Source organism: Myotis daubentonii, chromosome 19 (genome assembly GCF_963259705.1).
Source record: "Myotis daubentonii chromosome 19, mMyoDau2.1, whole genome shotgun sequence".
Taxonomy (NCBI): Eukaryota; Metazoa; Chordata; class Mammalia; order Chiroptera; family Vespertilionidae; genus Myotis; species Myotis daubentonii.
Window position 1 is genome coordinate 26,234,405 of NC_081858.1, and position 126,678 is coordinate 26,361,082.

The 126,678-nt window shown below is 56.0% G+C and overlaps 6 protein-coding genes across 16 annotated transcripts; 4 read left to right on the forward strand and 2 right to left on the reverse strand.

Moving 5' to 3' along the window:
- Positions 1-457: 457 nt before the first annotated feature.
- On the reverse strand, positions 458-12,918 carry PES1 (pescadillo ribosomal biogenesis factor 1). Its single transcript, XM_059677033.1, has 15 exons — positions 12,768-12,918; positions 11,196-11,275; positions 10,314-10,467; positions 8,581-8,690; positions 7,293-7,464; positions 7,119-7,208; positions 5,894-6,010; positions 5,702-5,776; positions 4,142-4,228; positions 3,909-4,039; positions 3,425-3,550; positions 3,115-3,299; positions 2,513-2,673; positions 2,212-2,373; positions 458-1,319 (listed from the first exon to the last, which is right to left on the reverse strand). The coding sequence occupies exons 1-15, from the start codon at positions 12,789-12,791 to the stop codon at positions 1,236-1,238; spliced, it is 1,758 nt and encodes a 585-aa protein (XP_059533016.1). The 5' UTR covers positions 12,792-12,918; the 3' UTR covers positions 458-1,235.
- Positions 12,919-17,792: 4,874 nt separating this feature from the next.
- Positions 17,793-29,650, forward strand: TCN2 (transcobalamin 2). The gene is made up of 9 exons (XM_059677016.1): positions 17,793-18,030; positions 21,029-21,221; positions 22,423-22,592; positions 23,422-23,583; positions 23,786-23,958; positions 24,092-24,278; positions 25,412-25,583; positions 26,876-26,991; positions 29,075-29,650. The coding sequence occupies exons 1-9, from the start codon at positions 17,967-17,969 to the stop codon at positions 29,134-29,136; spliced, it is 1,299 nt and encodes a 432-aa protein (XP_059532999.1). The 5' UTR covers positions 17,793-17,966; the 3' UTR covers positions 29,137-29,650.
- Positions 29,651-32,201: 2,551 nt separating this feature from the next.
- SLC35E4 (solute carrier family 35 member E4) lies at positions 32,202-40,072 on the forward strand. Of its 2 annotated transcripts, XM_059676034.1 has the most exons (3): positions 32,202-33,472; positions 33,573-33,643; positions 39,096-39,236. In XM_059676034.1, exons 1-2 carry the CDS (start codon positions 32,854-32,856, stop codon positions 33,614-33,616), a joined length of 663 nt encoding a protein of 220 aa, XP_059532017.1. In that variant the 5' UTR covers positions 32,202-32,853; the 3' UTR covers positions 33,617-33,643; positions 39,096-39,236. The 2 variants fall into 2 exon arrangements, with proteins under 2 accessions (XP_059532017.1, XP_059532016.1); XM_059676033.1 differs by lacking the exon at positions 33,573-33,643 and having other exon boundaries at positions 32,207-33,472; positions 39,096-40,072.
- Positions 40,073-44,031: 3,959 nt separating this feature from the next.
- Positions 44,032-48,201, reverse strand: DUSP18 (dual specificity phosphatase 18). 4 transcript variants are annotated; one of them, XM_059676043.1, is made up of 2 exons: positions 48,068-48,201; positions 44,032-44,821 (listed from the first exon to the last, which is right to left on the reverse strand). In XM_059676043.1, exon 2 carries the CDS (start codon positions 44,749-44,751, stop codon positions 44,185-44,187), a length of 567 nt encoding a protein of 188 aa, XP_059532026.1. In that variant the 5' UTR covers positions 44,752-44,821; positions 48,068-48,201; the 3' UTR covers positions 44,032-44,184. The 4 variants fall into 4 exon arrangements, with proteins under 4 accessions (XP_059532026.1, XP_059532024.1, XP_059532027.1 ...); XM_059676041.1 differs by lacking the exon at positions 48,068-48,201 and adding an exon at positions 47,634-47,801; XM_059676044.1 differs by lacking the exon at positions 48,068-48,201 and adding an exon at positions 47,035-47,380.
- C19H5orf52 (chromosome 19 C5orf52 homolog) lies at positions 47,834-56,787 on the forward strand. Its single transcript, XM_059676040.1, has 4 exons — positions 47,834-48,186; positions 50,029-50,137; positions 51,693-53,640; positions 53,789-56,787. The coding sequence occupies exons 1-3, from the start codon at positions 47,927-47,929 to the stop codon at positions 51,912-51,914; spliced, it is 591 nt and encodes a 196-aa protein (XP_059532023.1). The 5' UTR covers positions 47,834-47,926; the 3' UTR covers positions 51,915-53,640; positions 53,789-56,787.
- OSBP2 (oxysterol binding protein 2) lies at positions 48,053-114,571 on the forward strand. 7 transcript variants are annotated; one of them, XM_059676019.1, is made up of 16 exons: positions 48,053-48,186; positions 58,024-58,146; positions 58,431-59,395; positions 66,850-67,058; positions 100,801-101,063; positions 107,810-108,005; positions 108,434-108,551; positions 109,004-109,055; positions 109,255-109,401; positions 110,322-110,567; positions 111,037-111,157; positions 111,352-111,455; positions 111,526-111,621; positions 111,700-111,884; positions 113,956-114,182; positions 114,319-114,571. In XM_059676019.1, exons 3-16 carry the CDS (start codon positions 58,713-58,715, stop codon positions 114,459-114,461), a joined length of 2,790 nt encoding a protein of 929 aa, XP_059532002.1. In that variant the 5' UTR covers positions 48,053-48,186; positions 58,024-58,146; positions 58,431-58,712; the 3' UTR covers positions 114,462-114,571. The 7 variants fall into 7 exon arrangements, with proteins under 7 accessions (XP_059532002.1, XP_059532000.1, XP_059532001.1 ...); XM_059676017.1 differs by lacking the exon at positions 48,053-48,186 and adding an exon at positions 50,033-50,137; XM_059676018.1 differs by lacking the exon at positions 48,053-48,186 and adding an exon at positions 57,448-57,671.
- The last annotated feature ends 12,107 nt before the right edge of the window (positions 114,572-126,678 follow it).

A 126,678-nucleotide genomic window follows, 5' to 3' on the forward strand; every position in this document is an offset into this window, starting at 1 on the left:
CCCAGAAAACTTCTAGAGTCTGAGCAGCGAGGGGCCAAGGGCCAAAGCTCTCCTTCAAGTGCCTCAATGTGGAGGTGACCAGGTCCCAACCCACACTTCTTTGTCCTGGCCCATGCTCCTGACAGCACGCAGCCCGCTGGGCCAGCCTGGGAGGGGGGTGCTACTCAGAAACTCCCTGCCCGAGCCAGGAGGGTCTGGGCCTAGTTTCTAGCCGATTCTTCCATGAGGCACTGGCAGTCCCAGGCAAGGGCTTGTCCCCCTGGGCCTCAGCAAGGGCATTGCCAAGGTCGGGTGGGAAGCTGTAGGGATGGCCCAGCGAGGGTAACAAGTTGGGCTGCTGTTACATCCACACGGGGTTACTCGGCCGTCCTGTCCAAGAGCCCAGACCCCACAGGTCCTCAGGCGTGGGCGCCTACCTGCTGGGCTGACTCCAGCAGGAAGTAAAGACCACCACAGCTGGTTTACTGAGCACTTTATTAGCCATCCAACACCACGGAGTCTGCCTGTCATGGAATCCTTCCGCATGTCCCTGGAAGCAGGCCCCAGAATTTCTACTCCTGATTTTACGTGCGGAAGCAGGGTCAGACTGAAAAGGGGCTGGACTGGGAACTGAGGGCAGACTGCCTTCAGAGTCCGAACCCAGAACCCACGCACCCACCTTCTGGCATCCTCGGACCCAAAGGGGCCCTTGGGATCCAGGGAGCTCGGAGCGACGGCCAGGCCCTTCTCTGTGAACATCCGGGTGTGCAGCCTAGAGCACAGGGCACTCACCAGGTGGCTCTTCTCCAACCTCAGGAAGGCTCATGAACACAGAGTTCAATTGGCTGCAAGACTCCAGCCATTTAATAACAAATGCTTCCCCACCCTCCATCACAGCACCTGGAGAATCAAGTGTGTGTGTGTGGGGGGGGGGGGGGGGCGGCGCGTGTGTGTGCAGGGGGGAGGGCTGCAGAAAGCCAGAGTGAATGGGAGCCGCTGGTGGGGCCCTGCTCCCCGTGTTGCTGATTCCTGGGAGATAGTGGGGCGCAGGCGCCTCTTCTCTGTCAGAATTCCATCCAATGGAGCCGGGGCTGCCCATGGCCCAGCCGGAAGCATGAGAGGCGGCCAGGCCGGCAGGGGGAGGAGGGGATGGGAACAGCAGAGACTCCGGGACTCTGCTCTGCCACCCGGCTGGGTCCTCGCCTGCCTGTGCAAGCCCAGCTGTCCCGCGCTGGCCTGGCCCAACGGGCCACCGCTCACACCGGCCTTGCCTTCTTGGCCTTCTTCTCAGCCCTCACGGCCTCGTCGTGGGCTTTCCGCTTCTCCGCCAGCTTGTTGGCCTGTGAGGACAAAGGGGGAGACCCAGCCGTGATGGGGGGAAGCGAGCAGAGGAGAGGCGGGGCCACCTGGGATGTCTTTACAGGACAGGCAGGCCTTCCAACCCGGCAATCATATTCCTCAGGTGACCCCTACAGAGACTTGGGAGGGGGGCAGGGACAGTCCAGGGTTTTCTAAGAATGTCCACAAACGGAAGAATCTAATCCCAGCAGCAGGGCACAGCTGGTGTCCTGTATGAAGTTCACGCTCTGGTTAAATGATCACTGCCAGCCAACGCACGCAGGGCATGGGCCAAAGGAGGCTACCGCAGTTTGTAGGGAAAACAGTACCACCACCACAAGAACGAACTCTGAGTTTCGTGTACTCCCAGCTATAAGCCTATTTTTGCCCCATGCTATACATAGCTCGATGCCTCCCAAGTAATGCCTGTGTTATTTCATGCACAAAGGACCCGGGGGCTGCTACTACAGGTCACCCGAGGGCAGGACGGCGAGCCACTCCCAAGCACAGAACTGTGATTTTTGTTTAAACGCCCCCCCCCCCCCCCCCCCGCAATGAACATATGTGGCTTTGTGATTAAGAGGAAACAAAATAGAAGCTTAGGCAAAACCTCCCGCTGCCCCCCTGGCTTCAGGCACTTCTGTTCAATGGTCCTTCATAAAAGCAGGCCGAGTCCCGAGACAGATCTGTCCCCAGACCCCAGCGGACTCCCCACAGCCAGGGGCAGGCGAGGCAGGCGGGAGGCTGAAGCCATGCCCACACAGGCTGGGAGAGGGCCTCAGAAGGTGGGCCGGGCCAGGCGGCAACCTCGCAGGAGAGGCCCACAGACTCCCAGCGAGCCGGCTGGCCTGAGTTCACCTGCGGGGCCACAGCCTGCAGGCGGCAGGGACTCACCTCCCGGATTTTGCGCCTCTTGCCAAACATGATCTTGTTGTAGAGGTACTTCTCCCGCTTCTTCATCATCATGATGGCCAGGCGCTTGGCCTCACTCTCCTCCTCCTGGGCCAGCCGCTGCTTGTCCTCCAGCTTCACGGTGCCCACCATCACCCTGGGCTTCTGAGAACACCGGTGGAAGCTAGTGGGTGCAGGTCCCCACCCACCCCCGCAGCCCCTGGCTCCTGCCCCACCCACCCCCGCAGCCCCTGGCTCCTGCCCTCTGGGCACAGCTGCCCCCCCCCCCCCCCCGCCCCAGTACCTTCCCCTCCATCCTCTGCTCCTCCAGAGCTGTCAGTTGGGCCTCTTCCTCCTTTTCTGAGCCAGCCTCCACATCTTCCTCCTCTTCCTCTTCATTCTCTCCTTCTTCATCACCATCACCATCCTCCTCCTCCTCCTCCTCTTCAGATTCATTCAAATTTCCTATAAACAGCCGATGGCTGCTGAACGCCCTGGGAGCCTGCTCTTCACCTGGCTGCACCAGCCCCCCACCCCCCCTTCAGCCCCGGGGACATTCCATGGCAGCGCAGGGCTGTCCCCGCCACGCCCCCTCTGGCACCTCTCCTCCCAGCCCAGCTGCCTTCAGAGGAAACCCCAGGCCCCCACCCGAGCTCTGCCGCCTCCTATGTGAACAGTGACAACTCCCAGACCCCATTCTGTGCCCAGTTACTCTGAACATCACCACCAGGCTGTAGAACACAGACGTCCCCGTCCCCTAAACCTCACTCCAAAGCGGGGTTTGTGCCCTGCTGCCCTGTCCTCTGGAGCTTGCCACCTTGTAGCCAAGAAGGGAAACACCCTGGGGCCCCGTCCCCAGACCAGCCCGGAGGGGCCCGCCCGCCCGGCCCAGCCCGGCCCCCTCACCTGGGTGCTCGCCCCGCTGCAGGGCCAGCAGCTTCCTCTTCTCAGGGGGCACGTAGTCTCCTTCCTTCTCGGACACGAAGGGGGAGAGGTGTGGGGGCAGCGGCACCCCGGGGAAGTAGTCGGCCACGGGGAGCAGGAGCCGGGCGTTCACAGAGTCAAACACCCACTGAGGCTGCACGTAGCACCTGGCCGCGGCAGCGGAGACGGGTCAGGGGCCACCGCGGCCCCACTCCACCCGCAGACGCCCGGAGACAGGCCTCTGCACTCAGAACCCCAAAAGGCGAGGGAGGCGAGGGCCCTGGGGGCCTACCTGCCGATGACAGGGGTCTGCTGCCCGGGCCGGTCGACAATCTGGTGGGTAATGCAGGAGTCTGTGACGTCATAGGTGGCCCCGATGCACAGAGACTTGTCCCAGGACACGTCCCCGCCAAAACTCCTACAGGCACAAGGGGCGCCCATGAAAGTACTCAGGCATGAGGTGCTGCCTGGGACCCGCCGGCCCCCAAGATCACCCTCCTAGGACACAGCTGTCCCCTCCCCACTCTCAGGACCCCCATGCTGGCCAGCGGAGACCTGCCCTCAGCTGGTGAGAACATGATGGCCGCTGCCCTCCCGTGGGCACTCCCTGTGCGGCTGGGGTACGCCGCGCACTCCCCAGCACCGTTTCTGTTGAATCCCGCACGGCCTTCAGTGGATCCTGACACCACCCCGAAGGTACTGGGGGCACCCAGGCTGCCCTGGGCGGGAGGACCCAGCCCGGAGAGCGGCCGGACCAGGGCTGCGGGCCGTCCCACCTGACGATGAAAGCCAGGGCCTCACGGGGCACCTCCCGGTTCAGGAAGAACCTGAGGCCCTCGAAGAGCTTCTTCTGCTGCTCCTGCGCCTGCAGCTCCTGCCTGCGCTCCTCCTCCTGCGCCGCCGTCTCCTGCGGAGCAAGGGCACCTCCACCGTCAGGCCTGCCCCGCCCCGTGCAGCCCCCTCTAGACCCCTCAGCCCCCGCTCCTCCTGGAGGCAGCACGGTCCTCACCCCGTCGGCAGGAAACTCGTCCAACTCAGCCTCCTCCTCTGCAGGCACCACCACCCGGGCCAGACTGGCGCTGAGGGCGGCCAGTTTCTACAGAAAAGAAGCAGGACTGCAGGGTGGCTGCTTGGGGAGGTTAGGGGGGGCTTATCTGAGGGTGTGGCCGGGGTGGGGAAGGGGAGGCAGTGATAGTTCCTGGACATCAGTGGGTTTGGCTCTGCAGGAAGTCCCGAGACCACACATGTAGCCACAACCACTCCCGGGCCAGGGCCCACCTCCCTGGGGGATGCAGGGCCCACCCCCCTGGGGATGCAGGGCCCACCCCCCTGGGGGATGCAGGGCCCACCCCCCTGGGGATGCAGGGCCCACCCCCCTGGGGGATGCAGGGCCCACCCCCCTGGGGGATGCAGGGCCCACCCCCCTGGGGGATGCAGGGCCCACCCCCCTGGGGATACAGGGCCCACCCTCCGGGGGATACAGGGCCCACCCCCCTGGGGGATGCAGGGCCCACCCCCCTGGGGGATGCAGGGCCCACCCCCCTGGGGGATGCAGGGCCCACCCCCCTGGGGATACAGGGCCCACCCCCCTGGGGATACAGGGCCCACCCTCCGGGGGATACAGGGCCCACCCCCCTGGGGGATGCAGGGCCCACCCCCCTGGGGGATGCAGGGCCCACCCCCCTGGGGGATGCAGGGCCCACCCCCCTGGGGGATGCAGGGCCCACCCCCCTGGGGGATGCAGGGCCCACCCCCCTGGGGATACAGGGCCCACCCTCCGGGGGATGCAGGGCCCACCCCCCTGGGGATGCAGGGCCCACCCCCCTGGGGGATGCAGGGCCCACCCCCCTGGGGGATGCAGGGCCCACCCCCCTGGGGATACAGGGCCCACCCTCCGGGGGATACAGGGCCCACCCCCCTGGGGGATGCAGGGCCCACCCCCCTGGGGGATGCAGGGCCCACCCCCCTGGGGGATGCAGGGCCCACCCCCCTGGGGGATGCAGGGCCCACCCCCCTGGGGATACAGGGCCCACCCTCCGGGGGATGCAGGGCCCACCCCCCTGGGGATGCAGGGCCCACCCCCCTGGGGGATGCAGGGCCCACCCCCCTGGGGGATGCAGGGCCCACCCCCCTGGGGGATGCAGGGCCCACCCCCCTGGGGATACAGGGCCCACCCTCCGGGGGATGCAGGGCCCACCCCCCTGGGGATGCAGGGCCCACCCCCCTGGGGGATGCAGGGCCCACCCCCCTGGGGGATGCAGGGCCCACCCCCTGGGGGATACAGGGCCCACCCTCCGGGGGATGCAGGGCCCACCCCCCTGGGGATGCAGGGCCCACCCCCCTGGGGGATGCAGGGCCCACCCTCCGGGGGATGCAGGGCCCACCCCCCTGGGGGATGCAGGGCCCACCCCCCTGGGGATGCAGGGCCCACCCTCCTGGGGGATGCAGGGCCCACCCCTCTGGGGATGCAGGGCCCACCCCCCTGGGGGATACAGGGCCCACCCCCCTGGGGATACAGGGCCCACCCTCCTGGGGGATCCAGGGCTCATGCTCCGGAAGCCGCTCTCACCTCCATGGAGCTCTCAGAGTCCAGTGCATAGCTGTCCTCGCGGGCCTTCACCTCTGCGTGGGCCTGACCCTCGAGCTGGGAGGCAGGGGAAGGTCAGGGGAAAGCCTGCCACGGCCCAGCCCTGCCTCCACGTGGGGACTGCCGGGCTGCAGCCCTGCGCAGTGAGGCGGGGGCTGGGCTGGCGGGCCCTACCTTGGGGGGGTAGTGCAGGTTGAGGGACTGGTAGAGGCGGAAGTTGACGAAGCCCAGCAGGGTGGTGTAGAACTCGGTGAAGGTGGCCATGACCCTGTAGTCCACGTCTGTCGGGTGCTGGGGGCACAGGAGGCACGTCAGCAAGATGGACGCAAAGATGACACTGACAACCCACTCGAGGTGAGGAACCCTCCAGGGCAGCCCTGCCGTGGAACTCGGCCTCCCAGAAAGAGACTGTGTGACGTGTCCCCACCCAGGGGCATTCTGGGAACCAGTGAGGCACTGGACAGGGGACGTGGGGGCCAGAGGTACCCCACCTGCACCCACACTCACATCCCCGTCCTTCCGAAAGCATCTGCAGGACCCCTGATGGGCCTGGCAAGCATCTGAGCACCAACCCCATTTCCTACAGCACAGTGTGCAGTGGGGTCCCCCCACCTGCCTGGGTCTACCTGGAGGACCCAGCACCGGTCGCTTAGAGGAAGGGGGCACATCAGGGCCTCACCTACAACCCAGTACCGTCCTCCATCCTCCTGCTGAGAGGAAGCAGCGGCAGTGGGCTGCCCGGAGAGGGAGGAGGGGCGGGGGAAGAGGGAGGAGGGGCGGGGGAAGAGGGAGGAGGGATGGGGAGGGAGGAGGGATGGGGCTGTTCCCTTCCCCCGGGCCAGCTGGGCGGAGGCTGCCTCCACAGGGCTCTATTCACCGCTGGGCGACGTACAAAGCCCAGTCTGAGCAGCACGGGGTGGGACATCAGAGAGGAGGAAGGAGCAGGGGCGCCAGAGAGGAAGGAGGGAAGGCAGAGTGGAGAAGGCAGGAAGGAAGGAGGAGGAGAGGAGGGGCAGAACAGGGGAGAGGAGAGACCCCGGGTTCAGACCCCAGCAGCCACTAGCTATTCATCCATCCCAAAGGGCACTTTGAAACACTCTTTTCTGAAACCTCACAACAATGCGTAGGAAGTGGAAGCACATCATCCGCTGAGCACAGAGCGCTGAAGGAGCGTGTTCAAGGCCAACCGGCTGGGCTGCTGCCGCCAGGCTGGCTGAGTTCTTATTACAACGCCGCGTGGCACCCTCCCTACCTGACCCCACACCCAGCCAACACCTAGGAACCCAGCACGTGCCGGACTCCGCAGGACAGCAAAAGCCCCCCTTTGCTCGTGCCCTCATCTGTCTGGGAGCCAGAGGGGGAACCGCCAGCACAAGCCCCGCCCCACGGGCACACTCACGTCGTGGGAGAAGGCATAGGGCGTGATCCACACGATGGGCTGCCCGAGCACCTCGGCCTGGTAGTAAATGCCTTTGATGGACAGGAAGACCTGGGAGAGAGGGGAGGCAGCTTGGTGAACTAAGGGGACGGCGAGGGAGAGCGGGGGGGGCCCGCCAGGTGGCCCTGTGCTCACCTTGCGCAGGGCCCGGGCGGCGATGACGTAATGCAGGAACTCCACCGTGAGCCTGCGGCACAGCTGGATGGTCTGCACGTGGCACTTGCCGGTCCGGGGGAAGGTGGAGAAGAGGAAGCACATGGAGAGGGCGTCGTCCAGGTCCCGAAGGGCGTCGATGAAGGTGGGGTACCTGCGTGGCCGGGGGGCAGACGCTCGGGCTTGGTTACGTGCCACCCTGGGGGCCCCACCCCCAAGCGAGGCCTTTCCACGAAGGGGCCTGGAAGCACCAGCCTCCCACGGCCTTGGGAGGAACCAGGGAACCAGAACTGCCCACTTAGCTCTGAGGATCCGAGAAATCCTGATGGGGTCCCCAAGAACCCACTGCAAAGCGAGGACCTGGACTTGGACCACTTTCATATGCTGTGGTCAAAGAGGGCAGGCCAAGCCAATGGCTCTCTTTCTCAAGGTGGAAACTTCGGGTCAAAGGAAATCTACCTAGAGGTCCGGGACAGGAAGCAGAAAAATGTGGCGCCGCCCGGGTGGGCCACGGTGGAGGGTGGGGGCCACGCAGCTTGTGGGTGGCGTGGCTGCGGCGAGAATACCAGCTGTTGCGCTCCCTGCACCAGCCCTTGGCTGGGCTGACTCGGGGAGGTAGTCCGTGGAGCCTGAGCTACTGTTCCCGGGCAACTAGCGCCCGAGAGAGGGTGGTCGTTCATTCAGCCCAAGGCTTCTGAATCTTCCCGCTATTAGCATCCGGGGCCAGGCTGATACGTGTCATGAGACTGCCCCGTGCACCGTGAGGTGTTTAGCAGCATCCCTGGCATCTACCCATTAAAAACCCGCAGACCCTCCCATCCAAGTCGTTCTTAAACCTGGTTAAGAACCACTGAGTTAGACAACGAGTGAGTGGGGCTAGTGAGGAGGCTGGAGAAGGGACGGTTAAGATCCAGCCATACCCTCCAGGTCTGACCATGCACACGATGTGCACTCCCCGGAACTCAGGCTCTCTTACCCCAGGGCCTTTGCACGTGCTGTTGCCTCTGCTTGGACTGAGCTTCCCCTGGCTGGCTTGAACTTCTCTCCTCAGAGATACCTCCTCTCATGAGCCTGCAGCTAACATGTGCCCCCCAGTGCCCTGCACACAGTGGGCATCCCTCCTGGCACGCATTATGACTTGCAATCATTACAGCCATTTGGCAGTTCGGTTTTTGGTCTGCTTCCTCCAATGGGATGCTCGCAGCTTGGGCAGGGTCTCGGGCTTGCTCCCCACTGTCCCCCCGGGGCGAAGACTGAGCCCCCAGCTCACCGCTCCTTGACAATGTGGTCAAGCTTGTAGTTGGGCTTGTTGTCCTTCAGACGCTCCACGGTGTTCCACTCACTCTTCCCATAGGCCTTCCGGAGCCTCCGGACGAACACCTAGAAGGGAGGAAGAGGCAGCTGAGGCTGGGCAGGGGCCCCTGGGGACCCCTCATCTGTGCAGGAGGGACGCGTGGGGCGGGAGGATTCTCAGAGCCCCTGAAGCTGTGTGGCTGTGCCACCTGCTCCCTCAGCCCAAGATTTGCAAAACGGCCAACTCTAAGGAACATCCAAACTGACTCCTGCTGACCAGAGCCCGAATAACGACATTCCAGTCAATGCAGAGCCCACATATGCAACAGCGATCCCATAAGATTATAACGGAGCGGAAAAATTCCTATCAGCTGGTTGACGTCATAGCCATCGTACCGTCGGAGCACAATGCATTACTCGTGTGTTTGTGGTGATGCTGGTGTAAACACATCTACTGCCCTGCTGGTGGTATGAAAGTACACGCCCTATGTACAGGACGTATGACTTGGTAATGGTAATAAAGGACTGTTACTGGTTTACGCATTTACTGTACTATACTTTTTATTGTGATTTTAAAGTGCACCGTTTCTACTCATAACAATAAAAAAAGTTTGCCGTAAAACCGCATGCTGTGTTACGCTGGCGGCGGCCTCATACCTCTCGCGTTCACTGCATCTCTTGAAGGCATCGTGCTCTCTGGGCTTGATTTAACCTCGGGTTGTCTTGTATCGGTGCTGTTACGGATCTGTAGCCACAGAGCAAGAGGCTATCCCAGAGAGCTTAGGTGTGGAGTAGGCTGTACCCTCTAGGTGTGTGTAAGTACACACTATGCTGAAATCACCTAACGATGGGGATACGTCTGAGAAATGCACCGTCAGGTGGTCATGACTGTAGTTTTAAAACCCAGCAGCAGCCCAGCTGGTGTGGCCCAGTGATTGAGCGTTGACCTATGAACCTGGAGGTCACGGTTCGATTCCCAGTCAGGGCACATACCCGGGTTGCAGGCTCAATCTCCAGTGTGGGGAGTGCAGGAGGCAGCCAACCAATGTTCTCATCACTGATGTTTCTATCTCTCTCTCCCTCTCCCTCCCTCTCCGAAATCAATTAAAAATATGTTAAACAACAACAACAACAAAACAGCAGCAAAACAGGGCCGGCCACCCACCTCGGTGGACTTGGCTGGACAGGTGGGCCAGCAGCTAGCTGTGGCCACCAGGTGGCGCCCCACCCCTCCCACGGAGGGCCTCAGCCTGGCCCTGCTTGCTTGGCAAAAGCTTCAGTTTCAGCAGTCTACTTTCGGTTATTTGCATTTGGCATAAACAGGTTTCTACTTTCCCTGCGGTATTTCAGCACTTAATGGTTTCTACTTGTGGAATGAAAAGCTTGGTCTCCTGGGAGCAATTCCAGAAAGAACTGAGTAACAGTGGTGTCTCTGGGCAGAAAACACACTGAGAGCCCCGGATAGCGCGATCCTTGCCTCAGAGGCAGTAAATTCACTCTTTTCCCAAAGAACCAAGGGAACAGTACAACAGGTACAGCATTCACCGCTTGCCAGGTTCTGTGCAAATGATTTCCACGCGAGATCTCAGTCAATCCTCGCACACTCCTCCCACGGGCTTACTCAGAGACCGACCAATCGGCCAAGGTGACAGCCGGCGGGTCCTAACCTGCGACGGACCCGCCCAGACGGACCCCCGAGCCCGGCTTCACCTTGTATTCCCGGAACTTGTTGACAATGGGCTCGTGGAGGAGGAACTTGATGTCCTTGATCAGGTAGAAAGTCCGGGCTGCCGTGGAGCCCTTGTTCACCTTCTTCTTGTGTTTGGGCTCGTGGGGATAGATGCCCTTCAGGATGCACAGCCGCCTGGAGACAAAGGCCATGCCTTCCGTCAGTGAACGTGCTGAGCACTGGCCACGCGGGGCCCGGGAAACAGCACCAGACGGGGAGCACGGGCCTGCCCTTGGAGAACGCCCATGCTAGGGAGGAGACGCAGTCACATGATGCAGACTGTCACAAGCCCCAGGGAGGAAACGATGAGGATGGTGAGAGGGGCCAGGCGGCAGGAGGAGTCAGGAAAGGCCTGGCTGAGAAGCCAACCTTGCAGCCATATACAAGGGGAAGAGCATCCTGAGAAGGACGAAGGCTGTGAGGGTGGGAAATGCTGGGCACACCTGAAGGACTAGAAGGCGGCCAGGTGGCAGGGCCTACAAGCTGTGCAGGAGTCTGGCATTGACTCCACAAGGAGCTGAGAACCCCTCGCTGTTGGGCCAGGGGTCTCTTCTGCCAGAAGGAAGGAGATGGGGGACAGACCCAGACAGAGAGCAGCGGTGTGTTCTACCAGTGGGCCCATCCTGATGACTCGGTGCAGCGTAACCCGGGTCTCCTCCGGCTTCCCCAACAGACCACACCTGGCAAAGCGTAGCTTACTAGAGCTAGGCCAGGTGAGAAAGAGGAGGGATATCAGAATTCCAGATGGTGTTTGTGGCAGCGCAGGGAAGACCGGGATGCAGCTGCGTTTTCCTTGTGTAACTCACTCCCCAAGACACCCCCCCCCCCCGCCCCCCTGGCATTCCTCGCCTTCCCAACCTCACCTGAAGTCGGGCAGGCTCAGCTGCAGCTTCTTCCGGGCTTTGTTTCGGGTGATGTAGTTGGTGGCAGAGCCTCGTTCATACTTGGGGAGGAAAAAAAAAATTTCCATGAGCAATGACTGAAGTGACTGACACCGATCTTGGGCAAGCCTGGTGCTGGAGGCAAGCATCTCTGAACAAGTGGCCCCTGGGATAGGAAAGGCTGTAGGGAGCGAGCCCGCCTGCCTGAACGAGCTGCCCTGCACCGTCCCTGCAGTGGTCAGCAGAAAGGACACACACCTCTGCACGGTGCTGGCGATCGCGAGGCTGCCACGGAACAGGCGCTGTGCCAAGCGCTTAGTAGTAGCTCCAAGGGCTGGCCATTATGATGAGCAACTTCCACACATTATCTCATTGAATCCCCACAACACTGGGAGGTGGGTGCCGTTAAACTCCCATTTCACGTGGGAGGGGGCGTCTGAGTGGAATAACCTGCCCAGCTCACAGAGCTTTTCAAGAGCTGGGGCTGGGGCGGGTCACACCTAGGTCTGAGTCCAGAACCTCAGTGCCTACTCCACGAAGCCAGTGTTCCCAACTTTTTCCTTTATAATCACCCACCCCCACCAGCAACAGCCTTTTTAGACCTTTCCCCCACTTAGTGACCCCTCTCACAGCCGCCCCATAAAAGGTTAATACCACAGATGTACTGTAGATCTGTTTGCCTCATGTGGCCCTTTAGGGGGCCAGCAACCATTGTAATATCTAAGGCACCCCCCCACCCCACCCCCACCCCGCATCCCACCAACCACTGTTTGTTCCCTTGGGGGTGATATCATCTGGTTGCGAATACAGGCTCTAAGCCACAAAGCCTCTCCCCTTCCCCACTCATTCATTCAACCGACAATAACAGGACCTCTACTACCTTCCAAGCATTAAGCTAGATGCCAGGAGGGCAATCAAAACCAAAGGCCTGGTCCAACCGAGCAACCATCTGGATGCCTACGGCGCCAAGATGCTGCCTGGCACTCAGATCTCTTGTCTCCCTGGTAAAGAGGTGCAGTGCACGGTACCGAGCTCCGCGCAAGGCTCGCCCAGCATGTCCTTCCTGAACACCATCTCTCCCGGGGGGCAGGGGCCTCCACGGCCAAGTGCAGCCCTAGAGGTAACCCTGCAGCCTCTTGGGGGGTATGGTTACGGATCGCCCACCGTCACCCAACACACACACCGCTCGTTTGCTCCCTTTTTCACAGCACATTTAACCATCCTGGATAGTTTTGGTTCCAGAAAAAAAAGGGGGGAACAAGTTTTTTTGAGATGATGAATTCGACGTAATGGAGAACTTTACTCAGTAAGCAGCTGTCTGTCGGCTAAACCTGCTTTTCGGGGGACGCTACGCTCGGTTATCGGCTCTTTTTACAATCCTCCTCCAGGGCTCTCCCCCGGATGTCACCGGACAAGTACGGCCTTCCTCGCCCATCCTCGGACCCCAGGAGGGACCAAGGCCGGGGCAGGGCGCGGTCCCCAGTCCCCGTCGCGCCCCGTTTCCCACCTCCCGAGGCCCCCTCGCCACCCCGCCCCGGGATCTCCCCCACGCACCTTCTTCTTCTCCAGGCCTCCCATGGCTCCACGCTGATGGGGCTTGGAGCGCCGCGCGGACTGACAGCGCCACTTCCTCCCGCACGTGCCCGGCCTCAAGCCCCGAGGCCCCCACGCAGCCGGTCTGCGCAGGCTGCCCAAGGAGGTGCCTGAGCGCGTCTAGGCAGTGACGGGGCTTCCCTCCTCAAGATTTAAGGAGGAAAAAAAATCTCTAAGACCGTTCTGTTGAACTTTTTCCACCTATGACTCTACTGCAGACCGTTGCAACGTTTAAACGAGGGACGATATTAAGGCATATCTATAACTATCCCGATGACGACCCCACGGAGTCTGAGCCCCGTTGCATGCTGGGATGGAGAGGGGCGGAAAGCTTGTAAACAGCGCAGTGCCTGCTGGGAAGCAGAGGGGAACAGCGTTTAGAGGGGAGCGAACGCATTCTGTTGTCGTGGTAACGGTTGCCATCGGCTTTTCCTTTAATTATGTACGTAAAATAAAGCTGTTATGTGGGTAAAATTAAGCTAAAGCAGACTTCTATCCTACAGGGGTAGGGAAACCAGAGAGGCCGCTTATATTTTCTGAGCCTTAGCGGTAGGTTGAAAAAATGATGAAAAATAAGACAAAAAATTTTTTTTTTAAAAAATCCTTAATTAAAAAAAAAAAGATGAAAGACCAGAGTTCTAGAGCTCGGGGTATATTTAAATGTACATTTAACACATCTGAGCTTTTACTGTGTACACGTGAATTTTGTATTGTGTTCCTCAAAGGATAATTACAAAATTTATTACAAATATTCACACCAAGGTGGTGTGGTTTGAAAAGTAGATAAGATTTTAAATTTCTTTAATGGGTTCTTCTTCAGGCCTCCAAACTCCATTTTTAACCGGTATGCGGATTTAGCTATTAAGCGGTTAAAAATGCGGATTTTTGTAATAAAAGAAAACATGATAATTTCAAGAGAAATATCAAAAGTGCTTTATTCAAAGTAATGTCCACCGCTAGCTACACACTTCCCCCATCTTTCAGGTGATTTGTGGAGACCGTCTCAATAGAACTTCTCTTGTTTTGAGGCAAACCATTCAGAGACCCAATTTTCCACTTCTGCGTACGTTTGGAAAACAAGTGGTCATCTGAAGGAGCAAGGTCTGGTTAATACGGCGGGTGGGTTAATACTTCCCAGGCAAGATCTTTTAATGTGTCTTTAACTGTTTTTGAAGTGTGTGGTGCTGCGTCATCATGAAGCAAAATGACTTTGCTGTGTCTTCTGGCCCATTGTGGTTGTTTTACGATCAAAGCGTAGTTCACATTGATTATTTGTTGTCGGTAACGATCAGTATTAACGGTTTCACCTGGTTTTAGAAGCTCATAATACACCACACCTTCCTGACCCCACCAAACGCAGAGCAGTGTCTTCTTTCCAAAGCGATTTGGTCTTGCAGTCGATGTTGATGGTTGACCTGGATCAACCCATGACTTTGTGCGTTTGGGATTCTCAAAATAAATCCACTTCTCATAGCCAGTCACAATTCGATGCAAAAAAAAAAGACCTTCTTTCATGCCGTTGAAGCATTTCACTGATGACTTTTCGGTTTTCCATTTGTCTTTCGTTCAGTTGATGTGGCACCCATTTTCCATCCTTTAAAATTTTTCCCATTGCTTGTAAACGATCGGAAATTGTTTGCTGAGCAACATTTAATCTTTCTGCGAGTTGTTTTTGAGTTTGACACGCGTCTTCACCCAATAATGCTTGTCATTGTTGGTCTTCAAACTTTTTTGGTTGACCTGGACATTCTTTGTCTTTCACATCGAAATCATCACTTTTAACACATTTAAACCAGCGTTCACAAGTATCTTGAGATAGAGTATGTTCACCATAAGCTTCCCAAAGCTTTCAGCAGCACTTTTCTTCAAAATAAAGTAATGAATTAAAACTTCCCGCAAATGCTCTTTTTTTTTTTTGCATGAAATTCAACATTTTTAAGCGTCAAAATATCTGTGATGGCCGAAACCGGTTTGGCTCAGTGGATAGAGCGTCGGCATGCGGACCTAAGGGTCCCCGGTTCCGATTCCGGTCAGGGGCATGTGCCTTGGTTGCGGGCACATCCCCAGTGGAGGGCGTGCAGGAGGCAGCTGATCGATGTTTCTCTCTCATCGATGTTTCTAACTCTCTGTCCCTCTCCCTCCTCTCTGTAAAAAAATGAATAAAATATAAAAAAAAAATATCTGTGATGTTAACACTTTCAAAAAAATTTGACATAGAAAGGTTTGAAGCTTGTTGTCAATACAATAAAATCGCATACATATCAAATCGCATATATATCAACATATGTCTAACTCCATCTATTGAAAAAAAAATCCCCATTATTAACCAGTACACCTAGTACACTGTGGTAAATCCAAAAAAATGGAATACTATTCAGCAATGAAAAGAAATGCGTTATCAAGCCATGAAAAGACATGGATACATTTTAAATGCATGTTGCTACGCGAAAGAAGCCAGTCTATAAAAGCCTGATGTCCACCAATAGGTGAGCGGATAAACAAATGTTGGTCTATCCATACAATGGGATATTACTCAGCAATAAAAATACATGAGGCAACATGGACAGATCTCAAAATAATATGCTGAATGAAAGAAGCTAGGAAAAAAGTGTTATATACTGAATGATTCTATTAATATGAGGTTCTGGAAAGTGACAGAAAGCAGATCAATGGGTGCCTAGGGATGGGGGAGGAAGGGGGTAAGAGGGAGGCAGTGGGTGAGAGTGAGGCAGTGGGTGAGAGAGAGGCAGGGAGCGAGAGAGGAACAGGAGGAAAGTTTTCAGGGTGATGGGCATGTTCATAATCTTTTTTTTTTTTTTAAATATATTTTATTGAGTTTTTACAGAGAGGAAAGGAGAGAGATAGAGAGTTAGAAACATCGATGAGAGAGAAACATCGACCAGCTGCCTCCTGCACACTCCCCACTGGGGATGTGCCCGCAACCAAGGTACATGCCCTTGACCGGAATCGAACCTGGGACCTTTCAGTCCGCAGGCCGACGCTCTATCCACTGAGCCAAACCAGCTTCGGCCATGTTCATAATCTTGACTGTGGCCATGGTTTCCCAGTTGTATACCCTTGTCAATATGCCGTTAACTGTATGTTAATTTTTGCGTCAGTGACACTGCAATAAAAAGTGTTCAGCTCACCCTAGCTGGTTTGGCTCAGTGGATAGAGCATAAGCCTGCAGACTGAAGGGTCCCAGGTTTGATTCCAGTCAAGGGCACATGCCCGGGTTGCAAGCTCAGTCCCCAATGTTGGGGGCAGGAGGCAGTCGATCAATCATTGATGTTTCTATCTCTCCCTTCCTCCCTGAAATCAATAAAAAAATATTTTTTTAAAAAAAGTGTTCAGCTCTGGCTGGGTAGCTCAGCTGGTTAGAGCATCAGCCCCATATGCTAAGGTTGTCTGGGCTGGCACCCTCTTTGCTTGTCAAGCAGTGAGCGAGCCAGTCCCAGATCCCCGTCTTACCACATGACTTTTTAAAAATATATTTTTAATTGATTTCAGACATAAAAGGAGAGGAAGAGAAAGATAGAAACATCAATGATGAGAATCATTGATTAGCTGCCTCCTACGTGCCCCCTAGTGGGGATCGAGCTCACAATCCGGGCATGTGCACTTGACCGGGATCGAACCTGGGACTCTTTAGTCCACAGGCTAATGCTCTATCCACTGAGCCACACCGGCTAGGGCTCTCTGCCTCTTCTTTAGCTATGCATTCCTGTTCCAGTTCCAACAACTCCTCACTAGGCAGTTCCTCAAGAATGACCTTTAGGAGCTCCTCCATGCCATCCACATCCACACCCAGGGTTAGCGTTGTTTGCCATCTCAACCACGGCCTTACTGATTTTTGTAGCATTTGCACTATGATGTTATGGTGGCTTCAACATCACTGGGCAATAGCATTTGTTCAGCTCCATTATAAGCTTAAGAGACTGCCATTGTCTATACAGGCCATCCTTGATTGAAATGAGGTATATGACTGTATATACAAGCCATCCTTGATTGAAATGAGGTATATGACTGTATATACAAGCCATCCTTGATTGAAATGAGGTATACGACAGTATTTATCTATATCAAGAGCTTGACTTGTGATAAGTCAGGCACAACAAACAAACACATACCACATTATCTTGGAAGAATGAACCTTGGCTATTTGCCATAAAATGATTGCAATAAAAAAAAGCGTATTTGGAAATGATTAGAGGTGTTTTAAGGGCGGAACATCTTCACAGGTTGAGCTGGAAGAGAGCTTCGTGAGAAGGATGTTGCCCAACGTTTCACCTCACACAGGAGAAAGTATTTCCAGCTCAGAGAGGTTAAGTGACCTGGCCGAGGTCACACAGCATGGCCAGAGTTAACTCTTGTACACTGATCTGCCTGTGGGGCCGGGCAGATGAGAAATCCTTCCTTTTCTCTCTTTGCAGAGATTTTTTTTTTTTAGACTACTTTTCTAGTCCTGATAAACAGCCCCGCTGCCCATGGCTTTGTGTCTCAAATGATTAAATCCTGTCCCTTAACTTGTTTTGTTTGGTCTCCAGGATGCTTCCAAGTTTTCCGTTCGGTTAAAAAATCTAGCCTGTCTGGTCCCGATTCAGCCAGCCCCACCCTTCTGGGCGGGCAGATAACAGCTGACTTCAGCAGTCTCGATCACGTGACCACCGCAGCTCCCCGTTCTGCTCCCTGTCCCAGGCCTGTGTAGGCACTTCCAGGGGCTCCTTCTGTGAGGGGCAGCAGGTAGGCACCCCCGCACTGCCCGTGCCCCGCTGGAACAGTTGGGGGGTACCCGACAGGTGCGGTCAGGTAGACTTGGGCAGGGCCGATGGCGGGCTCTTCGGACAGAAGGACACATGTGGCTGGCTTCAAAACGTCCCCACACCACCCCTACTGCCCCCCCCTCCCCTTGCCCCTACCTCCAGGAAGGTCACTGCGCCCTTCCTTCCTCTGATCTTTGGCCTTCCTTTCCCCTCAGCGACAGACCTTGCCCCCTTTTTGTCTCTGCTGACTTCGCAGCCAGACGAGGAGAGATTAATCAGTGACAGCACCCGCCTCTCTCGGAGCAGCGACCAGCCGTGGTCAGGACAGCCTCTGCCAGACCAGCCCAGGAGTTCCCTGTCCAGGTCCCCGTCTGCTGCTCACCCACCTGCTGCTGCCATGGGGCGCCTTGGGGCGCTCCTCCTCCTGCTGGGGGCCCTGGGGGCCCTGGCTGACATCTGCAGTGAGTAACAGACCTCCCTGCGCCTCTTTCCTCCTGGGTCCTTAGAGAAAGGACCGTCTTGTTCGAGCCCCTCCTTCTATCGCTGGGGAAACCGAGGTGCGATGCGGGACGGGGTCCGAGTACCCGCCTGCCTCTTTGGGCTCTCGCAGCAGCTTGGGCTTGGCAGGGGCTGAGCTGGACCTCAGCATTCCGCACATGTGCTGAGATGAATTACAGGCCTGACTCCCCACCGGGCACGATCACCTCCGGTCGTTCAGTCATCTGTGCGTTGATCCATTCAGCGCGCGTTGGTTGAGCCTTCCGGTGACAGGCATGGTGTTAGGGTTTGGGGGAAAGAACGAAGAGGGAGCCAGAGCCAGTCCCTGTCCTCCCACAGCGGACGGACGAAGGCAGTCGAGAGGCAAATTGGCTCTGTGTGTGGGGGCTGAGGTCATCGAAGGCCACCGATTCAGGGAGTGAGATTGGGGGCAGGATCTCCAAGGAGCTGTGGGCAACACGGGAACTGAGATCCAAAAAGAGGAAAAGAAACCGGCCGAGGGAAGTGAGGATGGAGACCCTGCTGGGGAGACGCGTCCCAGAGGGGCAGGGAGGGCCGCGGTCAGACACTGGCATGGTATTCCTCGGTGTGCCAGGGCCGGACCCCAGGGGCCTCTCGGGACCTGTCTGTGAGTCTGAGTGACAGGCTTGGGGCTGCCTGAGCCACCCACCTGTCTCTTCCCTCTGCACTCTGCCCGTAGCGTGATGCCTGCCGTACACTCTCACCAGCAGGCTCTCCTGTGATCTTTGGAGAAACCGAGAGGCAGGTCCGGTCATGGCCACGTGATGGGTGAAGCAGTCAGGGGTCAGAGGGGCGAGGTGACCTGCCCAGGGTGCCGCTTTCCAGGAATCTGGCTTTGCCAACTCGGTTCTCAGAACTCCACAGCCAGGTCAGGGGCACCAGCAGCCTCCAGCCGGGATTCCTCAAGCGCCACCAGACCCCGTAGCCCTTGGCTCTCGGCTCCTGTCTAGCCAGTTCCCAGGGGAGACCTAGAACCCGGTCCCCAACCTCACTGATTGTGAACATTTTATTTATTTTATTTTCAAACCCCACCTGATTTTTCCATTGATTTTTAGAGAGAGGGAAAGACAGAGAGAAACGTCGATGTGAGAGAAAAACATCAATTGGTTGCCTCCTGCAGGAGCCTCGACCAGGGCCTGGGTCGGGGAGGAGCCTACAACCGAAGTATGTGCCCTTGACCAGATATCAAACCTGAGACCTTTTGGTTCGCAGGCCGACGCTCTATCCACTAAACCACACCGGCCAGGGCCATTGTGAACATTTTAATTTTATTTTATTTTTAAAAATATATTTTATTGATTTTTTTACAGAGAGGAAGGGAGAGAGAGAGTTAGAAACATCGATGAGAGAGAAACATCGATCAGCTGCCTCCTGCACATCTCCTACTGGGGATGTGCCCGCAAGCCAGGTACATGCCCTTGACCAGAATCGAACCTGGGACCCTTCAGTCCGCAGGCCGACGCTCTGTCCACTGAGCCACACCGGCCAGGGCCATTGTGAACATTTTTAAAGTCCCCTTCCCAGGGAGCCTGGAGAGCCTGGGTCTGGGTGTGTGGGCTTGCTTGCTGTGGCTGAGTCACCCAGTCACTCTCAGCCTTATTCCCGTGCCTGCAAAATGGGCTAAGAGCGCTCCCAGCCTGCCTCTCTGCGTGTGCCGCACGCCTGCCTCACCGGCCTCGCGCTCCGGGTCACGTTCAGGGGTGCTGCACTCACACCTGTGCTCAGTGGGCTCCTGCGCCTCGGAGCGGCGATACCAGGCAGGCCTCAGCGGGCAGGCTGGGCCGGGCAGGGCTGGGCGCCCTGGGCGCGGAGGCTCCAGGGGGAAAGGGTGCTGGGCCAGGGCACTTTATGACCCTGAGTGCATCTGCCTGGCGCCTTCCTTTGAGGGAGGCTGTTTACTGCTCCAGCTTCTCTTCTTATCTCTTCTAACCCCCAGGCTGACTCACCTGCCCGAGGTCAGAGCTCCGGGTGGGGCAGGGATTCCTTTGCCATTTTGAAGAAAAGAGAGAAGGAAAGGAATGGGGGTGGTGGGGGATGGGGGGAAGGACAGATGACCAGAGAGAGAGACAGGCTGAGTAGAAACAGGTCTTCAGAGTGAGAGCGAGAGACAGAGACAGAGAGAGAGAGAGAAATGGAGACAGATACACAGACAGACAGACAGAGAGAAATGGAGACAGATACACAGAAAGACTCTAAGATAGAAAGGGCAAGGAGAGCGATTCCCACTTACCCCCCATCCCGCTCCCCCTGCCTTCCTGCTCTCATAGCAAAAAAGACCTATGATGTAAGACGGTAGGACCCAAACCGGAAGAGATGGGGCCATGGGAGCGAGAGGAGGCCCAGGAGGCACTCTGCCGGCAGTCCCTTTGGGAGGGGCCGCCTGCTCACATCCCGGGACAGGGCCCAGAGGACAGGGCCCAGAGGACAGAGCGCAGCCCTGCAGTGACCTGGAGGCCGGAGGTGGGGAGGGGTCCAAGGTGACTGCAAAGCCACCTGCTCAGCTCAGGTGCCTTCCCTGAGGGAAGAGGCTGGACAGAGGTGAGCGGGCAAAGCAATGCTGGCAATACCTTCATCAAGGGGCTGGTGTGAGGACCAGATGGGGTCAGGCATGGTGCCCGGGGGGCACACCACACGGCTTGGCCTCCAGTCTCTCTGTCACTCCTGATGGGCGGAGCAGTTGCCTGGCAACCAGCTTCCTCTGCCCTCGACCTACCACCACCCTTCCCTGGCCCACACCAGCCGCTGTTTGGGGGTGCCTGCTCTGCACCCTTCACCGCTCTGCCTTTCTTTATGGCCGGATTTCCCCAGACGAGCAGGGTGTGTTCTGGTGGAGGTGGAGTGGGGACATGTGTTCCCAGGAGAAGGCCCTGGTGAGGGAAAGGCAGCTGCTTGCTGGTGGCCTGCCCCTGCGACCTCACGTGGCCTGTTCTCTTTCGTCAGACATCCCCGAGGTGGACAGCAGCCTGGTGCAGAGTCTCGGCCAGCGCCTCTTGCCCTGGATGGACCAGCTCTCTCTGGAGCACCTGAACCCCAGTATCTATGTGGGCCTGCGCCTCTCCAGCGTGGAGGCCAGCACCAAGGAGGCCTTCTACCTACACAGCCTCAAGGTTGATTACCAGCAGAGCCTCCTGAGGTATCGCCTTGCTCCCTCTTCTCTTTCCCCCCTGTCTTGCTCGATATCCTAAGCGTCAAGAGACCTGCGTGCTGGTTTGGGCCTGTCACTGCTTGGGTGGGAGACCTTAGACACATTTCACCTCCCTTGCACCTTTTTCCGTCTGTTGAATGGAATTGGTTTGACTAGACTGGAGATGCCAATACAGGGTCCCTGTGCTGCTTCTGCACCCTCCTGTACCTGAGGCAGACATCACTAATCCATGACCACACTCTTCCTCCATACTGAGCTCAGAAGCAGCATCTGTGTCTGTGCTCCTATTCCATGCCTGGGGCAGACATCACTAATCCATGACCAAACTGAGCTCAGAAGCAGCATCTGTGTCTGTGCTCCTATTCCATGCCTGGGGCAGACATCACTAATCCATGACCAAACTGAGCTCAGAAGCAGCATCTGTGTCTGTGCTCCTATTCCATGCCTGGGGCAGACATCACTAATCCATGACCAAACTGAGCTCAGAAGCAGCATCTGTGTCTGTGCTCCTATTCCATGCCTGGGGCAGACATCACTAATCCATGACCAAACTGAGCTCAGAAGCATCATCTGTGTCTGTGCTCCTATTCCATGCCTGGGGCAGACATCACTAATCCATGACCAAACTGAGCTCAGAAGCAGCATCTGTGTCTGTGCTCCTATTCCATTGCCTGGGGCAGACATCACTAATCCATGACCACACTCTTCCAAACTGAGCTCAGAAGCAGCATCTGACTCTGTGCTCCCTTTCTGGGGGGATTAAGGGAGGCCTGTTCTGAGGTCCAGTGTGGGAATTTGGATGAGAGATGAAGGATCAGGAGTACCACGGAGCATCTCCTTCTTGGCCTCCGTCTTGAGAAGTAGATGCAGGGCAGGGAGACGAAAGGAAGGGAAGAGTACGTGGGCGAAGGGTGACCAACATGGCGGGGCAGGCACAGGCCATTTGGATGGGAGAACCCTCGGAGTGTGCCCTCGAGTTTAATTTTTCATCGTTATGAAATATGTGTGGCATCCACCTCACAGCTTACCTGACTGGCTATATCTGTGTTGGCGAAGGTTCTAGCAAATTTTCCAACTGCTGGTATTTTTTCCACTTAGTGATGTTGAGGGGGGAGGGGGCGGCACCCCGAGCCAGGCTTACCTGGGTGGCATTTTCTCCTGGAAGTGTTGCTAACTGACTTTGTCCTAGGCATGCCCCCAGCGACGACAACAGTGACCTCCAGGCCAAGCCATCCATGGGCCAGCTGGCTCTCTACATGCTTGCACTCAAGGCCAACTGCGAGTTTATCGGGGGCCACAAGGGGGACAGGCTGGTCTCACTGTTGAAGCGGTTCCTGGAGGATGAGAAGAGGGCCATTGGTGAGGGGACGCGGCCTGCCAGGGGTGGGCTCATCAGAGCTGTGGGCTTGCTCTCCAGGCCTCGCTCCTGCCCTCCATTCTCCTTACCTCACTGTCCACTTGGAGGCGTGGGCCCGCCCCGGTAGCCTTCCTTGATCAAGCCTTTCCTGCACTCCACACGCCACTGAGATTGACTGACTATCGGCCTCTGGGACAACAACACAGCCTCCTTCTTAGCTACTCCTCATCCTCTTTCTGCTAACTTTCCTCCTCCGGACTTGACCCAGCAAGCATTTTAAATATAAATCTGATCTTTTTCTGCCTGTCCACTCTCTGGCTCACCCATTCGCCTACTCCATGGGCTCCCGCCACACTGGCCTTCTCTTAGCTGCCAAAGCTGGGTCTCCATATATGTTCCTTGTATGTGGAAGGATTCCCTCCTTTCTAGCTCTCTCCCACCTCCCCTCCCAGCATCACCTCCTTGGAGACTCCTGCCCTGACTCCCCAGATACTCAAGGGCCTCTGTTACACCGCCCCTCGGACCTCGTCCACATCTCAGTTCTGGTCGTGCTCCCCCGAGTGTGGATTGTGTTATTGTCAGAGGCCCCAGCTGCATGGCGCCTGCCTGTGGTCACCGCGTTCATACCTCCAAGCACAGCGCCTGACGCTTACTGGGCCTCTGTGAGCCCGGGTCGAAGGGACAAAGGATCCCATGACCCAGAGGAGGGTGTTGGGAAGTATAGGCCAAGCGTCCTGTGTGCTGGTGGGGCTGGTTGCTGGGAAGGGATAGAGAGAGGCAACCCCTCAGGCCTGGGGTGCCACCCTCACCCCTTGGTTCTCCCCCTCTCAGGGCACGATCACAAGGGCCAGCCCCACACCAGCTACTACCAGTATGGCCTGAGCATCCTGGCCCTGTGTGTCCACCAGAAGCGGGTCCATGACAGCGTGGTCGGCAAGCTCCTCTATGCCGTGGAACACGACCACCATCTCCACCAGGGCCACCTCTCTGTGGGTGAGTGGGCCGGACCCCGCTAGGCCAGGCTGGCGCTCCTCCAGCCCCTTGGGCCCTGTGCTCACCTTTCCCTGGGACCCCTGCTTATCGAGTCCATCAAGAGCACAACAGCGAGGGCTTGTGTGTGGTGCAGCGGCTGTGACCAGCGCTGGAGTTGGCCTGGGATCCTGACCCCAGCTCCAATCGGCTCTGCCCCCTGCAGACACAGTGGCCGTAGCGGGCTTGGCCTTCACCTGCCTGGAGCGCTCCAACCTCAACTCGAATATGAGACACAGGATCACCCTGGCCATCAGGACAGCGCAGGAGAAGGTCCTGAAGGCCCAGACGCCAGAGGGCTACTTTGGGAACGTCTACAGCACCCCCCTGGCGCTGCAGGTGGGACAGAGGCTCTGGGACTGTGGTCCACCTGGTGGCTGGTGGGAGGCGGGCTCGTCAGGCGCCGGGAGACCTGGCTTCTCCCTGCTGGCTGACCCGCCTCCCCCTCCTCTCTCCCCGACTCTGTCACCAGCTGCTGATGACCTCCCCTATGCCCGGGGCGGAGTTGGGCACAGCATGCCTCAACGCGAGGGCCGCTCTGTTGTCCAGCCTGCAAGACGGGGCCTTCCAGAACGCTCTCATGATTTCCCAGCTCCTGCCTGTCCTGAACCACAAGAGCTATGTGGATCTCATCTCCCCAGACTGCCTGGCACCAAGAGGTAGCCACCCCTCTCAAGGGAGCTTGGCTGTTTTCAATCTGCAGGGCGCTCCTGGAAGTCTGCCTGGCCCAGCGAGGGGCGGTTGTTTGGTCCCGATTTGTCGGGTCAGCAGGGGTTTGTGAGTGTATGTGGGACACCCTGGCAGCTAAGATGTGGTCACAGCTTCCAGCAGCTCACAGTGTGGGGAGGGAGACACCAAATGGAGAGCTCTGGGCAGGCCAGGAATCGCCCGCCCTTCTGTGATAAATGTTTGAGTGATTGAGTGTGTGAGTGAATGGATGGATGGAGAGTGACACATTTTGGTTAGCTCTTATACATTACAAGAGGTCCAGTGCATGAATTCGTGCATGGGTGGGGTCCCTCGGCCTGGCCGGCGATTGGGGCTGGTCGGGGGCCGGATGGCTGGGAGGAGGGACTGCGGGAGGTTGGCCGGCCGCAGGAGGTTGGCTGTGGGAGCGCACTGACCACCAGGGGTAGCTCCTGCATTGAGCATCTGCCCCCTGGTGGTCAGTGTGCGTCATAGAGACCGGTTGGCTGGTCATTCGGTTGTTTCGTCGTCCGGTCACTTAGGCTTTTATATACCTACATAATGAGTCCCAGTGAGCAGCCCGAGTCAGGACTTCCTCTGGGAGAGGGACTTGAGTTGATGAGTGGGATTTGCAGGTGGCGAAGAGAAAAGGGAGGGCAGAGAAGAGAAGAGGCAACAGGAGCAAAGGCACAGAGGTGTAAAGACTGGAATTGGGGTGAAGAGTGGGGCCTGGGGGAATGGACTGGAGTGGCAGGCAGGGGAATGCAAAGGAGAGGAGACCCTCAGAGAGGACAGGGGAGCGATCTGAGCAAATGCAGATTCTAGAAAGAGCCCCCTGATTGGAGGGAGGGGGGATCCTGGAGGCAGAGACACCATGGAGGGGCCTGATCTTGGGGGGCTGGGGACATGGGGGCTAAGGTACAGGGGTGGCCTGGGCTGGCAGCCAGGTTTCAGCTGGGCAGGCGGTGGTGGTGTTGACGGAGATGGGACCAGAAGGAAGGAGGAGGTCCTGGTAGGTCCCAGTGTCTTCAAGGGAAGAAAGGAGAACTCACACCCAGGCCCCCCGCCCTCACACCAGCTGACACTTCCTCTCTCCCGGGGACAGTCACGTTGGAGCCCGCCACGGTGACCCCCTCACCGATGCAAGTCCCAGAGTTCATCCATGTGATGCTGAAGGTCCCCAGTGTCTGGCCGCCGTACAGACACTCCATCTCTGTGCCCGCTGGGTCCTCCTTGGAAGAGGTTCTGATGAAGGCCCAGGAGCTTGGAGGATTCATGTGAGACACCCCCCCAACCACCTCCCGGCCCTCACCCACCCAACCCCACATCCCTGAAACGGGGTCACGCTTCAATAAGATGGGGTGCTTCTCATGTTACCAGTGGGGAATCCGGCCCAGAGAAGTTGTGTGCCTTCCTTCAAGTCACCCAGGCCCTAGACTTCTCCTCTAGAAAGATGTGCCCCAGTGTGAGAGGCCCCAGTTGGATTTCCCGACGGACAGGGAGGGCCCACCGCTGGCACCTTGGGGTCATCCGGACCCAGGAAATTTCAGGCGAGAGAGACAGAGACAGAGAGAGAAGAGAGAAAGACAGAGACAGACAGTGTGCAGAGAGAAGTGCTCTGAGCAGCCATGTGACCCCCCACACAATGTTAGGGACCCTGTGGCCCCACAGAGTGAGGGGATGACTGGGAAAGGGGGCGGCTTCGTGACACCCCCTAAAACATTGCTTTCCCTTTGCTTAAGTCTCCCTGGATGGGTTGCTGTTTCTTAAAATTATAAAAACCCTCTCTCCCGAAGACCCAAAGCATCGATCAGCCTTTTGGAGAGAGGAGGGGCACGGCCCATGGAATTGTAAGTGTCAGCCTGTGGACTGAAGGGTCCCAGGCTCGATTCCGGTCAAGGGCACATGCCTGGGTTGTGGGCTGAATTCCTCAGTGAGGGGTGTGCAAGAGGCAGCTGAGTAATGATTCTCATCATTGATGTTTCTCTCTCTCCCTCTCCCTTTCTCTCTAAAATCAATAAAAATATGTTAAAAAGAGAAATCGAACTCCAGTGCTCTCTCTGATAACGAGGAGCATGGCGTATGCAGAGTCAGAGAGAAGACTGAGCAACCCAGCCACAGGAAGAGGGAGTGGCCCTGAGCCACAGAACCTTCTAGAACCAGGGACCCAGTGCTACCACCATGTGCCTCTATCCCCCATGTTCAGCTTCTCTCTGCACACTGGCTTCGCCCTCTCTCACTGGCATTTTATGTGATGCTGGCAGCTTCGGATTCTCACCCCTTCAGCATCAACCCTCAGAGGGGGCCCAGCTGTGGGGTTGATGATGTAATAGGTGTCCTTCCTGCAGGCCATGGCCATGGTCAGCACAGAGGGGATGAAGTCACCTGATGGGCAGTGACAGTGGGGCTGGAGAGGGGGGGTGGAGGTGAGACCCATGGCACGGTGGCCAGGAAGGGTTTGGCTAGCCCTGGCCCTGAGTTTCCTAGTGTGGGTTGAGCTCTACTTCTGTCCTTGGGTCGCTGGGAGCCACAGTCACCTTTTCTCCCTCCTTGCCTGTCCCTTTGGTAGGTACGGAACCCAGGCCTCCTTGTCAGGCCCCTACCTGACCTCTGTGATGGGGAAAGAAGTCGGAGAGCGTGAGTTCTGGCAGCTCGTCCGAGCCCCCGACACCCCGCTGCAGCAAGGTGAGTCTGGTGGCCGGCCACCTCTGGGTGTGCCCCCCACACCAGCCCTGCCCCCAAAGCGAGGCTTTGACAACTCACCCCAGCTTTCCCTTGAATCTTCCTGGGCCCCAGCCTCACATAGTCACTGATGCTCAAGTTTGCAGGCTCCTCCCCGGCCCGGGCCCTGGTTGGGGCTCGTGCAGGAGGCAACCGATCGATGTGTTTCTTTCACATCGATGTTTCTCTCTGTCTCTCCCTCTCTCTTCCACTCTCCCTAAAAATCAATGGAAAAAATATCCTCGAGTGAGAATTAACCAAAAAAAAGAAAGAAAGAAAGGGGGAGGGGGTATGGAGAGGGATGGGTGGACCACTAGGCTGTCTCCAATTTTACATCTTCTGCCCAAACTGTCATGAGCATCTTTGTGCCGCAGCCCAGTCACCAGATAGACTCTTTTCTTTTGAATTGTTTAAAGTATTACATGTCTCCGATTTGACCCCCACCCTGATTTGACCCCCGATTTGACCCCCACCCCATCACTCCCACCCCTGAGGACAAGCCCCCACCGCCCCAGTGTCCGTGTCCACTGTGTCCATTAGTTATGCTAATATGCATGCACACAAGTCCTTTGGTTGATCTCTAACCCCTCCTCCCCCACCTTCCTTCCGAGGCTGGACGGTCCGCTCAGTGCTACCCTGTCTCTGGATCCACTTTTGTTCACCAGTTTATGTGGATCATTATATCCCACACATGAGTGAGATCATGTGATGTTTATCTTTCTCCGACTGGCTCATTTCGCTTAGCATAATGCTCTCCAGTTCTATCTAGGCCAGTGAAGGCGAACCTGTGACACGTGTGTCAGAGGTGACACGCGAACTCATTTTTTTGGTTGATTTTTTCTTTGGTAAATGGCATTTAAATATATAAAATAAGACTTACAAAAATGTAAGTCTTTGTTTTACTATGGTTGCAAAGATCAAAAAATTTCTATATGTGACACGGCACCAGAGTTAAGTTAGGGTTTTTCAAAATGCTGACATGCCGAGCTCAAAAGGTTCGCCATCACTGATCTATGCTGTTGCAAATGGTAAGAGTTCCTTCTTTTTTACAGCAGTGTAATATTCCATTGTGTAGATGTACCACAGTTTTCTAATCCACTCACAATCCACTGCTGATGGGCATTTAGGCTGTCTCCAGATCTTAGCTGCAGTATTGTAAATTGTGCTGCTATGAACCTAGGGGTGCGGACAGGCTCTTCAAGGCCATCGGTCCCTGCTCCTGCTCCCTGGGACTTCTAGTCAGCACTTACCATGTCCCACCGCTGAGCCAAGGGCTTTGTGGAAGGTGGGAACTTTCTGGGGGAGCCCCAGGAGAAGCCTGGCTTCTGAACCGATTGATAAACGAAGGGGTCGCCGCAGACGACGCCTGCAGATCCGGCCTCTATCACTGATATGGACCATGTAGCCCGGGGGGCAGGGGGTGGGCAGTGGACTCAGCCATGAGGCAGGCGTGGGTGGTTGTGTCCTCCACCGCCCACCCCTTAGCCCTCTAATCCAGCAGGAAGCCCACCCCCATAGGAAGAGGGAGGCCCCATTAGCGATGTCTTTATTATCCCTCTGTCAGAAATGGGTCACCAGCACTCACGGAGGTGAAATAATCCGGCCAAAGTCGTGCCCATAGTGAGTGACAGAGCTGGGGCTTGGCCCCAGGCGTCACGCTGGAGCCTGGGTTGTCTCCAGTGAATGGAGGCTGGCTCCTGGAGTCTTCCTTCTGTGGCTCTCCCTCCAGTCCCTCTTCCTGGCTGCCCCTCGGGGACGATGGAGACCGTGCCCACCAGGTGTTGTCAGGGTCCCTGGTTCCTCTCACCTTGCGTCGGTTATCCAGTGTGCTTGCCCCTACCCCCACCCTCTGGGGGCTGCCCCACTGCAAAATGAGGCCGTGGGCCTCGGGGACCCCAGGTCACAGCTGAGTTCAGAGGGTCACCTGGCTCTGGACACCAAGCCCTGAGCAGATCTGATGGACCCTGACCTCAGGGGAGGTCCAGAAGATGAGATGGCGGGGGGGGGGCATGGCCTGTTAATACCCCTGCTCCACCTGTCTCTGCAGGTATCGCTGACTACAGACCCAAGGACGGAGAGACCATCGAGCTGAGGCTGGTTACCTGGTAGCCCCCAGCTCACCTCCCCGGGCCGCCTCGAACAATCTCTGCACCTCTACCCTCCTCCGTCCCGGCACGTGCCTGGCCCTGCCGCCTCCTCGTGTGCACTTGGAGCAATGTCCCCGGATCAGCCAGCCACCACCCCTGCAAGGCTCCCAAGCCACTGCCCACCTGGGAGTAGGGAGCCAGGCTCCCGCCCCGGGATGTCTGTCTGCTGGGTCTGGCCAGCCTGGCCCTGCGGGCGTCCCACGAAAGGCACTCGTAGTCTGAAGGGCATGAAGCACCTCAGACCCCTTAGCACAAGAAGTCCGCCGGCCTCTGGCAGTGTGAGTACCACCCACTGTGGCCGTGGGGTCCTACCAGGAGACCGGTGCAGCCCAGGGGCTGAGCCTTGAACCCAGCTCTCAGGTCCCCTGTCAGGGCGGCGGCCCCAGAGCCAGCTGTGGCATAGCAGCTGGCGAGGACCCTGCAGGGCTGCTCAAAGCCTACCTTTGAAATGATTAAAGTGTTGATTATGCATGTGCGTCAGCGTCCTGATGCCTCATGCTAGGGAGCACGTGCCGGTGCCGGGAGCAGAGAAAGGGGGGTACCCCTGAGTAGGGAAGAGGGTGGGTCAGTATGCTGGGTCCTGGGGGAAACGGTGCTGGAAGTGGCAACACTCACTGGACACTTCCTTGCATAACTCGGAGGGCGCTGATGTTTTTGTTGTCAGCTCTGCTTTACAGATAAAGAAACGGAGTCAAAGAGGGAAAGTGACTCGGCAGTGACAGGCCTGGCTGAGGAGCTAGACAGACCTGGGTGGGGGGTGCCCTCCTGGCTCCTTCACTCAATCACTGAAAACTGGGGGCTTCAATGAGTGTTATGATCACACGGCAGAGACAGGGCCCTGGAGCGTGGGCTCCCACTCCTGGCTTCTCCCCAGTGCAGTCAGGACAGCACCCCAGGCCTCGGCAGCCAGAGTGTGGGGACCCTGTCTCTCCGGGGAAAGGCCGTGGGCTTTGGGATACCCTCTGGGAAGTGGGGTTCAGGTCAGGGAGACACTCTGAACACCCCACTGAGGTTAGGAAGGGTCTTGCCCTCAGAGGGGCCCTCTGATCGGCAGCACGTCCGTTGCAGTTTACGGTGACACACACACAGTCCTCGAACCCATAGAGGAAACAGGTGCCTCTTCCTCGAACGCCAGTGTCAGATATGTAGGGTCCGGGCAGGTAGGGGAAGTAGGTGATTTAAAAATTCCTTTAAAAAATAAATATGTTTTTATTGATTTCAGAGAGGAAGGGAGAAGGAGACAGAGAGAAACATCAATGGTGAGAGAGAATCACGGATCGGCTGCCTCCTGCACGCCCCACACCAGGGATCAAACCTGCTACCCAGGCATGTGCCCTGACCGGGAATCAACCATGACCTCTTGGTTCATAAGTCGAGTTCAACCACTGAGCCACACTGTCCAGGCAAAACATTCTTTTGTATTGAACCAAACATCGAACTATGGGCAAGCCCAAATGGAAAAGTGGCCTCCGTTTTTAAGGTGAATCATCTGTGCCCAGAACCCAGAGTGCTTGTTCGCTCGTCCTCCCGTCATCGCAGCCTGGGGTACTTCCAGGAGGACTCAGGACCTGCCCTGTGACTCCCCGTGACAGCCCTGTTCCAGAAAGTGGGGACCCAGAGAGGTCTGCAGCTTGCACACAGCCTAGAAGTAGCAGAGCCCACGCCTCACCCACTGACCCCAGCCCTCAGTACTTGCCACTGCACCACCCTGCCACCTCTCTACCCCTTGAGACACCAACTGACCCCTCCCATGCAGGGGAGAACGGCCCCGGCTGCTCTTGGGCCAGGTTAGAGAGAGGGTAGGTGGCACAAATTGGGAAACCCCCCAAACTGGGCTTTCTTTAATAAAAAAAATATTTTTAATTGATTTTAGAGAGGGAGAGAGAGAGAGCGCAACTATAAGAGAATCATGGATGAGAATAATGGATGGGCTGTCTCCTGCGTGCCCCATTCTGCGATCTGGCCACCAGAGGGCGCCTGGGACCGGGCTAAGTGGTCCCCCTTTGAGGTCTTGTTCCTCCAGCCAGTGGTTCTCAACCTGTGGGTCGCGACCCCTTTGGCGTTGGAACGACCCTTTCACAGGGGTCACCTAAGACCATCCTGCATATCGGATATTGACATGACGATTCATAGCAGTAGCAACATGACAGTGATGAAGTAGCCATGAAAATGATTTTATGGTTGGGTCACCACATGAGGAACTGTATTTAAAGGGCCAGGAGGTTGAGAACCACTGCGAGTCCAGACAGATTACTGTCATCAAAGGCAGTCTGGGGGTGAGCCCGTCCAGTCAAGGGGGGCGGGCGGGGGCGGGCTGGGGGTGAGCCTGTCCAGTGTGGGTGGGGCTGAGCGCTGTCCGGCAGGGAAGGAAGCCGCGTGTCAGGAAAGACGCGGGCAGCCGGCGCTGGGCACCTGGCGAGTCCTGCCCAGCGTCTCCCAGGCAACCCAGGGCTCTCCGTTCCGCTGGACAGAGCTGGGGCCGAGGGTGGACCCCGGGAAGTCCAGTGATGAGTCAGCTCTGCGTGCCCAGGAGGTGGGACCGGGCGGCCCGGGGTGGGTGGCGGCCAGCGGTACCCGGTTGGTGATTCAGCTTCCTCCGCCCGGGCTGCTGGAGGGAGGAGGTGCTGGGACTAGGAGGGGCGATGGGGAGACCTTAGGGGACCCCGTGGTCCAACTCTCCTGGATGCTGAGGTCCCACGGATAACTGTGGCCAGAGATGGGAAGGTCCCTAGAGGGTCCTGGGATGGGGACCCCTGGGAGGGTCCTAGGAGATGGCGTCTCCTGTTATTTATCTCAGAAAGATACATCCGTGGCCCTCCCTGTGTTGGGGACTCGCCTCGGCTCTGAGTGCGGGGAGAGCGACAGACAGGCTGACCACTCAGCTGGGGGCGGTGGGGGGCGGTCAGCTGATGGAGGGAATGCCAGGCGGATCAAGGAGGGTGGCGAGGGGGCGGGGCGAGACCTCCCTCGCGGCTCCGGGGGCGCGGCCTGGCCAGGGGCGGGGCCCAGCTTTCCCGGTGGGGCGCGGGCGGGCGGGCGGGCGCGGAGGCGGGGCCAAGAGCACGGGGCCTGGCCCCGCGGGCTGGGCCCGGGCTGGAGCCGGCGGGCGGGAGCGGCTGCCGGATTCCCCGTCGCAGCTGCCGGAGCTGCCGGGAGCTGGAGGACAGTCCCCGCCGGAGTCGGAGTCGAGCCCAGCCGAGCTCACCGCCAGGCACCGGCCGGAGCGCGGGCCTGGGCACTGACGGAGGCAGGGAGCCGCGACGACTGGGCATCGCAGGACACCACGGGGTGCAGGAGCCTGGATTACCCCGGCCGGGCCTGGTCATGGCCTGAACGCGCAGGAGATGCGCGCAGGAGATCCCGGAATCTGCCCGGAAGAGGAAGAAGAACCGGGATTCTCTCAGCCTGGCGTGGGCACTAGGTGGGGAGAAGAGTAGAGACTTCACCTGGCACAGGGCAGAGGTGCCCGGAGCTTACTAGGCCAGAGAGCCTGGCATCCCAGCAGCCGCGACCTGGGCTCCGCACGGCTCCTGGACCTGGGCTGGCACGGGCCTGGCAGAACAGGCCCTTAGCTCACCTGTCTGAAAGGAAGGCCGGGATCTGAGAAGCCAGGACCAGGGGGCAGGGCTCTCTGGTGGCTCTGGGGAGCTGGCCTCCTGCCCCAGCCCCACGGGCACGGATGTGCCGCTGTCCTCGGGAGCACCATGACAGCAGGATGACCTCTGCGGACACAGTGGCAGTGGCCGGCAGTGCTCGGGGGGCTGGTTCCCCAGAGTGGCCCCCCGAAACCCCCCAGGCCCCTGGCCGGCCTGGCCGGGTCCGGGTGGCCATGGCAGCCCTGGTGTGGCTGCTGGCGGGAGCCAGCATGTCCAGTCTCAACAAGTGGATTTTCACGGTGCACGGCTTCGGGCGGCCGCTGCTGCTCTCGGCGCTGCACATGCTGGCCGCGGCGTTGGCGTGCCACAGGGGAGCCCGGCGCCCCTTGCCCGGCGGTACCCACTGCCAGGTGCTGCTGCTCAGCCTGACCTTCGGCACCTCGATGGCCTGCGGCAACGTGGGCCTGAGCACGGTGCCCCTGGACCTGGCACAGCTGGCCACCACGACCACACCGCTGATCACGCTGGCCCTGTCGGCGCTGCTGCTGGGCCGGCGTCACCACCCGCTGCAGTTCGCCGCCATGGGCCCGCTCTGCCTGGGGGCTGCCTGCAGCCTGGCGGGTGAGCTCCGGACACCGCCCGCTGGCTGTGGCTTCCTGCTGGCTGCCACCTGCCTCCGTGGCCTCAAGTCCATCCAGCAGAGTGAGTGCCCGGGTCACTGTCTGAGGAGGTGGGGGTCGTCGCGGTGGGTGTGTGGTCTGGGTGGCCCTGAGAGGGAGGTGGCCAACAGCCCATTTTACAGATGAAGCAACTGAGCCTCGCGGCTTTGGAAGAGGCAGAAACTGAAAAAACCCAGAAAGAGCCAACAACTCAGTGAGTTCCAGGCCCCAGACTTAGGCTAATATTTCATAATAGCTGCCCTTGATCTGTGTCCAGTGTTTCTTTATCTCACTGGATCTCCCCATACTGCCCTGATCAAGGAAATCACTATCTTGTCCCCATTTGACGGGGCGAGGGGTTGCCTTGGGTGGTGTGGCCAGTGAGCGGCGAAGGTGCGATCGGAACCTGGGCAGCCTATCTCCGTGCTGTCCTAGATGCAGTATAAGGCTGTGGCCCTAGGCGGAGACCCGACCAGGGGGACCAGGGCGAGAGAAAGCAGGCAAGGCCTTGAGCTGGGCTTTGGAGGGCCAGGGGGTTGGCTAAGTCGGGGAAGGGTTCCTGTTTGCTGGGAGCTGCCGTGTAACAGGCCCCGTGCTGGGTGTTGACCTTGAGTCGTCATGGCAACCACCACCTTCACTCCCATTTTATAGATGATGGAACTGAGGCCCAGGCAGGTTTGTGATTTGCTCAGGGTTACCTCCCCTCTGCTGAAAGGAGACAGGGAGGGTCTGAGCAGAGGGCGGTGGAGGCTCCAGGCGGAGACCCTGCTAACTCACCCTGTCTGAGGGCGGAGGCCACCTTCCTGCTTGTTCCTCTGAGGGGAGTCTGAATCACAACCCCACTCTCTCTGCCTAAACCCAAGGGAGGTTTGGGGAGGCCAGGGCACCCACTCAGGGCAGGGAGACCACCCCTCTGCTCATTCTGGGTGACCTTGGGCAGGTCTGGGGCTTGTCTGGGCCTCGGTCTCCCCATCTTTTCGGTGGAGAAGGGTTGGCGTGTCCCAGGGGCCTCTGGCTGTCCGTCCCTGCCCACTCTGAGATCCTGTGACCCAGTCCTGGGAGAAGGAAGGGGCACTGGGCTGGGGTTGGGGCGACCTGCCGCCAGGGGAAGTTGCAGCCGGGATCCGGCCCTGCCCTGGCATCTTCAGAGGCAGGCCCTGTCCCCATCCGCCCAGGCTCTGTGGCAGGGCGGGAGCCTCGTTCTATTTTTGCCCTCAGGTTATATGAGAGCGGGTGCCGGAGCTCAGGCCTGGGTTCTGGGCATGAGGAGACAGTGGGAAACCTGACCCCCTGGGCACACCCACCACCCCACCTCCCAGCCCACGCAGGGCCGCAGGCTGGGAAGGCTCCAGCCTCGAGGCTCCCCCAGGAGCCCCCGCCTGCAGAATGGGAATGGCCGGCGAGAACCTAGGCACCCAGGCACGGAGGGGTGGGTGCCTGGCTTTAGGCCCCTTCTTGGCCTCTGCCAGCTCCTTCCGTCTGTCCCGTGTCAACTGCCTGGCCCCGGAGGTGGGTTGGGTGCTTGCTCCAGGCTCCCACAGCACCCTCCGCGCCCCCCATCAAGCCTCTGAGCGCCCCCTGTTATAGCCGCTTGGTTACCTGTGTCCCCTCAGACAGGAGCTCTGAGAGGCATGGGCTGCCTTGGGGCGTCGCCATGTCCCCAGCGCCTGGCCTGGGGCCTTAAGTGGTAGATGTATTAATGGTCTGACCGCGATGAGGCTATGGTGAGCCTCTGTGCGTGGCTCAGGGTGCTCCTGAGGGCGCTGAGGAGGCTGGGCCCCCACCAAACAGAGAGGGAGGCCCCGCAGAGATGGGGAGGGACAGACTGGCGCCAGAGGGGTGGCATGGGTTTTGGGCAAGAGGAGGTTTCTACTTCCGGAAGTTCGGGGAAAGGCGCCAGGGCAAGCTTCCCCGACTGGAGTGTAAATGGCCGACACCAGCTCCCTTCGCGAGAGCAGACTCCGTGGGAGCAGAGGATGGTAGTCTGGGAAGCGGAGCACCCGGGGGTCCTGGGCACGGCCCGCAGCGTCCCTCCCACCTGGGCCGGTTGCAGGCCCGGGGGTGCGGGGGGGAGGGCTACGTGGGGAGAGGAGTGAGGCCAGCTCCCCACTCACAGGAAGGCTAGGAAGTGGGTGTGAGCTTGTCTCACCTGTGCATCCGGAGCAGCCTGGCCTGATCCCCGTCCTCGGAGCTCGCGGCTGGTGGGGAGACGCCCTCAGAAACACAGGCGTGGTCGGGGCAGTGGGCCTCTAGTAATATAATTAATAGGCTGCCCGAGGCAAGAGGCATGCAGCGATGACAGTAACAATCCTATATAATAAAAGGCCAGGGACCATAAGCATAGCGACCGGAATGACTGCTCGACCAGTTGCCATCGCCATGAGGTGCATTGACCACCTCTCATCCCACCCACCCCACCCCCACGCCGGGGCGGGCAGGGCGTCTTGGCCGGGGCACTGGGCCTCTAGTAAATATAATAATAGGCCTGGCTGGCGTGGCTCAGTGGTGGAGTATTGACCTGTGAACCAGGAGGTCACGGTTCAGTTCCTATGCAGGGCACATGCCCAGGTTGCAGGCTCGATCGCCAGTGTGGGGTGTGCAGGAGGCAGCCGATCAGGGATTCTCTCTCATCATTGGTGTTTTTATCTCTCCCTCTCTCTTCCTGTCAAGAAAAAAAAATAATAATGTTAGTAGCAAACACATGCTCTGCCCAGCTCTTCACATAGAAAAATGAGGCAAGGGCACTCTGGGAGCGGGAAACAGGCTGTGCCAGGGCACGGGTATCGGCCACAGGAGCAGAGTGTGGGGGATTGAGACAGCTGCCGTGGTAAGCAGTTACCACTGGGCACCAGGCCCTGTGCTCAGCACCTCACCTGGCCCTGTTACGCATGAGCAGACAAGGCTTGGAGAGAGGGTGGCTTGCCTGATAGCGCACAGCTAGCGACGGAGTAAGACCGGGATAAGCCAGGGCCCAGCAGAACAGGGTCAGATCACATGTTTGTCTACATGCGGCAGAGCCTGGTATGTTCAGAGGCTGAAACAAAAATGTCTTTGGAGAAGGAGAGGTTGAAATGGAAGGTTGTGGGGGGCAGGGAGAGGGCGGGCAGAGGAGGGGTCGCTGAGGAGGCAGGATGGCAAGCTGGCATTTTGGGGGCCTCAGGTGCAGTGAGCCGCCTCTGACAGAGGATCACCCCTCTTTCCCTGGGCTGCAGGGAGGCGAGGCAGAGGACTGGGGGGAAAGGGGGTGCAGAACAGGGGCAGAGGCTGGGTGAGGAGGCTAGGACCCTCCTGCCTGACTGTCTCGCACCTGAAATCCTAAACGCCTTCCAGTGATTGGACCTTGAACATGCAGGCCACAGGCAGCTCCTAAGGGTGCTATATTTGGAGCGAGCCAGCGAGCGAGGGAGCAGGAGGTATTCCAATTATCTGTTCATTTCTAGAAATGCTCTAGCCGGAGGGACTGTTGCCTAGAGAACAAAGCCAAAACATCAGAGTGAAATAGAGATTTCCTATTCCTAGCATAGCCCATGAGTAAGCCTTTCTGTGGCTCTTTGGAAAGTGTGTGTCAGAAGATGCAGAGAGGAGAACCCCTGAATCGGTTACTCATCTCTCGCCGCTAAAACTTGGACGAGCCCCCAAACCATTATTGCCTTCGTGCAAATACTCCCACTGCCCTGAGCGGTGTCTGACTTTGATGAGGGGCACCATTTCCTATGTGAACTGGCTGGGTGATAACATGTGTACGCATAGACACACACACCCACACGCATGTTCACACATATGCAAGGTGGTAGAATCCATTCTTTCTTTCTTTTTTAAAAAATATATTTTTATTGCCCTGACCGGTTTGGCTCAGTGGATAGAACGTCGGCCTGCGAACTGAAGGGTCCCAGGTTCGATTCCGGTCAAGGGCACATACCTTGGTTGCAGGCACATCCCCAGTAGGGGGTGTGTAGGAGGCAGCTGGTCGATGTTTCTCTCTCATTGATGTTTCAAACTCTCTATCCCTCTCCTTTCTCTCTTTAAAAAATCAATAAAATATATTTTAAAAAAATAAAAAATATATTTTTATTGATTTCAGACAGGAAGGGAGAGGGAGAGAGAGATAGAAGCATCAATGATGAGAGGGAATCATTGATTGGTTGCCTCCTGCACGCCCCACACAGGGGATCGAGCCCACAACCCGGGCATGTGCCCTGACTGGGAATTGAACCGTGGCCTCCTGGTTCATAGGTCGACACTCAACCACTGAGCCACGCCGGCCGGGCTCCCCTCTTTCTTTGCAAAGCTGAAAGCTTTCCCCTTACTCCTGGATCCATCTCGACACGCCCCAGTGTTGGTGGCAGAAGATGCTGATTAGCGGATGACAGCCACGCGCAAACAATGACTCTTTTGTTTGTTGTTCTCTTGTCATGCCCGTGGCCATAAGTGGATGGAGCAATGAGCGGACCCCACATTTGACTCAAACAATTTATTATTTTAAAATTCTTTTTTTCTTTTTAACTATAAAGGTCACGTGGCTATTAAGTGGCAGAGCTGGGGACTTCTGCTGGCCTGTCCCTGCTATGGTGGTGGGAGCTCCACTGTGGGGTAGTGGGTGTGATAAGGGCTGAGATCAAAAAAGGTGGGTCAGGACCACTTCGTGCAGGGCCTTCTACACTGGTTAAGAACCTAGGATAGCCCGGCCGGTGTTGCTCAGTGGTTGAGCATCGACCTACAAAGCAGGAGGCCAGGGTTCAATTCCAGGTCGGGCACAGGCCCAGGTTGTGGGCTCGATCCCCAGTGTGGGGCGTGCAGGAGACAGCTAATCAGTGATTCTCTCTCATCACTGATGTTTCTATTTCTCTCTCCCTCTTCCTTCCTCTCTGAAATCAAAAAGAATATATTTTTTTAAAAAAGAAAAAAGAACCTAGGATATTGTTCCCTGGGCCTGGGGAGCCCCTGAAGATTTTTGGGAGCCACATCTCATGTTTATTGGTCATTTGGAAGTCACTTGTAGGTTATCGTTTTAATCTATGGGAGCAGTTTGAAATGGGTAATAATAGGCCCATTTATTTTATTTTTTTTTACATTTACTGAGCACTTACCTTATAAAGGGCTTTATGTATGTTATCTATTATAATCTTTATAAAAACCCTTGCGTATTAGGTTTTATTTTTTATTATTATTTTTTAAATGTATTTTGATTGATTTCAGAGAGGAAGGGAGAGAGAGAGAGAGAGAGAGAGAGAGAGAGAGAGAGAGAGAGAGAGAGAAACATCAATGATGGGAATCATGGATCGGCTGCCTCCTGCACGCCCCACCCTGGGGATCGAGCCCACAACCCAGGCATGTGCCCTGACCGGGAATCGAACAGAGACCTCCTGGTTCCTAGGCCAACGCTCAACCATGCCAGCTGGGCCGTATTAGGTCTCATTGTCACCTAACTTTGCAGGGCGGAGACCTAGGCCTCTAGAGGTTCAGTGGCAGGTCACAGCCAGTGAGGGCACCACCCAGGCAGTGTGGTTCGGATTCTTGACTATCACGTTCCAGAGCAGGAGCCACTAGCTCTGCCCGAGAGGGTGGGCAGGCTTCCTGGAGGTGGGGCCGCGGGGGGCAGGCTGGGTTGGCGAGGTGGGGTTTCCTCCCCCCAGGTGCAGGTGCTGATGTGTGCTGTCCGCCTGCAGGCGCCCTGCTGCAGGAGGAGCGGCTGGACGCGGTGACCCTGCTGTACGCCACCTCGCTGCCCAGCTTCTGCCTGCTGGCCGGCGCGGCCCTGGTGCTGGAGGCCGGGGTGGCCCTGTCGCCGGCGCCCACCGACTGCCGCCTCTGGGCCTGCATCCTGCTCAGCTGCCTCCTGTCCGTGCTCTACAACCTGGCCAGCTTCTCCCTGCTGGCCCTCACCTCCGCCCTCACCGTCCACGTCCTGGGCAACCTCACTGTCGTGGGCAACCTCGTCCTGTCCCGGCTCCTGTTCGGCAGCCACCTCAGCACCCTCAGCTACGTGGGCATCGCACTCACCCTGGCGGGGATGTTCCTTTACCACAACTGCGAGGTCGTGGCCTCCTGGGCTGCCCGCTGGGGCTTCTGGCGGAGGAACCAGCCTGGCAAGGGTCTCTGAGGCCTGGGAGAGCGCCTGGGCCGTCGGGGACAGCCCCCCCCAGCCTGAACCCAACCTTGGCCAGTGGCCGTGGGACAAGCGGAGAGCAGGCAGCCACCCGGCCTTGGGAGGGCGAGGTGCCTTCGGGAAAGGCCACCTGGGGGGCTGCATGGGGCCTCCCAGCGAGACACCCCCCCCCCATCCCTGCCTCCCTCCCCTCACCCCAGGCCCCGCTCACCACTGGATGGTGGGTCCACGCCTGGCCATTCACTGTGCTTGTCAGAGTAACTATTATTAATCCCGACGACTACGCCGAAAACTGCTGGCCAAACTTCGAGGACCTCTCCGTGTTCTGATGACGATGATGACGATTCCTGGCGGTTGCACAATCCTCCCTCCAGGAAGTGGGGGAGGCAGCTGGGGGGCCTGGGGACGGGCTTGTTGCTGCTGGGCTCCCCTGGGGGGGGGTGTTATCTGTGCCAATTCCCGGCAGCTGCTGTAGCCTCATCCCTGGACCCTCCAGTTTTGGGTCTTCCGCCCTCAAATAAACTATTTTTGCTTGTATCCCCCGTGTCATTCCTCAGGGTGACAGCCAGGGAAATACAGCGGAACCTCGTTTCTTGAACTTAATTCGTTCCGGAAGGCTGTTCGAAAATCGAATCATTTTTGCCCCCCTAGAAATCATGTAAATTAATCTATTCCAGACCCCCCGATGATCCCGTTTTAACCTTTCTTATATATTGTACTGTTTAATCTATAAACAAACACCTTAAAAAAACAAAAGGACATGAAAATTTACTGAGAAAGGAAACGTACATAAAATAATGAAAAATGTTTTAAAAAACGAAAATTTAATAATAATTATAAGCAGCAACAAAAGCAAAAAAACCACGAAAATATTCAGAGCACCAGATGCTGAGATGTTAACGGTGGTAACCAGACTCATACTCGCGAGCTCTCCCTTGTCACCTGAGAGATGCTTGACTGTCATACAGGTATCGGCATGAAAGGGCTGTCAGGTTGAGAAGCGAACTGTTCGAGATGGGAGACGTTCGAGAAACGAGGTTCCACTGTCTGGGGGAGTGACGGGCTCACTGGCCCCCAGCCACCCACAGAAAGATGCGGACATCCTTCCTTACGCACTGCGACCTGTCCCCTTCTCCAAAGTCCCTCCCCTGGCCGGGCCACCCTGCCCATCAGGGAGGCAGTGGCTTCCTCCCCGCTCTGCTCTGGGCCCTCCACTCCCACTTCCACGCGGTCCCAGAAGGATCTTCCTAAAACACATGCCTTCTGCCCCACCCGGTTTGGCTCAGTAGCTAGAGCATCCGGCCTGTGGACTGAAGGGTCCCAGGTTTGATTCTGGTCAAGGGCAGGTACCTCAGTGGTAAGCTCCATCCCCGGCCCTGTTCGGGGCCCGTGCGGGAGGCAACCAATCGATGTGTCTCTCTCACATCGATGTTTCTCTCTCTATCTCTCCCCTCCTTCCGCTCTCTCTAAAAATCAATGGGAAAATATCCTCAGGTGAGGATCCAAAACAACAAAACAAAATAACCAAAACCGCAAGGACCCTGCCTGGATTAGGGGGAATCCTGCTCTGCCCGCCTCACTGTGTGTCTTAGGTGGGTAGCCGCCCTTCCCTGAGCCTCAGTTTCTGTATCTGCAAAATGGGTATGATGATCCCAAGGAGAGGGTTCCAGGGAGAAGCCCGATGGGCAGGGCCCGAGAAGAAGGGGGGTGATGGTGTCAGCTGGCTTGGCCCCCATCTTGGGCTATCATCTTCTCACCCACTTTCTCTGAGGCTCCAGGCCCACCGGGAGAGGGAGACAGTCCCTGCTTGCTTCGTGAGGAGGAGAGCTAGACCAGGTTGGGGCTGCGATCCAGGGACCTGGGACTCAGGGAGGAGTCATTCATTCCTTCGCACAGACAGAATTCCTGCAGGACCGCCATGCCAGCCAGCGCTAGGCAGAGCTGTGTGAGCCCACGGCTGGGGATGGGGGCAGCGAAGGCCTGGGAGTCGCCTGGCCCAGGAAGGACAGATGCAGGGTTTCCCGGCCCCGGCCTCCACCCAGGCTGGCCTTGCAGAGGGAAGTGGGCCCGGGGTGAGTCACTCACCACCCCCCTCCCTGTGACTCAGAGATGCCCGTGGCCTAGCCCTGTCCTGGTGTCACTCGGGCACCTCCGGGGTCCCCTCCCGGGACAAAGGATGGACGGCTTTGGGCGGGCAGAGCCTCCTGGGGACTCAGGATAACAGACGTCACCTTCCTTGGGCAGCTCTTCCCTACCTCCGGCCCCGCTCTGCCCCTGGCCACGCCGAGTCAAAGGTCACCCGCAGCTCCCTGCATTTCTGCAGGCAGGGCCCTGTGCCCATTCCATTCTCAGCGCTGGTTTACCGCCTCTTCTCCACCGGACTGGGCCCGGGGAAGGCTGAGGCCACTGTCCGCTCCGCTGCTGTCTCCCCAGCACGGACATGGATGAAGCAGGCAGAAGAGGCTAACAGCCGAGAGCAGGGGCCGGAGCAGGTTCCAAGCCCAGCTCTGGCCCGTCTAAGCGTGAGACCCGGGGCCAGGGCCTTCCCCTCCTGTGTCTGCTTGTGAACTGGGAGCAGCCGCAGAGCCTACCCCCGTCTCGCCCCGGGAGGCCGCCAAGGGCTTAGCAACAGGGTCTGGAGCCTCACAGGTCCTCGAGGAAAGTTAGGAGACGGCTCACTCCAGATGCCCTCGTTTCTCCCCCAAGGCTTCTCATGCTCCCCGACCCCCAGCCTTCACTGCACAGGGAGGGCCCCCAGGGCTGCAGGCGGGAGGGACACCCCAGCTCCCACCACCCTGCCCTGCCTGGGAGGAAGCTGGGGAAGCTGGCTCTGAGCTGGGCATCCTGCCATCGTGAATTCAGAACAAAGCTGCGGCCTTGTCTCAGCCTCAGCTGCCAGGGGCCCCGGCCCCCTCCCCAGAGGGCGCTGGGGTTGCCATTCCGGGGGCGGGGCAAACGAGGACTCTTCTCGCTTCCTTCTCTGCTCCCAAGTCAGCTGAGGGACCCAGCAGCTCGCGCTCTCCCCGCTTGGTTGCAGATACTTCCTGGAAACACCAGACACCATGGAGAGCCATGGAAGGTTCTGAGCGGCAGGCAAGAGCCAGGATGTTGGAGAAACATTTCCTGGTAGCGGCCCTTCAGTTCGGTCTGGATCCTGTGTGGAGGAGATACCGCAGGGGCAGGGAGGCCAGGGAAGAGCTAGTGCTGCGGTCCGGGTGAGCAGGGGACGGGGGGCCGTGTCCTGGGCCCAGCACATAGCAGCATCAGTTGTATTGAACTGGGGTGACAATTATCCCCAAATGTTATGCCTGAAAGCATTCCGGCTTCAGGACAGACAGACTGAGGGAAGTGATTCTGTTCTTTTCCATCTGGCCCCGCCCCCAGTGAAGCCTCAGACTGAAGTTGAAACTTGCAACTCTGTGGGATCCATTTCTCAAGCTCCCTCTTCTCCATGACCTACCCCCCCGCCCCGCCCCCCCCCCCCCCCCCCCTCCAGTTTCCAAGACCCTTCATTCATTCTCTAGGCCTCCAGCTGGAACTCAGGGCTCTTAATCTCCTTACTCTGCCGCATACATTCTGTGAATGTATCTGCTCCAGGGCCAAGCGACTGAGATGAAGAGAAAAAAGGAAATGGCCACCGCTGGTACGAGGCGAGGTTTGGGCCTGCAGCTCCAGCCTTCTGAGCCCGGGCCTGGGAGAGGAACCCCGGGGCCTGCTGGCAGGCCTTCCCACCACAGGTGCCCTAGAGAAACGAATGCCGCCTTCCAGCAAAGGCTGGTGGGGGGCTGCCAAGGGCACTTTCAGACCTTATGTACAACAGCACTTGCGGGAAAAAAAAGTTAAAAAATGTTATATGGTGGAATGCTGTCTTTGAAAATTATCATGCGCATATATCAAATCCAGAAAACCAGAGCTGGCCCCGTGGTTGCAGGTGGGAGCGGCACTGGCCCGGAACCCCTAGGGCTCCCAGGGCACCATGGACAGTCACTTATCCAGTAGGTTAAGCAAGGAGGAGCCATGATGCTTAAGGCTCTTGGTTTGAAAGAACGAGGTGGAATTGCGGCGCTCAGGCCTGGGTTAGCTGGTCTCGGGGGAGGCTGCCAGATTCCAGTCTTGCTTTGGGCGCCGGCCCATTTGACCCAGGCACCACCTGCCTTACTCACTCTCCCCTCTGACCAGTAGCCATGACCTGTCACTCACGGGGTAGGAAACTTATCTTCACCATTTTACACTTAGTGAGTTTAATCTTTAAAGAGATGGATGACAGCCCTGGCCGGCTTGGCTCAGCGGATAGAGCGGACTGAAGGGTCCCGGGTTCAATTCTGGCCAAGGGCACATGCCTGGGTTGCGGGCTTGGTCCCCAGTGGGGGGCGTGCAGGAAGTAGCCAATCAATGATTCTCTCTCATCATTGATGTTTCTATCCCTCTCTCTCCTCCCTTCCTCTCTGAAACCAATAAAGAAATATATTTTTTAAAAAAAGAGATGGATTACAAGATAAAAGCTACGGCACGCTTCCTTTTTTATTGCTCTGATAAAAGGCATCATCTGTCTTTTTTCTGTAGCACAAAAGTAGGATGTTCCAGTTCTCAGTGCAGGGTCACTGGCAGATCGGCACCTCTGACCCCCGATGCGGGGGCCGGGGCATGGCTCACAGTGGAATCATTAAACGAACCTCCTTCTCGTAGATGTCAGGGACGCGTCCCACGGGGGAGCTGACCATGCGCACGGTGTTCTTGCCAAACAGCTGGAACTCATAGTGAATGAGCTGCTCCCAAAATCCACTGTTGGGCCGGATGATGGGCCGACAGGACTTGGCCCAGGTGTGGGCCTCCAGCAGGGACATGGTGTGGTACCTCATGAGGTAGGCGAGGCCCAGGGCAGCCGAGCGGCTCACACCGGCTGTGCAGTGGAGCAGTGTGCGGCCCTGCTTCAGCCCGACGGCGTGGATGTGGTCAGCAATGGGGTCGAAGAAGTCACAGAGACGTGCCGTGGGAGTGTCGGCCACAGGCACGTGCACGTACTCGATGTCTTCATACAAGGTACTCACCGCCTCCACCGAGACGTTGACGACCGAGGTGATGTGGTTGCTGGAGAGCAGGAGCCTGTTGTTGGCGGCCACCCCATTGCTGATATACAGGCTGCTGGTGATCTGGGAGAGGCCGCTGACCGAGGGCCGTGGGAACTGAAGCGGGGAGGTGCAGGGAGATGCGGTCATCAGGCCGGTGGGTCAGCGGCCAGTGAGGCATGCAGGCCGCATCTTTCTGCTAGGCTGTGTCCATGGAAAACTGCAAGGAGGGAGAGAATGTTTAGAGGGTGGGAGCCCCGCTGGGCCAGCAGGCCAACCCCAGGGGATTCCTGGGAAATGGATGGATGGGCCTATAGCAGGATTCCCCTAGGTCAGTGATGGCGAACCTATGACACGCGTGTCAGAGGTGACACGTGAACTCATTGTTTTGGTTGATTTTTCTTTGTTAAATGGCATTTAAATATATAAAATAAATATCAAAAATGTAAGTCTTTGTTTTACTATGGTTGCAAAGATCAAACAATTTCTGTATGTGCCACGGCACCAGAGTTAAGTTAGGGTTTTTCAAAATGCTGACACGCCGAGCTTAAAAGGCTCACCATCACTGCCCTAGGTGGTCCTCTGCCCGTCACAGTAGAATGACCCAGGGAGCTCATTAAAAATGCAGATCCCCAGGCTCTTCCTCAAACTCTCGGAGCAGGACCTGGGGTGAGGAGCAGGAGTCCACATGCTCAGCAGGACAAAGGACAACGCCCTGAGCCCGGCACTTCCCTGCAGGGGCCCCGCCTTTTGAGTTGGGCCGACGAGTGTCCCGCAGCTGAGCCTCAGCCTAACTCTCCAGGAGGCTCCCAAAGCCCCTTCTCTGTTCTCTTCAATCCTCTCTCCTCCGGCCCCTCTAACGGGAACCACTCGCATGCCTCCCTCCCTTCCGACTTTACGGTCCAACCATGAGACTCTGAACCAGTGACATGAAACCACAGCCCACTGTGCTCAGAGTCACTGGTTGTATTGAGAGAGAGGAGGGTCTTAGCTTCCCTCTCCAGGAACCATCGCTTTTTAAAAAGTATATATATGTATATATGTGTGTGTATATATATATATATATATATATATATATATATATATTAATTATTGATTTCAGAGAGGAAGAGAGAGGGAGAGACAAAAACATCAATGATGAGAGCAATCATTGATCGGTCTCATGCACACCTCTACTAGGGATTGAGCCCACAACCCGGGCGTGTGCCCTTGACCGGAATCGAACTTGGGACCTTTCAGTCCACAGGCTGACGCTCTATCTACTGAGCCAAACCAGTTAGGGCAAGAACTATCTCTGAAGAGATAAAATGTGCCCATGTGCAACGGTCCTACGTCAGTAACCACGCTCCTGCACATCGCCTCTAAGGACGGCCTGGGGAAGAGAGTCGCTGACAGCTTCCTGGAGGCCAGCAGAAGGGCACCCCTGCACCCCCCACACCCCAGTGGCCAGTGCAGCGAGGCAGAGGGGCTTCAGGTAGACAAGCCATACCACAATGATGCGGTGTATAGCAGGACCGTGCCAGGGACCCCAAAGCGGGGCAGAACCCCATCTTCTCCTAAAAAAAATCCAGGTCCTTTACTCTCTCAGTCGTGAACAAAGCTGTAAAAACAGCACATCTTCACGTTTCACTGAAACAGGAATATTTGGATTTAGAGCACACATGGCAGTCTCCGTCCGGCCCAAACAGGCAGGGAGCTGAAGGTCTATCCCCTGCTTAGTGTATTTCAGTGGCTGCCTACTGTCAGGATGAGATGGCGTCCCTTAGCTTAGCGGTCAAGGCCATTTACACCCTGGCTGCCACCCATCCCTCCAGCCTCCTGTTAGCCAGCCTTCCCTGTGTCCTGAAGGGCCGCAGCTGGCCTGAGCCACTTGCAGTTCCATATGGACATCTGGTCCTCTCTGGCCTTTGCTGCTCTCAGTCCCTTTCCTTCCAAGCCTGTCAGATCCTCATCTGTTACATTCCGCAGAGGACTGGTGAGCCTGCAGCCTCAGCCAAGGGCCACTTCCCGGGGGAAATCCCCCAGGGTCACACTCCTCCCCTACATTTGATCGAGTCCCTGCTCCAGGCTTTCTAAGCCCTAAGAGCTCTCCTTGCTAAGACTCCCTGAAGATGTGGCTTTGCTATGACCTGGGAGTTCTATTGGGACATCACTGTGTCTCTCTTCGCTCCCACTGTGTAACCAGTGCCAAGCTCCACCGTCTCCACAAGTAGGCACTTGACAAATATTTTGAATGGGGGAATGTGTCCAACAACTATGACTCTTCCTTCTGGGAAATCTGGGAAGGATGCGTTCTCTGGCTGTTTCTCTAGAGTTTTGGGGAGGGGCGGGGTGGAGGTGAGGGTGGTTCCTAGGCTGTTGGAGAGGAAGGACAACGGCGGCACAGGCAAGTCCTACCTGCCAATGGCCCAGCATCGAATGCATCAGGCTCACCTCGGGGATGGGGGCTTGTTTGTTCCAAAGATCGCGTGAGGGCAGGGAAAAGGCCTCCCTCTCCCAAAACCAGTTGGAAGCCTAAATGTCCTGGATCCTCATCCAAAAACCCAGAGAGAAGTGGGCTTCGGTCCGAAAGCCGGCCTTTCTGGTCTCAGTAGGTATGGGACAAGTTGGCAGACACCGCGGGGCGCCTGTTAATCCTGGGATATAAATGAGGAACGAAGTTCACGGGTGGGCCGGAGGGAGGCGCCACTTCCAGGGGAGAGCCAGATAGGTTTCTTAGGAAGTTGGCGCAGCAACCGGCTTCCTATCGGCTGGGTATCAAGACCCAGATGGTCTGACCTCTCTGCCGTGGGCACGAGCGCAGGTTCGTTCAGAGAGCAACCGTGCTCGAAGCCTCGGACCAAGGTCTCGAGGAAAGACCAAGCCGATCACCGTCTCCCCCGCCCCCGCCCCGGGAGCCATCGTTCCCTGCGGCCCAACGCTCTGGTTTCCATAGTAATGGTCCCTCATCCGGGAAGAAATTCGCCGTGCCGAGTCTTCGGAGACACCACGGCCTCGTCTCCCAGCCCTGGAGCCGCCCCGCCCGGACTCACCCGGTTACCCGCTCCACGATCACGCGGGGGCCACAGCAGTCCGAGTCGGAAAGTAGGGTCCGCTCAGCGCGCGCAGCCCACTCCCCTAGCCTAGCGCATCTCCACGGCAACGTAACCGATCACACTACGGCAGCCGCCGAGGGACAATCCCGCCGCGCCCGCCGCCTTCCGGGTCCCGCGCGCTTCCGGTCCTCCCGGCCCCGCCCCCCTCGCTTGTTTCCGGGGCAACGAGCCCTACTCAGGCACTGCGTCTGCGCGAGGGCTCACTCCACGGCCGCGCGCGCCCACAGAGCATGGCTACCAGTGAACCTCCTCCGCCCGAGTCGTCCCTGAACGTGGAGAACGAGACTGCCCAGCAGCACAGACCCTCGGTCTCCTGGAAATTAGCCTCGCCCGCCGCCAGCGCGGCCGCCAGGAAGACCAGTGGCCCTTACCCCGCCTCAGCCGCGTTCCAGCGCCACCGGCTCATCAGCCGCCCCGAAATTAACTTAGGGACCCAGCCGCAGATCTGCTTCCTGCAGCCGCGGACCTCGCAGCCGCTGGTGCTCTTCAGGTGCGGACGGTCCGGGCGTTGAGAGCGTCTGTCGGACACCGGGGCCCTGGAGGGAGCCCGAACTGCCTCGGACCCCCGCCCCCTCAGCTGGCCCCCGAGACCCCGGCGCTGTCACTCCCAGAGCCTGGCTCAGTCCCGGACCCCAGGAGAGTGGATGCCCCACAGACTCCGGGGAGGAACCGGAAGTCCCACCTCCAACCCACAGGTCCGACCAGGCTCGTCCCAGCCCCGTCGGCTCCCAGGCTGGACCTCGTGTAGCCCGGGGGCCCCCAGCGCCCTTGGGGCCGAGCCTGGGACTTCCTGAGAGCCGGGTGGGGCGCAGGTCTCTTCAGGCCTGACACCCCTCTCCTCAGCTTCCGGGTTCCCCAGGGGCCCTGGGCAAACCTCTGTTTCCCCCAGGCCGGCCCCAGTCCCCATTAGACACCCATTTCTCCCCGCTATTTCCATTTCCCACCCCGGCCAGCATCCTCCAGCCTCCCCCAGAGGCCTTGCTTTGGAAGACAGTTTGGTTCAAAATAACCATTTGTTACTTGAATGGTCCCTGCCTTTTTTTCTCCCTTCGTAGGAAGTATTGGTGAATTTGGTGCACCACTGAATGGGAGACATGTCTCATGTGTCTTAAATATTTTAAGTTTTTTTGTTGTTTTAAACAGGATTTGGGGGACTTTTGTATGTGTGCATCTTGATCCCTATATGAACACCCTTTTCTCTTTTTTATATATTTTTATTGATTTCAGAGAGGGAGGGAGAGGGATAGAAACATCAATGATGAGAGAGGATCATGGGTGGGCTGCCTCCTGCACACCACCCTCCAGGGATCAGGGGCTCCAGCCGCAACCCGGCATGTGCCCCCCGACCTGAATCGAACCCGGGACCCCTCAGTCCGCAGGCCGACGCTCTATCCATTGAGCCAAACCAGCCAGGGCAAAAAAAGTTCACTAATTTGCAGCCTGCTTTCCTCCCCACCTACTACACTATGAATGTCTGTTTTACACATCACTGCCGAGGATTTTATTGTAGGACGTAACCACAATTTATTCAGTTGCTTCCCTGCTGTACATTTAGTTTCCAAAGTTTAGAAAGAAAATATGAGCATCTATTTTGAAGTGGGCAAAAACATTTAAAGGTACATAACTGTAAAGTCACTTCATGGTATACCCAAAATTACCAGAGTGAAAACTCAGCGCCTGATATTATTTTTGACCCAATCATTCTCTCTAGTTTCACCTGGCTCATTTCACTCCACCCCTCCCGACCCCATACCATCTTCTACCTCTCACCCTCCATTCTCCTCCAACGTTTGTCTGTCCCATACTTCCCTTACTTTGACTTTTTCCCCAAACCCTTTTCTCTTAGAATTCCCGTCTTAGGCAACCTACCCTCTGTCCAAACTCTTTGAGCCCCCTTAGATCTAGGCTCTGGAGCAAGTGCCCCCACTTCAGCGCCCCTCAAATTCAGCCCTTCGAACCCTACCCTGCAACTTCTGCTCCTCTTCTCTGAGACCCCCCACTTTCCATTTCCTCCTGCATTTTCTCCTTAAGACGGCTGCTCCAGCAGACAGTTCTGAGTCCTTGTTGACCGTTTCCTTGTGGACGCTCTCTCCATACTTCTCAGGATGGCTTTTCCTCTCGGCATTCAAGAAACTACCCCTTTAGCGCACATTTTTCCCACAAGAAGAAACCTAGGGCTCCCTTGGTTCTCTGGCAATCATGACAGAGCTGTTCCTCTCTCAAGAAACCTGGGGAGGCCTCAGCCACTATCCCAGGACCCTAGCAGATCAGGCCCTGGCTTAGCCCTGGCCTCAGCCATCTTAACCTGTCCCACCTTCCTCTGCCCCTCCAGCTTAATGAATTCCAGCGAAGCAGCCGTGACCAAATTTTTACCCAAGAGCCACTTATCTCGGGTGATTATTCGTGACAACCTCAGTGCGCAACGAATCTATGAGCTGGAGGTAAAGTCCTCACAAGCTTTTGTGTTAGAGGGTGTTGGTGGCTTGACCCATGTTCATTTCACTCTCCCTGATTCCTTGGTGGTGGTGGTGGTGGGGGGTGTCACAAAGGTGCTCTAAATGCAAGTCCTATTTTCTGGAGGAGTCTGAAACTCTGGATTACCGACTTGCCCAGGGTGTGTCACTGCTGTTCCTGCGCTGATGGAGCCTGGGAAAACGATTTCATGTTTTGGATCTGGTGGCATTTTCCCCCCTCCCCCACCCCCTGCCTCCATCCAAAGCACATTACCTTTCTATTTGGGGAATCCATGGATGGATTCCTACCATCTCCCATTAAAAAAGTCTTGGGTCCTAGAGCTTGAAGTGGCATCAACATAGTTTGGTCAGTTTTTTAGGGGGGATTAACTCCCACTTTTCATATGAGAATTGAGGTTCTACTTTTTGCTGATGGACAACTAGGGTTTGACCCGCTTGGTTGAAAGCTGTCAGGAAATGAGGAGGGAAACCACAGAGGCATCGCCCCACAGGCCCTGACTGGTTCATTCATTAAGTGTGTCTGGGGGTCTGCTTGGGACAGGCGCTGTGCGGGGGAACGGGAAGAAACTAGTGAATGGGATGGATTCGGAAACGTACTCATTTCTTCAAGCAGAGCCGGCAGCCCGGAATTGACTCTGTTGAGCTTCCCTCCATGTTGCAGGAGGATGGGCCCATGGGATCCTGACATTGAAGAGAGAAGGGGCCAGGTTCTCTTAAGCCCCCGTAAGAGAGAGTAGAGGCCTGGGTGTTTCTCCATCTGCCAACCTCCCAGTGGCCTGCTGTAGGAGAAATAGGGTGACCTCTTGACTGGTTCTGTTTCCCATGCCCCACACTTCCCCGTCCTTCAAAACCCAACCCCCTGATTCTTATGGCGACCCTCCAGGGGACTTTTCCTGCTCTCTCCCCTCTTTGAACTCTGTGTTTGTTTGTTTGTTTGTTTGTTTGTTTGTTTGTTTGTTTTTTTAAAGGGATGTGTCACTCTCTGCCTTGCTTAGAAACATTTGGGCTTGTGTCCCATCTTCCTGACTGTGTTGTAATTTCTGTGAAGATAGGCAGCTGATTCTCCTTAGTGTCCTCTCCGCAGCTAGCTCACTGGAATAAATAAATGAACGAGTAAGGTAGAGGATGTGCCTTCCCAGAGCCTAGAGTCTTGGGGACGGGACAAAAGTGACCTAATAGAAGTAACTAGAGTTCAAAGGGAGAGGGAATGTCCCAGACAATATGTGGGAAGCGCTAAGCGAGGAACGGGGACAGAGTGATAGTTAAAGAATGGGCAGAGGAGGGGACAAGATGCACCCTTCTTCCACACCCTCCCCCACCTCTTTCTGACCAGAGGTGTTAAGGTCAAAATCAGGGTCTAGGCTGCCGACTCTCCGAAGGTGGCCTAGGAGTTATCTAGCTCAACGCCCACATTTTACAAACAGGGAAATAGGCTGGCCTGTTGTCTACCCTCCTATCAGCAACACAGATGCCTCTCTCGTTAGTAGTTTCTTCATCCTAACCTCATTTGTTTTTCTGTAAGATGAAAACGGTAGAAAAGACCAAGAAAAAGATGAGCCACTTGCATGACCACCTGAAGAAAAAGTTCTTGATGGACCAGTTGAGAAAGCTGGGGCGCTGGAGGCGGGAGTTCCTAAGCGTCCGGCAGTACCTGGACAGCATCCGTGTGCGCAGGGTTGACTCCAGCCTAAAAGAAAAATCCAGCCGTCTTAATCAAGTTAGAAGCTCCGCCCCAGAGCCATGACCACGCTAGACCGACGGGGGGAGAAGACAGAAGCCAGCCACAGGAGAAGATGTAGAAGCCAGCCAGCACCATCGTAGAACAATAAACTGAGACCAACGGACAGTGGAGTACAAAAACCCTAGTAATTCTCATATTCTTGCCCTGCCTCCTTCCCTCTGTTCTGGTGGAGAAGATCCTGACCGTCCCCTAGCTGCCTGAGTGGAGGAGGCTTAACGAAGCCAGCATTCATGGTTAAGGCAAAGATCGACCTTCTGTGCCCATGTGTCTGAGGTGGAATGCCAGGCCAAGGGCATTGGGCAGTGGCATCTTAGATGGGAGGGGCTCAGCAACGCCTAGCATTCGTTCAGGTGGTAAGGAGGTCAGGGTGGGGCATCAGACACACGTGGGTCAAGTGCACTGTCTCCATCAGCTGTGTGACTTTGTAAGCTCTCTGAACCTCTGCTTCCTTATCTGAAAGAATGGGGGAGTAGCAAGGGAGCCTACCTCCAAGAACTGGCATGAGAATGTGGTGAGCCTGGCCCAGGCCCCTCGTTTCCAAAGGCTCTCATCATGACAGCTCCACTTGGCTTCCAACCCTGCCAGTCCACACTCCCTGGCCTGCCTGCTGTCCCAACTGCACCCCGATCGTCCCCCACATTGTGCCTTTACTTGCACAGGTCCCTTATCTAGAATGCCTCTTCTGCCCCCCCCCCCCAGGGCCCTCAGGAAACTTCCTCCTCCAAAGCTTCTCTCAATGCTAGTTCCCCTGCAAAGCTTCTCTTCGCCTCCTGCTCGCTCCTTACTCCACCTGCCTACACCACGTGGGTTTCCTTCTCTGGATGGCCTGTGGTGGCTTCACTCGCCTTGCGTGGTAGGTGTGTGGGCACTTGTCCCAGACTCCTGATTAGATGGCACAGTCTTTGAGAGCAGGGGCCAAAGATCCTCCAAGATCCAATCCAGGCCTCTTCTGCGGTGCTACCCCCACGTGGTCCCAGTAGAAAAGGCTACCTACCTGTGCCCACCCCTGCACCAAGCGTGGTGTTGGCCATTTCCTGTCGGCTCCCTGTGTCCCTGACCACAGAGTGGAGGTCTTAAGGGAAGGGATGCCGACTTGCTCATCTCCGTAACCACAGTGCCTAGTAAACAGGGTAGTCAGTGTTTTTTGAGTAGTGACTATCTTATTCCTTTTTCCATTATAGCATCGGCAGAGTGCGCAGAGGGAGAGCCCGATAGGTATTTTTCAAGTTAACCAAGTCTCCTCATTTTACAGATGAGGAAACAGAGGCCCAGAGAGGTGACCTGACTTGCCCACGGTCACACAGCAAGTTAGTGGCAGAGAGCCAGCAGGTTCCTGAATGCTATGGAGTGGTCCTGCATTGCCACAGCTGCTAGGTAAGGACCTCAGTGCTCTTGCTGGCTTTAGGAAGTCCTCCGTACCTGTCCTCATCCTCACCCTCATCCCACCCTTCCAGCACTGCTGCCTGGCCATCCCGCAGGCTTTCCTCAAGAGAAGTCCTTTTGCCCTCTCACTGCTTCCGCTTCCTCATTTGAAAGCCAAGACTAATTGTAGTACCTGCCTCATAGGCTTGTCCTGAGAACTCTGTGAGCGAACAGTGCTCATCAGGAACTGGCATGAGGCCTGGCATCTCCCGGGGGCAACTGTGAAGAGGGTTGTAGTGGCAATTGCAATGCTTGGGCTGCCCAAGAAGTGGCCTGGTGCAGGGGAATGAGCCCCAGAACTGCCTTAGTCCTGAGATTTGTATGTTGAGATTTGTTGAGGTGTGTTGAGATTTGTATGTTCTCTAAGTCTCGTAATAATATTAAAGGGGTTCATGATCCCTCACACATTATGAACCACTGACTGAAACTTTCTGCTCAGAGAGTTTGATCAGCAGGCTCAACACACACACCTGCCTTGGTTCTCTCGTTGGACCAGGAGCTCCCGCCAAGCAGGGGCTGAACAAGTTGGCAAAAGGGAGGCTTACTACTCCTTTCTTGGTGACATTTACACCCTGTACCTCCATCTTCTCTGGAGCTCCCAGACACTTCCAAGGGGTTTTCTGTTTTTATTTTTCCTGTTGCTTAATAGATTCTGCATACTCCTTACTCCATCACTAAGGAGTCACTGGCTCCCCGGAAAGGTTTCTAAACAGAGGTTGCTCACTGGCAGTCCGGGGTTGACAGCAGGGGTGTTGAGTTGGATCAATGCCATGTTTTTCATGCTGTTGAATTTCAGCACTTCGGGTGGGGTCAGCAAGCCACAGCTCCCACCACTGCCTATTGTCCTAGGCCACGTGCACTCACCCCCCCCCCCCCCCGCCCCGGACCCCGGCCCTAAAGACCTGAGTCTGTGATCTCCTCAAGGTGTAAGGACATAGTTCCTTTAAAATACTTAACTAGTTTCTAAAACCTTGACATTGTAACTCGTGCACTATATACAACATTGACGTATACAGAGTATATAATGAATGGCGAAATCCCCTCTCCCACTTCTCTGGGGCCACCGCAGAAACGTTCTGAGAGCACAGGTCCTTAAGGTGAAATTTAAGGTCTTCATAAATTGTACATAAGTGTAGGTGTGTTGAGATTTGCATGTTCTCTAAGTCTCATAATAATATGAAAGGGGTTCATGATCCCTCACACATTATGAACCACTGACTGAAACTTTCTGCTCAGAGAGTTTGATCAGCAGCCATGTTTGCCTCCCATTTTTCTTGAGACCTCACTGAAATAAAAGTATAGAACATGCAAAAAGTACTCGACAGCAAGGAGAACGAGAAAGAAGACTTTGCTGAACAAATATTCATTGAATTCATACCATAGGCCAAGTCTTCTAGGCCCTGAAGATAGAGCAGTGAGAGAAGTCGAACAGAAATCCCCGCCATCTGGAGCTTATGTTCTAACAGGAGGAGACAGACATAAACCAGATAAATCACTAGAAGGTGACAAATGCTGTGGAGAAAAAGAACAGTTAAGAGGACTTGGGGAGGTCATGTTGGGGTGTTTCAATGTTTTAAAGAAGGAACACTTACAAAATAGCGATTTCAATAAGTGCTTGGAAATATGGAAAGAGGAGATCGCAGGTGGAAAAAACAGCTGAGAACACTTTCTTAGTCAACTAAAGAGGAGGCTGGGCCCTAGCCGGTGTGGCCCAATGGGTAGAGCATCGGCCTGTGGACCAAAGGGTCCCGGGTTTGATTCCGGTCAAGGACATGTACCTTGGTTGCAGGCTCCTCCCTCGCCCAGACCCTAGTTGGGGCTCATGCAGGAGGCAACCAATCGATGTGTTTCTCACATTGATGTTTCTCTCTGTCATTCCCTCTCTCTTCCAATCTCCCTAAAAATCAATGGGAAAATATCCTTGGGTGAGGATTAAAAAATAAAAATAAAGAGGAGGTGGGAGCCAGTTGACTTGAAAGAACCCAAGATGATGGGAAAGGGTAGGAGGGAGAACAGGCAACTAAAATGGGTTAATGAGTCTATGGATATCTTGAATTGTTATTTGTATGCCCCACACATATTTTACAATATTCTTTTGTATCTCCCAGTATATAATAAACATAGACCCACACCACCTGGGGCAGGGAAGGGGGGATTACTGCTCCAGCCCACTGCCCTGCCTCTCTATACTCAAGTTCGCAAAGTATAGGTAACCTTTTTCCCTGACAGAAAAGTAAGGCTCTTCTCTCATGTGACTGAGCTAAATATCTGAGGTCATCTAGGACTTGCATTGTGGATGTTGGCAACACAGAATAGAGCCCTCCCGATTCTGGTAGTTACATTCTGCCGCACACAGAGCTTCCAGCCAGATATTCTCAAAGGGACCAGAGGTAATGTAGATTCTAACAGTGTATTAGCAGGCGAAACCTACACCAACGCATTTTCAGAATGTCCACACGAGGGCACTATTGCAACACCTCCCTGCAGGGTGAGAGCCCTCTATGTCTATCAATTGGGCCTTCTTTTCAGACTAGAATTGATTACGAGGGTGCTGTTCTCAGAATGTCCACATGAGGGCACTATTGCAACACCTTCCTGCAGGGGGAGAACAATTGGGTTGCAGAAAGCAGCCGACTGTGAACAGAAGGCGTCCCTCCACACTTAGCTACATGCTGCCTATCTCCCTCTTAGCTCATGCATCTCCTTTCCTGGGTAAAATGAGACAAACCAGCACGTACCTTAGTGTATGGCTGGCTACAAGCTTATAAGAGAATCTGTCTGGATTTTGAATGAAGACCAATGGGAGCTGGAAGGACTGGGTTCTTACCCAGTTGTTGGCAATGTGGCCCTGGGCTCAGGCATAGGGGGACAGGGTTCCTGCCATCTCACAGGGCTGAGCTCAGGCCGAAGTAATGGTTGGGGCCGGCTCTGCAGCACAGGTCAGTTCAGCTATCCCAGAACCTCCCAGTCCACAGGGGACTTCACTTCTTCACTCTAGCTTTCTTGCTCGTAAGGTCCTCAGGGACAGCCTGACAGCTAGTTCTCCAAGGGATAGCATTTGACAGTTTAAATATAAAAAATCTGCCCTAGCCAGTTTGGCTCAGTGGATAGACCGTCGGCCTGCGGACTGAAGGGTCCCGGGTTCGATTCTGGTCAAGGGCATGTACCTCTGTTGCAGTCTCCCCCCTGGTCCAGCCCTGGTCGGGGCACGTGCAGGAGGCAACCAATCAATGTGTTTCTCTCACGTGATATTTCTGTCTTCCCTCTCTCTCTTCCACTCTCGCTAAAAATCAATGGAAAACTATCTTCAGGTGAGGATAAAAAATTTTTTAAAATATGCCCTAACTGGTTTGACTCAGTGGATAGAACGTCAGCTTGTGGACTGAAAGGTCCCGGGTTCGATTCTGGTCATGGGCATGTACCTTGGTTGCAGGCACATCCCCAATAGGAGGTGTATAGGAGGCAGCTGACTGATGTTTCTCATCGATGTTTCTAACTATCCCTATCCCTTTTTTAAAAAAATCAATAAAATATATTAAAATAAAATAAAAGTGAAAACTCTCCCTTGTGCCCAGGAGGTCCACACTCTGTGGGATAAATGGCATCCGTTTCTCATGGTGTGTCCACCAGATGCAGCCGGACGCTTGTTGCCTCTCTTGCCCCACTCTTCGGGTATGCTGAGCCCTTTGTCATGTCCCAGGCAAGGTGTTCTCTCCCGGGTTGGGACTTTGGACATGCTGGTTCCTTTGCCTTGAATGCCCTTCCACACCCTGATCTCCTAACTCCGTGCATACCATGTCCTTTATGTGACGCCTTCACCCGCTCTGTCATGCTTTTATTGCAGGAGTCAAAACATATCATTAACATTCACTTGCCACCTGGCTTCCCTCCTCGGGGGTTGCACACACATCTGGCACAAACAGCAGGCCGGAGCGCGCTGTCTGAGGTCTCTGGAGGCCCTCAGGAGAATAATCATCAGTTTTCCGCCCTGTCTCTCCTCAGGGTCCTGGGCTCCGCTGATTGGTCCCGCCGGGGAGGGGTCACTAGTCACCGCAGCTGGTGCTGATGTCACCGGGGCAGGCTCCGCCCGGTTCTGCTGCCTCCCTGGGCTTGGCGCTGATACACAGCTGAGGCCTAGCTGCCATCTCCAGGGGCTACTGCTTACAGGGAGTGTCCTGCCAAGGCTTGTAGTAATGCCCCTTGTTAGGCACCGGAGACCCTCTGCACCTGCCCCTCCTTCCTGCTCTGCTCATGCCTCCGTCACTGGCCGCTGCACCTGCACAGGCAGCCTTATCAGGAGCAAAGATCAGGAATAAACCCGGGCAGGGGCAGGGGGCGGTAAGTCCGGTGCGATGAGCAGAGGGGAGCCTTCCTGCCCACAGGTCTGGAGTCGGGAGGGACTGGGCGGAAGCCGGATCCCCAGCCTTTCCGCTTGTATTTCTGATTACCGGTGGGAACCATCGACCTTTCCCTTTCGGACAGAGCCTGTAAATCAGTGATGTCTAACCTTCCTAGGATCACAGACTCCTTTGGAAAAGCCAGGGACCTTCTTTCCAGAAAGAATGCGCAGAGGCGGGAAACTCCGCAGACTCCTGCAGAGGCCTCCGGGACGTCAGCCGAGGTTACCCGGGGATGTCGAGGATCCAAGTTAAGAATCCGCTTTCAGACAAAACTCTGTCTTCCTTTACAGAGAGCCGGGCCATGTCGCCACGCGCAGTGCCCTGGCCTGAACCAGGGGCCAGCTGGCCAGGAGGCGAGGGCAGCGGTGGCTTTGGGTCAGCGCCTGGGCGTCGCGGGAAGGACCCACAGGCAGGTAATGGCCGCCGTGCGGGCGGGAGGCGTCCATCTCCGCGCTTGGCGTCAGCGGGCCATTTGTGCTTCGGGCGCACTTACTGGTTTCTGGGCGCGGCACCTGCTCCCTGCCTGTCCCTCGCCCCTGGGTTTCGGGAGCGAACCGGTCCGGGACAGACAGCCGGAGGGCTCCGCGCTCATCGCTGTTACCCCAGAACCTGGCACGGGTTGGGGTGCAGGCAGGGATGGGGGCCTGGAGCTCCCCGCCCCTCCCCGACGCCCGCCCACCAAGCTCTCGCCCCACAGGTGTTCCCAGGACGCCTTCCAAGGGCCGGCCCCTGAGCCGGGCGCTGGCGACACAGAGACGGACCGGGGTCCGAGTCCCGTCCGCTGAGCGCGAGTAGGACCCCAGCCCGCCGGTCCGGCTGCGTGGGGTGGCACGGCCCGCGGAGGGCCCCGCGCTCGCCACCGCCTGCGCCGCGCGCCCGCGGAGTCCCCGCCCCGGCCTCCGCCTCCCCCGCCCCCTCCCCCTCCCTCCGGCTCGGCCGCGTTCGGTGCTCCGCGCTCCGCGCTCGGGTCGCCGGCTCGATGGGGAAAGCGGCCGCTCTGTGCCGAGGCGGCGGCTGCTGCGGCCGCTTCCGCGGGCTGTCGTCGTCGCTGTCCACTGTTGTCCCCTGTCTATCCTGCCACGCGGCCGCACCGAGCATGAGCGCCCCCACGCCCGACTCCGGACGGGAGCCGAAGCCGAAGCCCCAGCCCCAGCCCCAGCCGGTGCCCGCGCCCGAGTGGAAGACGGGGCCGGAACAGGTGCCGCGGCCAGGTTGGGAGCCAGGGCCGAGATCGCAGCGATCGCAGCCATCGCAGCCGGAGCCCCAGAAGACGCCTCCGCCGAGGCCGGGGTACAAACCGGAATCGGACCTGCAGCCGGGGCGGGAGACAGGGCCCCGGCAAGAGTTGGGCCCACGTGTAGGGGAAGGACAACCCCCCAAGGCCTCATCTGGAAGGCCGCCGGCGCCCGTGGGGAGCGTGCCCTCTACCAGACCCGAGTCAGGGGCGCAGCCCGCGTCAAAGCCCCCAGCTCTCCCGCGACCAGGACAGCTGAGGGTGCCTTATGGGGTCCCAATTGCAGGGGCTGGCACCGCCTCCGCCGCCCCGAAGGCCGTGGTGCCTCTGGACAGCTTCAAGGGCTGGCTCTTCAAGTGGACCAACTACCTGAAGGGCTACCAGCGGCGCTGGTTCGTGCTCAGCAACGGCCTGCTGTCGTACTACAGGTAGGACAGGCCACCGGGGCACCTGCGTTTGCAGGGTGGTGATGGCGCAGTCCTGGGGACGGAGGCACCGGGGTTGGAGGGCACCATTACTGGCCTCTGGCTATCTGGGAACATGCGCGCTAGCAGGAGTGATGCCTCTAGCTAACCTCCCAGGATTGGGGGCCCTGACCTCTGGCAGGGGAGCCCCCTGTGGACATGACCCCTGGCAAGCCAAGTGGGTTTAGGGTGTGAGCAGGGGGTGAAGTGAGGGAGTGATCTAGGGCCTCTGGTCTCGGTAGTTGTGGGACAGCTAGTCAGTCAGCCCCCCAAGCCCGAGTTTCAGCATTTCTAACAGTTCCCAGGTGACGCTGGGCCTGACCGTAGTCTGCGAAGCACTGCTCCCTTTTCACCGCAAACAGGAGGGCCCTGCCTTGCTGTTTGCTCGTTCCTGCAGGTCACCTACCTTAGGACTGACATGGTCTTGCCCAGCCTTTTGGGAACACAGTTTCTAGAGGATGGTTGAGTCTACGGTGCCCCTGAGAATTTGGGAACTCTACTGAACTTAAGTGATGGTTCCCACTCCACAATTGGGGTCACTCTTTAATTCCTGGCAAAGGAGAAAGCTGACACGTGTTCCTAATGTGCCTTCTCATGTGGTATATTGCTGGCCCTCGGCCAGTCGACTGTACTAATAATCACAGAGAACATGGTGTTCTTGGAGTCAGGCAACTGAGCAAAGAGAGATCCTTTTCCCTGTTGGAAAGACCACTCTCTAATTAACACACACACACACACACACACACACACACACAAACACAACTAAGTGAAGCCTGATGTTTGGAGAAAATGTGAGTATATATTTCTTGTGCTCCCTCCCCAGCCCTCCTACCAGCCTGCCCCCCTCCAGTATAACCACCTTCCCAAATCCTAGTCACTATCTCCTTTCTTTCCTTTTTTATTTAGTTTTATTTCAACCATCTTTAACTTTATTTTTAAAAGGGTATTTTACAGCATATGATTTTGGGAACTTATTTGTAACAGTCCAGAATGTGAGTGTACCACTTCTTATTGGCGCATTTTCCTCTGGATGGGTGACTACGAACTTTCTTGGACATGTGCAGGGATTTCTCTTGGGCGAAATCACTGGGATGTAGACAATGAACGTTCGCCTTACCTAATGCCAAACTTTTCCAAAGCACTTGTACCAATTTACACTCCCACCTGCAATTAATAAGAGGTCTTGTGGGTCTATATCCTTTGCAAAACTTGATAGTGTCAGCATTGACTTTGTCAGTCAACTGGGTTTACTGTGGCGTCTGACAGTCTTGACCTGCATTTCCATCTGCATTCTTTTTCTCTTAATAGAAAATAATTGGGGGTTTGGATTAGACTTTCTCCGTTGTGTGGCTTCCTCGGGTACTTCTGCCCTGGATTTTGCTTGAGAAGCACAGTTGATCACTTAAGCTTATTCTGAGGGGAAAAGTACATAATGCTAAACAGCTGGGCTTAGTGACGTCTGTATTATCAGGAAAAAAAGATGCTTTTTGTAAATATTGTCACATATAGAAAGAATTTCTGGGAAGCATGGATAATTGTTAGCAGGTTTTTACTTCTTCTCAACAATGTGGTAGGAACATAAATAAACTCGGGAGATGAGGTTCTTACCCATTGCTTGACATTTTCAATCACGTCTATTTGGATACCAACAAGGAGAGTATGGTTTTGTGCTCAGTTTGCTTTCCTTTATTTTGGTTGGTAGTTCCCATAAAAAATTCACCCCCAGTTCTTACCTCATAGGGAACATGTAATTACATGAAATTAGGGGGGGAAATAATAAATGTTGTGAAAGTTTCAAAAGTATTGGCTTCAGCAAGTCATTATGGAGAGCGTGCGCCAAACATAAGCTTTATCCATATTAACGACAACATTGATTCAGCTAGGCAAAATTCTGTTTTGTTGTTTACCAGTTGCCTATTTGTTGATATTATAAATGACATTTGTTTACCAGGAAACAATTGCAAACAGAAAAAGTTTGTTTTAATTAATTTATTGATCAGACTAAATCTATGGGTAGGAATGGCTAAGCCAGATAGCACGGAAGGCCTCAAGGAAATTAGTGTCTATAAGAAAGTGTCTGTTAAGGTCCAAGTGAAAGTAAATTTTGGAAGTCCTCTGGCTAAAGAAGACCACTGGACATCTGGTGGACCGGGACCTTTTTGGGGTGTAACAGAAGATGGCAGACCAAGACATCTATGCCTCTAGGACCGATAAGGCATTCATGCCTCTAGTGCGGCGGTTCTCAACCTCGGCTGCACATGAGAATCACCTGGGAATCTTTTTTAAATCCTGATTTCCGGGCCTCATCCTCCAGAAATTCTGCCCCACCCCATAACAAAGAAACAGAATTTCCGGAGGATGAGGCCCAGAAATCAGGATTTTAAAAAAAGATTCCCAGGTGATTCTCATGTGCAGCCAAGGTTGAGATCCACTGCTCTAGTGAGACCTGCTCTCAAAGGCAAACTCATGGAGACTGTGCGCCAGGAAATAGTGTTTTCAATGCCAGTTTAGGTCATCCTTGAAGCGAGGCGATGGAAAAGACGACCCAGCTGCAAAGTGTCCCTGAAAACGTGAAGTTAGGAAGTGCCAGTCCAAAGATGAAGCTACTGGGGTCTCCGCCCTAGAGAGCGGCCTCATTAGATTGGATGCTGCTTTAATTTGAAATACCGTTCAGTGTTTTACACGGTGAGGCTGTTAGGAGGCTGAAATGGAGCACCCAGGTTTGTGACGTAAACCTTTGTTTGAAGTGTATTTTCTTAGCTTTTAGCACAAGGGTGTTGCAAAGAGGGCACCCGTGGACTAGCAGCATGAGCACAATGCACAGCGATGCTCTTAGCGAGGCCTAGGGACACCAACTAATTTTTCCCACAAAACCTGCTCCTTCTCCTAACTCCTCTCTTTCTATGAATAGCTGCAAACCTCTGAGTCATGCTTGCTGTCACCTCCCTCCCTCCCTCACCCCACATCAGATGGAATTGCCACACCCTGCCCATCTCTCTCCTCTGGTCTCTCTTCTCCATCCCTCATGCCACCTCCATGGTTCAGGTCTGCCCTGTGCTTAACTGGCGTCCCAGCTCCCAGCTTCTGCCCCGGGCAGTGCATCCCCCACGTGGCGCCTGGAATTGCCTCGTCTTCTCCAGGATGCTCTTTCCATGGTCCATGTCCCATCTAGCTCCTTAGCTTGGGTTTCTTCCCTTTGAAACACCCACAGTGGCTCCTGGCTGATGCCAGGATCACGGGAGTTTACAGGGAGCTTATGTGGCCACCTCTGCAGACAGCTTCGTGTTAAAGGGACAGACACCACGGCCACGTTCGGCGGCACCTTTGTGTTCCGCATAGAGCCCAGCATGGTACTCTGCCGCTGATGAGCCCTCAGGAGCTTGGCTCATCTGAATGGGCGAGTGGGTGAGTGAAAGAGAGCTACCTGGCGTTCTGTGGGTTTCAGAAAGCCACGCATGTTAGTGCAGCTTTGATTTTTCTTGTTTTCGATGACCAGAACTTGTTTGCTGGAATAGATGAGGAAGATAAATGGGACGTTGCTGGCTTAAGCCAGGAGAACCTGAAAAGTGACGGCTATGAAACTCCGCTTACCTGGATACTTTGTTGACAGACTGGAATGTGTCTCCTCTATGAAGCAACAACCTATGTCTGTGGTCCTCGTTGGCTTTTACGTAGGATTGCAAGAGCTGTGCATGTTGATGTGTATACCTACAGTGATGCCACTTGGTAAAGTGTGGCAGTGGCTGGAGGGATGAGGAGCAAGGGTCAAGCTTTTAAAAGGGCTTCTCGCAATCACATAGCTCTTTAAACTGGTTTCCTGTGTGCCCGATGGTTTCCTTGCACATGTTAAACGCTCAAGACCCTGTGGGAAGGCCAAAGGTCAGAGGCAAGGCCTCCACCCTGTGTGACAGCCAGTCTCCAACAGGCCCTCAGGCCTGTGGGTTGTCCGCGTGTCAGAGTGACTTCCAGTCTGAAGTCTTGGTGAGGAGTGCAGGCTCTTCCTTATTTCCCTGTTACATGGAGGAAGGAATGGGAGCTCATGGCAGGACTCCAACAGCCTCCTGACCCAGCCTGTGCCAAGGTCCACCCACAACACATGTGAGACTCCTCGCTGGGGTCCTGCTAGTCTCTAAGACTAACCCAGGTTCGATGACCACGTGGACTCCAGGACGCGCCCATCAACGCGTGCTCACAGCTGTGCTTGATGACAGCAAAGCACAACTAGCAAAGGGAAGTGAGGCCTGGGGTGAATTCTGGGAAACCAGGCGTTGGCTTTCAAGGCTCCTTTGCCAGTTTGGTCACACGGGACACACTAATTCTTCCAGCAACAAGTTGTGACAACACATGTGAAATGACCATTAGAGACTCGGCGCCCAGGGTTTTCACTGGGGGCTGGTCACGTGGGCGCCCTCTGGCACGCTGCCAAAGTTCAGACTCCCAGAAGGAAAGCAGGTGTTCGGCATGGACCACATTGTACTAGCAGTTTAGGTATTGTCAGCCCCCCTTACCAGTTAGGGAATGGGGGTGCTCCCCAAATCCAGACTCCCAGACTCCCGCCAAGGGCCAACCTTGGCCACAGGCCTTCCAAAGGATGCGCAATCTCAGGCCTGCTACGTGAATTCTTTTCTGCACAGTCTGACCTGCTTCCCCCTTGCAGATTTCAGTGATGTCAGGTCGAAGGGCTGACCTTCACTGTGGTTCGGGGAGAGTGAGTGCTTACACCTGGCTTGCAGTAGCAGCGTGGCTTCTGGTTTCCTATCAGAGGAAGCACATGCCAGCCTTGCGGGGTGTCTGACACTACAGGGCCTGCTGCTTGCGTGCTGAGGGCCTTCTCTGCGGGCACGTAGTTGGCCCTTTATTGCTTCAGAGATACTTTTCGGATCGATGCCTTCCCCCGGCTTTCGGTGGGTGGCGCGGCTTTTGTGTATGGCAGGTGCACTGGCCACATGGACCTGCTCCGTCTGCAAGTTCTCTTGTGACTGGGATGGAATGCCTGGAGTTGTTCTCCAGCTCCTCCTGACCCTTACACCTTCTTTACTGGTCGGGAGGGTCTGTTAATCCAAGATGGAGGCCTGGTGAGCAGCCTGGAACATGGTGAGAACACACCAGCTTTGGTTGAGTCCTTTATTGAGGACCAACAGTGTACCAGGCAGTGTGGGAGACAGACATGCACACCATCGCCAAACCACTGCCTGGAGGAGAAGGCGGAGGAAAGTCTGCATCTATCCTGGCCATTTAGTAAGAGGCCAGCAGGTCCAGGCTCAGTGCTGTGGGGGAGTTCCTGGGGTGGGGATGCAAGCCTCCGTTAGTATTCAGGGATGTCGCTGGCAAATGAGGTCAATAGAGAAAGACAGGCCGGTGAAAAGGGTGTGAGGTTCCCTAAACCAAGATCAACATCTGTTAGTTCCAGGGGAAATGGAGGACATGGGCCTGTTTCCTGGACAACTACAGGTTCTGACATGTGGGGAGGAGGAGATGGTAGAAAACACTCTGAACCAAATGGAAATTGGCAGCTTGGTGGGTGGTGAATCACATACTAGCAGCAGGTGTCGCCACACAGGGATGTAGCCTTAATCGTACCCACGAAGCCAACTGCCAGTGAGTTTTGGGGTCATGTGGGGTGCTGTATGCTTTCCTCTTTCAAGTGCACTCTTTCCCGCGTCTGTTTCCATCTTTATGAGGTCTCAGAGTTCGGATCACTTAGCTTCTCTCCTCTTGACACCTCATCACATGCTCAGCCACAGCCCTGTGCGTTGAATACCGATTTCACAGTCTTGACTCACACCATTTGGTCGGCATTGCTGGGCCATTGCCTAAACCCAGAAGAAAGCAGATGGCGTTCCTGAGCCTGCGTGGGGGACTGCCAGATAGTGTTGTCCTTTGAAGCAGCAGTAGGTGCTGGCTTCCTAAAATGCAGTGTGTGGCTTCCCTGGCTTCACCATCCTCAGCCCTTCCCAGTCAGGCCCCTCCTCTCGCTTACCCTGCCTCTCCCCTCCCCCCGCCTTGGTCCTTCTGCTCATCTTACCTATTTCCCTCTGCAAACCACATGCCTTTCATTCTCCTCTCCAGATCTCTGCAGCTGCCACCTCCCAGCCCCCAGGAGAACCCCTTCTCATTGCTGCAGACGCCAGGCAGGGCAGCCTTCATTCCAGGTCATCTCAGCATGGGCCTGCCTGGATTCCCCTGCAATGAGCTAGGCTGGTGTCCTCTGACACTCCTCTGTGTGTTATGTCATTTGGGCGTGCGCTCCTGTTTAGCTGGGATGGTTGCGGAGCCTTCCCTCACCCTTGGCTCCCCCCCTGTTACCTTTATACAGGAGACCCCCTGTCTGGCTCACCTCTCTCCAGGACTGGCTCTGCATGTGACCGTGCCGCTGGAGTGCTGGCTCTGGAGGCTTCATGAGAAGCTGGTTGTGTTCCTTTGGGATCTGATGCTTGCCGGACACTCACACGTGGGCAGAGTCAGCTGCCCATGTCCCCAGGTTTATCAGTTATCTATCGCTGTGTAACTTTGAGGCTCAAAACAACAGTGATTTCATTATCATCTCAAAATTTAGTGGCTTAAAACCATAAATATCTTAGCATTTCCGTGGGTCAGGAATTCATGAGTGGGAGGTTAGTTGGGGTGATTCTGGCTCAGGATGTGTCATGAGGGCTGCACTCATCTGAAGGCTTGACTGGGGCTGGGGGCTCACTCACAGGCCTGACAAAGTGATGCTGGTTGCTGACAGGTGGGCCTCTCGAAAGGGCTGCTTGAGGGTCCTCACCACATGGCACCTGGATTTTCCCAGAAAGAGTGATCCAAGAGAGCACTACCCTCAAAGTCACACTCTTTTTTATTTCCACAATGTCCTCTTGGTTACACTAGTCAGCCCTGCCTAGTGTGGGAGGAAGTCTCCAAACCTCTGTGACTCCATCCGTAAACAGCCCTTCTTGGCTGTTTGAAACAAACCACGAAGAAGTACTTGGTAAACTGTTGCATAAGTGAAAGGGATGCTTCCGAGTCCACCCTGGAGGTCTGGGTCTGTAGTCTCAGTTGGAGTGGCAGGACTCTCAGGTTCCTACCTGCTCCATCTCTGGGGGTCTGAGACTTTAGTGGAAAGAGCCTGCTATGGAGTTAGAGGCCTGCGCTGTCTAGCAGGACGCTGGGCAGTCACCCTTCTCCGTTGCTTGGTGTCTGCGAGGGCTCAGACCACAGCAGGCATGCCCTGCACGTGGCACCAATGCAGGCCCTCCTCCTTCCTCCCTCTGCCCACTGAGAGCCCTTCAATCAAGCCTCTAGCAATCAGTCCCCATAAGCTTCACCTCCCAGCTCTGACTCCAGGGTCTGCGTATCTGAGGATTTGCCCCGAGGCTTTCTTTTGTCTGGAGCTATTGAGTTGGGGAGCCTCAACCCATTCCTTCTCTTGCATCCTACAGAAACGAGGGCGAAATGGCCCACACCTGCCGGGGCACCATCAACATGTCCACCGCGCACTTTGACAGGGAGGATTATTGCAGTATCGTGCTGACCAGTGGGGCAAAGACCTACCACCTCAAGGCCAGCTCGGATGTGGAGCGGCAGCAGTGGATCACCGCCCTGGAGCTGGCCAAGGCCAAGGCTGTCCGCATGATGGGGAGCCATTCAGGTAGAGCGCTTGGCGCAGTGGGTGTACGTGCAACGTGGTGGGTCTGGAGAGAGTGGGAATCGAAGGCACTTGGGGGCTGGGGGTGACCAGGAGACCCCGTCGACTCCAGATCAACCCGGAAGGTTGAGGTGTGTGTTTGCCCTTCCTGCTTGGCTCTGTGTGCTCTCAGCAGTGAGATGCTTATGTTGTTGGGGTGGCTGGCAGTTCTAAGGATGGAAATGTTTGTGGGGGTGGGGCTTGTGCCCTTTCTTTGGAAGAATCTGGTCCTGGACTTGAGACCCTTCAGAGTGCATGCTGAACCTCTTCCCTAGCGCCCAGCCCCTTCCCATACCCTGCTTTCCCTTAAGTTTGCTTATCCTTCAAGGAGAGGCCGTTCTGGAAACCCTCCCTGAGCCAGCCCCCTGCCTGGGCCAGATGCTTGTATCTGCAACCTGGCTCAGCCCCTTGTGCACAGTAGCCTAGAGGTTAGCGCGAGCAAGGCCTTCCCAGAGCCTCAGATTCCCCACTTGTCAGTCCATTGGAGGCTTTGATTACGGACCTCCTAGCATCCTTCCAATTCAAAGATTTCTAGCTCAGTGGGAGCCTGGGTTCAAACCTCCTGTCTGTGTGACCTTGGGCAAATTGCTCGCTGTCTTTTGCCTCATTTCTCTATAAATAGGCTTAATAATGGAACCACCTCATAGAGGATTAACCTAGAAATGCATAAGAACTTAGCACATGGCTTGGCAATTGCTCAAAAAGTTAGCTGTAGTTATTAATAATAGTCACCATGGCAGCTTAAAAATAACACAGGTTCCCAGCTTCCCTTGCCCTGGTAAATCTGAATGAATGAGAGCAGCATGGGGGGTCACCCGCATTTAAGAAAAAAAGTCTCCCTGGGTGTGATTGCCAGATTTAGCAAATAAAAATACAGGTCACTTGTTTAATTTGAACTTCAGATAAACAACAAGTAATGTTTCTGTATAAATGTGTCCCATGTAATCGTCAGGACATACTTATACTACAATTTATTTATAGTGGTTCTCAAATTCAGATGAAAAGGGCGACCTGCATTTCATGTCCCTGCATTGAACTGAATCCTGGGACAGTCAGCCCTCTGCTCCTGACTCCAGGCGGGGCCGAAAGTTGAACTTCCCAGTCAGAAAATAGAGTATCCCTTCTGTTGCCACAGGGGGGCGCGAGAGGATAGCGCATTTGCTCTCTTTGCTCCTGAGTCACGTCTAAGCACCAGCAGGTCGTCTGGCTTGCCTCTTGGTACTTGAGAATCATTTTCAGATTCCAGGTTAGCTTCCCAGGGCGAGCTGGGGGTTGTAAGAATGGAATACAGAGCTGGCCACCCCTCTGTCTTGGGCCTGACTTCGAGGGGGGGCTAATCCAGCCCCTGAGAGCTCCTTCTCTCCTGCCCTGCTCCCCAGGCTGGCCTGCCCCCCACCACTGATGTCATAGCCCTATTCTGATATCACAGCCCAGCGCTTGGAATGACTCCAGGCAGCCAAGATTCTGTCCTTAGAGCAACCAAGGCTCACATCTGTGCGGGGCTGAGGGAAGCTTGGGTGACTGGCGGCCCTGGGGGCAGCCTGCCATCCTGTCGCTCTAAAATGAAAATCCCCTGAAAGGTAGGACTTCGACGGCTTTCCTCCTGCCCCTGTTGGTCGTGGCCCCCTAACGTGGAAAGAAATTCCTGGGCGTGTGGCGTTGCTCTGGCTCTGTAAACAGCTCCTGGCGGGCCTGCTGCTTTTGATGCGCGTGGCCTAGAGAAACGGTGGTGTCTCCTTGGCCCACTCCACATGCCTCTCTTCCCTTTTGAAGGAATGGCTTCCTGAAACGCAGGGTTTCTTGCTTGTTGGGGGGGAGCTGCTCCCTGGTGCTTGGAAAATGCCTGCAAGCACTCAGCCATGGCGGGTTCTTCTGTGGCACCTCCTTCGTCTTTACTCTCTGGGTAGGGACACGAGTACATAATCGCAGGATAAAAGGAAAACCCAGCCACATGCGCCCTGTTACCTCTCAGACCCCTTGCAACGAGCAGCCCCATCTGCTCAGCTTGTCAGAAGGTGTAATGAGGTCTCTTGTGAGCTCATTAAGTTAGCAAAATATTGACTGGCACGGATTAAACAACACAATGACTGTTCTCTGACTTTGGCGGGCATGAAGTCCCCTGGGGTGAGCACGTTCAAATTCTTGGGAGCAGATTACCAAGATTCTGATCTGATGGTCAGGAACCCCCATTTTTATTATTTTTTTGCTAATCCTCACCTGAGGATATTTCTTCCATTGCTTTTTCAGAGAGAGTGGAAGGGAGGGAAGGAGGGAGAGAGAGAGAAACTTTGCTGTGAGAGCCACATCAGCTGGTGTCTCCTGACCGGGGGTGGGGAGGGAACCTGCAACCCAAATACTTGCCTTTGACCAGGAATTGAACCCACCGCCCTTGGATTCGAGGGTCAACACTCTAACCACTAAGCAGCACCGGCCAGGGCAGCAACCTGCATTTTTAAGAAGCATTCCATTCAGGCCTCATGACAGCGCTCCCCCCTCCCCTGCCCCGTGGATCTCATTTGAAGAAACATGGTCTGCTCAGACTCCCTGGGTTGCCTGCCGCAGCTGGCTGGGTTCCCCCATTTTCAAATTCCATACTTTCCATGGAATAATGGAGTTTGTTTTACTATCACATACTTTTAAAATGCACCGGAGCCAGGGAGGCAGAAGGGACGGGGTAGGGTGTTCACCAGGTGCACTTGGATCCAGATCTTGGCCCCTACCTTCCGGGGGTAGGTGCAGCCATTTTCCTTCCTAAGAAGAGGGATTGTATCTGTACTGGGAGTGCTGTACTCTCCACTATTGACAGCTATTCATGGTCCTCACCTGAACGGAGAGGGGGAACATGGGTGTGAGTTATCGGCCAATGAAACAGAGAGTGGTAAAGGGTGTAGCTGAGCAAAGGGACTGGCTTCTGGTGCCCCGGGCTGGACCCTTAATGGTGCCCAGAAGGACAGCCATTGCTCATGGACGGGTCAGCAGCTCAAAGCGCGTATTCTATTTCAGTGGAAAAACAGGCATTCTGAAATGTGTGTTGTTGTTTTTTTGTTGGGGGGATTGTCCTTCATTAGAGGATTAGTAGGATCAATAGGTCAGAGTCATTTGATAAGAAAAAGTGGACAGCCCTAAGTGGTTTGGTGGTTTGGCTCAGTGGATAGAGCGTCGGCCTGCGGACTGAAGGGTCCCAGGTTCTATTCCAGTCAAGGGCATGTACCTTGGTTGCGGGCACATCCCCAGTAGGGGGTGTGCAGGAGGCAGCTGATCGATGTTTCTCTCTTATCGACGTTTCTAACTCTCTATCCCTCTCCCTTCCTCTCTGTAAAAAAATCAATAAAATATATTAAAAAAAGAAAAGAAAGTGGACAAAGGTTCAGTCTGCATGTGATACATCCTTACCATTAAGGCGGGTTAAGTATAATTTTCCTGCCAGGGCAATCACCTTGATGACTAATTGCTTCCTTGGTAGCTAAAGGGCATAATAGCACTTTCCTTTTGTAACTATCAGATGCAAAAGGCTTATGCCTTGTTGCCATTTAGGTGTTAACCTGCGTGTGGATCTGCAAGCATGAGCTCCAGGCTCTGTCGCTCTCTGTGTCACTCACTCCCGAGGCAGAGGGTCCCGGTCAGGTCAGAACGTGTGACCTAAGCCCAAGGCAAGTGGAGCAGCGACATCCCCCTGGCACCTCCTGCATCTCCCTCTGCCAGTGAGAGCTGTGGTTTGGAGATGCACTTGGGAAGGTCAGGGCGAGGCATGCCGGGCTCTGGAACTGGAAGGCTGGCTCTCACCCCTTCCCCCACTGGCAGTTGCTGAGTGTCACTTGCATGGTGGCGTGAGGGCGGCGGAGTGCCAGGTGCCAAGTAGTCCAGTGGCTTTAGTTAGGGATGTGCCCTTATCCAAGGCCAGTCAGTCAGAATGCTAGGAGTGAAAAGGGTGTTCCTGAACATTCCTGCCTTTTCAGGAAAAAAAAAAAAAAAAAAGCTTTGTTTTGTAAAAACACTCACAGAGAAAAAGAAAGTTGCAACCATCCCGAAAAATACATGAACGGGAGAAACTTCTCTAATCTGCTGACCTGAAGCTCACTGCCTGTCATGCTTCCTGAACGCAGAGGCGTTTCCATCTAGGTTTATACTTTCCTCTCGGTGGGGGGTCTGCTACCTTGGCATCTCAGGCAGTGCTCTGACGACTGAGCGCCCTGGCCAGGGCCAATGAAACACTTTTAAACTATTTCGGTTGTGCGCAGCGTTTCCTTGTTATCAGAAGAGGCACTGGGACAGCATTTCTCTGCTCCCCGAGTTTTGGGGGGTTTTGGGTTTTTTTTTTTGCACTAAGATGAGGATTCCCTGAGGATAAATTCGTAGAAAAGGGATTACTGAGTCAAGTGCGTGCTTCCCATTTTGATATGTTGCCAAGTTACCCACCACAAAGGTTGTTCCAGTATATCCTCCCCGTTAGCAGAAATGCATGGCTAGGTTAAGGGAAGGTACTCCCTGGAAATTCCTTTGCCATAGCTCATGTAAATACGCCACGACTGTTCCATTGCTACATAAACGCTTATCACACTGGACACTCAGGGTCTGCCAGACACTATCACAGCGCAAGGCCATTGATAACCGGTGCAGGAGAAAAGTGCGGCAGTGCCCACAGTGACAGCCTGCAGGGCCTTCAGCTGAGGCGGGCACGGAGCTCGCTGCCCGGGAGAGTGATGGCAGCGGACTGGAGAGCAGGTGGATAGAAAGCCCAGTTAGTGGAGCCCAGCGGGCTGGCTCGCAGATGTGTGCGTCGGGCTGGAGGCGGGGGAAGTGGTGGAGGAAAAGGATATTCTGTCTTTTGGAAGAGACGGGGCGGGAACTGGTGAGAAAAACCATCCTCTGCTATTCACTCAAACTTGATTTTCTATCCCATTAAAAACATTATGGTGACATTAAAGGGAATTTAAAAGAAACGAAGACATGGCCATGATCCCAGCCATTCCCTCCGGGCCCCACTCCTACCGTGAAATTGGGGGACCAGGCATTCTGGGGCTCAGGAAAGCCTTTGGATGTGTAGCCCCACGGAAATGCCTGGCACTACTGCTGACCGCCTCTTTAGGGAGAAAGAGAGAAAGAGAAGATTGTCAACTTGAAACCGCACCACCCACTTCGCAGTGGTTTTGGTTGCTTGTCTAGTCTCCACACACACGTGATCCTTGATGGGAAAGGACAAAGCCAGAGGCTCAATGTTTGTCTTGAGAATTCAAGGAGATCTCAGTTTGGGTGTTGGATTTGGAGTTGTGTGTGTGTGTGTGTGTCTTCCAAACATGTTCTGCTCCTTGCTCTCATAACCTGCGTGCCCATAGCTTTCAGGCAATATTTCAGCAAGACTCCAAGGCTAAGCAAAATGCAGAAAGCAACCCCAAAGGTTAAAATGTTTTTGTTTGAAATATAACTTGCTGAGAATGCACTGGCAAATGTGGTTAGGGGTCATTTCAAGGCTGATAAAATCTTGGATCAACAATGTAAGATTAGTTAAGGCCTGTTCTCCCATTGTCTCTGTGTTTGCCTTCTTGTGTCACATGGCTGTCTGGAGCCAAGGAGGATGGGATCTGTTTAATCCGTTTTTAAGTTTCGTTGCTTGGGAGGATTTTGATAGTCAAGGCCAAGGTAATTCCTGATGCAAACACTGCCCTTTTTCAGGTTGCAAGAGCTCATATCTGTTGTTCTAGATGTAATTAGTCCTGTCTCTTTACCACATCTACGCCACAGCCTTATGAAATGCATATTCCGTCTTAATTAATTCTGCTTTATGGATAGGGAAGACAAACTGTGGAACGGCGGAGAGCCTCAGCTAGGTCAGCGTTCAAGACAGCAGGTCACAGTCATCTCAAGGGCTGGGGCCAGGCCAGTAGGGATTTCAGGAGCCTTTGCAGTAAAATAGTTTGATTGAGACCCCAGCTAGCCTCCTGCCCTGCCCCCAGGTCAATAGGTAAATATCACTAAAATATAACAATAGAGTCAGAGGGCTCATGATCAAAAAACCCATAAGCGTTCATCAAAACAGCAAAAAATCTAAGTATTCAGGAACCACATACAGAATCTTCAATCGCCATGGTTTGCATAATAAGAAGTAGTTTATGAATGCAAATGTATTTTTCATCGACCATCTGCAGTATTGTTGACAAGAAACGGAGGTTATAAACCCTCCACAAATGCTTCCTGCAGATACCTACTTGCAAGCCCATGAGTAAAAAGTTTGCATTTATATTTCTTAATGAATAGTCCCTTTTGGAAGTTTAATTAGTCATTGTGTCTATGCATGAATCATTCATAACCTGGGTTTGTCACCAGCACATGGCAGTTAAAGTCAGATGAATAGAAACAATATTTTCAAGCAAAATGTAAAATACTCTTTGGCCAATTATCATTGGCTGACAACATGTTTTATAGAGATAAAAGTTGATTGGCAGCTGTTTGGGGCTGCCTCCTTGTCTATTGGGGTAGAAACAAACAATGTGAAAAGCACAAGCTGCAGTCATTTTCTACCCCCGGCACTTTGAGAGCCCAGAGTCTCTAACACTCCCCAGCCCACCTGACATCAGAGAGCTGCTCTGAGCTCATGGCGGTAACATTCATAATCCCTGCCATGTGCGCCTGCCGTGTGCCGGGCGATTTCCTCGCTAGTGTGTGACAGAGCTAGGAGTCCACCCCGGCCTGACTTCACATCTGATGCTTTTTAAAGGCTGCTTGCCAGTTTGCTGTGTTCCCTCCCACAGGAGCGTTATGCCCGGACTACATTGATGGAAGCAGCAAATACATTTTCCATTAGGCAGAAGGTGAGCTGTGGCTTTCTCACCCCTCACCACTGCTGGGGAGAAGGTGCTGGCAGCAGCTGTGTTTTTGAGGAATTGACTGTGGTGAGAACAGGCCCGCGGCCTGTCCAGTGGTTCTGACTTGCCCTGTCATTTGGCTTGCAGGCATTGGAAGGGCCCTGAGCCCAGCCGTGTGATAACGTACTGCTGAATGCCTTCTCAGTGCTGGTGTATCGCCCGCTGGCAAGGACCTTGTTCTGACTCTCTGGCAGCCTAGAGCCTCTTTCTCCCTGCTCGCCACCCCAAGGTCAGCTTGGCAGCGTGGGGCCTGAGGGCGAGGAGAGAGAGGGAATGAGAATATGAATTAGGTAAAATTCCAAAGCCGGTTTAATATTATGCCATTCTTGGTAGGACTTGTGTTGGACTTACTCATTCAGGAACTATTGTGTGCTTCTTACTCTGGCTGGTGTGGCTCAGTTGGTTGGAGCATCGTCCCATATACCAGGAGGACATGGTTCGATTCCGAGTCAGGGCACATACCTAGGCTGTGGGTCTGAACCCCATTCGGGGCACGTACAGAGGCAACCAACTGATGTTCTTTCTCACATCGATGTTCCTCTCTCCTCCTCCCCCCATTCGCCTAAAATCAATAAGCATGTCCTCAGGTGAGGATTATTAAAAAAAAGAGCTATTATGTGCCTTTCAGTAGTGCTATGAACACTGCTGGGAACTGCCAGGCCCCCACAAAGACAGTAGTAGCCATTCTGGGGAGCAAGGATGCCTGGGTACGGGGCAGGTGGGTAGCAGTGTAGATTTTCTGGTGCATGGCCCTGGCGGGGAGTGTTCTGGGGCTCAAGGAAGTGGAGGTGGAGGCAGAGGACAAGGTGAAGAGCCTGGCCCCAGCAAGGTCAGCTCCTGCACAAGCACCCGCGGCACCGGGCCCAGCACTGCAGCTCGTGGGATAACTTCTGAATGAAGGGCTCTGACGCTCCAGTGGGTGGACAGGGAACCTGGTTTTCTGGTGAGGGACCGCGAGCAGAGGCTCGGAGTTGACAGACACAGTCAAGGTCATGAGGCAGAGCGGTCACTAGGGGTCCTGAGACCTGGGGTGGAGTTTCCGTGCCAGAGGCAGTCAGAGCCAGAATCCCATCTCAGTCCAGGACTCTCCTGAGGGGCAGTGGGAGGGATTTGAACAGAAATGGAAACCGTGGAAGTGGTTCTGCATGAACCCTCCAGATCTCAGCAATCCCGTCTGTTGGTTTAGTGACACCCCGGTACCCAGGATGTGGGGGGGGGGGGGGGGCGGGAATTGAGGTCCAGATGGGAGTGGGACCTCAGCGGCCATTCCTCCCCCAGCTCCCGAGACAGACCCTAACTGGTTAACTCCTTGCAGAAGACAGTGGAGAAATGAGGGCTTGGGCCGAGGGCCGCTCCCCCGCTGGGCCCCGGCCAAGGTCCAACCCTCTTTGGCCTGGATCGGGGCTGAGATAGCGCCCTTAGAGCTGGGTCGGGTTTCGGCCGAGTTCCGCGCATTTTAAGAGGCTGCGCTGCCGTGCGCCCACGTCCCTCCTCGGAGAGCTCGCCTTTGTCTCGCCGGCGGCTTGGGAGCAGAGCGTTAGCCCGGCTCGGACGGGCTGAACGAGGCGCCTCTGGCCCTCGGGGGACGGCGGGCGGCCTCTCGCAGCGCCCTGTGCTCTCCCAGCGGATCCCTGCGGGACGGACGGACGGAGGGAGGCCTCCGCGGGTGGGCGGGAAGGAGCCTGAAGGAATGAGGACACCGCGCAGCGCCCAGCCGCGCTCAGGCTGACCAGCTGCTGACGGGCGGGCGGGCAGGGCGGCGCGCTCCCGGCTGCGGGCTGGCCGCTGTCCGCGGTGCTGAAAGGGCGGCCGCGGCGGGGAGGCGGGCCCGGGGCCGCGGGGCAGCGCACACCCCATCCGGGGACCGCCCTCCTTCTCCCGGGCTCGGCTCGGCGGTGGCAGCCGGCACTGCACCGAAATGGACTGAGAGCGCGGCGGCGGGAAGGCGGCGGCGGCGGCGGAGGCAGCGGCAGCTGCAAGAGTCCCCTCGGCCTCGGGGCCGGACCCGCGTTCACACCCGGGAGCCCCTCCCTGGGGTGAGTTGGGGCGGCAGAGCAGGGTCGGGGCTGCGGGGTCCTGGGGCATGGGCTCTCGGGCTTCCCCTCCCCACTGTAAGTTCCTTGCAGCATCCTCTAGGGCTGAGGGCTCAGACCTCTGCCTTGGGACTTCCCCGTCCTGGGATAGGAGCAGACCCCCCTGCCCTCACCAGCCAGGGATCTAAGGACAGTCGCAGGCATCTCCTCCCACCATCGGCGCAGCCCGCTGCTCCGCACTGGGAAGGGCTCTTTGCCAGACTGGAGTCACAGGGGAAACATCTCCCCTTCTCTGTCCAGGGCCTGGCCCCAGGCAGCCCAGCCACTGGAATCCAGCCCAGACCGAGGCCAGCCATCTTTTAGCAGGGAAGGCAGGCTTGAGCCGGAGGTAAAGCCCTCTCCCTGCTTCCTCCAGCCTCCCAGGCACCCACACCTGACCTGCCATGACCAGGCTTCCGGGCGAGGGTCACTTCAGTGCGCCTGGCTGTTGGGAGTGAGCTGAACTGAGGTAGAGGAGCTCTGGAGTGGACACTGGGCAGGCGCTCCCTGCTAGCATGTGTGTGTGCGTGTGTGTGTGTGCGTGTGTGTGTGGTGTTCTCAGCAGGCAAAGGGGGTTTAAAACTCCCGTGGTGCCCGTCACAGGAAAAGCCCTTCTCCAGCCAGCTTGCTCCTCTGCGTAAGCAGTTTGGGGTCACACTGGGCAACTACCAGCCAGAGGAACCTTGGGCTTCCTCAGCCCCTAAAGTTGCTCCCCTCGTGCCTTGAGCCACCCACTGAAGGGGGAGATGTGTTTAAATTTGATGGGTCACCTCTGCCTTCGACCCCACCAGCACTCGGTTCCCATCGCCATTGCCCGGCAAGGTCAGACAGATAGACCCCCTGGCTCCTAGAACCCGAGGGGCAGACTGTTGGGGGCTTTCCTATCTTGACAAAGGACCTGTGATGTGTTGGGAGGTGAGGGGGTGAAAGGAAGGGGGGTGGAGGTGGAGGGACCACCCTCCAGAACCCTGGAGAGGTCTAGTTGCGCTAGATTCCAAGTCGTCTGAGGAGTTCTAATCTGATGGATGCAAATGAACCTTCTGAATCGTTGCAGGCTGGTGCTGGAGGGCTGGGTCTGTGTTTGTTCTCTCTGTCTAGCCGAAGCTGTGTGCAGTAGACAGGACTCTGGTGGGCAGCTTCCTTAGGTCATTGGATGTCTGGTGGTGCCGATGAAACGAGGGGGAGGTGGAAAAGATATGCGAGATGATGTGCTAGTTTTAGGGTCAGTGTGAGCTGCGTTGGTGCTGCATTGCTGATGGAAGTGCATGCCAAGAATACTAGCATTACTCGCGCACAGCAGACCACTCGGTACCCAGGTGTTGTCTGTCTCTGACCAATGTTCTGTGGAAATGAAAGGTCCTAAGGGGAAAGTATAATAACTGCACACCTGACACATACTCGATTTGCATTATTCTTGGCCACTTTTTTGTGGTCAAGAAAAGCATTTTTGTTTTGGGTGGGTAAGTTTTTTCCTATCATGTCAACACCTTCTATTTCAGCCAGATGAATAAATCTCTTTAGAGAGTAGTTGTCTGGAAGGATGTCTGACTCCTAACTGTGCTTTGACATCCTTGCTGACTTGTTTCATAAAAATGTGAAGTTCAAAATGTATAATGGAAGGCCCGCTAAGCAGCAGGCCATTGCTTTTGTTCTGGGAAAACAGTGTACTTGAGCTTTGCGTATTGTTTGTTGTGAAAGTAGATAGATAGCCCCAAAGTTTTCTGTAGCTGGATCAAGTTGGGAGAAATATATATATACACATATACTGGCATGTTCTACACCTGTAATGCAATCAGGCTACTTATTTTTATTCATGGTCTGAGCAACTTAAAACCTCCTCAATAATTCAGGGGGGCTCACGTTCTCCTGGGTAACTGAGGAAGATGACGTCTGAGGTGGACTGGGTGATACACAGGCCTACGTTCACCTCACAGCCTCTCTCTTCAGAACTCCTGCCCTTGCTTGTATCACATCAAGCCTGCATCTATGCACAGTCATCAACTATGCATGAAAAATATGAACAGAACCTTTCTGATTGGATTTCTCAGGGCCAGGGCAGAAATTAAAGATATGGCGATGAATAGTTAGCAAGAGGACACATTTCATTTTGATGAAAGCAATTGATCTTGGCTTCCTGGTAGAATGGTGCTAGGGGGTGGCGGCAGCAGCCGTGTTGTGTAAAGGAGTGAAAAGAGGCTCAGCTTTGTAGATGGAAAAATCTGAGCTCAAATTCCCATTTTACCTCTTGGTCATTATGCTGTGACTTAGTGTCTCTGAGCCCCAGTTCTGTCGTTTGGAACGGAGAAAGCAACAGCTGCCTGGCATGGAAGCTAAGCACAGGACCGTAGTTGCCCGATGTTATTCTTAACATCTCTTGCCACAGTCTACACCCCTGGTGATTAGCAGAATGTGAGGTGCTGAGACTAAGTCCTCACACACTGTTTATACTCAAACGGTGCGGGCCATGAAAGGGCTCAGGAGTTTGCCTTGGGGTAGCCTGGTCCCGCTGGGGGTGGGGTTCCCACGGCAGGGACTGTCCTTGGCAAAAGGACCAGGGCACTTTCCCTTCAGGAGGAATGGAGCCTACATGCCAAAGGCCTAGGAGGTCTCTGTTCAGAGAAACCCCTTCCAGGAAAGGGGGGTTTGTTGCAGGGAGAGGCTGCCACTGCCCCTCCTGAGGGTCTCTCTCTGAAGCTGGGCTTTCCTCCTACAATGTGTGTCGTCTTCTGGCCCACACGCTCGTGGCGATAGCAGGTAACGCGGGGTGAGTGCTTCCTTCAGGACTTTCCCATAGTAACGCCATCCTCACAGCAACTCTGTGAGATGAGAACCATTACCATCCCTATGGCACCAACGAGGAAACTGAGGCTCAGAGAGGTCAGATCACAGGTGCCCACGGTCTGACTACGCACCCACCTCTCCAACAGGAGGAGGGGGCCTCACAGATGAGCTGATGGCACAGAAAGCGGCACACCCATGGGTCACCCTGACCTCCAGGCTCACAACCCAGGGCTCCATTCTCATGCTAGGGTGACAGCACCCTCCCTTCCAGGCTGGTCGTCCCATCCTCACCCAGGGGTGGAGCTTGTGATCCGCAACAGAGGCAGCAGCCGCGGTTGTAAGCAAAGCTAGAAGGTGGAAGGGCCCTTGGAAATGAATGAGGCCTGAGGCCCAGGGAGGGAATGACTCGTCCGCAGTGGGTGGAGGGGAGGGTCTTTATTCCATCCCGCAGGGCAAGAGCCCCTTCTCTCCTAATGGACTGGGAAGCCTGAGGTGGCTCGGCTGGAGCGAGCTTTCTACACCAGGGACCTCTGTGGATCCCAGAGATGCCCGGGGTGTGCAGCTCCCTCGGACCCTGGCTCCCCGACCCGGGCAGCAGTTCCATCTGGCCTCTGCTGGCACAAGGCTGCATTTGCAGACTGCATTGATTTCCAGTTCCCTGGGCGAGGAGGTGATTTAAAGGTTATTCAGTTGAGTTTCTCGTTCCCTTGGCTTGAGACCTTTCTCCAAAAATGCCTGCTGCTAACAGCCTGCAGACAGGCATTGATATAAAAAGAAGTGCTTGTTGCCCATAAACTTGAATTATTTACAAAGTATGTAGATAGATCTCTTGTAGCTGCTTTGCACAGATACCGCCCCGCCTCAGTGGTTGCTTAATGAGTGTACCCAGGAGCTTGCTTTTTTAATTGAAAGGCTTTTCATGAGGCTAACCCGATCGCTGCTTCTGCAGGCACACTGCTCTCCCTGGGCTGCCATTTCAGTCGCTGGCCCCATCCTCTTCTGTCTCCTGCCTTGAGCCCCAGCCCCTCAAGCCTCCACTCCTTCCTCTCCTACCCCCTGAGGCCATGCCCTGTCTGTTTTCTTACACGTTTTCTCTGGATCCTGTCCTTTCCCCCAGGCCGTGCTGCCACAGCCCTGATCCAGTTCCTCATTATCGCTGACTGTTTGCAGTACCCTTTGACCAAGCTGTCTCCCAGCATGGCACGGGCTCCTTTTAGACTTGCCCCTGGATGCCCCAGGCAGCTTCATCTTTCAGGAACACTGGTTCTGTGCTTGTCACCGCTCGCCTGACAAACCTGCCCTGGCCCCTGCTGCCTCCAGCACAGGGGCAGGTGTCTCAGCCTGGACTGGCCTCTCATGCGGCCTGGCTCTTCCAGGCAGTGATCCCCTTCTGCCTGGATGCCTTCTCCCTCTCCCGTGTCCTCCAGACCCAGCTGCGGAGCTGCCTCCTCCAAGCTGCCTGCCTCCTCTGACTTTCCTCCCTGCCTGGCCCAGAGGACCCGGGCTCAGTCACTCATTCACAGCGACCAGCTGAGCCTTGCTGTAGGTCAGGTTCAGGGTTGCGTATCAGCAATGCCAAATTGAGTGTTGTGGGTTGTATTGTGTCCCCCCAAAAGATATGTTGAAGTCCTAACCCCCAGTACCTGTGAATGTGACCTTATTTGAAAATAGGGCTTTTGTAGATGCAATCAAGTTGAGGTCATGAGGGTGGCCCCAAATCCAATATGACTGGTGTCCTTATAAGAAGAAGGACATTTGGACTCAGACACACACAGAGGAAAAGGTCACGGGAAGACACCCAGGGGCAGGCACATGGAGACAGAGGCAGAGATTAGAGTTATGCTGCCATAAGCCAAAGAATGGCCAAGGCCACCAGAAGCCGGAGGAGGCAGGGAGGGGTCCTTCCCTACAGCCGTGGTGGGGAGTGTGGCCCTACCAACACCGTGACCGTGGATTTCTAGCCTCCGGAATTGAGAGAAGGAGATGCTGTTGTTTGAAGCAGCCAGTTGTGGCAGCCCAGCCCTCAGGGTGCTGGCCATTTGCAGGGAGACAGACAAGACCCTTATGCAGGGGTCCTCAAACTTTTTAAACAGGGGGCCAGTTCACTGTCCCTCAGACGGTTGGAGGACCGGACTATAGTTTTAAAAAAACTATGAACAAATTCCTATGCACACTGCACATATCTTATTTTGAAGTAAAAAAACAAAACGGGAACAAATACAATATCTGTATTTGCATGTGGCCCGCGGGCCGTAGTTTGAGGACCCCTGCCCTTATGAGTCAGGTAATAAGTGTGGTAACAGGAGGTAAGCAAGGGTGTGATGAGCGCCCTGAGGAAGGACCCTCGTCCAGGTTGCCTCCCATCCCCTCTCTGGGGTGGCATCTGTTCTTTCAGGCCCCTTAGGGAGGGGAGGCCCAGATGACAGGAGCCAGCCAAGGGAATGACAGGCAGGTTCCCAGGCCAGGTGAACAAAGGCAGAGGAGGGAGGAGCAGCCGTGGGGCCCAGGAGTAGGGAGTGAGGTGTTGCTGCGGGCCACAGGCTTGGCTCTGAGGGGCTGTGGTATGCCAAGGAGTTTGAACTTGAACTTGCCGCCCCCGCACCTGGTTGCAGCTGTGTCCGTTCTTTGCAGGGCCCGTCACCATGGGCGGCTCTGCTCCTCCGCTTCATGGAGATTGTGCCACGGGTGCGCCAAGTGATCCAGCCCCTCTCTGACTGCTGCCTGCCAGGTTGGTCTGTGTGCACTGATGTGGTGGCTTCTCTGATGTGACTCCTGGACCTTCTGCCGCCAAACTCACCCATTATGCACCTCCCTTGATGCCTGACCTCCCACCATTAGAGTCTTTTGTAGGGTCTCGGAGGTTTCACCATAAATAGGAGTTGATTCTGGCACTTCCCTCCAATTGTAATTTGCTGCAAGATTACTTTGGTTAAGAAACACAAGACTGTAAAATATTTAAATTATTCTAAAATATATAACATAAAATTTAGTCGTTTTTCATCACCTGCTTCCACTCACTCCCCTCCCAAGAGATAGACACCATTTGTGAACAGCGATGCTTTTCCAGATCTGTCCCCGTATATTTACAAAGCCATGTACACACACGCACACGCGCGCACACACACACACACACACACACACACCCCTTATATATAAATGAAATCGAATCATGCACATTGATAAGCTTGCTTTTTCCCTTACCAATATATTTGGAGATCTTTACATGTCAATACAAATAGACCTCTCGTTTTAAAAATAACTCCATAGAATTCTGTAGTGCATCATGATTTATTTAATCGTTTCCCTCTTGATGGACAGTTAGGTTCTTTACATTTTATTATTATTCCAGAGAGTGCTTTAGTGAACCTTCCTGCACATGCCTCTCTGTGCACGTGTGGCTGGGCATGGAGTTGCCAGGTTACAAGGGCGTGCCCATGGCACATACCAACAGACACTATCAAATCGTCAGCTACAAAGAATGCATACACTTATAGTTCCCCAAAGTGTGATTGTCAGTAGAGGCTGCCCCATCATTCTCTTTACTCTTTGTTACTCTGATGGGTGAATTAAAAGGCATTTCCTGGTTCTGTTTTCCATTTCCCTCATTACCAGTGAGACTGAGTATACTTTCATCTGTTTGTTGACCAGGCAGCCTTGTGACTCATGTATTCACACCCATTGCCATTTTACTGTGTAGATGTTTGTATTTTTTATGCTGAGCTGTAGGAACTCATTCTGAGTTCTGGTTATTTTCCTTTTGTCGGTTATATATTTTGCAAGTATTTTCCCTTTGTTGCTCATTTGTTTTCACTCTGTTTATGGTGGCTGTGGTGCTATGGAGTTTCTAAACGTTTATGTTGTAAGATCCATCGATCAGTGGCTTGTTTTTCAGTAATAGGGGAAAATGGAGCTTGGAGGTTTAAAATGTTGCATTCTTGACCCCTCTCTGGACTGTACTTGTTCTTTGACTTCGAACAAAACCCCTTTATTTCACTGGATTTCAGTTTTGCCAGCTACATCAGTCCATCCTGCCCAGCCTCACAGGGATCATGGGAGAAGCTTTGACAAAGCCTGGCCATTCTGAACTTCTCTGTTAAATGAATTTATTGATGGACCTTGAGGTCCACTCTTCCAGCACGGGTCTTGGCTGGGGCAGTGTGTTCCGGGCATCAGTGCCCTGTCCCACACGTGGTTCACTTTTCCCAGGTGTTTTCTGAGTGCCTGCCTGTGCTGGGGTGTCATCTCATGGCTGGCAAAGGGACGTGTATCAGTTTGCTTGAGCTGCCATACAAAATAGCACAGACTACGTGTCTTGAACAACTGAGATGGGTTTTCTCACAGTTCCGGAGTCCAGAAGTTCAAGATCAAGTTATCAGCAGGTTTGGTTTCTTCTGAGGCCTAGCCTTAGGGCTTGTTTGGTGGCTGCCTTCTCATTGTCACGGTCATCTCTTGGTCTGTGTCTAATCTCCTCTTACAGGACATCAGTCATATGGGATTAGGACCTATCTGTATGACCTCATCTTACCTTAATCACCTCTTTAAAGGCCCGATCTCCATATACATCCACATTCGGAGGTGCTGCAGGTTTGGACTTCAACATAAGAATTTGGGGGGCACAGTTCAGCGCAGGACAGGGAGCTAGCACTGCGTCTGGATGAGAATCAAGGAAGAGACTCCGGCACTTGCTTCAGGTCCCACAGTGAGTGGGTTGCAGATCCAAACTCAGCCCATGTATTTGACCCCCAGGCCCAGCCCCCCACCCACCCCCATCCCCAGCAGCCTGACTGATGTTATGACTGTTTTGGTTCCACTGCCCCTGACTTCCTGCCCGCTGATCACCTGCCTGTGTCCCCGCCATCCTGTGGCCCCATAACTCACGCTCCTTAAACAGGGCACCTACTCCCAGCTGACTCTTCCGCACCTCCTTTGTCCCCCTGGGAAAGGGTTTCAAGTAATAATTCAATTGATTAATGCAGCTTGTTAACTGTTGTTGTTTGTGGGAAAGATTGCACCGTAAGGTGAAGAGCATTTGGAATGCAAGACCTTTCCCAGGGGGCTCACAGCTTCACAAAACTGTTCTTGGTTTTTGCATGTTACCTCCCCGTGCCCCCTCTGCACATACACTTGTATCTCACATTTGTGGCATCATATGTCACATGGCACTTCATGCTCCGCCTTTTTTACCGCACAATCTTGCTAACGGTTTCCTGTCGTTATAATGATCACTTTCATGTCTGTGTAAAAGTTCACTGGGTTGATGTATTGTCACGGCTTGACGCACCCTCCAGTTGTTGAGCATTTGAGCCTCCCATTTGTGCTAGTACAGATAATGATGCAGTGGCTGTCTTTGTATGGAAAGCTTTTTGCTTCTCTTGAACTATTTTCTGAGGAAAAATTCCCAGGAGGTGGGTTATTGAGTTAAGGGCAGCAGCAGCCTCATGGTGCCTTGGTGCGCTACAACATCTGTTTATGGAATGAGCGTGCCGCTATTCCGTGCCACCAACAAGGAGTGACCGTGCCAGCTTCCCCGCACTGTCACTGGCATCGGGTGTCAATACGGACCGACCTCAAGCCTGCTTTCATTTGTGCTACTTTAATAACCAACAAAGAGGGAGAAACATTCTACAATAGATTTGCATTTGCATTTCCTTTTATTGTCACTTAAAAAAAAAGAATACTTGAAGTCTAGACAAATGGATAGTAATCCCTTGGGGAACCCCAGCTCTTTGATTGTCTTGAGGAGTTTGTTGGTGAAAGTAATAGATTGCAACAGGCAAAGGACCTTTTGGTCAGAGCAGACATGAGTCATCAGACGGGGCCGGTCGGCCTGCCACTTCTGGGGGCAGATGGGGCGAGAAGAGGCCAGATTCCTCAGATCTGCCTGGAAGGGCCCGACACCTGTCCTTCGTGGGGGATTCCAGGTGCCCTGGTTCTCAGGCAGGACACCCCTCCAAGCACATGTGCAGGGGTGCAGTGCAGCCCCTGGCTCATTGCAGGGCGAAGCCTGCCAGCCTCAGCTCCAGAGAAGTGGTCTCCACCTCTCCAACTGCCCCTAGCTGCCAAGGGCACACAAGGGCAGAGTCAGGCCTAGGCATCATCCCTAGAGAAATGTCTCATTTTCGCCTTTTTTCAAGGTTGACTTGAATGGTGCCCTCTCCCCCATTCCATTTTTCTGATCTAAAATAATGATAAATTGCTATTTTTTACCCTCAAGTGTTTATTTTAATTGCCTAGCAACACATTATCATAAATTGCTCTCAAATTAATTCTTTGGCTTTGGTGCAGAGTCATTTATTAGTAACGATGGCACTCAGCATCTATGTATGGCTTTTCTTAGAATACTGCTATTTTAAAGAGCTTCATTCTTAAGACATCCCCAGAGGAGGAGCCAGAGGCGTTAATTCCCACAGTGGTGGCGGGCTGTGACCAGCTCAGTCAGGGCTCCCAGCCTGTGCCCACCTCTTCCGTCCAGTCAGGGTCCGCTGGTCAAGGGCAGTGGTGCCGAGCAGAGGGGCTGTGCAGTGTTGTACCCAGGAAGGGTCAGCAGGGCAGCAGTGATGGGAGACTTGGGAGAACAGGAAGGTGGTGTGGTGTGTAGTCTGGGCCAAATGGGGCTTCTGATGAGTAAGTTGCTTTTGTCATCGATTCATTAATCAATTGATTGATTTGTTTATTCCCGCGCTCATTCATTCAGTGTGCACCTACCATGTGCCGGGCCACACTGGAGGCCGAGAATAGTTTAAAGACCACAATCCCTGCCATCAAGGAGTTCACAGACTGGCCTGGGAGACAGGCAAGTGAATAGGAACCTACACCAGGGCATGCTGGTCTTGGAAAAGAGGAAAGCCCAGGGCATTCTGGGAGCCCAGACTTGAGGAAATTCGCCGGTGATCCTGTTGTTTAACATTTCCTTAGATGCATAGTTTTTACATAATTATACTACATGGCGTGATTTGCCTTTTTCCTCTCCATATTTTGTTTTTAAGCACAGTTTCTTATTTCTGCAGAGCCATCACACACATAAGTTTAAACGGCTCTGTGATATTCATGAAGTTGATGTAAGCATTCGCCTACTGTTAGACTCAGGTTGCCTCTAGATTTTTGCAACAAATGACATTGGACACAGAGCCCTGTGCTCCTTTCCCGTTCTAAGGGGAGAGCTGTCAGGGTGTGCTGGCCGATTTGGAGGCGGGTCTAGGGGCCCAAAAGGTCAAAGATGACTCCAAGGTTTCTGTCCGGAGCGAGGAGGAGGGCACTGCCGCTGGCTGAGGTGGGGAGGCCGGTGGTAAGGGTGGGGGCGTATTGAGAGCTGGGGTTGGGAGAATGCGGGTTTTGAGGCCCATCAGACATACCATGCAGAAGTCCTGCAAGCAGCTGTGCTCAGAGAGGTCTGGGCGGAGACAGACATTTGTCCCCGGATGCCCGCAGCCCTGCGGTAGCAGTGCCAAGGGAGCCTGGTGCCCTGGGCACCCGCCTGTTGCCTTCCTCCGGGACAGTGGACAGGTAGCTGCAGGTGGCAGGACACAGGTGCACCGGCCACCGCAGCAGAATCAGAGGTGACCCCGATTTCCTGGAATCATCAGGGCCCCAGCCATCTCATTTCTCAGGGGCCCCTCGGCTCTCAAAGGCAGCCTGCCCTTTGAAATAAAGCAGCGACAAGCCTGCTGCTGCAGGAAGGCGGCACCTTCGCTCGGATGTTCCCATGGGAATGTGACGTTTAAATGGGGAGCCCGCGCGGTGCCCGGGGTGTCCCGGGGTTCGCTCTGGGCGAGCAGAGGCCGCGCTCTCGGGGGAGGAGCAGGGGGCGGCCTCCGCGCTCCACTCGGCTCCGGCGGCACCGACGGGGTTAACGGGCTCGTGCACCGGGTGGCGGCGGGCGGGCGGCAGTGGTGCATTGTGGTAACGCGGCGTTGGGACCCACAAGCGCCCGCCGCCTCCGCCGGGCGGCCCACCGAGTTGTCCGTGCGTCCGCACCAGCCCCTGGGGCCCCGAGGCATGTAGCGCCCGGCTGCTCGGAGGCGCCCGCCGCGGGCATGAAGGGACGCGGCTGCTGGGAGACGGCCTCCGTGCGCTCCTTCTGCAGCTCCGGCTGCCTGAATAAATTTAAGACGGGTTAGTGCTGCCGCTGCGCCGAGGCCCGGCTCCCCGCGCCCGCACCCCCTCCCGGCGCGGCGCCGGCTGCATGATCACTCCACGCGAGCCTCTGATGTCACTGCCTCGCGGCGTGGGGAGCCTCGAGGAACCCGTCCCGGTACCCCGCCGGCGTGCGCTCCCGATTCGCTTTCCGCGTGGGGCATTTTGGAGCGGGGCTGCAGCTAGAGACGCGTTGGTCTGATTAACCCCTAAAAAGGAACCGAATTGTAATCCAGAGCTTTCCGAAAAGAAGGGGGAAGCCGCGGTCCGTGTTTAATCCACCCACCTAACCCGCCTTCCCGAGTGTCATGCTCTGGAGCGTGGGCAGAATTGCTGCTTTGCCCACAGTGGCTTCTCCTGGGGCCACCTGAGGTGTCAGCTGTGAGCTGTGCTCAGGTCATGCCCCCCCACCCCCACCCCCGCCCCCTTTGCCCTTTGAGCTGCGACAGATCAGGAGTCGATGTAAGTGGCCGCCTGGGTTTGGTTTGAGCAATGGCCAGCCCTGAGGATGCTGCCCCCGGGGGTAGTGGTCCTGAATGACAGCAGCAGGCTGTGCGGGCACCATTGGCTGAGAGCCCCCTGTCAGCACTTGGGGGTGAGCGCTTAGCCCTTTAAGATTAAAGCAAATTTATGAAGCTCTGGCTTGAAATTGCTGGTGCTTGAGACCTCCATTACTGGAGATTTTGAATGAGTGAAACTTGCTATGTTTACCTTAATGTTTATTTTATGATTTAAAAATATGAGGGAAAAGTGAGGTTTCTTTGACCTTGTGGACATAACAGTCATAGAGGCCGTATCACTTACCTATCATTTATTAAAAACCGTTCCTTTTCCAGTGGTTCTCAACCTTCCTAATGCTGCGACCCTTTAATACAGTTCCTCATGTTGTGGTGACCCCCAATTTCATCGTTACAAATTGAACATAATTAAAGCATAGTGATTAATCACAAAAACAGTATGTAATTATATATGTGTTTTCCGATGGTCTTAGGCGACCCCGTGAAAGGGTCGTTCAACCCCCAAAGAGTCGCGACCCAGAGGTTGAGAACCGCTGTTTTAGACATTAACGCCCTGTGATCTTAACAAACCTTGTAATTAACTTTGCCTGCTGACTGGTGATGCTAACGGCTTCATAAGGCCCTGGCCCAGTGCAAGTATCTTTGAAGTTGCAGATGCCAAGCCTCAGCCCTGGAGTCAAGTTTAACCATTTTAGGAGAATAAACCAAATTCTCCTGAAAACAAACAAAAAAACCCACCACACACCCACACATCTGAAGTCTTGGGGTGTTTGTCATTGTGAGCACTGGAAATCTATTTCATGGGAAGCTGATACTATGGCTCTGTCTTAAGAATCCTTGGTCTGGCTCAGTTGGTTGCGTGTCCAGTGCACCCAGAGGTCCTAGTTGGGTTCAGGTCAGAGCATGTGCCTGGGTTGCAGGCTCCATCCCCAGTAGGAGCTTGTGGGAGGCAGTCTGTGTCTCTTTCGATGTTTCTGTCTGTGTCTCTTTCTCGCCTCCCTACCCGCCCTCTAAAATTTAAAAAAAAAAACAAAAAACAAAGAATCCTTTAAAGAAACTTGCAAAGTATGATTGGTCTTACCAGTTTTCATTTTGGATGTAATGTCATTTCTAATGCAGTGATGTTCTTTATGCAAAGTTGAAATGATGTTCCTGTTGTTCATTTAGGTGGATTTATTCTGAGGGTGAAGGTTGGAGTTAGAAAAAAAAAGTATGCGTTATCAGTTAGGTGTTAAGTGGTTTCTCTGCAGGGCCTGCCTGATGGTTTTCTTGGTTGTCATTCTCTAGATTTGCTGCCACAAGAGTGCTGGTATCTATTTGCTTTCTGCCTGGTGGTGGGAGGGTGCTCACCTCGGTCAGTTGTGACCAGAGCAGTTGCACCTCGAGAGCGGTGGCAGGATAACCAATTTGACTGCCAGACCCTCCTGGCCAGGCCTTCCTTCCTGCCCCTCCCGTCACTGTCCCGCTGCACAGTAGGTCTGGGCTGAGGGATCCGGGGCGGTGGGTAGGTGCTTAGAACAGGGCCTGCAGCAGAGCCTGCTGTCCGGCAGGAGGAGGGCCGGGAGCTGGGCAGTGGTCAGTAGCAGCAAGGCCTGGGCCTTAGCATCAGAGGCCTCAGGGGCAAACCACAGTGTCTCCCGTGGGCGCCCTGTGCGAAGGCGGCCTCGGAGGCCAGATGGAGTTTTCAGGAGAAACTGGAAATCGCTCAGTTTTTAAATGTTGGCCAAAATACATTTTTTTAAAACACTCAGGCAGGACAATGCCCATGAACCTTGCCAGCTAAAGAGAGAGGAAAGAGGCAGGGGTAGGGGCTGGGGGAGGCCTGGCTAGCTGTCAGCTATGGGAGGTGGGCCCCTCACACTGCGGGTATGGCAGGCATGGGGGTGGGGCCACTCCCCAGCATGCAAATGGGGTGAGACTGGCCTCCTCTGTGGCCTCTTCAGACACATTGAAAGATATTGAAATGAGAGGTCACTCCGACAAATTTCTCCTGAGAACAGGGTCCCAGGGAAATTGTGTCTCACCCCTGAGCCTTCTCTGTGCAGGCTGAGGGGGGGCTGGGCTTGCACCTGCCCTGGGGATTGGGGACCATTTCAGTGGCAGGAGAGCATCAGGGCTTACTGAGGTTCATCACGGGGGCTGTTACTCTGGGGGGCCCTCAGCACAGCTGGGCATCAGGAGACCTGAGTTCTTGTCCTGTATGGCCCGAGCAAATCCCTGCCCCCTGTGAGCCTCAGTTGTCCCCAGCCCCATAGCTGAGGGGAGGAGTGGGTCTATCTGTCTGTCTGTCTATCTTGTGCTTCAAGCAGGGCCAGGTGCTGCAAATGGAGAAATGCCCATTGAGAGTCTCTTGTAAGCTCTGAATCGGCCCTTGGCAGCTCACTCCTTTGCCTGTGTGTGTGTGTACATGCACATGCACATGCACACAGGTGTGCATAGGATCTCTGCATCTTTTCTGGTCCCAATGCAAAACTCTGAAATTGCAGAAAATAGGGACCCCTCACTCTGGCCTTACCAGGTGGCCTTGGGCAGCCCTAAGGTCAACACCCCGCTGGGTGGCGGAGGATGGGGACAGACAGGTGCTCAGTTGGGTGTGAGTGAGGTGTCAGGGCCTCATGAGAGGTGAGTGGGCCCCAGTGGTGGGTTGGATCATGAAGGACAGGCGGGCCAGCCCTGGAGGTGGTGTGTGGCTTAAGGAAAGGAGGCTTTAGGGTATTGCCTACCTCAGTTATGTCTTTCCTGTGCCCAGGGAGCGGAAGGGCATCTGGCCGCACGGGAGTTCACTGTTACTTGGTGTGATACAAGGAAGTAGGACATGCTCTTATCGACATGTCACCTGGGGGAGCCTCTGTCTGCTTCCCTGTAGGATTCTATAGGTCAGAATTCCACCTGGTGAATGAACCTGCCTCTTCCTGGCACAGGGCAGCGGCACGTTAATATTACTGCTGTGTGGCTCTCCACTGTGCTTGTGTGCACACGTTTCACAAGCAGATGCCTGTCGGGGAGCAGTGCTTACTGCTGTATTTTTCACACAGGCCGAGGAGGGCGGTTTCAGTGAGCCAGCTTGCCAGGGCAACCTTGGGACCTTGCGCCTGATACAGTCTAGACTTCAGAGCCAAATCAGACCTGGGTGATGTGGGAGAGGCCATTCTAGCCCCCCCATCCGGGGGAGCCAGGCTGCTTGGGAGCATGAAATAGGGGAAATGGGAAGCCCTTGGTACACAGGAGGGGCTTTATTAGTGGCAGCAAGTAAACTGATTATCAGCCATGCCATTCTACAGACGGGGAAACTGAGGCTAAAGGAAAAGAGGTGCCTTTCCTAAGATCACACAGGCAGGAGGAGGACCAGAGCCTGCCCGCTCTGCCAGCACTGACCACGTGACGATAAGAGAATGGAGGGTCACTCTGTGCTAAGAACTGTCCCAGCAGCTGTGTGGGGCACACAGCACCCACAGCCAGGTGACAGGAACCCACACCAGTGAACAGAGGAAGGGGCGCACCCCCGGCTGGCCAAACTCAGAGCCCAGGGGGTGCTGGTCACGCCATGAAGAGATGAGAATGCGCACACGGCCTGAGGGGCGCAGCCGTCTGTGGTCTCTGAGGAAAGGCGCTGCCCGGGGCGGAGAGTGGGCATGGACTGACGGACAGGCTCGCTCTAGGTGCCTCTTCCTCTGACCTCGTCAGGGAGGGTCACGTAGCCTCCCGCGGTGGACGGGAGTCATTCCCGATACCCGGTTTTCCTGTAAAGTGCCCGGCAGCGCCGACCGGCACAGCATCTGATCAAAGAGATGAGCAGTCTGAATAAGATGCAGCTACGGGCTTCAGGCTGCCAGAGAGAAATGTCCTTTTCTGTACTGCTTCCCTCTGACGTGTGTGCTGAACAGTGACGCCTGACGCACATCTTCAGAAATAGTAGCTGCTCGGGCTGGGCGGGGTGGTGAGGCGGAACGAGGCCACAGTCTCGGGGAGCCGAACACCCGGGCAGTGCCCGTGGGCAGTCCTCCGTGGCCTGGCAGGCCCGGCGTCCTTCTGGCTGTAGGTGGGAGCTGGTTAGAGGACAGATGGTCTTTCCTGAGAGGCTACAACGGGCCCAGCCCCCGGGTGCTCCCCTCTGCCCAGGATATGTTTACATCAGAAGCTGGGCGGTTTGTATGGGGCATGACCGTGAGATCATTAACAATTTGGCAGCTGCTCATCTGCCTGAAGAAATTCCCTCCCAACCCCCTTCTCACCTCCCCCAGCACATGCCCACACCCAGATACACTTTGTTCTTGGCCAAACCCCCGTGCAGTCATTATTTTTAAGGGCTATTTACTGTTAAGGCAACAATTCCAGATGTTCATGGGGTTTCCATAGCTCCAGTATCCCTCATGTCACTGTTTTTAGGTCTCTATTTTGAGTATTTTTCCTTTTTGTGAGCATCCTTTTTACATCATTGGGATACAAAATTGCCATTTCACACGACTTCTCATTTTAAGCACTTTCCCACATCATCGCAGGCTTAGTGTGTGTCCGTCGGATAGCTGTGGGAAGCCTTTTCCTTCTGTTAGATATTGCTTCTTCCCACACTGTCAGAGCCAAACTGCTTGCTGCCTGAGCATTGCTGGCATGTAAAGTTTTCCTCTGGTGTTTCTTTCTGGGACAAATTCCCAAGAGAGTGATCACTGAGTCCAAGGATGTGACTTCATCTCTGTGGTACCCCTCGCCCTTTGGCCCAATGTTCCGGTCCTTGATGCTTTAGGGCAGGGGTTCTCAACCTGTGGGTCACGACCCCTTTGGGGGTCGAACAACCCTTTCACAGGGGTCGCCTAAGACCATTGGAAACACATATATAATTACATATTGTTTTTGTAATTAATCACTACGCTTTAATTATGTTCAATTTGTCACAATGACATTGGGGGTCACCACAACATAAGGAGCTGTATGAAAGGGCCGCGGCGTTAGGAAGGTTGAGAACCACTGCTTTAGGGGCTGGGGGTGGACACCTCCCCTGGGTGAGACCTCCATCATCCTGAGAGTCTTTGACCGGCAGTTCGGATATTATTTGTGCTCACCCTCCCGTGGCCCATCAGCTGCGTCCTCTCTTGCCTCTGTGTGGAAGCCCAAAGGGAGCATTATCATGTGTGGGTCTGTGGTGGGCGTGGCTGGGACCCTTTCCATAGCCAGGCAATCATGGCCTCGCTGGAGGCGAGGCACTGTGTTAAGCCCTTTACAGATATGTTAACCCATTTTGCAGATGAAAAACTGGAGGTTTAGTAACTAGGCCAGGTCACAGGGGTGATGAATAGCAAAGTGGGACTCCAGGTCTGCGTGGCTCGTAGACGGGGAGAGCTCTCTAACTTGGTTAAACGAAAGGGCCCGCTTTAGCCCCTTGTTTCTCTGAGATGAGAGTTCGCCCGTCTGCCTGACGTGGGGCAGAGGATGAGGTTCCGCCTCCGCAGGGCCTGGGGTCTCCTCCTCACCCTTCCCGCCGGCCCACCCACCTCTCTGCAGACTGAAGAGGGGGGAGAGCACCCAGAGAGGTTGGCGGGGTGAAGGCGATTCCTTGCAGGGACTGTGTGGCCAAGGTCTGGCTGAGGTGGGGCAGGTTGCAGGGCGATCGGGCTGTGACTCACGTCCCTTTGGATTCCGGTATTAGCTCAAGTCAGGGGTGGCACAAGGACAGCCCTGAACCGAGTCTCCTGACCCCTAAGCACCTTACCCCCTCACTGCTCACACCTGCACATGCCTCGCAGAGACAAAACAGCCATCCACTCATTCTACAGGTTGTAGTAGCACCTCCCGCCTGCCCGGCCCGGGACGGGGGCTCAGCCAGGCAGAGCAGCCCGTGCTCCCTCCCTGCTGGTGGGAGCCCTCTCCCCACCTCAGGACCCACCTCTGCTCACTCCCTGTCATTGATGCCAAGAGGCAGCTGCACGTGGAAAGTTCCTGAGTGTGATTCCGCGGCATCAGATGGTTTCCAGGGATAAGCAGCGTGGCTGTGTTCAGGCCAGGAAAATGTAAGGCAGTAGTTTCCAGTGGCCTGCTCAGCAGTGACGCTGTCCGGGGCAGATGGGGGGGGCGGGGGGGTTCTCACGGACGGGTCACCTGACCTCCTGTGGCCTGGAGACAGGCGTTTGTGCTGCGCAGAAACCACTCACCCAGGTGGGCTCCTCGTGCATTAGGGATCCTCTCACGGGGTGGGGATTGCTGGGCCCCCGCAGTCTGCCGAGTGATCGGGTCCCAGTGGTGCCTGGTGACTGGGAGGTGTGTGAAGTGTGGTCATGGTTTCTGAGCTGTGCTGGGAGTTGGGCTGAGCGTGGCACCTCCCTAAGCGCCAGCAAAGGCAGAAAGCAGCCCTCTTGCCATGTTCCCACCACGGCCCCAACAGGCGGGGTCATGGGGAGACCACAGCTCATAACCCAGAGGGATATGGAATAGCTGCTACATGGACTCTGATGAGAGCAACACACGAAGCTGAACTGTGCTCAGAGGACCCAGGCTAGTCTTCAACATAGAAACGCGGAAACTGTTTCATTTCCTGAACTGTCGGGAGAAGGGGAGGTTTTTTTTCTAGTTTGGTTGCCCAGCAGGCAGCACAGGGCACTGGGGAGAGGGAGCCGGGGCTTGATGTCAGCAGGTGGGAGAAAGGGGAGCGCCAGTGCTCCCCTGAATGCGGGCTCAGCCCAGTCAGTTCACAGCCGGGGAGTGGGGGGCCGTCTCCCGGCCGAAGTCCAGCTGCCATGAGGTTGGCCCTCCTGCACCTGCCTTCGGTCGGCTAAGGAGCTGCCCATGCTCCTTGGGACCTGGGGGTAAGACTTAAACCTGGACAGCGACGGGGAGGAGCCCAGAGGCCCTGGGGAGAGTCAGCACCCACAGTGCTTCACCTGGGATGGGCACCCCCATTCACTAAAGGAGACCCCAGGGAAACCCCAGTTCAGGTGGAAGCCACAGGTGGGCTGGGCGTCCTGCAGGCCGGGGGAGGCTGGGCAGTAGGTTATCTTCAGCATCAAGCAGATGCCACAAGGAGCTGCGCCTCTATCTTTGCTCCGTCTCTGCGCCAGGTTTGTTTCCCTGGAGGGAGGTGGCCCTGCTCCAGGGCCATTGGTCTTCCTGAGGCTGCTGTGTGGCTGCGGGGCCCCAGCCTCCTGGCGAGGAGGGAGGCACTGCTTGTGGGTGTCCTCGCAGCCTATCACTGCTCATGCGCCTGCTCTTCGCCCCTCATGTGGCTGGCGGCTTTGACACTGTGCCCGACCCTTTCTTTGCCCAGCCTCTCACTGTGTGCAGGCCTCGCTAGCCAGCAGGGCTCCTGCAGAGGGTTCCGCCACAGAGGATGCCCTACAGACTCGTGTTTGAGGGATGAGGTTTGTGCCCCTGCAGCTCTGGGAGACTGGAAGCCAGGCCCAGTTTTTACATGTAGGGGACCCATCCCCGGGGCTCCACCTTGTCCTGCTGATAGCCGCCTGGTGAGGATGCAGCCCCTGTGCCCCTCTCCTGGGGAAGCTGCCAGAGAATCCAATGTGATGGCAAGGGCGCCTGCTGCTCTCGACACCCCTGTGCTGGTCGCCAGGGAGAGGAGGGGCGATGGCCACAGAGGGTCATGAGGAACAAGATGACGCTGGTATTCTGGCTTGCGTTTCCCACCTGCCTGCCAGGGTTTCACAATTCATTATTTATCACCATCTGATTTTCCACCAGATTAGATCCTAGCATCCTTCCAGCGTCCTCAAGGCCCAACTTCTCAGCATTAATTCACCCGCCTCCGTGGGGGAGGGGCACCATCCTTAACCCTCCAGGCCGCCCTCCCTCTTGTGGGTGCGATTCCCGTGGGGACGCCACGGCACATGGATGCACAGGAGTGGGCAGTCACTGAGCACCAGCCACTCGCTTGGACCCACGGGAGTTACTTGTCACCCGTGGCCTTGCCTTGAAGTCTCTTTCTGTCTCTTCTCAGCATTCGGCGGATTACAGTCCGGGATCAAACTCAGGTGGCTTAACAGCATCCTGAAATCGAAACAGAAATCCCCACACCCGCAGCCATTGACTGTCTGAGGTGCTGACGGGCAGATGGGAAATGGCTGTTTTTGCCGAGAGTGCAGCCCCCACGCTTCTCCCTCGAAACCGACACCTGCTGTGTGTCCTCAGAGGCCCAGTGTGTCTCTGCGGAGCTGGGCTGCACTCCCTGCTCAGCAGCTCGGTGGTCATGGTGGCATGAAAGCCTGCCCCATGCAGGGTCTGGGAGCCCTTTAGGTGCGGCCACCCGGGGGCTGAGACCTGGAAAGCTGCTAGGCCAGGACTGAGGCCTGTCCCCTCCCCGATCTGATCTGCGCAGTCAGGCTCAGCAGAGGGAGGGGAGCAGTGCTGCCCCATTCATGGTGCTGCTGGCCTGAGGGAGCGTCATGGGTCGAGGTGAGTCCTGCTGGGGACAAAAGTGCCCACCAGCCTCCGCTGGGCAGTCGGGTCTCAGGCCCTGGTGCAGTGGGTCCTTCACCACCCTCCCCTCCCTGTGCCCCCTCTTCTGTGGAGCAGGCAGGCCAGGCCAGGCCAGCGGGTCCGGGGGCGGGGGTGAGCAAGGACACAGACTCCCCCCTCCCACCCCAATCAGCCAGCGGCAGGCCTTGGCTGCTTCAGGCCTCCACCTGCCTTGCACCGCCCGCCCTGCGATGCCTTCGGGTCCCCTATGGTGGCTGCCGCCTCCCCCTGCTCCCTGTCCCCCCCCAGGGCCCTGGCGCCTGTGCCCAGCTTGCTGCTGGGCCTAGAGAGAGGAGCAGGCTACCCATGACCTTGGTCCCCTTTTCACATGTTTGGATGTTATTCCAGTTGGGCTCTCAGGAGCCCGAGAGAGGGAGCCTGAGGGGTCAGGGCAGCTGCTCAGTTGACTGTGAGGAGCCCAGGGCCTTCGAGGAGGGGCCCTCTAAATGCCCTCCCTGCTCAGCACCCCACTGGGCTCCTGTGCTTGTCCCTCCACCCCATAGGCCTGTGCCCTTCCTTCCCCCGCGTCCTGCTCCTCTGTCAGGCCCAGCTCAGCACGCCCTCCCCCCGGACAGCGCCAGATGTGGGTGCAGAGGGAGCCCGTGGCCTGGACTTTGCCTGCCCTGCCCGCCCCCCCCACGTCAGCCAGGGCTGTTAGCACCTCCAGCCATGGTGTGTGAGGGAGGGGACCCTCCGGTCAGCCTGTGTTTTGACCTCAGGGAGGTTGTGGGCAGGTGAGGGAGAAACCAGCAAGAGACCGTGCAAATGGGGTGGCCACAGGGCCTCTGACCCGCCACCGTGTCGCCACCCTGTCCCTGTCCCTAACCAGCCTGTGTGGCCTTTGGGGTTCTGGGTTTCAAAAAGCTGCCCCCTGACAGGACTTGCCATCCAGAAACTTGATCTATTTTCCTCCAAAGATGTAAAAGAGCTCCACTTATAAAAATAGCTCACCTGGCTCCGCTGAGCTGGCTGTTTCCACGGCAACCCACTCCTCCCCAGGAGCCCCCCATGAAAGAAGGTACCAGCCCTGGCTCAGGTGCCCACTGGGCTCTTCGGCCAGAGCGGCTCTTAAAGGGTTCAAGGGGAGCCCTGAGTGGGGAGCAGGGGTGGGGGCACAGTGGCTTCCTCTGGCTCCAAGTCGTTTGTGGTTTGAAGTAAATTCAAGACTGACTATGCGCAGCCGTGAGCTGTGCTGATGAGGGGACAGGGATATGGACAGGCTGATGCCAGGAAGTCCCGGCTCTGCACTGCCATGCGTGGGGTGCTTAATGTCCTTTTCCAGAGGCACTCATATCCGCAGCCGGTGTGGCTCAGTGGATAGAGTATCAGCCCAGGGACGGAAGGGTCCGGGTTTGATTCTGGTCGAGGGCACATGCCTGGGTTGCAGGTTCGATCCCAGCCCTGGTTGGGGTGCGTGCAGGAGGCAACCAATCGATGTGTCTCTCTCACATCCACATTTCTGTTTCTCCCACTCCCTTCCCCTCTAAAAATCAGTGGAAAAATGTCCTCAGGTGGGAACTAACCATGTACACATAAGTATGTGCCTGTCCATCCCCAGTGTACAGACAAGTACGCCTAACCAAAGCCGCATCCCAGAACCACCCCTCTGACCGGTCAGCAGGCATACGTGCCAGGCTTGGAGGGGGGGGACAGAGGGGCTGTGTGCAGGTAGGAGTCTCAGTGATTAACTAGAGCGCTTCTGGGGACCAGCTCCTCGGCCAGCCAATCAAATGTACGATCAAAGGCAGAGTGAGAACACAGCTCGGTGTTCAGCTCAGCCACGCTCGGTGCCGTCACTCAACAGTGGCCCCATGTCCTGGTTCCCGGGGCCTGTGCTGTTCCATGGCAAAGGGACCTGAAGGGGTGACCGAGGGTCTTGAGATGGGGAGACTATCCAGGGGGGCCCTGTAGTCACAAGGGTCCTTAGAAGAGGGAGGCGGGCAGGTCAGAGTCAGAGGGAGACACTGAAGATGCTCCTCTGCTAGCGTTTAGGATGGAAGGGGCCACAAGCCAAGGAATGCAGGCCCCCCACAACCCGGGCAGCCTGGCGGCCCCTCCTGAGAGCTGCTGTGCGCCACGTCCTGGCCTTGGAGGGAGAGGGCTCCTTTGTGCCCGGCAGTGGCTTTGTCTGGACCCCGATTGCCGCTGCTGCTATTCTGGTGTTAACATAGCTGCAACATTTCTGTAGGATTTCACCTCTGGCAATAGCTCACTCAGTGTCTGCTGTGTTGCAGTTTGGATTGTTCTTTGTTCCTCGCAGATGTTCACTGTGGCTGAATTTTATTCCCTGTGGGAAGTGGGAACAGAGTATATTTGGGTGATAAAAGCTCTAGAATCCCCAAGGCCATGAGCTTGAGAACTGCAGGCCTTAGCAGCTTTATACACACAAGCGTGTTCCTTGCTTTGCACTGAGTCTGCCGCCAAGGGAGTCCCCGTCAGAGGGGACAGCGGGCAGTGGGAGCTGAGGAGCTATTTCACGGCCCTTGCTGGCACCCTCCGTTCACCCCTCAGAAAGCGGAAGCTCATCCAGTGCCATCAGTCCTTCTCTCCGATTTGAGGAACGTCACAGGAAGTAGCTCTGTTTGCATCTCTGCGTTTCGTCTATTTTGCCCGTTTGGGTTTGCTCCTTGCCAAGGACCCTTGACCCCTAACTGAGACTTGGGGACTCAGCATGGCCAGAGTTCACCATTTTGGAGGCAGAGTCCCCTTCACGGTTCAGCTCTGCTTCCTCCCCGGCGTGGGGTGGTCACGCTGCCGGGTCAGTACTTGTCTGAACAGCCTGAGACACTGGGAGCCTGGGAGGCTGGGCCACATGTCAGCTCCTGAGTGACACCCATCCTCTCCTTGAGGACTGGCGGGTGGAGGGACAGTGTGGGAGTGAGGCCTTGGAGCTGGTGGGTGCTGCCATCAGCATGTCCGGGCTGGGTTTAGGAATCCTGTTCTCCCCAGCCCCTGGCCACCCTGGCCCCAGCCCTGCCAGGCCTCTGACCTCCCTGCCATCTGCCCATCATCCACCTGCCACCACACACTCCCTTTTACCAGGGACAAAGGCCCAGGCTCCTCGGCTATGTCAAAGGCCCTCACCATCTGCACTCTCCAACTAGCTCCTCTGTGCTCCCCCTACTTCTCACTTCCTTCTCCAGATCCCGCCAGCCTGTGTGTGACCGGCTCCTCCGTGCATGCCGCAGCAAACTGACGGGCCTGACAGATCTCCTGGGATGTGCCCAAGATCGGTCATTCACTCACCCACCCACTCACTCCGTCCTTGCCCCACTTCCCCTGCCCTCTCCTGCCTCCCTCGTTCTCCTACTCCCACTGTCTGTCTGGAGAGACTCACTCCCCATCCCCAGAGAACAGCCTGTGCTGGTCTGTAATTGCTGACCGGGTGCCTTCCCATCCCAAACCCCAGTGACTTGGGAGCAGAACAAGTACATCCCATGTCCCTAGCGGCTGGACTTGAACTTGGACCCTGAGAGCGGCTTACTAGGGCATGCTGCTTAATAACAAGTGAAGTAGATACGTGGTTCCCTCCCTCGCCCTGACTGGCTGCTAGACGTACTGACCCTGGAAAGGTGATAGGAAGGCGGCACTGTAGCTAAGAGCCCGAAGTCTGAATTCTAGATGTTCCAGAACTGCCTCACCTCGTGACCCTGGGCATGCCAGCGACCCTCTCTGCCCCAGCCCCACCTCACTAGGCCGCCGTGGGCACTAACAGGCAGTGCCCTGCCCAGGCCCTGGCGCGCAGCAAGGCAAGATGCACGCTGGCTGTGGAGCCTTTCTAAGGCGACCCAGGCCGAGGCGAGGCCTTCCGTGCAGACTGACCTGCAGATCCCGCTCTGCCCCCTGGTTGCAGGGCCCACCCTGGCGGCCTGTCCTCCGGGAACCTGCACCTCTCCCTGGCCGAACGGAAATGATAGTCAAGGTCTGCCCACCACCGACCCCTGCGAGGCGCCGCGTTCACATGAACAAAGCCAGTGGCCCAGGGCCTGGCCCAGCACCTGTGGTCTCCGACACTGGGTCATGCAGGGCTGTAGGTGGGCTGGGGGGAGGGGGCTCCTGCCCCCGGCTCGAGGCTCCTTATGGCCGCCAGGGACAGGCTGTGCAATGCATGCTGCCCGCCACGCCTGCTCAATTGGGCCCCACGTCACTGGCTGGCTTGGCACTGCCACCTGCTCGGGCTAGGCTCAGAGCAGTGACTCAACCGTGGCCCCCCACAGACATCCTGCCGCCTGTGGGAAGAGGTCTATTCTTTCACAGGATGTACCTTTTTAAAAAGGGCTGCATCTTGGGCTACAGATTTCCTTCATCTAAAGAGGTTTCTCGCTGAGGATTTCTGAAACGAGGCATTTCAGAAACCCCTGAGCAGTTGCAGGCTCTGGCACCCACAGGCCTCAGCCTCCTGGTTGGCCTGTGCTCCGCAGCAGCAGGGCCCGGAACCCCTGCCCCTGGGCCCCCTGGAGGCCCCCACAGCTCTGTGACCGCTTGGCTGGCAGTGGGCCAGGACCTTGGGCACCCAGGCCTCCCAGGAAAGGGCACTTGAGGGCACTGGGCAGCTGTGAGAGGAGGGGGTGGGGAGGTCAGCGTTCACCTGGCAGGCGAGGCCCTGGCACCTGGTGTGGAGGAAGTGGCTCTGGAGGCAGCGGACTAGCTGGGTGGCCCGGGGTGTGACTTCACTTCTTTGAGCCTCAGTGACCTCTTCGGTCCCCCCTTTACATCCCTTCCCACACCCGAGAGGGCCTGTGCCCACCCAGGAAGGCTGGGGGACCCCTCACCCTGGCGGGGGGCAGGAACTGGCACCGTCTAGGGCACTCTCCTCCCTCGAGGAGCCCGGCAGGCCCCTCATGCTGTCAGGATCAGTGATCACCATGGCAACTGTTTCTCTCTGCAGATGACTCTGGGGACGACGACGACGACGACGAGACTGCCTCCCCAGCTGACAAGACTGAGCTCCAGAGCACCATCAAGAACCTCTCCCTGAAGCTCGATGACCTCAGCACGTGCCACGACCTCCTCGCCAAGCACGGCACCGCGCTGCAGCGCTCCCTGAACGAGCTGGAGGGCCTGCGCATCCCCTACGACAGCAGCGAGAAGCTGAAGGCGGTGAACGAGCGGGCCACCCTCTTCCGCATCACGTCCAATGCTATGATCAACGTGAGTGCCCCCCCCCCCGCCCTGGCCCGGGGCTCCCCCAAGGGAAGTGCGGGCGGCTGGGGTGCTTGACAGACCAGGTGGCTTCAGGTCCTTTCCCAGAGCTGGCGCCCTCCACTCTGGACCCTGTGCGTCACCTCGTCCTCCCAGAGGTCGCTGGGCGAGGACACCCTTTGTAACGGTTGGTGAGACCGGGGTTGGGTCAGAGAGGGGAAGCCACGCAGAGGTGGTGGCCCAGGCCCAGGGAACAGGGTCCAGGCGGCCATCGGGCCGACCAGAGACAGTGGGCAGTCCTGGTGCCTAGTGAGCCCAGGCGGGGTCCAGCCTCCAAAGCCAGGAGGGAGAGCGGAGCAGGGTCGGAGTCGGGGCCAGGCTCTGCCCGACACCAGGAAACCCAAGGGTGGGGGAAGATGGAGGCTGGAGTCCACCTGGGATCTTGGCCTGAGGTGGACTGGGCTGTGGGGCTAGCGGCCCCCCCCCCCCTTGCCACACAGGCTCGGGACTGGAGCGGCCGGCGGCCGGGTACCGGGGCCTGGGGCTGAGGGACACCCTTTCCCAGAAACAGCCACAGGGCCTGGCGCTCAGCAGGTGTGAGGCCGTCCACGTGCTCAGGGTGTGGCTGGGCCGCAGCTCTGGGGCTGCCTGTGTGTCGGCCCCATCGTCAGTCTGCGCTTGCGTTTTCCTCCGACCTCCCCTCTCAGCTCACTGGGCTCCTTACTGCCCGACTCTAGGGGCCCAGGCCCCGCATGCCCTGAACATGGATTAAGCATTTAACGATGCAACAGGGTTCCTGTCCCCCCCCCCCCCCCCCCCCATCCGCTGAGGCGGAAGCCACTTTGTCTGAGTGAGCAGTTTTGGTTTTTCCCCGATAATGAGCCTCTCAGCTGGTGTGAGGCTCGCCTGTGTGTGGAGCCATGAAAGCAGCCTGCCATCTGAGTGCAGAGTGAGTTGTCCGGTAGGAAGCGCAGCCCCTGGGGGTGGTGATGACGCCCGTTTTCAGTTCCGACACCAGGAGTCAGAGGAGTGGCAGGGAGCTGCGCTCAGGCTGGGCTCTGCCCACCTGCTGGCGTGAACCTGATGCAGGGCCTCTCCCCATCCAGCTCCATGGGGATCGAGGTGCAGGCACCGAAGTGAGGTGCTGGCCTGACAGGCCATGCTGGTATCCGCTCCGACTGAGGCTGGGTTATGCACGTAGGAAAGGAGAGACTGCCGCCAGCCAGAGCCCACAGGGACACACATCCTCCAAAGGGCCCTGGGCAAGCAGCAGCCGCAGCACCACGCACACACACATACACACACACGTCCACCCCCCACCACTGCTGACCATCACCCCGTCTGGTCCCATGTCCCATGGTTTTTCTGCTGAAGCATCTTGGCAGGTCCTCTCTGCAAGGCCAGGGCAGTCCCCTGGCAGTCCCTGGGGCCTGCAGCTGCCATGCCTGGCACCGTGCCCACACACGGGAGCCTCAGTGAATGAGCGCGCGCTGTGAAAGATCGTAGGAGCAGTGAATGAACCGCTTGGCGTCTGCGAATTCCCTCGCGGGTGATTCTGTGAGTCTGATCAAAGGCGGCCCAGCAGTTCCCTGGCTGGGTTACTGTTGGGTAACTGCGAGTTAGCCTGTCGTTTAGGAGGACGCTCCCAGCACTAGACAGGACCGGTATGAGACTGAGCCTGAACCGCCGCTGGCCGGGGTGTGGGGACCGGGAGCCTGGGAGCCGGGATGTGCTGCTGTGGTAGCCATGGATCAGTCATGTGGTTTAGGTGAACGATGGAATGGATACATTACCATCACGTGCTTTGGGTATTCATTTTTTTTAAGTGAAAAAAGTAAATTCAAGTTTTACTCTTTTTCCTATAACTTTATCTTTGTGGTGGTGGGACAGCAGCAGCCCGCCCGCTTTCTCCCATCAGCCACATGAAGTCGGTGTCCTTAAGCTTCCCCCTCCTCATTTGTCCTATTTAGGTGCCACCCTGAGGCCCAGAGCAGTCATGTTGCCCAAGGCTCACAGGCCCAGCTGTTGCATGAGCACTTGGGGTCACAGGCCTTGGTCCCTGGGTGACCCCCAGGGTCTGTGCTCAAGGCCCGGGGCTCCATCACCTGTCACCAGGCCTGGCACACGGGCTCCTGGTTGGCCTGGGCTCCCCATGGCTTGCCCTTGAGGTCTGGCCTTGCGGGCCCTGCCCTGGGCAGAACCCACAGTACTGCACGGTCACCCTGGGAGCAAGCCTGCCGGTGGTGGTCTGACTGTCCCCCACCCCCTGCCAGGCGCCCCTCCCGGCCTGTGAAAGCAGGTTCTGCCAGTAGGCCCCAGGGGCCAAGCAAGGCCAGAGAAGTGCTGCTTCTGTGACTTTCGCTTCCACTTCCCTGCCGCCTGCGCCCTTGGGACCTCCCTGAGCCGCCCAGCACATCTCCTCCTCTCAGCCCTCTCAGTCAGAAGGCACTGGCGGCGGCGGTGTCTCCCGCAGTGCTGGGCCCCGGGGTGGGCTGAGCGAGGCAGACTGCCCCTGACCCAGATCCACACCTGAACTGGGAGAGGCGCCTCAGAGCTGGTGACTCTCGCAGAGCCTAGACTCGGCCCCTCCAACGACACGACCCCCGTGACCCTTAGGAGCCGCGAGTTCAGGTGAGCCCAGCTCACCCCGACCAGCCCTTGGCGACAGGGCAGCATGCGGCTGCTGGTGGACACTGAGGCACGGAGGCCCTCCATGACCCCTCCATGGTCAGCTGGGCCCTGTAACCATGGAGATGATGGGGTGTGTCGGAGGTTAAAAGACCTTAGGAGGAAAGAGCAGGCTGGTGGGGTGGAAAAGAGGTCATGGAAGCAGACTGGCAGAGGAGGGAGGGAGGGGGGACCTGGAGGGAGGGGGGACCTGGAGGGAGGGGGGAGGGAGGGGGACCTGGAGGGAGGGGGACCTGGAGGGAGGGGGGAGGGAGGGGGGACCTGGAGGGAGGGGGGACCTGGAGGGAGGGGGGAGGGAGGGGGACCTGGAGGGAGGGGGACCTGGAGGGAGGGGGACCTGGAGGGAGGGGGGGAGAGCCTGAAGCAGGCGGGCTGGGGTGACTTGGAGGGGAGCCTGGGCAACAGGAACCCGGTCAGGAGACCTCGCTGTGGCCCGAGAGTACTTGGCCTTTCACTTTCAGTGAAGCTCGCGCAGCCACTGCCGGAAGCCGGGCTACTGTGAGGCGGGGCAGGTGTGGGAGCCCCGCTGGGAGGTCCCTGTTGTTACCTAAGGGGGAGTGGCAGCTGGGCCTGGGGAAGGAGCTGGGGAAGCTGCGGCTGCTGCTGGGTGTTGAGGGACGGGCCAGCGGAGTGGTGTGGGGGTGGGAACAGGCCCCAGGAAGGCCTGTAGGTGGGGGTCGAGGCTGCTGGGAGAATAGGGGAGACCTCCTCGTGACCCCGCCCCGGCCCTCAGGTGCTGGTCGGTCCCACGGGTTTGGGCAGGATGCAGGAGGGCCCTTCCCAGGAACAGGTTTTGGGCAGCCGGTCTGTGGGCGAGCCCCTCAGGAGACCAAAGATGGCCGAGGTACCCAGTGGGGGCAGAAAGCAGCAGGGGTCTGGCTAACGGGGAGGTTGCCACCAGGCCCACCTGCAGGGCCCGGTGCGGCGGGCACTTCCCGAGGAAGGCCCGTGCGGTCACATTTTGGTGCGCAGGAGGGCGGGCTGGACGGGGCGGTGCAGATCCTGACAGCAGGGACTTAGGAAAGTCTGGGCAGGAGTGGCTCCCAGCACGGCCAGAGCCACATGCAGAGGCGGGGGTGGGGGTGGGGGGGGAGGGGGTCCTGGGCAGAGAGGGGCAGGTGCAGAGGCAGCAGTTCAGGGCCAAGGCCCCAGGTCAGAGGCATGAGGGGAATGAAGACCCAGGTCGGCAGGAGCCAGTGGCTGCCGGATACACTGCGGCTTCTGAGCCCCACTTGGAGGCCATGGGGGGCTCCTTGCGCCCACGGGCCCCGCCTCGTTCTTCCGGGGCCGTGGGAAGGCTCCTGTCCAGCTGACACTGTTCTGCCAGAGAACCTGCTCGTTTGGGTCCTGGGGAGAGGAGTAAAAATAGATTCTAGAACTGTCTAAACTCAGTTGGCAAACTGGTGGCCAGATGGTGCTGGATCCTGTGTGCAAGGAGTAAGCTCTTCTGAAGGTGGGAAGGGCTATTTTAAAGTCTGGATCCCAGTGAAAGTTGCCGCCTGGTGCCTTATGGAGTCACATCGAGGCGAGGCTGTGACTGCCCTCGGTGGGAAGGGCTGGCTGGCCCCTGCGGGTGCCGAGCAGCCTGTGCTGAGTGCCAGGTGAGGAGTGGGCACAGGCCGATGGCCAGCCCGGCCCTGGGAGCTGCTCGGCCTCGAGGGCCCAGGAGGGTGGATATACAGGATGGCGGCTGGGCTGGTCCTGGCCCAGAGGGACCCCATCTGAGTCCGGCACTCCCATCCCCGCTTCAGGGCCCGAGCTGGCCCTGCTTCTGGGAGTGTGGCATCCCCCAGGCCCTGCTCGCCCGCCGGCATTTGGGGAGTGGCGAGGTCCCGTCAGGATTAGGATTTGGAACACAAAAGCGATTAGCTTGTCCTCCTCCCTCCTGTGCGAAGGCCTCCAGCTCAGGAGCTCTCGTGGCAGCAGCTTCCCTGGGAGCTCACACAGCTCGGCCGACAGTTTCCTGTCGGTGGGCAGCTCTCAGCCTCTCACCGGGCCAGGCTCTGGGATGGGGAGTCCCGGCTGAGCAGGGCCCGCCCATGTGGGGACCCCCTTTCTGTCCCGGGCCTGTTGGTTCTCACCCCCGCCCTCCCGGAGGTAGAAGCCCACAGCTCTTCATCCCAAGGACCTCTGTGGCCTCGGGGTGGAAGGCCAGCACCCTGACGGGAACGCCATAGGAGTCCTGGGTTTCAGCCTGTTTGTCCCACGAGGACTCCAAGGCCCAGGAGGTCCCAGTCCTGCCCAGGGTGGGCAGTGAGGCCGTGCCTGTGAGGGGCCCGGATGCTGGGCTCCTTATCCCGCCTGCTCCCTGCCCCGTGCATGGCTCAGCAGCAAGTGTCGTGTGGGCAGGGGCCTCCGGGTGCCCCACGCTGAGAGGGTGGCAGTGTCTCAGGGGAAATGTGACTGTGGGTTCGGAGCCTGGACCAGCCAGGCCTTCCCTGGATCCCCCCCACCAGCAGCCCCCCTGCTGGGCCCCAGGCTAATCCAGCTTAGTGGGCAAACAGTAGTGCACAGCCCAGCTCAGCATTCCCCGGGCGGGCGCAGGGGCCAGGCCAGCACCTGCCTTTGTGCCGTGTGGCCAGCATGGGGCTGGGAGAAGGGTGGCGGTGCCAGAGGAAGCCCTGGGCGTTGGGGACGGACACCAGGTAGGTGCACTGGGGCTCTCCACAGCCCCCAGGTGACTGGGGCAGCTCATCTACTGCAGGTACCCCCCCCCCTCGCCCCCGCCCAGTGGCAGTGGTGAAGGCCCTGGTCCAGCTATGTGAGCCCTTAGATCAGCGGTTCTCAACCTCTGGGTCGCGACCCCTTTGGCGGTCGAACGACCCTTTCACAGAGGTCGCCTAAGACCATCCTGCATATCAGATATTTACATGACGATTCATAGCAGTAGCAACATGACAGTTATGAAGTAGCCACGAAAATAATTTTATGGTTGGGTCACAACATGAGGAACTGTATTTAAATGATCTTGTATCAGCCCAGCCACATGTGGCCTGTCCCAGGGGTCGCACTCCTGTCCCCTTGCTGCTCGCCAGCCTGTCCTGCAGTGGCCGCGAGGCGGAGGTCACGCACGTCCCCAGCAGCAGGGACAGGTGCTGGGAGGCCGCAGGGCGAGTCCTGGTGCTTCGACAGGGTTCTTCCCCGACACCCTTGCTTGTGGCCCGCCTGGGACCCGCTGTGTGACCTGAGCCGAGGTTCACTGCCTGTGGAGTGTGGGGGGGGGGGGGTCCCTGTAAGCGCCTGGAACATTTCTGCCCGCCTCCCCACCACCACCTCTTCCACCTGCTGGTGCGGACCCAGCAAAGAGGTGCCTTCGCGTTGGGGTGGTCACTGGTGTGCAGTCAGGGCCCCACCTGCAGGCTGCAGTGGTGAGGAAGGGATGGGAACTGGGGGCGAGGTGGAGGCCACTGTAGGGCCCAGGGGTAAAGGCCTGGCTCCACAGGGGGCAGTGAGCCAGGCCTCCCTGAGCTCACCCAGGCCCGCCTCGAGGCTCCCCACACTGCAGGGGTGTCCGTGAGTGCCGCTCCACAGGAGCAGGGATGCCCCGGGCGCAGGCGCTCCCCTCCCGGGAGCCGGGCAGCATAAGGAGCCGGCTTTCCTTCCGAGGTCTCCCACCCCCGCCTGCGCCAGGACACCTGTCAGGATCAACCCGCCCTCTGGAGAAGCGGGTTATGGTGGCTTAGGTGTGGCCCATGGGCCCCGCACCTTGACCTGGAGGGAGGGTGGGAGGCCCCTGGCCCTGAAGTGGCCCAGGGTCTTGCAGAGGAGCTGCGGGGACGGAGCCTCTGGCTCCTGATGTGTGAATGGGGACGGCCCCCTCCTCCCACCTGGAGGGTGAGCTGAGCCCGGGAGCTGTGAGCACAGGGTCCGTCAGACTGTCGTCTCACAGAGAGGACGCCACTGGGAGGGGACGCCGCCAGAGCAGTTGCTAGCCAGCTCTGAGAAAGCCAGGTCCCCGCGGCAGCCCAGGAGGCAGCAGAGGGGTTTGTGACCCCCAGGGGTGCAAGGGGCGGAGACAGGACCCGTCCTCCTCACTGGGCGACAGGCTGTGCTCACACTCCCCCCAGGCCTGCAGGGACTTCGTGGCACTAGCGGAGGCGCACAGCCGGAAATGGCAGCGGGCGCTGCAGCGTGAGCAGGAGCAGCGCATCCACCTGGAGGAGACCATCGAGCAGCTGGCCAAACAGCACAACAGCCTTGAGCGGGCCTTCCGCAACAGCCTGCCCGGCCGGTCCTCCGGCCCCAACAAGAACCTCGACCCAGGTGAGCGCCGGGCCGGGCCGCTCCAGCCGCAGCCTCCCCCCCCCCGGCTCCCTGGCCCAGGCCAGCCCTCACCTGGCCAGTCTCCCCGCGTCTGGGTTCCACTTCTCAAAAGACAAGTGCAGTGACCCCACTGTGCCCTCGGTGCCAGGGCTGGCAGGCGGCTGCCTGAGGCTGGGAGTCCTGGTGCCCTGGGAAGGGCGGCTAGGCCACCCCCAGACCGAGCAGCATGCAGAAGGACGGGGGCGGGGCTCTGGAAGGAAGGCGGCTTGTGACAGGAAAGCACATTCGGAGAGCGGATGAGGGCCGGGGGGCAGGGGGGCACAGGATCAGAGCATGGGGCGCGGGTCCTGTAGGCTCTGGACCCCTCAGGTGGGTGCGACGAGGCTCGGTGAAGCCGCAAATGACGCAGCAGCTCTGCGTGTCCCTAGAAAGCCTCTTGACTTCCAAGGAAGAGGACAGTGAGGAAGATGAGGATACGGAGTATTTCGACGCCATGGAAGACTCCACCGCCTTCATCACTGTGATCACCGAGGCCAAGGAGGACAGGTGGGCTCTCGGGGCCGCTGCTTTAAGTCTCGTGCCAGATGGCATTTCTGCTTAGATTGGGTCTATTGTTCCTTAAGTCAAAAAAGGCCCCAATCGAGTTTGTATCAGGGTTTCACTTTCAATGGACAGAGAACAGGGCACTCACTGGCAGAGGTCCCCCCCCCCCCCCCCCCCGGCCTCACCTGGTCCTGGGTCGGCCAGTCCTCAGGAGGCGTGCAGGCACCTCGGGAGGGTTTCTGAGCATCTGCTGCCACGGGCCTCAGAGAGTGGGGGCCCCTCCAACCTGCCCCGGTCCCACAGCCCCACTGACCATCCTGAACCGAGAGACGCCCCATTGGAAGGAAGCCCGGGCCGCCGCCCCTCCCATCTCACTGGAGGGCCTGCTAGAAGGCGGCCAGGCCCTGGGGAGGCCTCGCATTTGTAAATAACCCGCCTCCCACTGTTTCCTGCAGAAAAACTGAGGGTGGGACCACAGGCCCTGTGGACTGGACCCCGGCAGACAATGTGAGTGACGGGGAGACCCTGAGGGGGGCTGAGGGGACGACAGCACCTGGAGCTCGGGGCCCTGGGGCAGGCCCAGTGGCCTGCTGCCTTCGGTCCCCCCAGCAGCTGGTCCTCAGACTCCCTGGGTCAGGGGTGAGGACGAGGCCTGGGGGGCCATGTGCTCTGGCCTCTGCCGATGCACACTCTGCTTCTCTGGCAGGTACAGGACGGCGCTTCACTCATGCCCAAGGGCCCCCCCAAAGTCAAGAGGCGTGTCCGCATCCCCGACAAGCCCAACTACAGCCTTAATCTCTGGAGCATCATGAAGAACTGCATCGGCCGGGAGCTCTCCAAGATCCCCATGCCGGTAGGGCCCAGGCAGGGGGCCTCACTGGGTCCCCTGGGAGTCGCCTTCTCTGCCACCTGAGGCGCGAGCACACACTGTTGAATCGTGTCATTGCCGCGATCCTCCAAGAGCAGAGGTCTCAGGCTCTGAGGGAGGGGCTCTGCGGTGATCAGAGACTCAGGGACCCCCATGTCGCTGCACCTGACGGGGCCTTACGATGTCCTGGCTGTCCTGACCCGTCTGTGGGACTGGCAGGCTTGGGCTGTGTGTGTAGACAGGTAGGCCCTCCCCCAGCGAGGTCACACAGCAGGCTCAGGGCACGGGCGGGCACCCTCTGGCTGCCAGGCCACAAGGGCATCTCCAGAGGAGGAGCTTGGAGGCTCTAGGCCAGACTTGGTTCCACTGTGACCCCAGACAAGTCCCTTCACCTCCAGCCTCTGCGTCCACAGCGGCAAAGGGGGGAGATGAACGGCACCCACTTCTGAGTGGTCACAGCCCAGCACCACGGCCGGCAGGTGCTCTCAACAGAAAACCTGCATCATACTCAAAGCGCAGAATATGAGCAAGACCAGCCCCACTTTGTCCACCGTCCACTCCTCCCCGCGGCTCAGTGTTAGACACCGCCCGCTCCTCCCCGCGGCTCAGGGCCGGACACCGCCCGCTCCTCCCCGCGGCTCAGGGCCGGACACCGCCCGCTCCTCCCCGCGGCTCAGTGCTGAACAAGGCAAAAGCCCTGGCGCTGACATCCTGGGGTGGGAGAAGGACAGCAGGTCAGGGCGGTGAGGGCTGTGGGGGAAACGAAGGTGGAGGGGCAGGGAGAGGAACCTCCCGGAGGGTGCTGTCTGAGCAGCAATGTCCCTGCACATCTGAGAAAAGCCAGGGTGCTACGCTGGGAGCAGCTGGCTCAGCTGGACCCCAGCCGGACCCCCGCCCTCCCACAGGTCAACTTCAACGAGCCCCTGTCCATGCTCCAGCGGCTGACGGAGGACCTGGAGTACCACCACCTGCTGGACAAGGCGGTGCACTGCAGCAGCTCGGTGGAGCAGATGTGCCTGGTGGCCGCCTTCTCCGTGTCCTCCTACTCCACCACGGTGCACCGCATCGCCAAGCCTTTCAACCCCATGCTCGGGGAGACCTTCGAGCTGGACCGCCTCGAGGACATGGGCCTGCGCTCCCTCTGCGAGCAGGTGAGGCCTGGGGTCAGAGGCGACGAAGGGGACCCAGCCTCGGGTCCTGGCAGGCCCATGCCCATGCCCATGCCCAAGGAGCTGTCAGGCTGCGGTCCAGTTAGGCAGCTGGGTCTCCTGCCTCTGGGCAGGGAGTGGGGAGGTTAACTGGAAAGTGGGCACCGAAGCCCTCGGTGGAGAGGAACGCCTTCCCTTATCAGCCCTCAGCCCAGCCCGTCGCAGGCACCCTGACATCCTGAGGCGTAGGCTCTGCCATCACCCCCACTTCACAGCCTGCGAGTCGGGTGTGGAGACACCCGGCCCTTGTCTCACAGCCACAGGCTGCACCTGCTGCTGCGCCCTGGCTTTTCCTTGGAGCAATGTCTCTCTGGGGCCTCCAGGGGTCTGTAGCCCTCGATGCCTGCCGGCTGCCTGGGGGCGGGCCTGGCCCAGGTCCCGCAGACACTCACGTGCGGCGGGTCTGTCGCAGGTGAGCCACCACCCTCCATCAGCCGCGCACCACGTGTTCTCCAAGAATGGCTGGAGCCTCTGGCAGGAGATCACCATCTCCAGCAAGTTCCGGGGCAAATACCTCTCCATCATGCCGCTAGGTGAGCCGGGCCTGTGTCCTCCCAGGGCAGAGACGTTCTGGATAAGGGGGGCGGGGGTTCCCACACCCAGAAGCCAGCCTGGAGCCTCCAGGGCTGTGTCCCTTCCCCTCTGTGTGAATACAGCTCCCAGGACCCTGGGATGGTGGGGCCCAGCCTGGGGAGCCATGACCGCCGACCCCGTGTCTCGCCTCCAGGTGCCATCCACTTAGAATTTCAGGCCAGTGGGAATCACTACGTGTGGAGGAAAAGCACCTCAACTGTGCATAACATCATCGTGGGCAAGCTCTGGATCGACCAGGTCAGGGGTGCCCTCGGGAGCGGGCGTCTGGCCTGGGGATCGGCCGCTGACCCCCACCCTCTCTCACCAGACGGGGGACATAGAGATTGTGAACCATCAGACCAAGGACCGGTGCCAGCTGAAGTTCCTGCCCTGCAGCTACTTCTCCAAGGAGGTGGCCCGGAAGGTAAGCAGGCCGCCTCGCAGAGCCGTGAGGGTCGACCCAGAGAAGGCCTTGCCCACGCCGGTCCTGCCATGTCCACAGGTGACAGGCGTGGTGAGTGATGGCCAGGGCAAGGCCCACTACGTGCTGTCAGGCTCGTGGGATGAGCAGATGGAGTACGCCAAGATCATGCAGAGCAGCTCCAGCAGCCCCAGCATGGACGGCAAGCATAAGACCGTGTACCAGACGCTGCCGGCCAAGCTGCTGTGGAAGAAGTACCCGCTGCCGTGAGTGGGGGGACCGCAGGGACTTCTGAGGGCAGCGGGCAGGGTGAGGGGACAGCAGGGGACCCTGCCAGACAGTAAGCCAGCGGCATAGGGGTCAGAAGGTCAGTCCACATGCGGGCAGGAAGCCATGCTGTGTGGCTGACATCACCCAGCGTAGCAAGTCCTATGCAGAGCCTTCCAACAGCTCATGGGACAGAGTCCCCGTGGTCCGAGGAATGGAAACGACACAGTGGCACACAGACTCCAAAGACAGGAAACGTAAGATCCCTGCACTCGAGACCTCCATCATCCGCTAAGTCCAGGTCAGCAGAAATCATCAGAACCAGGCAGGGAGACAGGCCTGGGAAGAGGAGCAGGACCTGGTCTAGAGTGAAAACAGGAGAGAGTTTTCCAAGCGTAGATCTGCACAGTGGGACTGTTTAAACTGAATGAAGTGAAAATACTGAGCCGCCAGGTTTTAAAAAGAGATTACTGCCCCGGGAACAGCAGACTGACAGCTGCCACCTCCTGGGCAGTAAGGGAGCTCGGGGGCTGATGAGATCTCCCGGGAGCGCAGACGCGGCTGGAATTAGACACCCGCTGAGAACATCTTTACAGGGTGAAGCGGAAATAGACATTTTCCGACGAACGAAAACTTATTTTGCCACCAGACGACCTGCACTAAAGGTTGCGCCTCTGGCAGAGGGAACTGATCCCAGATGGAAGATCTCAGAGTGTGAACCTAAGTGAACAGTGAATACACACAAATAACCACGTGGGGTTTAAAATGTAAACATAAAACGTAACTGCGATGACATAAGTGAAAGAGGGGTGAAGGGAAGGAAACTTCTTGAAGACCCTCATGCTGCCCAAGGGGAGGGTCCAGATGTGTGTGAACCTCTGACCGTGTGAAGCATGGATAGTGTGATTCCTAGAGTGACCACTAAGATGGCATGTGTAATTGGAATCCCAGTAGGAAAGGAAAAGAAAGAAAAATGAGAAGTAAAGCAATGAAAGACCCCGGGTGGAAGGGGCCTTTAGAGTCGCAGAGACAGGAGGGACAGACAGACTTCTGCCCAGACCGCACTATAGTGGGAGAATCAGATTGACATCAGGTTTTTCAGCAGCTGATGTTGGGTTAATATTTTCAAAGTAAAGATGAAAAAATAGGTAAATTTTCTGTTCAGCCAAGCTACCATTCAAATATGAGGGCATGGCCAAATAGCTCGGCAGGTTTGATGCCCCCAAACCCACCTTGAAACAGGTACTGGGCGCAGCAAGCAATCCAGGAGGTGCTGCAATACAAACCCAAGACCAAGGGGGGCCATTCCACAATCCAGCACCGAGAGGGGAGACAGCGCCACGTGCTGGGGTTTGGGGAGACAGAGAAGGATACGAAGGAATCCAGATACATGCACCTTCTGAGAGAAATACATCGTGGAAATGCTAACCAATAAAACCACAATGACAAGCCCTAGCCGGTTTGGCTCGATGGATAGAGTGTCGGCCTGCGGACTGAAGAGTCCCGGGTTCGATTCCGGCCAAGGACACATGCCTGGGTTGCGGGCTTGATCCCCAGTGGGGGACGTGCAGGAGGCAGCCGATCAATGATTCTCTCTCATCACTGATGTTTCTATATCTCTCTCCCTCTCTCTCTAAAATCAATAAAATATATTAACAAACAAACAAAAAAAACCCGTAACGACAGTATTAATATCAGGTAAAGGAATCTTCAAATCAAAAGCATTATTAGGGATGGAAGAGTAGCTACAGGTTAAAGAGTTGATTTCCTTAAGAAGGCATAATAGTTTCAAACATTATACATGTAATGAAATAGCCTCAACAGCATACAAAGCACACGTTGTTAGAAAAGGCAGAAATGGATAAATCCGTCATCACAGTGGGAGACTGAAGAGATTTCACTGATAAATTTGAACAAGTGGATGGGACACTCCCAGGAGTATAAGGTAGCAAAACACGCAGCCAGCGGGGAAGAACAGCGGGGTGCTGCCAGCTCCTCGGGGTGGGGTGTGTGCGCTGGAAGGGGAGATGGGCTGGGCGCGGGGGACATGCCACGTCGTCGCCCCCGCAGGGAGAACGCCGAGAACATGTACTACTTCTCCGAGCTGGCCCTGACCCTCAACGAGCACGAGGAGGGCGTGGCGCCCACGGACAGCCGGCTGCGGCCCGACCAGCGGCTGATGGAGAAGGGGCAGTGGGACGAGGCGAACACGGAGAAGCAGCGGCTGGAGGAGAAGCAGCGGCTGTGGCGGCGCCGGCGGGCCGAGGCCTGCTCCCGGGGCTGCAGCATGGAGGACGGTGAGGGGGCGAGGCGGGCGGGGAGGGGCGCCCCGGGAGAGGCAGGGGGCCTGGGAGCGGGTTCCCTGCGGACGGGGGGGGGGGGGGGGGGGGGGGGGGGGCTGCCTGCCCACCGCCCGCTGTGCCCGCCCCGCAGAGAAGGAGACCGAGGTGCACACGCCGCTGTGGTTCGAGAGGAGGCTGGACCCGCTGACCGGGGAGACGGCCTGCATGTACAAGGGCGGCTACTGGGAGGCCAAGGAGAAGCAGGACTGGCACATGTGCCCCAACATCTTCTGAACGCCGCCCTCCTGCCCACCAGGCTCCGCCCGGCCGGGCCCACCTGTAGTGAACGCACTCCATGTAGTACTTGCGGCCCTCCCAGCCCCCTTTTTGCTTTCCTTTTTTTTTTTTTTTTTTTAACAAAACAAGACACTTTTTGGAGCTCCCACCTGGAAGGAGGAAGTGCTGACGCGGTTCTTCCAGCCCCAGGTGCCCTGGGTCACCGGCGCCCTTTCATTAGGGACCTGGCCCCTGGGACCCAGCTCCCAGTCCCCACTCAGGCAGCTGCCGGGCCCTGGACCCTCCAGCCCCACCCGGAGGCGGAGGCACTGACCCTCCCAGGGAGCGCTGTGGACTTTTTTTTAGAAAAACCACCTCCACTTCTTTCCAGCAAGACGGTTAGTAAATACTTCAGTCCCGTACTTAGCGGACAGCTTCCACGTGTGCTTTCTTGCCACGAACGTGCTGGCAAGAGCCCCTTCTTTTTACGACATCAGGAAGCCAGACGGACCCTCGTCCAGAGCACTTTCAGCTCAACATAGCGAGACGGCCCCCCGGAGCCCAGGGCCCCCAGAGAAGGGGCTGGGAGGGGCCGCTGGGCCCAGGAGAGCACAAGTTGTCTCCAAGCAACAGCATGGGGGGCGGGGGGGGGACTGAGGGGCCCCCATGTGGATTTGAGTGCCTCTAGCCTTGGCCGTGCAGGGGCTGCTCCCAGCCCCAGAGAGGCCGCACCCCAGAGAGGCCAGGAACCTCGGGGGCATCCTGCCCCCCAGCCAGGCCCCAAGTCAGCAATAAGAACCAACCCTCAGATCAGCCTGGGTGGCGCCCTGGGCACGAGACCTAGCACCTGGGGTGCCCCGTCTCAGCACCCCTGAACTTTATTGGCCTGATTTATTTATGTAATATATAAATCTATATAAATAGCTATTTTGCTTACATTGCTATGGTATCTGGAAAGGCTAAATGATGAAGACAGGGCTCCTGTCTGAGTCTGGCCCTCCTGCCGCTGTGCCTGCCCTCTCCTCGGACCCCCTTCAGTACGGCCGACATTCACCACAGGGTGTTTCTTCCTACTCCAACTTGTGAGATGCCTTAGGGCGCCCACTCAGGAGCCAGGGCTGCAGGCTGCCCACGGGCGGGGGGCGGGCTGAGTGGGAGCATCTTCTGACGTATTAAAGCCTTGGACGTGGAGTCCGCGTGGCCCCGAGTCTGTAACTGGGTGGAGCAGGACAGGCCCTCCCTGCGGGCCTGGGAGGGGCAGCGGGAGGAAGGGGTGGGAGACCGAGTGGGGTGGCGTCTGGAGCGGAAGGGCCTTTTTAGAAAGACGTGTGAGGGCTGAGTCAGCACCTGGACTGTGTGGGGCCAGGCCTCTGCCAGGAAGGCCCGCGCTGGTGAACGGCCAGCTGTCTGACAATGTTCCCTAGCAGCTTCTGGGAACATTCTAGTTACCAGGACTGGGCAGCTGGTCGGGCCCAGTGGCCCTCTTCCCTGTGCCGCCCGGTGAGGACACCACAGCCAACCCTAACCACCCGTCCCGACTCCCGGGCACGGCGAGCTCCAAGGCTGGCCTCGCACAACCTCTCACACTCACCCCCCCCTCCTTCCCAGACACTGGCCTTCCCGTTGGGGTGGAGGCAGGTCTAGTGAGACCCGCAGGCTGGAGGGGCAGCTCTCACGGGATGGAGGGCAATGGGGGAGGGGTGGTGGTGAGGGGACCCAGGACGGGCCTGACAGGGTGGGGAGGGGCTGCACGGGCAAAGCCCAGCGGGGACAAAGGCAGCCACCGAGGCAGAGCGAGGCATCGGTGCCTGGACAGAGCCAGACGGCTCGGAACAGGAGCGGCACCAAGCCGGCGTCCAGAGCCACTCGGACCAGCAGGACAGATCCGCCTGTGCCGTGTCTACCAGCCGCCGGCACCGAAGAGAACAAGTGCACCAGGTCTTCACGGAGAAGCTCAGCCTCTACTGAGAGGACGAGTGAGCGGGCAATGCCGCTTCGTGGAGGGGCAAACGCCACTGTCGGTTCTCCCCAAATCTAGAGTCAACACGGTCCAAGTCCGAAATCTCCCGGTATTTTTTTTCAAAAACTTGACAAGTTGATTGTGAAATTTACATGGGAGAGTAACTGCACAAGAAATGGCTAAGGCGATTCTTAAGAAGAGGAACCGGGCGGGGCGGGTGGGACTTGACCTGCAGACACCGACACGCGGGAACCACCCCCCACAGCTTCCTGTTCCCACGGCACCTGGCACAGCGGGCACAGCACGGATGCTACCGGCTGGCCGTGTCCCCAGCCTCGCGGGCTGTGAGCGTCATGAGCTGGGAATGTTGTCTGTGTTTACGTTGCAGCATCCCCAGGGCCAGGCAGATAGCAAGAGCTCCTTAAACAGGAAACCCAGCGAGGGCCAAGGCCAAGGCGACACCCTGGGCAGCTGGGAGTGTGGCTGCCGCCTCAACTGGGAGCAGGACCCCCGAGACAGGACTGGAGGCGCTGAACCCCAGGGCCAGGACACTCCTGCTTCCTCCACACTCGAGTCCAGGTCACTGCCCCCCACAGGCCCAGGGGCGGGCGGGGCCCAGCATGAGGGAGAGGAGAGGAGAGGCCACTAAAGAGGAAAACGTCAACGTGCAGCACCGAGAACAGGGCGACGAGCACCTTGTAATGACACTCGCCAGCACGATTTTAATGACACAGCCTGATAAAGGCAGCACTAAACCTGTAGTCCGTCTCACTTAAGATATCATCTTCCTGTGTCCAAATCCGACAACAGCAAACGGGATCCGGCCACAATCAGACTGGCAGCCCTATGCCCACGTTGGGTTTACACAGAAATACAGGGATGAGTCCCTGTCAGGAAGCTTTTCATTGTAAATCATAGCAACCAGTTCAAGGAAGACGCTCCGGGCAATATGGTAGACGAGTGCCTGACACAACTGCAGAGCCCCTTAAAGGCACCATGAGCGGGAAAGATCACCAACAGGCAGGCCAGAAACCAGGTGGGTGTGGGAACCGGGGGGGGGGGGGGGGTGCGGGGGGGGGAGATAGAGGGCTCTAAAGTCTGCTTCTCCCTCAGCCATTTACAGAACCCACCGAGCCTAGCAGTCAGTTTCACTGCCTCGAATGGCCATCCCAAAGTACGGCATCCAAAAGGAGGTGTCCCCCAGAAAGCTGGTCCCCCAAAAGCTATGCCTTCAATGTAATGGTGAATCAAAACTAAAATACAAGGAAACTTGCTTGTTTTAATAAATGTTAGTCCTAAGCAGAGCAGGAAAAAAAAAATCCCCTAAGAACCTGTAATCAGGGGTGGGCCCTCACTTGGTTTTGAGCCAATAAAACCTCAAGCAGAGAACAGAGCCTGGTCCCAAATTGACACTGTCACCACGAGAGAAGCAGAGAAATCGGGGGGGGGGGGGAGGGCCTCCCCTTCGTTCCAGGCCGATGGAGCCCCAGGTGTGACGTTACAAGAAAAAGGAGCAGCTCACAGTATACTATGTCTAAACACACAACACACAAACACACAAGCTGGCCCAGGAAGGCAGGGGCTGACCGAAATAACAGCAGAATGAGACATAAAACTCCTCCGTGTAATGAAATGATCAGACAATATAAAATAAGCAGATTAAACATGAGTACAGTATTCAAAAAACACTACAGAACATCCAGAAATTGGAAAAAATCAGTAAAAATAACTTTATAACAGATCACGCAACTACAGAGAGTTAGTGACCTGGATATGAGATCGGAAGAAAGTACCCAGAATGCAACACTGACACAAAGTGGTAAAAAAATGTCAGAGAGACGTTAGAGACATGAGGCTAAAGCGAGAAGTCCCCACGTGTGTCTAATCGAAATGGAGCAGGAGCAATCTTTGAAGAGTTACCGGCTAACAAATTTCTGAGCACTCATGAGAAATACAGTCAATCCCAACAGACCCTCATCACGGCAAATAAACAGCCACAGCTAAATACAACACAGTGAAAATGCAAGGCCCTTAAAACACCCAAATGCCAAAATCTTACAAGCAGCCAGATTAGGGAGGGGGAAACAAGATCACCTTCACAGAGCATCACACTGAGAGCCGACGCCCAAGGCAAGAAGACAATGAAGTGGTAACTCCAAGCAGAGGAGGAAATGTTAGCCTCGCCAGTGAGAGACAAAAATGCAGGAACACAACAGTGTCTGTGCAGTTAGACTCTGGTGAGTTAAATATCATGTAAAACATCTTACAGGAATCACGAAAGGAATAAGAAAACTAAATTTCAAAAACGGGAAAAACATTGTATGTGACCGAGAAAATTTCTATCTAAAAGAAGGCAGGAAAGGAGTGGGAAAAGGAATGCAGATACGGTGGATTAAAAATTAGAGGATAGAAATAAGTCAATAATCAATGCATCAATCATTACACAAAATATGTTAAATGTTCCAGGTAAAAACAATATATGGAATAAAAACATCATCCAACTATATGCTATTTACAAGAATACGCCCAAACCGTGAATACAGGCATACTTGGGAGATACTGTAGGTTCAGGTCCAGACCACATCGATACAAATATCACAATAAAGTGAATCACACGGGTTTTCAGTCCTCGGCGCCTATAAAAGTTGTTCACACTACACTGTCGTCTGTTAAGAGCATTCCATCCAGCAAATGCACATACCTTGATTTTAAAAATACTCTCTTGCTAAAAAATGCTAAGTATCATCTGAACCTTCAGCTAGTTGTCATCTTTTCTAGTGGAGGGTCTTGCCTCCGTGCTGATGAAAATGCAGTTCTGTGGCGTGCAATAAAGCTAAGCGCAATAAAACGAGGCACACATGCCTGTGTACAGACAAGACTTTAAGGCAAAAAACAGTACTAGATGCCAATTCCCAGAAAGAAAAACAGTCGCTTTATAATGATCAAAGGTAAAATTCCAAAGTTCTAAAACTCTCAGGGCACCCAATAGCATCTCAAAATGACGTAAGATGGCCTGTCACAAGGAGAAACAGATAAACCCACAATCATAATGGAAGATTTTAACGCCTCTCTCCCAGTAATGAGAGCTCAGAGAGACAAACATATCAGCAAGGTTCCAAATAACACAATTAACAAACCTGACGTATTGAAAACAGCATGACACGCAAGTGCAGGAGATGTTTTTAAACACACACGGAACATTGGTGAATGTTAATCCCATATCTGGGCTGGTCATAAAGCCTCGGCAAACTTTAAAGTAAACAGACCACATTCTCAGAACACAATGCAGGCATTTTAAAAGCAATAACATACAGATAATCAGGAAGAAAACAGTTTCCTAATACTAAGAAATACAATTTTAAGTAACTCATGGATCAAAGAAGAAAATAAATCAGAAAATACAGTTAAAAATTAAGCCCAGCTGGTGTGCTCAGTTGGTTGAGCACCATCAGGAGGTTCAATTCCTGGTCAGGGCAACATCCCCACTGGGGGAGAGCAGGAGGCAGCTGATAGACGTTTCTCTCATTGATGTTTCTATCTCTCCCTCTCCCTTCCTCTCTAAAATCAATAAAAAACATATTCTTAAAAAAACTGAAATACCATATAGCAAAACTTGTAGGATTTGAGTACTTAGAGGGAAATTTATAGCATAAAAGCTTGTATTGTAAAAGAAGAAAGGCTAAAAAATGAGCTGAACATCTAATTTGAGTAAGAGAATAAATACCAGGATAAATTCAAAGGAAGGACAAGAAAGGAAATAAAAATCAGAAATTATTAAAAGAGAAAACAAACATAATAGAGAAAACCAAGAAAGCTGAGGTTGATTCTTATAAACTAAAATTGACCAACTTTATTGATCAGCAAGACAGAGAAGGGGAGGAAGAGAAGGAAAGAGGGAGGAAATGGATGAACCAAAAAACAGTATCTGGAATGAAAAGAGGAAATTAATACAGATGCTACAAACATTTAAAAATGAAGATATTATGAACAACTTTGTGCCAACCTTGTTTGAAAACTGAGATAAAAATCCTAGTTATTATAACTTAAAACTGACTCAAAAAAAAAAAACCACACAGGAAAACCTGAACAGAATTATAACCATTTTTTAAATTTAAATCAGTGAAAAATCTTCCCTCACACAAATGCACACAAAACTCCAGACACTGCTTACCAAGAAATAACCAATCTTACAGAAACTATCAAACCCTCAAACCTAACGATGTTTACCTGCATAAAGGAGAGGTGGCACAAATGTACAATGGAATATTACTCAGCCATAAAGAAGAGAATGAAATCGTACCATTTAAGACATGGATGGACTTAGAAGGTCTTAGGCTAAGTGAAATAAGTCAGACAGACAAAAAACAAATACCACATGACTTCACCTATATGTTGAATCTAAAGAAAAAAATAACAGAAACAAACTGATACAGTGAACAAACTAATGGTTGCCAGAGGGGAGGGGGGTTAGAGGACTGGGTGCAAGAGGTGAAAGGATTAAGAAGTATAAATTGGTAGTTACAAACAGTCACAGGGAATATAGTCAATAACATTGTAATAACTATGTGTGGTACCAGGTGGGTACTAAATTTACCGAGGGATCGCTTCACAAATTATATAAATGTCTAACCAGTATGCTGTACACAGGAAGCTAATATAAAATAATATTGAATGTCAACTGTAATTGAAAAATAAAATTTAAAAAACAGAAGGAAACTACTTCCACACTTTAAAGGCCATTTGCCAAAACCAACAGCCCACATTCTGCTCAGCTGTTAACAGGTGATTTCCATCCACAACACACATGGCTTTCCATCCACCTCAGGAACAAGACAGGGCTAATTGTTTAATTGCCAGCAAGCTAGCAACTAAATTGGTATACTGGCAAACAGGCAGGCTGTACCTACAAAACAGGTTTATTTTTAAACCTATCAGAGTTCATAAGATAGAAAAGTAGATTATGTTAAATCATTAGCTTTTTCTATATTAACAATCAGGAATAGAGACGGAAAAAATATCCCATTCACAATAAAACCATGAAATAGGAGTAAGTTTAATAAGAAAATTATAGAACCCATATAAAGAAATTATAAAATCTTATTGGAGGATCTAAAAGAAGTCTAACAAATGGAAACCATTTTTATCGTCTGGGGAGCTTTAGGATCATAAAAATGTCAACGCTCCCAAAACTTACATCTAAATTTAATGCAATTATTTAAATCCCAATAGAATTTTTGGTTTGGGCAAGAATGGGAGAGAACTGAATAAAGTGATTTTAAATTTCATGTGAAGGAATAAATTCTAAGAATAGCCTGGAAACGCATTTTTAAAAGAAAAATAGGAGATTGACCCATCTAGATGCTCGTGGTGCCCAAAATTCTAGTTTCAGCTAGAATCTCACCCCTCACGTTGGAATCGCCTGTCCAGCTAATAACAGGATGTCTCCATTGGCATGTTTAGGGGACATCTTAAACCCAACAGGTCCAACATCAAATAGAGCGACCAAGGTAGTTCACTTAGTAAATGAAGCTGGCACGAGTGGATTTCCATTTGGAGGGTGGGGGGAACAAAAAACCAAAGCTTGACTCCTGCCTTACCTGCTTATACCAAATATACCCCACAGGGCGCATTGGCGCAAAATAAAAACATTGCAACAAAACATAAGAGAACGTATCAGGGTGGCGGCAGGCAGAACTTTTAAAAGCATGAAAGGAAGCCCCCCAAGCCCCCCAAAATGTTGACCTTTAAGAAACACCATACATCAAGCCAAGAACAAACCAGCACAAAAGGAGCCAAAGCTGTGAAACCCAGAGGCCTCGGTGCAGAGGCCAGCAGGCCTCACCTGCAGGGTCACTTACCTGGGGCCGGGCTTGCAGCCTCCTTTCGGGTCTCCGTCCGCAGCTGTCAGCGCACCACGAGGACACCCACACAGAAACCCCAAAAGCTGGAGAACAACCCGGGGAACGTCTCATCTACGCTCAGGCTTAACAGGCCGACTCCGGAGTGAAAATCCCCCCCTTTCCTGCTTGGGGTGTGAGCCAGCCCTCGGGCCGCAAGGCCTTCCACTCACCCTGGGGTCAGCCATCCTCCACGGGGTGCGGGGACCCCGCCGTCCGGCCACGTTGCTCTCCCGGCACCAGCGCTGGGGCGCGGACGCGGGCCCATCAACCACCGGCCACGTGGGCCGCCTCGATACTCCCAGGGCGCATGCGCAGGACGCAGCTGCACGTGCGGGGCAGCACACTGCGCAGGCGCCACTGATTGTGCAGTCACTTCCGGGGCGTGGAGAAGGGCGCGGGGCGGCCTGGGAGAGGCCGGCGCCCGATAGGCCTCTGGAGAGAGATGGCCGGGCCCTGGCCAGTTTGAAGCCAGCGCCCGGGCTCGTGTTCTGATCCTTGATTTGCCAGGAGGAACGCTGAACTCTTCCTTCTGACAAATACGGTGTCCGAGCAGCGCGGCCCCCAAGCCCGGGGTAGCGGATGGGTCTGTGCGGGGCACAGCGGAGGGCAGCGAGCGCCCAGAGCTGCAATAGAGGAAGTGGCCGCAGGGAAGGAGGGACAAGCTCAACGTGTGGCTTAGAGCGGCCTCAGCTGCCCAAGAAACCTGCGGCTGTCGGGGCAGGAAGTGGCCCCCGAGAATCCCAGGCAGCCTCCCAGCGGAGTGGACAGGAGAGGAGGGCCGTGTCCTCAGGCCGTTCCCCTGCACGGACTCCCCACCCTCCAGGCCTGGCTGGCAGCGCTGAGCACCCAGAGCCCCAGCCCGTGGAGGCTGGAGGAGCCTCCTCACCCTCGGGGGACACCGAAACCCGCCAAATGGTTAAGCAGCCAGGAGGATGGCTATGGGGCTGAGGGAGCAGCGGAGCAATGGAGACAGTGAATCTCGGGGGCCGGGGGAGCAAGGAGCCACTCACTGTTGCAACTTCAGTGCCACCAACTCCACATGACGGGCAGTCGCATGAGCCTCGGGATAAATTGCGGGTGGAGAACCGGCCTTGGGCTAAATAAGCTGGGAGACCTGAACTACCACCGACGCCTTTATTTCGAGAAGGAATGGGGAGCCAGGCTGCGCAGTGATTTGCCGGAAGCCTTGGGAGTTGAAAGGAAGCCCTAGTTGGGCCTGGCACATTCCAGGTTCCCAGGTGGAACAGCCAGACTGCGAAGCAGGCCTGGCCCCATGTCGGCCGTCGGGGAGTGGCATGTGCCTGACCAGGCCCTGTCTGTCGGGTCTGTCGTGCTTACTCTGGAAATAGCGCGCCCGGCAGCGCTAGGAATGGGCAGAGGACAGCCTGAGCTCCAGCCACCGAAGTGGGGAACACATGCTCCGCCCTGGCCAAGCTGGTTTTCATCTGCTCCGGGAACCAAGTGCAAAGTGGCCTCTTGGTTCCCAAGGAAGCCTCCAGGGGAACCGGAGGGAGCTCCAGGGGCCTAGGTGACGGCCAGCAGCTCCCTTCCAGCCTGGCCCGGCTGCAGAACCACCTTCCAACAGGGACAAGAGCCAGCGGAGGCAGCACCCAGAGGCCAAGCCTTCTGTTCTCTGCACATGGCAAGTCAGTCTGAGCTGCGATCAGTCGTAAACACTTAGAGGTCCTGGAGCTGTGACCTCGTGGCCAGCACACGGGTCTGAATCCTGTAGACTTGGGGAACTGACCAAGAGGAGCCAGCAAGCAGTGTCATTCAGATGGATACCGAGGAGGAACCAGAGGTTTTCCTCAGCCTGTTACTAACCCATACCTTTTAGGAAACAAAAATGACAAACCCTGCTCCCAATCTGGCAATAAACACAGTATTGATCTTAAAGGGGGGTTTTAAATCCACGGGACACTCTGGGGCAGAGGGGAAGGGGGATCATGTAAGGTGATCACTTTACTGAGGCTTTTGTCCCTGTTTTTCATCTGATTTAAAAAAACTGGGTTTAAGGGGGAAACATCAATCTGTTGCCTCCCATACGTGCCCAAGTGAGGATCAAACTCACAACCTAGGTATGTGCCCTGACCGGGAATCAAACCACAACCCTTTGGTGTAATGGTACGACATTCCAACCCACTGAGCCACACCAGCCAGGGCTTCATCTGATTTTTTTAAACTCTTTTGTAGAGTCCCTAACCCAAAATTCAGAATTACGGCCTGTACCAGAAGAGATATACAACTGGACAATGAAGATGCTCAATCTCACTTAAATTAGTTCAAACCAATTCAAAAATCCATCACTTTTTATTTTTCAGATTAGTAAAGGAGACTGCAGAATGAAGATGGTAGATGCAGACGTGGGTGGGAAGTTGAAATTGGAAGTCTTTTCTGGAATGTATCTTAGAATTTTTAACATATCCGCCATCTGACAGCCATTTCTCTCTTTGGAATTTACCCTATATACAGACAGATGAGTTAATGAATATACACACTCATCACAGCATTTTTCTTAAATGTCGAAAACCGAGATGTTTATAAATAGGGGACTGTTAAGTGACAGTACACTGTCAGTGAAGTGCTATGTGGTTGTTCAGAATAACACAGACCCATATGGGCTATTCTGAAGCAGCTTCCAAGACACACTAAGTGGGAGAGAGAGAGAGAGAGAGCAGGGTGTGTGTGTGCGCGCGTGTGCACACGCTCAGCATGGGTATGGTCTCCAGGGAGAAGTGGGAATCAGGGTGGAAGGGAACCTTGCTTTTCATGGTCCAGCCTTTTGTACTGTTTAAATTTTTACCATGTGCATATGCCACTTAAAAAAATACTCAAGAAAGCTCCCCATCCCTCCCCCGCTCCTTAAAACCAAGGGCTGCTGCACTCGTCCACCTCCCGCTGCCTGAACTAAGGCAGGCTCTTCCTACCAGCCAGACCACCTCCCTCCTCCCAGCCAGGTCCACTGCGTTTCATCTTCTCACCAAGAATGGCAGAAGCTCTCCTGGCAAACGGGCTGCAGTCAGCACAGTGGGCGCATCCAGAGGTCGAAGGTAAAACAAAGAAATTGTTTCTGTGGGTGTTGACGATGAAGACATAGAACAATGAAGATGGTAGAGACGAGGGAGAATTTGAAGACAGTTTAAAGCCATCATGGTGTGAAGAAAAGGAGGAAGGTACTAGATTTTACTAAGAGAAGAAAACAGACTGAGTTCAGGAGTCTCACCAGAAGTTTATAGTATTGCACTTTGATTACAGGTGTGTAAATAAAAAACTTGAGTATTACCCTCTGGTAAAAACCAACTTCCTTTTAGATTAAAACAGGTTTGGGGACCAAATGGACCAAATGCTGCTTGGGATGGAGAGAGAGCACTGGACCAGGGAGGAATCACCAGCTCAGAAACGCCAAAGCTCTTAGAGAGAAGCTTCCAAAGCAGCCAGGGTCACTCAGCGGTATTTCCCCAAACAACCCTCTCCTCCAGGGCGATGGTTTGGGGACGCCTCTGGCCATGCGCACGAGAGGATAGGCTCCCACTTCACGGGCCTGCTTCCCTCCCCTGTGCCTCCCAGTCCTGAGACCTCAGGGCGGCATGTGAGCCCCCGCTGACATGGGGTGGGAGGTGCCGGTGTAAATCACAGGCCAGTGGTGCACGGCCTTCAGAAAACCCCTCCAGAGCGGGGAGTGAGTTGGCGGGGATGAAACTGGAACTTTCCCGTTAGCTCTTAAAGAGAAAACTCAGCATCTCCTGCCTTTGTATTGGACCCTGAGAGGCTGCTGGAGGGACACAGCTGTATGAGGCTGGGACCAGGAAGAAGGGAAGGCATGGTACCTCTGGGAACCTCTGTGCCTGTGGGCAAGTGGGGCTCAGAGACCCCCTTCTGTCTGCCCCACAGCGGGGGCCTTGCTGGGCATGAGGGGGCCAGGCGGAGGAGCCATAAAGGAAAAAGCAGCATCAGGCTCTCTAGACCCTGCCCCACCACAGACGGAGGCCCCACCACATCAGTACCAGGGCTCTTCCACACCCGAGGTCCTTTCCTAAAAGAAACCCCGTGGAACTCGGGCATTTGGTGTGCTACCCAGGCCAGCAGTCTGCAGTGTCCTGTCTGTCTTCTCTTCAACCTCAAGATGCCGAGGCGGGAAACCTCACGGCCAACGGTCAACTGAGGAAGTCACTCCAGCAGCGGGGACATAGTGGGTGTGAGGTTGAATGAGAGGGTCTTTCTTCCCAAGCTGTTCAGACAAAGACCACCGAGGTGACAGCTGCTCAGGCCACACATCCCTGACCTGAGACAGGAGCCGCTCGGAGCCACGCCTCCTCCTGACCCCTGGCCCCCTGAGCGTCCCCTGGATCAGCATCCCTCGGGCAGCATTACTCTG

Coding starts and splice junctions, on each gene's coding strand:
- PES1 (XM_059677033.1), bottom strand. CDS start 12,791: ATGGGAGGCCTGGAGAAGAAGAAG. Junction 8,691..10,313: donor ACAAGTTCCGGGAATACAAG/GTGAAGCCGGGC, acceptor CCTCCCTTCTAG/GTGTTCGTCCGGAGGCTCCG. Junction 2,374..2,512: donor AGCAGAGGATGGAGGGGAAG/GTACTGGGGCGG, acceptor CGGTGTTCTCAG/AAGCCCAGGGTGATGGTGGG.
- C19H5orf52 (XM_059676040.1), top strand. CDS start 47,927: ATGGCTACCAGTGAACCTCCTCCGCCCGAGTCGTCCCTGAACGTGGAG. Junction 48,187..50,028: donor CAGCCGCTGGTGCTCTTCAG/GTGCGGACGGTC, acceptor CTGCCCCTCCAG/CTTAATGAATTCCAGCGAAG. Junction 50,138..51,692: donor AACGAATCTATGAGCTGGAG/GTAAAGTCCTCA, acceptor TTTTTCTGTAAG/ATGAAAACGGTAGAAAAGAC.
- OSBP2 (XM_059676019.1), top strand. CDS start 58,713: ATGGGGAAAGCGGCCGCTCTGTGCCGAGGCGGCGGCTGCTGCGGCCGC. Junction 109,402..110,321: donor TCTCCAAGATCCCCATGCCG/GTAGGGCCCAGG, acceptor GCCCTCCCACAG/GTCAACTTCAACGAGCCCCT. Junction 114,183..114,318: donor GGGCTGCAGCATGGAGGACG/GTGAGGGGGCGA, acceptor CCCGCCCCGCAG/AGAAGGAGACCGAGGTGCAC.
- DUSP18 (XM_059676043.1), bottom strand. CDS start 44,751: ATGACCGCATCTCCCTGCACCTCCCCGCTTCAGTTCCCACGGCCCTCG.
- SLC35E4 (XM_059676033.1), top strand. CDS start 32,854: ATGTGCCGCTGTCCTCGGGAGCACCATGACAGCAGGATGACCTCTGCG. Junction 33,473..39,095: donor CCTCAAGTCCATCCAGCAGA/GTGAGTGCCCGG, acceptor GTCCGCCTGCAG/GCGCCCTGCTGCAGGAGGAG.
- TCN2 (XM_059677016.1), top strand. CDS start 17,967: ATGGGGCGCCTTGGGGCGCTCCTCCTCCTGCTGGGGGCCCTGGGGGCC. Junction 22,593..23,421: donor GGATGAGAAGAGGGCCATTG/GTGAGGGGACGC, acceptor TCCCCCTCTCAG/GGCACGATCACAAGGGCCAG. Junction 23,959..24,091: donor GCACCCCCCTGGCGCTGCAG/GTGGGACAGAGG, acceptor CTCTGTCACCAG/CTGCTGATGACCTCCCCTAT.